This window comes from Hemiscyllium ocellatum, chromosome 37 (assembly GCF_020745735.1).
Source record: "Hemiscyllium ocellatum isolate sHemOce1 chromosome 37, sHemOce1.pat.X.cur, whole genome shotgun sequence".
Classification (NCBI taxonomy): Eukaryota; Metazoa; Chordata; class Chondrichthyes; order Orectolobiformes; family Hemiscylliidae; genus Hemiscyllium; species Hemiscyllium ocellatum.
In genome coordinates, this window is record NC_083437.1 from 24,071,534 (window position 1) to 24,215,712 (window position 144,179).

Genomic DNA, 144,179 nt, shown 5'->3' on the forward strand with positions numbered 1-144,179 from the left:
ATCATCACGTCGCTGGAGCCTTCCCCCTGACGCCGGTTGGGCCGCTGCCCGCCGGGAATGGTGTTGCTTCTGCGTCTTTTCGCCCCCAACCCTCCAGGGATCGCGGCCCGGGAGGAGGCCGCAGCGGCGGCAGCAGCACTGAGGCCCGTTTGTGTGAGAGCCGCTGAATGACCGACTGCCTCTGTCGGGCAAACACTGACCTCATTCCGTCACCAATCAATGCTGCGGTAAGTAGCAAAATCCCCATCATTTCATCAAAGTTGGTCAATCCTGAATAATGCCGTGGATAACACTACTTCACTATTGTACTGAACTGATTAATAATGTCCTCTAATCATACTGCTGGTCTTAAATAATGATGCTTAGCTCAATACTGCATTGCTCTAAATAATACTTGACATCTCAGTCACACTGAATCATAATGTCTTTATACTAGTGTCTGAAATGATGCTTCATTCACCTGATTAATAATACTGCAGCGTCCTGAATAATATTGTACTGCCCTGAATGATGCTGCTGCTGTCCCTGAATAGCAATGCCTTGAATTATAATACCTGAATAATGTGTCTTGAATAATGCTGATTTAGTTGTTCTGAATCATGTCTCATAATATTGTAGTGCAATGAGCTGTCATTGTTGTGAATAATTCTGAATCCGTATTTTCTTCCAATCCTCTTGCAGCCATTAAAATTCTCATAATTGACCACCCACCTGAGTGTCTCTCATGAGATAAACTCACTTTTCTTCTGCCTGAAGCTATGCATTGTTTTCTATGATTTCAGTTTCCATCTTGACTTCTGGATTTTTTTTTCAGATTTCACCACTGTCCTTTTTTTTCCCCCTCTGCCTCATGGTCATGGTGGCCACTCAATATTGTCTCTATTTTTTCAATTACAAGAAAGGCATTAGTAGTGATTTGTATCCTCTGCCATCCACTTTCTTGATGTTCTTACCACCCCCATCCTGTTTATTTCCCTGGGAATAATCACTCTATCCCCAGCTCCTCCCAACCAAATTTTCAAACTTCCAGCTGTTTAACCGTTGATCCTCCATTTGTGAAAGTACTGCTTTAGCTGTTAATCTGTTTACCCATTTTCTCAGGCCACCATTAATAATCTTATCCAGTACAAGCCTTACTGCCTCCCCTTTCATCCTTGTATGGTTGTGTTCTTTCCACCACACGCCCATGGAGGAAACCTTGAATGTAGCTGATGCACCATTAGTTTAACTACTCAATGCCAGATTCTTCTTCTCCTTTGTCAAAGCCGCTTACTGTTCTGAGATCATACTGAAAAGCAAATCTGACTTGCCATCTTTAATCCACTGCTAAATGTCTCCATCAATCCCTCTTCTAATATAAAATTGGAAGTGCTGCAAATATTCAGCATATAATATCTGTGGACAGAGAGCAGTTAACCTTTCAGATCAAAGACTTTTCTTGAGAGCAGTAAAAGTGGTCTTTCAATGTCTGTCAGTGTCAGTGAACATTGACATTCAGAAAAGCTCAGTATTTTCAGCGTGGTCCAACATTCATACCCTGGATAGTATGATATTATTGTTATTCAGTTGAGTGAAGTTTTCTTTTAAATTCCAGCCCCAACTCTTCTTTCCTTAAAGTCATTCAACTGCCCAAAGTAAAAACAATATTTTGTGCACCACCCATGTTTAAGTCCCTCCAATTAAGTATTCCCCCTTTGACAGGACAGAAATGGCCCTAATCAAAGAAACAATACTTTTTATCTTCTTACTGTGACACGGTACACTACACACTATTCTTCCTTAGCCTTTTTGATCTTTTTAACTTCTGATATGGTCAGACATACTATCTTCAAAGTCATTCCTCTGTTTAGTTAAGTAAAACTGTTGTTGCTTGGTTCTTGTGTCAAAATTCCAATTATAGTTAGAGTATGTCAAGCAAGGCTGCATTGATACCTCTTAAATACTCATGGGTTTATCTTCAAGTGTCCTGCTTTCCTTGTCAGCATGCTGTTCCTTGTTGGCAGCATCTTGTATTTAGAATACGGTCCCACATATACTACTGATATGCCGCTGTCCTGCATACTAAGCCATTCACTGTCTCTGCTGTCAGACTATTAAGTCAACATCCAGTATTTGAATAAGCAGTTAAATGTTGGATAGACTGAAACCACCATTTTAGGCCCCTTATCATCATTTCCATTGTCATCCCTGACCTTAATCTGTGGTTGAACTCATTGGGGCTATAATCTGAGACCTCTGAACTAAGTATCAGACACAACTTCCAAAGTGGTATTCTGTGCTCCACTGAATAATGCTGCTGATCTAGTGAGTAAAGGTACTGTGATATTGAATCCTACTAGCTTGTTGAACCAAAAATGACTGAATCATCATCATGGTGTACTGAATAATATTACTTTGTTGCATTGAGCAGCAAATCAGTGTTTGTGAGTCCTTGTGCAGCTGTAGTTAACAAAATAATGCTGTACTTCTTCGATATTGAATCAAATCTTGTTCTGCAATGTGACTGCAAAATTTAGCATTAGAATCACAGATGTGTCAGTGCTGCTGCTTAGCACAGACCATTCTTTGAACTGCTCTGTCTGTCACTACTGATTAGTGAGTTGACTGATCACCCTTAGATACCTAAGGGCGATCATTCCTGATGAAGGACTTTTGCCCAAAATGTTGATTTTCCTGCTGCTCGGATGTTGCCTGACCTGCTGTGCTTTACTAGCACCACTCTAATCTAGACTCTAGTTTCCAGCATCTGCAGTCCTCACTTTTGCCCTTAGGTAGCTGCTGAATGCAGGTAGGTAATCTGGACGCTGCAGTCATCAGCATTAAGAGACCCTCATTTAGTTTATGAGCCATTTGTTTTGGAAATTTTAGTTTATCTTTGTAGCTCTTCTAACCTGTTGAAAATGTTAACCACATTGAAAATCATGAGATCTGCAACAGAATTGATTTAAAATTGATAGTCTCTCTCTCCCCGGCAAAGATCTACAGTTTTCTTCACAATTTTTAAGATTTGAATAAACCATATTTTAAACTTTAAATTGCAGCTGAACTTCTCTTACAGAATAACTTTTGAGACAAAGTGAAGTTAATCTTTGTGAACTTCATGAAACAATCCTGCTCCTTTTTGGAAAATAAAAACAGTGCTGGGCAAATTCAGCAGGTCTGGTAGCATCTGTAGAGAGTTAATGTTTTGAGTCCAGTGACCCTTCATTAGACTTTGCTGGCTTCTCCAGTCTTTTCTGTTTTTGTTTCAGATTTCTAGCATCTGCAGTTCTCTGTTGCTATTTTCCTGCTTCTTGTTGCAATATTAACTCATTTCCTCCTCTTGTCCTTCAGCTGAGAGCCCTCCAGAAATTCAAGTATTTACACAATGAATCTAGTTCGACTCGTCTGCCGCCACAAAACAGCCCTTGGGGTTGCAACCCTGTCCTTGTTTGCACTGATATTGCTTTATCTGGCTAAATGCACCTCGGAGACTTTAAAATCCCCCGGTTTGCCTCGTGGGGTTGAGAGACGGAGTGACAGTCAGGGTCACAGCAGAACAAAAAGCCTTTCTGCTTTTCTTGTTCTGCTGATCACCACTGGCCCCAAGTACACCGAGAGGCGAAGCATTATCAGGAGTACGTGGCTAGCTAACCGGGACCCGGAAATCCTCCCTTACTTTACCATTGGCACCAGCGGCCTTCCTGCAGAGGAAGTTCAAAATTTGGAGCAGGAGAACACTCGGCATCATGATCTTCTGCTGCTGCCAGATTTGAAGGACTCTTATGAAAACCTTACCAATAAGATCCTTCATATGTATGCTTGGATAGACCAAAACATTGACTATAAGTTTGTGCTGAAAGCAGATGATGACACTTTTGCCAGGTTAGACATCATTAAGGAAGAACTGAAGGCAAAAGAACCAAAGAAACTCTACTGGGGATTTTTTTCTGGACGTGGAAGGGTTAAGGCTGCAGGCAAATGGAAGGAGAGCACTTGGGTTCTATGTGACTATTATTTGCCGTATGCCCTAGGGGGCGGATATGTTCTGTCTGCTGATTTAGTGCACTATATTCGAATTAACATTGATTATTTAAAAGTGTGGCAGAGTGAGGATGTCTCTTTGGGAGCCTGGCTGGCACCTGTCGATGTCAAACGCCTGCATGACCCACGGTTTGATACGGAGTACAAGTCACGGGGGTGCAACAACAAGTATATCGTGACACACAAACAGAGCATTGAGGATATGCTGGAAAAGCATCAGACACTCCAAAGAGAAGGGAAATTGTGCAAGGAAGAAATTAAAGTGAGATTGTCTTATATTTATGATTGGTACGTCCCACCATCCCAGTGCTGCCAGCGAAAAGATGGCATACCCTGACATCGCAATCTGGCACTGGATAGGAAGAGATGGCAAAATCTGTATTGGGAATTGGAAAGCAGTAGTGTGGATGTTAATGCAGGATGTTTCTCCTGAAAGGAGCTCCAGTATCCACACAGCACTTATTTCCAGATGTTTGACACTGAGCAGATCTTTATCCAGTTTACTGAATAATGAGTCTGCAAATTTGAGAGATGAAAACTTGTACTTTCAGTGTTTTTCTCCAAAAAGCACAAAGTTGCTGTTCTTCCTGATCAGAGTATATATTGGCTCATTGTAGTGCCAAGGGTTCAATTCCTGTTTGTCCATCTTTTGAGACATTTAAACTTTTGGTCACCCTCATCACTGTTACCCTGTGCAAAGCCAATGTCAAAGAACAAACACTTGGTATTCCAAATCCTAACTCATTACTCCAACCTGAGCAATGTTCACAGGTAGTTACATAGATTTTACTGTACGTTGTATCTAATTGCACAAAAGTCTGAACATCTGGGATTTGTGTAATCCCATTATAGTAAACATAATTTAATTATATTTGTGTATGTGTATATATATATATATGTATCTGTATGTGTGTTGTGATAAATGTGTGTTTAAGTTTACTTGCTTACTTAGATAAAAGTCTTTTTAACGTGGCTCTGAGCCACCTATTTCATCACAGCTTGCTCAAGTTGAATTGACGCTCATTAAAGTTCTCTCTTATGCGGCTCGGCAGTGAGAAGAAACATTTAAAAGTTGCAAATCAAAACCTTGAGAATGTCTACAGTGTTTTATCTTCCCCAATGTTTTGCTGCATTTTTAATACTTTTAAAAATAGTAACTATGTTTTTGTATTCATTGTAATGTAGGATTTTTTTTAACTTGCCCAACTAAATTTGCATGGAGATTGTCCACTTGTGCCTGCAGTCTTGATGTTGCGTGATTGACTGTTGGTATGTCTGTGCTTTAGTCTTTAACCATTTGCACAGTCATTTCATTTTTGAAATACAGCACAAATATGGTTTTGCCGGTTCAGCTTTACATGTAAGTAGGATTACTTTGTGTTTACTCTGTTCTCCAGGAACATGAGAATCTACAGTTAGTTGAAAAGTGTGATGCTGGAAAAGCACAGCAGGTCAGGCGGCCCTGAGGCACAGGAGAGTCTATGTTTCAGGCATAAGTCCTTCAACACCCCTGATGAAGGGCTTTTGCCTAAAATGTTGACTGTCCTGCTCCTTGGATGCTGCCTTACCTGCTGCGCTTTTCCAGCGCCACACTTTTCGACTCTGATCTCCAGCATCTGCAGTTCTCACTTTCTCCTAGTCTACAATGAGACCCCATTAATGTAGAACTTTATTGTTTGACTTTCACACCTGGAATTAAAGTTATTTGTTTGAATTGCATCATGTTAATTCAGGGAGTTTTAAACTTGGCAGTAATGTTGATGAATGGAATTAGGAAAATACTTTAACAATCCTGTTATGTCCTATAATTAACTAATGTATTAAATCATCCTGAGGATATGTTTCTTCCTAATCACTATTGTAAATGTAAAACATTCAGAATAATTTCAAGTATTCGTGTTTCACATTTTGCCATCCCATAAAAATGTACTTAAAGAAATTGAGAAACTTCTAAGTTGAGAAAACATGTAGATTTGTTATAGTTCAGGGTAACATCAGGTGAAAAGTTCCAATGAATTTTATAACCAGTGTGATTTTTGTGTAGAAGTAAAATGATTCCAATTTAAAAATGTCATTGTTACTGCTCGAAAGACTAAGCTTTAAAAACAATGGGATTTTTATCTTGAAGAGGCATTCTAAGCTAGACTGTTTTTTTGTGTGTGTTTTTAATTAATGCCGGAAATTGATGCACAAGTCCACTTCACTAGCAATGTGTTGTATTTGTCTAGTCCATAACCATTGCTCAAGATGTTGCATTCACAGTAGAATTAGACCTCCAACTGTTGTGACTTAGATTCTAAGTCTTGTGCAGCAGATAATCACCAATGAAGGATGTCATCGGACACCACATCTTAAATCATAACAAGCAGGGTCTGGTAAGGTTATATCATTCTGTAACTAAATATCAAGACGTGTACCTTCCGTACAGAGAGTCTGATCTGCATACTTGTGGCCTGTGCTGTTATTGGGAATGTGGGTGTTGAAGCGGGAAATGACGGCATTTTGGGGAGTATTTTTTAAATCCATAACTGCTGAGTAGGTTTCTGTGGAATTTCTAATGACATTAACATTCTTTCCTATTTATTGAAACTTGAAATTCAAGTGGCTAGTCCAAGAAGAAAGCTTTTATAGTGGGATCAGTATGGACAAATAACGTGGAAACAAATTAATTACAGTGTCTTCAGACCTTGACCCAGCAAACATATTTTGCTTGAATGTGGACCTAGGAGTGTGTAGATTAGGAAGATCATCTTTTGTTCCAAATGTGCTACTGCATTTGCCCAGTTTGAAGAGTTTATGTAAATCTGGGCTGAGTTCTCGTACGACTTGTCTTGTGTTGAAAATGTTAAACTGTATACGTATTGAATGAGTCACACCTTTTCCAAGTGTTGACCCAATTAATGGATTTATATTTTGTAACGCTATCAAGAGTGTTTGTGTAATTACTTTTGCTGCTATGTTGACATTTACTTGTCAATGCTTTCAAGGAGTAATTAACTATTGTTCATTTGTATTCAATGAAACTGGCATATCATTCTGGCAATAAAGCCTAATACTGGTGGTAATGTTCAACAAGCCATCCATTTAGAATGACATTTAAAATTAATAACTAAACAATTCTCCTTCATCCAATTCTGAGAATTGACCATCTGTGAAATGTTAGCTTTGCCATGAATAATGTACCTTCCTTATTTTGGGCATTACCATTCTGTCATGCATCTGGCTAACACTTGATGGGACATTTCCAGTAATAAAGCTATTCATCACACCTACAAATGCATACCTCTACAAACAAGATAACTCTGAAGATTATACACTTTCTGAGGGCAATGTTGGGGCTTTGCAATTGGCATAATTTTCTGTCTGCACACTTCTGTTAGGGAGCCTGGTCATTTTCAAATAATTGTTGAACATACTGGGCAGCACGGTAGCTCAGTAATTAGCGCTACTGCCTAACACTACCAGGCACCCGGATTCGATTCCAACCTCTGACGACTGCCTGTATGGAGTTTGCACGTGTGGGTTGCTTTCAGGTGCTCTGCTTTCCTCCCACAGTCAAAGAAGTGCAGGTTAGGTGAATTGGCCATGGAAAATTACCCAAAGTGTTCAGGGATGTATAGGCTAGGTGCATTAGTCAGGGGAAATGTAGAGTAATAGGGTAGGAAAATGTATTTGGATGGGATACACTTCAATGAGTCAGTTTGGACTTGTTGGGCCAAATGGCCTGTTTCCACACTGTAGGGATTTTATAATGATTGAGACTGTGCTTTTCCCCATGAGTGCTCAGCCCGCCTCAAATGAAGTTTGACTTCTTATTGACTTCTTACAGATCTTTTGTCTGAAATAGATGCAATCAATAATATTATTCATTCTTATCTGTCTTTACGTCCTGACTCTTGCCACTAAGCTGCTGAAGTATTCTCTTTTGAATCACTTTGTTGACATTCCAGTATATCAAGCTTTATTTGCCCTTTGTGATATTGTTGGTAGCTCTCAAAGTGACTTGGGTTGTAGAGTTACAATATTGCATTTGAATTTAGGTCAGTGTAGTGAAATTGTAGAAGGCTAATACTCTATACAGATATGTAGACCTCAGTAATTTAGAGCAAGAGAAGGAATTATTATGCATTTTTAAATGTCCTTTTGCATGATCAATTCAATGCATGTATTTAAATCACTGAAGCGTCTCTCAAATTCAATTGTTTCATTTTGTAAGGATTTAATACAACTCCTATACCTGGGAAATTGCAAACTTAAAATTTCTGTGTAGAACAAGCTAAATTAGAAAGGTTAAAGATTAATTACCTTATATTTTAATGTGACATTTCATATTCAGATGTTGCAAATGCAGTTCATGATCTGATCCAAAATATAATTTTGCCTTTCTTTCCTGCAATATCCTGTCAACTATCCATTAGTGTGTTTAGACTAGATTAGATTAGATTAGATTACTTAGTGTGGAAACAGGCCCAACAAGTCCATACTGACCTGCCGAAGCGCAACCAACCCAGACCTATTCCCTTACAATTCACCCCTTCACCTAACACTACGGCCAATTTAGCATGGCCAATTCATCTAACCTGCACATTTTTAGACTGTGGGAGGAAACCGGAGCACCCGGAGGAAACCCACGTCTCCACCTATTTTTAACTTATTTCCCTTTTGGTATCTCACCCCCCCAATCTAATCAGTGGTTATTCTCCATGTTCCTGTCTGGCTGTCAACTATCTATCACTATTGTTGATGCACCTATGGTTCAGCATACGATACAATCCATGAGTAGCTAGAGCCCAAGTATCTCCTCCAAAGCAGCAAACTAGAACCTGTACATGCTGAAAATGTGTTGCTGGTTAAAGCGCAGCAGGTCAGGCAGCATCCAAGGAACAGGAAATTCGACATTTCGGGCACAAGCCTCCTGATGAAGGGCTTGTGCCCGAAATGTCGAATTTCCTGTTCCTTGGATGCTGCCTGACCTGCTGCGCTTTAACCAGCAACACATTTTCAGCTCTGATCTCCAGCATCTGCAGACCTCACTTTTTACTAAACCTGTACATACCTGCTGTGTAAAGTCCCTGGTTCACCCTAGACTAAACCTGGTCTTTTTAAGACAGATGAGAAAAATATCATTTTTCTCTGGGTCATGCAGCTTTGAAATTGTGTTCCCTCAAGAGACCAGTGAAACATGAGTCATTGAACATATTGCAAACCTGTGAGAGACAGATTGTTTAACTATAGGTGACTTGAGTGTTATGAGGCATTGCTAAGCAAGAAAATGGAGTTGAGGCCAAGGTCAGATTGGTCACGATCATGTTGAATGGCAGAGCAGGCTTGAACCTTAAGATCTATTTCTGCTATTTAAGTTCTTATTACTTGAGGTCCGATTTTCAGTGGGACAATGGTAGAAACAAATTCCTCAGAAGCTGTTGACTAATTCTATTTGAGATATTATGCAATGACTTTAATGATCCAATAAAACAAAATCATAGTATATTTATTTTAAAATGTTCTTTTAAAAATGTTGGAATCATTATGTAAAAGCTGTGACAAGATATTTAATTATTATACAAGTTATGGCCAATAAATTGAAACCATGTGTAAATCCATTTGTTAATTGTTATGTGTTCCTTATTTCTGTGCCTTTTTCATAGAAAATACTGGAAAATCTGAAATTTTTGTCACTTCCATTTCTGCCTTCCTGAAGAATTTCATATGGGCTAATTTGAGCTTTTAAGGATGGAAGGGGTAGATTTTTGGGGTGTTGTGTTAGCGTTTCCAAGGTGAATCTTGTGAATGAGGGAAACTAGATCTAATTGGATGGGGGAAGCAGGCCAGAGAGTTGCACCCAGTTCTTGTTCCTAGATGCTGTTTTTGGATATTTCAGAATAAAATATCATGTGAGTTAAATGAAACCTTCCTGAGGGGACTGAAGTTTACAACTTAAATTTGTGATTCGTGTGTGCAGCCTCCGTGGAAATGTGCAAAAAAGTGGGGAAACCTGCTCCTGCATCAGCAAACATTTTTCCTTGTTTTCAATCACCATGACAGAGCAGAGTGACTGAATTAACTTAATCCAGCAATTGTCACCATACGGCTAACACAGGATGGGGTTATCTTCAGGACCATTTTCCTTCCTCCTGTAATAGCAACTTTTAAGAGATCACCATGAAATTGAAAACTTTTTGCCCAGATTTACCCTGTCAGCTATTTACTTGACCAGAAAACATTTATTTCTTGGCTTTCAAATGTTACATCCTAGTTAAGGCAGTTTGTTGGCTCAGTGGTTAACATTACTCCCTCACAGCACCAAGATCCAGGTTCGAATCCACCCTCTGGCAACTTCTGTGTGGGGTTTGCACATTCTCCCAGTGTCTGCATGAGTTTCCTCTGGGTGCTCCGCTTTTTTCCCACAGAATGAAGTTGTGCAGATTAGGCGGATTGGCAATAGTGCTCAGGGATTAGATTAGATTAGATTCTCTACAGTGTGGAAACAGGTCCTTCAGCTCAACCAGTCCACACCGATCCTCTGAAGAGCAACCCACCCAGACCCATTCCCCTACATTTACTGACTAATGTACCTAACACTATGGGCAATTTAGCACGGCCAATTCACCTGACCTGCACACGGGAGAAACCCATGCAGACACAGGGAGAATGTGCAAACTCCACGCAGACAGTCACCCGAGGCTGGAATCGAACCTGGGACCCTGGTGCTGTGAGGCAGCAGTGCAAACCACTGAGCCACCGTGCCACCCGTTTGTGTAGATTACATAGATTAGTCATGGTAAATGTAGGATTATGGGATGTGGTGGAACTGGGTCTGGTTTGGATGCTCTTTGGAGGGTTGGTGCAGACTTGTTAGGCTGAATGGTCTCCTCCTGCACTGTAGGAATTCTATGAAGTGCCAGCAGCATTTTTTTTTATGAACAGTGATCTGGCCAGATTTTCTGTTGCCAGCCAATTGCACTCATTCAGGCAGCATCAGGAAGTAGAGAAGTCAACATTTCAGATGTAACCCTTCTTCAAGATTTGGGGCTGGGAGTGGAGTAGGTGTAAGGGGAGCTGCAGTTAAAGGGAGAGGGCTGGGGAGGTAGAGATTGGTGAACACAAGTCGATGGTATGACCTGGTTGGTTGACAGGAGGATGCATCCTGTTGGTAGCTGAAAGGAAGGGTCAATAAGAGGAATGGAAGGGAGGGAGTTGGGTGATGGGAAAGGAGTTTATTTGAAATTGGTGAACTCTGATATTGAGTCATTCGCACTGTAGGCTGCCCAGGACTCAAAATTGAGTTGTCCAATTTCAAATAACCTCTCTTCCCATCACCGGACTCTGTTCCCAGCCCCTCTCCCTCCTTTCTAATCCTCTAATTGATCCTTCCTTCCCGCTACCAACTAGATTTATTCCTCCCATCAACCAACCAGGTCTTATCCTCTATCTGCGTGCACCAATCTCTACCTCCCCACCCTGCTCCCCCAGCCCCCTCCCTTTTATCTGCAGCTCCCCTTACACCACCACCACCAACACACACACACACCAAAGCCCTGAAGAAGGTTTACACCTGAAATGTTAACTTCTCCTGGTGCAGCTTGGCTTGCTGTGTTCTTCCAGCCTCCTGCTTATCCACCTTGGATTCCACCATCTGCAGTTTTTTTTTGTCTCTAACTAATTGCACTCATTCAACATTTTTTTATAACCTGCACAGAGAGGTTAATTAAGAAGGAGCTGGGGGGTCAGTTTACCAAAAGCACAAATAAATTCAGCAAGATCAAGAATTTGAATTGCTGAACTAACAATTCAGATGCTTGAATTATTTGTACTACAGAGTACGTAATCAGAAATTGACCAAGGAAAGAGGCAGATGCTCTTATCTATCTTGATGTTTCTTCACTAAATACTGCCGTTTATAATTCCCACAAGGTAAATTCACAAACCTGTGCTTCCCATCTGTACCTTTCCTAATTATTCATTCCTGATGAAGGGCCTTTGTCTGAAATGTCGATTTTCTTGCTCCTTGGATGCTGCCTGACCTGCTGTGCTTTTCCAGCACCACTCTAATCTAGACCCTTTCCTGATTGACCTATCCCCTCTTAAAGCCCATATTTAACTAGTTTCTGTTCTTAATCTGAATCCTTGCAGGTGAGCACAGGTCAGCGTATTTGGTTTTTCTTGATCATATTTTGTTCTAAAAGTTGTTGGGGTTTTCAAGGCTGTATCAGTGACTTGGTTCAAAATTTTTACAATTGTCTAATTCAATGATTCAGCTTGTGTATTTGGAATGAATACAGGCAGGATGGGTGGTCGGACCTGCTCTGTGAAAGATAGTGATCATTGGTGAAAGGTTACAAATCTTTGTTCCGTAACTTAATAGTCCAATGAAAATGTAAATAATTTCTCATAAAATATTCCTACTATATTAAACCAGGAGGCTTTGTTTCCAACTCTCTTCAACCATTCTTGCTTCCATCTGTAGCAATCTAAGTCTGGAGGATAAATTACTTTGGTTCCATTGACCCTTCACAGTTCGAAGGAGGAAACACACTGAAAAGTACAACAAAGGCACGTATGATTGCACTTTGTAAGTTATGAATGCACTTGTCCTAACTGGGGCCTGCTTTTATTGATTTATACACTTCCTGAAAAGAATACACATCTTGGTATCTTGCTTTTTGTCTTACACTTGATGACTTGCAGGAATACTAATTCAAAGGAAAAACAATACGTATTCTGAATATGAGGAGAATGTTGATTGGTTGGAAAGTGTACTGTTGTGGGGGGGGGGGGGGAGAGGTGTTAGAAGTATTAACATAAAAAATGCATCCATTAACAGTTAACTGTCCGGCTTTATTTGAATATTGAACCATGCAGGTTGACTTTGACTTTGATTGCCCTGGGAAATTTAACTAGTGAATGGCTATTACCTTTGAGTTGAGTCTGTAATCAGACGACATTTTGTTTGCTAATCCTGAATGTGCAAGGAATTACACAGACTATCGATCTAGATCATCATCTGGATGTAGTACGGTGAACTTGTGTATGCTGAGAGCTACATATATTAAAGTATGGGATGTTGATGAGTTCACGATCACTTTTCTCTATGGCCATCATGCTGGTTTCAACCATGGATTCACTTGCACAGAATCAATTAACTTTGCCTTACGTCGCTGGATTTAATATGGCAAAATGGCTACCCAGAGTCTGCAAACTCTGATCTGGTTGCAATCCTACCTAATCAATTTGGATTGCCGTCTTCATATTAAAATGCCATTTTTATGGCGTGCAGTTATTAAAACATAACCCATGGCGATAACATGCATGAGAGCCCAAATAAATTTGCTGTTTTGTTCCCCAATTGTTTTACATGGTTATCAATGACTTGTGCTCCATAAATTTTCTCCTCTATTGGTTTAGAGAAATAGAACTTCTCCATCTATCCCGTACAATCAACAAGATTGATGTTATAGTACCAGCTGATGTTACAACTATATATGTCATATTTCTGACAGAACCCTTGCTTGATGGGTCGTATTGTGAAAACATAAACAAATCACGGTTGTCTCTTGCTGAAGCTTAAGCACATGATGCTGCGGATTTTACTTTACCAATGAAAGATTTATTAATAAAAAATGATAAATATAATCTAAACCATATTATAATGCTAATTCAAAGATTTTCAAACACACAGTACAAGTACAATCCCACTGGTGTTGGAGGTGGATGCAAATAATGGACATTCCCAGGGTTTGACTCCTGTTTTGGAGGAAATCATCAACCTGCTTGGGTGTGGAAACAACTTTAACAAAAATTCTCTGCTTCTAGATTACCACTGAAAGTGATACTAGTTCCAATTCCAATGTGCAGTATACTGTAATCTGCTCTGCTGGTTGGTGGACTGAGAGCAGCATGGATCTTGCAGCTGCTCCTGAGATTGAGGCTTATTTATAGATTTACTTCTAGATTTCTTAATAGTTCTTAAGTATGTACATTAAGAAATGTTTGGAGGGATATGGGCCAAGTGCAGGCAGGTGTGACTAGTTTATTTTAGGATTATGATCGGCATGGACTGGTTGAACCTAAGGGTCTGCCAGAACCTTCCTTGCTTTGCTGCCATTGGTTTTTATTGTACACAGCCACATTAGTTATCTATATCCAAACTTTCCCCAATAACTTTCTGCATACTATGGCTGATTCTGGTCATTCATTTGCTTCACAGTGATATCTGTACATCGCTGAGTCTGAATCCAGCTTTCAGGTTGTCCTTTAACTACACTACCACCACTTTCTCCTGCCAAAATTCAGGCAATTGGTCCCATTTTATGCTGCATACCAAGTCATGGGATTGTGGATTTTCAAGCAAGTTTCCTCCAATTGATGGCACCGAGTTACTAAAGATTGTACTCTCCTTTGCGATCTTATTTAATCAATACAACTTCATTCATAATGTGGGAAATAGCAATGAGCATAATGATCTTTCACCACAATGACATCCAACAACCTGGCATAAAATGGCAACAATCCCAGCTCCCAGGACATAATCAGACTTTTAAAGAGCGTTTGAAAAGAAGCCATTTGCTAGGTTATCGGAATAGAGTAGGATGTTGAACTAATTGAGAATTTCATAATGAACCATCATAGGCTTGATGAGCCAAATGACCTCCCTTTGTACTGTAACATTCCATGATTAACATTATTTCATATTCCATTTTGTACTGGAAATGCAAAGTATGGGGTTTTGTAAGGTTATGAAAATATTTGTATAAGTATCAATTCTATTAGGGGAGAAGATTAGTTGCAGAAGATTTATATGTCACACAGATATTGTGACATAATCTTAAACAGTTTGACTATTCTGAGAAGATACCTTTTTGACATATCAAAGCTTTCAGATGTAACTTCACTCGATTTGCACTTTAGACTTTTAATTAGACGTACTTACATATCCTGAGGTACATTTTCATCTCAGACATTATTGTTGACAACTTTGAACTCCTGTCAGATAAATTGTAAGCATGGAAAGCTTGTAAGGTGTGTGTGTGTAGTTATTTAGTTTTTAAAGCCTAAACCAGTTTAGTTCTGAAGCTCATTTTTGGAGATTCAATTGTTTATCTAAATCATTCAACATATGGTCAAAAATTTTGCCCTGACTTAATGAACTATTATCCATTATCTATAAGGAGAAGGATGATCACATGGTAGTCTTTGTAACATTTTAGTCATTGATATGCAGGGTAAGGATTCTTCATCAAGGTCTGACTAAGGTCTATTGAGACTTTAGACACTTTCCATGTTACAGATAATAACCTGATCAACAAAATAATGAAATCAATCAAACATTGCATAGAAATCTAGCATAGTTTGATATGGTGGCAGCTTTGGTTGGGATATATGAATAGCACTTATTGACCAAAACGACATTAAGTATTTAAACTAAAGGAAAATGAACAATCCCGTAAGAACACAATATTTAAACAAGGAAACTGAATTGACAATTTGAGTGTGGATGAAAAATCAAGCCAGCAAGAGTTTCATTAAAGGAATATTTTTAAACTTGAGAGGATGTAGAAAAGATTTACAAGGATGTTGCCATGACTGGAGGATTTGAGCTATTGGAAGAGGCTGAATAGGCTGGGGCTTTTTCCCCTTGAGCATCAGAGACCGAGGGGTGACCTTACAAAGATTTATAAAATCATTAGGGGCATGGTTAGGATGAATAGCCAAAGTCTTTTTCCTAGGGTGGGGGAGTCTACAACTAGAGGCCATCTGTTTAAGGTGAGAGAGGAAAGATATAAAAGGGACCCAAGGGGTAACTTTTTCACACAGGGTATTGTATCTATGGAATGAGCTGCTAGAGGAACTGGTGGAGATGGGTACACTTACAACATTTAAAAGGCATCTGGAATAGGAAGGGTCTAGACAGATATGGGTCAAATGGGACGAGGTCAGATTGGATTAGCTTGTTGGCATGGATGAGTTAGACCATGCTGTATGACAAGAGGAAGCATGAAGAAATTCATTGTAATGTGAAAAGGAGAATTGCATTTAGCATATACAGTATAGTACTTTTGTTGTGTTATGTCTCCCAGTTAGAACCTTGTTCAATTCCATCAACAATTCAGACTACAATCTGCATTTTTAAAAAACTTTTTATTTTTTTTGGGATTACCCATTATTTCTAACCTGTGTGCTTGTCTGTTGTGTCACTAGTTGTTTTTATATGTAGTAAGTAATAAATATACTCTTTGTTGACTCAAGAAAAGCCTAATTTAATTTCCTTTTTTGAAACATAAGTTCATTTGGGTCTGACAAGGGAATTCTCCAGGACAGGGATCTATTTTTAAATTAACCTTCGTTGTAACTAAACAATGGGGAAGTGAATGCAAATGAAGAAAGAAGGGGAGCCAGTTTTTTTTCCTCCTAATCCAGACGCTCAACAATTTGGTACATTCCATCTAGAACTATAATAAATTGAAGAGCCCCCTGAACAATGGGTGCACTGTCAGCTGTGGGATTCCAAGACCCACACCATGGAAACTACATGGTCATTCTTACACTGTGCTGACTCACCACCACTTTGTCCAGGAGCAAATAGGGATGGGAATAAAATGTTGCCCTAAAATAAAGCAAAACAGAGAACTGGGAATCTGGAGACCTGAAACAAAAACAGAAATTGCTGGAAAAAAACTCAGCAGGTTTGGCAGCATCTGTGGAGAGAAAGCAAAGTTAACACTTCGAATCTGGTGACTCTATGTTGCCCTCGCCAGCGATATTCCCCATGCCATGAATGAATAAGTTAAATAATTTGGAAAGGGTGTTCTAATACTGCGAAGGTGATACATAAATGCAAAGTTAAAAAATCACACAACACCAGGTTATAGTCCAAAAGGTTTATATGGAAGGAGCAGAACTCCGAAAGCTAGTGTTTCCAAATAAACCTATAATCTGGTGTTGCGTGATTTTTAACTTTGTACAGCCCAGTCCAACACCAGCACCTCCAAATCATGACATAAATGCAAGCTCCTGTTGTTACTGCACCCTTCAACCAATCAAAACGTGGTACGGATGGAGGGTGTAAAGGCAGTCCTCCGGGCTAGGGGGAGCCTGAGTGGGCGTTGCCTGGTCGGGGCCGGTATTTCCTCCTTCCTGGGTTTGGTGTTGAATTTTTGCTGGTGGGGGGCAGCTGGAGGTTTGATGTCCCGGTGTCTGGGGGGTGAGGTTGGTCAGTGATCTCCGGCTATAGAGAGCGCGGTGACAACCCCCCCCGCTGATCCCGTTCTCCTCCACCCCGGCGGGTTATAGGAGGACATCGCCTTCCCGGCTGTAAGGGGGAAGGTGAGGAGGGGGATGTGACAGGTACCTGAGGCTGACGCAGTTGGCGGACCAGCGCGGGGAAGGTCTCTGGGTTTTCGGGCCCGGTTGCTCTGACCATGGCCTCGGGGAAGTCGGTGCTGTGCGGCATCGCCAGCATTTACCTGAGCGGCTTCTGTGTCTTTCTGATGGTCGATGTCTACGCCCGGCCGACCAACAACTCGGCCGTCAAGCGGGAGAAGCCGGTCGCCAGGCTGGATGAAAACGAGATCCAACCCCCGAACCACCTGAGCGGGCTCAAACTGGAGAAGGGGGGTGTCCTCAACAAGGATTTCCATCAGGAGGTCTTCCTGGGCAAGGAGATGGACGAGTTTGAGGCGGACTCTGAGCCCGTCAGAAACCGAAAGAAGCTCATTGCCATTTTTGAAAAGTGAGTATTGTTGGCAGCATTTTATTTCTTCGGTGGGAGACATAGTGTCTACAGTTTGGGGCTGGGCCCATAACTTTTAAAAAGACAGTAATTCAGAAAGTCGAGTGTCAATGCTTAATCCTAGCCTAGTTGGTAGATAATTGTTTCTAAAATTAGGATGAGATTTTTAACAGTAATTGTGTGGGGCTGATGCTTTGTTTGGCATTGATCTTTGAACCAAGAATAGGAACGTCATTCGAGAGAATGTGGCACATTATTCTTGATTGCACAATTTTAATTTGTTTTTCAAGTCCCACCATGGCTTTCGTTCTTCTCCAAACCCACATCTGAGAAATGTGCGCATTTATCTTTCTGTTGTAATCTAACATTTTGAATTTTAAGTGCTCCCTGTTTGGTTGGGGTTGCACTTTCAGTTGCCAAGGCTCAAAGCTGTGGAAATTCTTCCAAACACACCACCATCTCTCCCTTTCACTTCAAACGTCCTTAAAATGTCCCTCTTTTGGGCCCCTTGACCAATATCTCCATTTGTGGTGTAATGCTTTGGTGTAATTCTTCTGTTTCAACGTGTTCCTGCGAAGCAACTTGGAATGTTCCAGTGCGTTAATAGTGCGTTATAAATAAAAGTTGTTCAGTATGGAATCATAAGGATGTACAGCATGGAAACAGACCCTTCGGTCCAATTTGTCAATCCCAACCCAATCTAGTCCCACATACCAGCATCTGGCCCATATCCCTCCAAACCCTTCCTATTCATATACCCATCCAGATGCCTTTTAAATGTTGCAATGGTACTAGCCTCTATCACTTCCTCTGCCAGCTCATTCCTTACACGTACCCTCTGTGTGGAAAACGTTGCCCCTTGGGTCTCTTTTTATATCTTTTCCCCTCTCACCCTAAACATATGTCCTCTCGTTCTGGACTCCCACACCCCAGGGAAAAGACCTTGTCTACTTATCCTATCCATGCCCCTCATAATTTTATAAACCTCTATAAGGTCACCCCTCAGCCTCCGCTCCAGGGAAAACAGCCCCAGTCTATTCAACCTCTGCCTGTGGCTCAAATCCTCCAACCACGGCAACATTCTTGTAAATCGTTTCTGAACCCTTTCAAGTTTCACAACATCATTCTGTTAGGAAGGAAACCAGAATTGCACGCAATATTCCAACAGTGGCCTAACCAATGTCCTGTACAGCCACAACTGACCTCCCAACTCCTTTACTCAATACTCTGACCAATAAAGGAAAACATTCCAAACATCATCCTCACTTTCCTATCTACCTGTGACTCTACTTTCAAGGAGCTGTGAGCCTGCACTTCAAGGTGTCTCTGTTCAGCAACACTCCCTAGGACCTCACCATTAAGTGTATAAGTCCTGCTTAGATTTACTTTCCCAAAATGCAGCATCTCACATTTATCTAAATTCAGCTCCAAGTGCCACTTCTCAGCCCATTGGCCTATCTGATCAAGGTCCTGTTGTCATCTGAGGTAACCTTCGATGTCCACTACACCACCAATTTTGGTGTCATCTGCAAACTAACTAATTATACCTCTTCTCGCATCCAAATCATTTATATAAATGAAGAAAAATAGTGGACCCAGCACCGATCCTTGTGGCACTCCACTAGTTACAGGCCTGCAGTCTGAAAAACAACCCTCCTCCACCACCACCCTCTGTCTTCTATCTTTGAGTCAGTTCTGTATCCAAATGGCTAGTTCTCTCTGTATTCCATGAGATCTAACCTTGAGGAACCTTGTCGTACTCCTTACTAAAGTCTCCCATTATCTAATTTCTGAAGGCTTCCCATTTTCCAACCGTCCCTTTACCTGCGAACATCTGTCCCCAATCAGCTTTTGAAACTTCTTGCCTAATACCATCAAAATTGGCCTTTCTCCAATTTAGAACTTCAACTTTTAGATCTGGTCTATCATTTTCCATCACTATTTTAAAACTAATGTAGTTATGGTTACAGTCACCTCAGTCACCTGCTCTGCCTTACTGCCTTAGAGTATGTCAAGTTTTGTGTCCTCTCTAGTAGGTACATCCACATACTGAATCAGAAAATTTTCTTGTACACACTTAACACATTCCTTTCCATCTAAACCCTTAACATGAAGGCAGTTCCAGTCTGTGTTTGGAAAGTTAAAATCCCCTCCCATAACCACCATATTAATCTTACAGATAACTGAGATCTCCTTACAATTTTTTTCTCAATTTCCTGCTGACTATTAGGTGGTCTATAACACAATCCCAATAAGGTGATCATCCCTTCCTTATTTCTCAGTTCCACCCAAATAATTCCTTGGAGGATATTCCCAGAAATACATCCCTCAGCACAGCTGTAATGCTATCCCTCATCAAAAATGCCACTCCCCCTCCTCTCTTGTCTCCCTTTCTATCCGTCCTGAAGTATTTGTATCCTGGAACATTAAGCTGCCAGTCCTGCCCATCCCTGAGCCATGTTTCTGTAATTGCTATGATATCCCAGTCCCATGTTCCTAACCATGCCTGCAGTTCATCTGCTTTCGCTGTTAGGCCTCTTGCATTGAAATAAATACAGTTTAATTGATCAGTCCTACCTTGTTCTCTGTTTTGTCCTTGCCTGCCCTGACTGTTTGACTTCATTTTTCAGCTGTACCAGTCTCAGATTGATCTCTTTCCTCACTTGTCTCTCCCTGGGTTCCTCCCCACACCTTACTAGTTTAAATCCTTCCAAGCAGCTCAAGTGCACCTCCTGCAAATATATTAGTCCCCTTCCAATTTAGGTGCAATCTGTCCTCCTTTTTCAGGTTACTTCTACCCCAAATGATCTTCCAATCATCCAAAAATGTGAATCCTTCTCCCATACACCAGCTCCTCAGCCATGCATTCATCTGTTCTATCCTCCTATTCCTGCCCTCGCTAGCTCGTAGAACCGGGAGTAATCCAGATACTACTACTCTTGAGGATATCCTTTTTAATTCCTGCCTCTCTAATCTCCCTTCAGAACCTCAACCTTTTCACTTCCTGTGTTATTGGTTCCAATGTGTACAATGACCTCCTGCTGGCTCCTCTTTCCTCTTGAGAACATTCTGCACCCTCTCTGAGGCGCCCTTGATCCTGGCACCAGGGAAGCAACACAATATTCTGATTTTTCACTGCTGGCCACAGAAATGTCTGTCTGTACCTCGGATTAGAGTGTCCTCTAACACAGTTGATCTTTTGGAACTCGATGTACATCTCATTGCATTACAGCTAGTATCAATACAGAAACATGGCTGTTTGCGCTACATTCCACTGAGAATCCATCACCCCCTACATTTTCCAAAACCGCATACTTGTTTGAAATGGGATAGCCACAGAAGACTCCTGCACTACCTACCTACCTCACTTACCTTTCCTGGAGTTAACCCATTTATGTGAGTGTATCTGCGACTTTTCCCCCTTCCAATAACTGCCATCCATCACAGTCCCTTGCTCTTGTAAATTCCTTATTGCCTTTAACTGTCTCTCCAACTGATCCAATCGATCTGATAGGATTTGGAACCAACGGCATTTATCGCAGATATAATCCTCAGTAACTGGTAAACTCTTCCTAAACTCCCACATTCGACAAGAAAAGTGTATCACTCTGCTAAAGGCCATTTTTGCTTCTTTCAATCTACAGACCCAGAAAATAGCATGGTCTTATTCCTCTACAAAACACTGCTGCAGGTTAAATTAATACTTATGGCTTAATCAGGAGACATATCTCAATAAAACATACAATCAAGAAAGAACCCACACTATTCCCTACTACAGACTTACTGTAAGGCCACGCTTAAAATATCCACTTATCTGTTTCTGTGCTATGACCTCTCCCAAACAGGTTCCTCCAAGATTAATTATGAATTTCATTGTTTATTAATTTTCCCAGACGCATTATGTTGAGAATTTCACAGTAGATATCCTACAGATTTTATTACCTTTGGTACCTAATCCCGATGTAGCTTGCATTCTGTCTGTGATGTTTACACTGTGTTAGTAATTATATAGTTATCACCAGTATTCAGTGAGTATATGAAGAATGTGAGTTTAGTGTATGGAAACAATACTTTGTTTTATGCATCACTGGGTGAGAGTTGCTCATTGGCGTTCCAAATGGCCTTTGAGCAGATGGTGATGAATGTCCCGTTTTGTTGTTTTTGTACCTGTTCAATTTATTTTGATAACCTTTAATCCTTGTTTGCACAGCCATAGAAGTTAAACATAAAGGGGTTGACTTCTGTGCAATCTATTTGATGATTTCTATGTTGCTGCATGGCAATGAATCCTAGAGAGAGCATTGGTGGTGAGCTGTCATCTTGAACTGCTGTAATGTGGTGATATTCTCCAGTGCTCAGAGGAGTTCTATGATTTTAATGAAGGTGAAGTTCCAAAGCAAAATGATGGGTGATTTGGAGGGAAGCTTTGGAGCTGGTGGTGTTTTCATATATCTGCTGCCCTTGATCTTTGATACGGTGGTAGGAATAGATTTGAACAGTGCTGTCAAAGAAGCCTTGGTTAGGTGCTGCAGTTCACACAACATCATTACAGAAGGTGCTCCCTCCGGCCAGATTGCTGCTGGTGGAGGAATGAATTTTTAAGTTGGTGGATGAGGTGGTGATCAAGAGCGCTACTTTTATCAGAGGTGTGTTGACCACCTTGAGTTTTGGAGCTGCAGACATCCAGGCAAGTGGGATGGACCCAACGCACACTTGACTTGTGCCTTGCAGATGTTGGATAGCCTGTAGGGAATTGAGTGATGAGTTACTCACCAAATAATTCCCAGATCTAACCTGTTCTAGTATCTACAGAATTAATATAATTGGGTGAGTAAGTTTTCGCGAATGCTGACTCCCAATACGTTGGTGATTGGTAATTCACCAATAGTAATGCCTTTGAAGGTCAAGCAGTGGCTAGACACTTGCTGCCTATTGCCTGGCACTTGTGTGCCATTCATGTTACTTGCCACTTATAAGTCAAAGCCTGGATTTTATCTAGATCTTTGTGCATCCAAGCCATTATTTGAGCAGTTCCAACTGGTGCTGAACATTGTGAATGACCAGCAATCGTCCTCGCTTCTGAAGTTACGCAGGGAAATTAACGGTTGCAGCAGCTGGAAATGGTTGGACCTAGGACCACCCATCTTAAAAGGTAACTTAATTGTAGCAAAACAAAGATTTATCTGAAAACTGGACACTGAGCCAAGGAAGAAAACATTGTGAGGCTGTTACAAACTATTTCCTTGTCGAAGTGAATATAAGAAGTTTAAAAGATGCAAGATTTTAGGGAGGGAATTTCATATGTGTAGGACCTAAGTAACAGGCCACGGCCACCACAGGATGGTGGAACAGAGTAAGGTATAGATTCTGGAATCACAGGAATGAGGAATTTGGGGTGGGCTTGTTAAGCAGGTAGACGAGGAAACCTGAAGTTATGAAGGTGAGAATGTTAAATGTAAGGTGTTGAACAGGCAAGATGTACATCAGTAAAGGAGAAGGTTTTTGTATTGGATCAGATAAACAGCAGACTTCTTGATTTATGGAGGTTTGAAAGTAGAAGGACGCTGTTGCACTGAATGTAGAACTAATTGAGTTTGCTTCAAAGCAGAAGTATTCTCATTAGTGACATTTAGCAATACTTTGGTCAGTATTTGAGAAAATAGGGTGATTGCAATGTTAAATTTAGAAACAACTGTGGTAAACCAACTTGTTGGGCTTCATTTTTGTGATTAAGCCGTCTGACTAGATTGGGTTTTTCTGCAGGAAGTGCACCCAATTCCAGCTCCGCCCAAACTGCATTAGGGAACTGGAGCTGGATGAACTTTGGATAATTTGGGAGACAGAGGGGGTTATTGAGAGGAGCTAAAGGGAGGTAGTCACTCCTAAGATAAAAGAAGAAGGTTGATTTACTGTTATGGATGGAAAGGGAACTGGCAGGCAGTACAAGGATCCCCTGTGGCTGTTCCCCTCAACAACAAGAATAACATTTTGGATACAACTCACCAGGAGTAAGCCATGGAATACAGGTCTCTGGCACAAAGAGTGCCCCTGTTGCTCAGAATGGAAGGGGAGATACGAGCAGAGCATTAATCATTGGGTACTCCATAGTTAGGGGAACAGATAGGAGGTTCTTTGGGAACAAGAGAGACACTGATCAAAAAGTCTGCTGCTTGTCTGATCATACACAAAGACCTTCTCCTTTTACTTGTGTGCATCTTGTCACTCAACACCTTACATTTAACATTCTCATCTTCAAGGCTTCACTATTTCCCATCTACCTGCCAAACAACTCCATCTCAAATTCCTCATTCCTGTGATTCCAGGTTGGTGTGTTGCTTTCCAGATGCCAGGGTTAGTGGTGTCTCTGATTGTGTTTTTGGGATCTTTGAGGGGGAGGGGAGCAGCCCCAATTCGTGGTCCACATAGGCACCAATGACATAGGAAGAGAGATGAGGATTTAAGGCAGAAATTCAGGGAGCTAGGGTGGAAGCTTAGAGCTAGAACAGTTATTATCTCTGGTTTGTTGCCCGTGCCACGTGCTAGCGAGTCGAGAGTAGGGAGAAAGAGGAGTTGAACATGTGGCCACAGGGATGATGCAGGAGGGAGGGTTTTGGATTCCAGGATATTTTGGGGCTTTTTCTGGGGTAGGTGGGACCTCTACAAACAGAATGGTCTTCACCTGAACCAATATCTTGGGGGGCACATTTGCTAATGCTCTTCAGGTGGGTTTAAAGTAATTCAGCAGGGGAATGGGAACCAAAATAGCAGTTCAAGTATACAGGAGGTTGAGAGTAGTGAGGTCAGAACTAAGGTTTCAAAGTTGCAAGAAGTTGGTTTGAAGTGTGTCTACTTCAAGGTCAGGAGCATCCAGAATAAGGTGGGTGAACTTGCAGCATGGGTTGGTACCAGGGATTTCAATATTGTGGCCACTTCAGAGACATGGGTAGAGCAGGGACAGGAATGGTTATTGCAGCTTCTGGGATTTAGATGTTTCAGTAAGAACAGAGAAAATGGTAAAAGGGGGGGTGGTGTGGCATTGTTAGTGAAGGACAGTATTATGGTTGCAGAAAGGATATTTGAGGTCTGGTCTACTGAGGCAGTGTGGGCTGAGATTAGAAACAAGGAAGGAGAGGTTACCCTGTCGGGAGTTTTCTATAGACCTCCGAATAGTTCCAGAGATGTAGAGGATAGCATAGCAAAGATGGTCATCCATAGGAGCGAGAGTGACAGGATAGTTGTTATGAGGGACTTTAACTTTCCAAATATTGACAGGGGACACTACGGTTCAAGTACTTTAGATGGGTCAGTTTTTGACAACTGTGTGCAGGAAGGTTCCCTGACACAGTATGTTGACAAGGGGCGAGGCCACATTAGATTTGGTACTGGGTAATGAACCTGGCCAGGTGTTAGATTTGGTGATAGGTGAGCACTTTGATGATAGTAACCACAACTGGGTTATGTTTACTTTAGTGATGGAAAGGGATAGATATATACTGCAGGGCAAGTTCAACAGCTGGGGGAAGGCAATTACGATGCGATTAGGCAAGATTTAGGATGCATAGGATGGGGAAGGAAACTGCAACCGATGGGGGCAATTGAAATGTGGAGCTTATTCAAGAACCATCTACTGCGTGTTCTTGATAAGTACGTACTGGTCAGGCAGGGAGGAAGTTGTTGAGCGCAGGAGCCGTGGTTTACTAAGGAAGTTAAATATCTTGTCAAGCAGAAGAAAAATACTTGGATTAGGATGACACATGAAGGCTCAGTTAAGGCACTTGAGAGTTACAAGTTAGCCAGGAAAGACCTAAAGAGAGAGCTAAGAAGAGCCAGGAGGGGAGATGAGAAGTCATAGAGATGTACAGCATGGAAACAGACTCTTCAGTCCAACTTGTCCATACCACTTCAGAGACGTGGGTAGAGCAGGGTCAGGAATGTTATTGCAGATTCTAGTTCCACCTGCCAACACCTGGCCCATATCCCTGCAAACCCTTCCTATTCATATGCACATCCAGATGCCATTGTACTAGCCTCCACCACTTCCTCTGCCAGCTCATTCTATACACCTACCACCCTCTGTGTGAAAAAGTTGCCCCTTAGGTCCCTTTTATATCTTTTCCCTCTCACCCTAAACCTATGCCCTTTACTACTGGACTCCCCGACCCCAGGGAAAAGACTATCTATCTATTTATCCTATCCATGCCCCTCATAATTTTGTAAACCTCTATAAGGTCACCCCTCAGTCTCTGACGCTTCAGGGAAAATAGCCCCAGCATATTCAACCTCTCCCTATAGCTCAAATCCTCCAACCCTGGAAACATTCTTGTAAATATTTTCTGAACTCACAACATCTTTCCGATAAGGAGACCAGAATTGTATGTAATATTCCAACAGTTGCCTAACCAATGTCCTATACAGCTGCAACTGACCTCCCAACTTCTGTACTCAATACTCTGACCAATAAAGGAAAGCATACTAAACACCGCCTTCATTATCCTGTTTACCTGTGACTCCACTTTCAAGGAGCTATGAACCTGCACTCCAAGGTCTCTTTGTTCAGCAACACTCCCTACGACCTTACCATTAAGTGTATAAGTCCTGCTTAGATTTGCTTTCCCAAAATGCAGCACTTCACATTTATCTAAATTAAACTCCATTTGCAACTCCTCAGCCCAATGGCCTATCTGATCAAGATCCCATTGTAATCTGAGGTAATCTTCTTTGCTATCCACTATGTCTCCAATTTTGGTGTCATCTGCAAACTTACTAACTGTACCTCTTATGCTCATATCCAAATAATTTATATAAATGATGAAAACTAGGGGATCCAGCACAGATCTTTGTTGCACTCCACTGGTTACAGGCCTCCAGTCTGAAAAACAACCCTCTGCTACTACTCTGTCTTCTAGCTTTGAGCCAGTTCTGTATCCAAATGGCGAGTTCTCAGTGTATTCTATGCAATCTAACCTTGCTAACTAGTCTCCCATGGGGAACCTTGTTGAATGCCTTACTGAAGTCCACATAGATCACATCTACTGCTCTGCTCTCATCAATCCTCTTTGTTACTTCAAAAAACTTAATCAAGTTTGTGAGACATGATTTCCCATGCACAAAGCCATGTTGACTATCCCTAATCAGTCCTTTCCTTTCCAAATCTCAGGATTCCCTCCAACAAGTTGCTCACCACCGAGGTCAGGCTCACTGGTCTAAAGTTCCCTGACTTGTCTTTACCACTTTTCTTAAACAGTGGCACCATGTTAGCCAACCTCCAGTCTTCCAACACCTCAGCTGTGACTATCAGTTGTATAAATATCTCAGCAAGAGACCCGACAATCACTTCCCTAGGTTCCCACAGAATTCTAGGGGACACCTGATCAGGTCTGGGGATTTATCCACTTTTGTGTTTCAAGACTTTAGCACTTCCTTCTCTGTAATATGGACATTTTTCAAGATGTCACCATTGTTTCCCTACATTTTATATCTTCCATGTCCTTTTCCACAGTAAATACTAATGCAAAATACTCTTTTAGTATCTCCCCATCTCCTGCAGCTCCGCACAAAGGCTGCCATGCTGATCTTTGAGAGGCCCTATTCTCTCCCTAGTTACCCTTGTGTCTGTAATGTATTTGTTAAAACCCATTGGATTGTCCTTAACTCTATTTGCCAAAGCTATCTCATGTCTCCTTCTTGCCCTCCTGATTTCTGTCTTACGTATACTCCTACTGTCTTTATACACTTATAAGGATTCCCTGGAGGAAGCACGCCTCATCTTCCGCTTCAGAACACTTCAACTCCAGGGCATCAATATAGACTTCACCAGTTTTCTCATTTCCCCTCCCCCCACCTTACCCCAGTTCCTCACTTCCAGCTCAGCACTGTCCTCGTGACCTGTCCTACCTGCCAATCTTCCTTCCCACCTATCCACTCCACCCCTCTGACCTATTACCTTCATCCCCACCCCCATTCACCTATCGTACTCTTTGCTACCTTTCTTCCCCCCAACCTCTCTCCCCCCCCCCCCCCCCCCCCCCCCCCCCAAACCCCATTTATCTCTCCATTCCTGATGAAGGGCTATTGCCCGAAACGTCTATTTTCCTGCTCCTCAGATGCTGCCTGACTTGCTGTGCTTTTCCAGCACCATTCTAATCTAGACTCTCAGCATCTGCAGTCCTCACTTTTGCCTAAGAATTCACTCGATCTCTCCTGCCTATACCTGAATGTGCTTCCTTCTTTTCCTTAAGCAAACCCTCAGTTTCTTTAGTCATCCAGCATTCCCTATACCTACCAGCCTTTCCTTTCACCCCAACAGGATTATACTGTCTCTGGACTCCCATTATCTAATTTCTGAAGGCTTCCTATTTTCCAGCCGTCCCTTTACCTGTGAATATCTGCCCCCAATCAGCTTTTGAAACCTCTTGCCTAATACCATCAAAATTGGCCTTTCTCCAATTTAGAACTTCAACTTTTAGATCTGGTCTATCCTTTTCCATCACTATTTTAAAACTAATGGAATTATGGTCGCTGGCTCCAAAGTGCTCCCCCCTGACACCTGAGTCACCTGCCCTGCCTCATTTCCCCAGAGTCGGTCAGGTTTTGCACCTTCTCTAGTAGGTACATCCACAGACTGAATCAGAAAATCTTCTTGCACACACTTAACAAATTCCTCTCCATCTAAACCCTTAACATGAAGGCAGTTCCAGTCTGTGTTTGGAATGTTAAAATCCTCTACCGTAACCACCCTATTATTCTTACAAATAAATGAGATCTCCTTCTAAATTTGATACTCACCATTGGCGGATAAGGTCAAGGAAAACCCTAAAGTTCTCTACAGGTATACCACGAATAAATGGAGAAAGTGAGGACAGCAGATGCTGAAGATCAGAGCTGAAAATGTGTTGCTGGAAAAGCAACACGAATAAAAGCCAATCAAGGATAGTAATGGGAAGTTGTGCGTGAAGACAGAAGATAGGAGAAATACTAAATGAATACTTTTCATCAGTATCCACACTAGAAAAAGACAATGTAGTCAAGGAGAATACTGAGATACAGACTTCTAAACTAGATGGGATTGAGGTTCACAAGGAGGAGGTGTTAGCAATTCTGGAAAGTGTAAAAGTAGATAAGTCCCTGGGCCGCATTGCATTTATCCTTGGATTCTCTGGGAAGCCAGGGAGGAGATAGCAGAGTCTCTGGTTTTGATCTTTGTTGTCATTGTCTACAGGAATAGTATTACAAGATTGGAGGATAGCAAATGTCGTCCCCTTGTTCAAGAAGGGGAATAGAGAGAACCCTGGAAATTATAGACCTGTGAGCCTTACTTTGATTGTGGGTAAAGTGGTAGAAAGGGTTATAAGAGAGAGGAATTACAATCATCTTGAAAATAATAAATTGATTAGGAATAATCAACATGGCTTTGTGAAGGGTAGGTCATGCCTCACAAACCTTATTGAGTTTTTTGAGAAGGTGACCAAACAGGTGGATGCGGGTAAAGTGGTTGGTATGGTTTTAGTCAGGCATTTGATAAGTTTCCCCACATAGGCTATTGCACAAACTACGGAAGCATGGGATTGAGGGTGGTTTAGCGGTTTGGATCAGAAATTGGCTAATTGAAAGAAGACAGAGGGTGGTGGTTTATGGGAAATTTTCATCCTGGAGTTCAGTTACTAGTTTGTCATTTTTATAAATGACGTGGATGAGGGCATAGAAGGATGGGTTTGTAAATTTGCAGATGACACTAAGGTTGGTAGAGTTGTGGACAGTGACGAATGATGTTGTAGGTTAGAGGGACATGGAAAAACTGCAGAGCTGGGCTGAGAGGTGGCAAATGGAGTTTAATGTGGAGAAGTGTGAGGTGATTCACTTTGGAAGGAGTAACAGGAATGCAGAGTACTGGGTAATGATAAGATTCTTGGCAGTGTAGATGAGCAAGCGAGATCTCGGTGACCAGGTACATAGATCCTTGAAAGTTGCTATCCAGGTTGATAGAGTTGTTAAAACGCATATGGTGTGTTAGTTTTTATTGGTAGAGGAATTGAGTTTCGGAACCATGAGATCATGTTGCAGCTGTACAAAATTCTGGTGCAACCGCACTGGGAGTATTGCGTACAATTCTGGTCACTGCATTATATGAAGGATGTGGAAGCTTTGGAAACGGTTCAGAGGAGAATTACCAGAATGTTACCTGGTATGGAGGGAAGATCTTATGAGGAAAGGCTGAGGGACTTGTGACTGTTTTCATTAGAGAGAAGGTTGAGAGGTGACTTAATTGAGGCAAATAAGATAATTAGAGGGTTAAATAGATTGGACCGTGAGAGCCTTTTTCCTCTGAAAGCGATGGCTGGCACGAGGGGACATAGCTTTAAATTGAGGGGTGATAGATATAGGACAGATGTCAGAAGTCATTTCTTTCCTCAGAGTAGTAGAGGCGTGGGATGCACTGCCTGCAACAGTAGTAGACTCATCAACTTTAAAAAGTCTTGGATAGACATATGGGCGAGAATGGAATATTGTAAGTCAGATGAGCATTAGATTGGTTTCACAGGGTGATGCAACATCGAGGGCCGAAGGGATTGTACTGTGCGGTAATGTTCTATGTTGTCCATTCCCAATTTCTTTTTGTGTAGCTTGGTATCAATTTTTATTTCCTCGCACTTTGTATGGAGCATCTTGGGTGCAGTGTAACTTTATTGCTGTTGGATCTGGTTTCTCTAAATTTAATTTTCTCTCGGGGCTTGTTGGCTGCAAAGAACCCTGTTCCTTGTAGGTGTAGGAAGACATATTCTGCAAATAGATTTTGAAAAGCACACGGAAATCACTTCCTTCCAGACTGCTGCCTTTATCCTGAGTACTTGCCTGCTTTTTTAATGTATGTTCATGATGAAGGAATAACCCTACCCTTGGAAGTCTTGTGGCACGTTGGGAGACACTCCTGTGTCTGAAGCAGAATCTCTGGCTTCAAGTTCCACTCTGAGACTCATCCTCTACAAAAGAGGCATTCGTGACACAGTTCAAATGTGCTGATTGACAGCCTGTTAATCTATCCAATACTTTTTCTACTATTCCCCAAAAATACAAACAAACTATATCCTTTTAAAGCCCTTTTATATCAGCCATGTTGGCATTTTGAATCTTCATTATAACATGGCATAGATTAATCAATTTCAACTATAATCATCTCTTTATCTGTAGCTTTATTCATACACAATGGCAATGTGCCAGCTCTAGAGTTTGAGTTAGCAGATCCAGAGGAATTGTCTCTGCTTTAAATCACTTTACGTTAAAATAATTGAGATTAGAGTACAAATTACAGACTGAGAGAAAAAAAATCGGAGCAGGTAAAAGTCTCTGAATGGTTTGGTGCAGTGTAGAACCATATCTATAGGAGAGGGAGGGGGGGAGATCGTGAATTCATTGAAATATCTTTGGACCAAAAATTCAGAGGCTCAAACTAAATAAGTTAAAATCCCAGTGTCACAATTAATATATTTGGAATTTCAAAAAAAAGTAGTCTCTGGAATGGTTTGTTTGGGGAAAAACAGTAATTGTTTGTTTGAAAATAAGTGTCCTTAAGGGAAGGAAATCTGTGATCTTTACTTGGTCTGGCCTACACGGAACTCTAGACTTGTGTCAATATTGTTCACTCTCATGCTTTCTGAAGTGGCCTAGCAATGAAAGGTGGGCGGCAAATGTTGCTGTTGAAAGACCTAACTAGCGGAGGAACTACATTTGGATTTCCTGCAAACACCAAACCTGTCCAGTGTGCAACATTTTTGCAATCACTGAGGATAAGGATGAAACCTGCACAGAGGATAGGCAGAATGAATAGTGGAGTAGAAGGTAGTCCTAGATGGGAAAGGATAAAATAGGAAGCAATTTTGTCATCGTGTTTGCAATGAATAGGGTATATATGATAGCAATTGTGACCAAGAATTCATGAAGGTGTGCTGCTAATTTGGTGCAAGGTTATAGAAAATCTCCAAGCAACTTGAGACAAACTTACTTTTGTAAAGTCCACATTTTAAAATTTCTGTTACCCTTTGATTTTCGGCAGAAAAAAGGAAGATACTGCTTTAAACCAAGGAGACTTTACAAAGAGGTGGATTTGGTTTTAATAATTCATGTTTACTGGAGAAAATTGTAAATTGTATACAATGTTGCATTTTCCAGAACAGTGAGAGCAGAAGCGGACACCATGAAGTCATTGGGTTGTGAACTGAGGTAAAAGTACTTGACAACACTGTTCTGATTGGCTTCTGAACTGGTGATGAAGGTTTGTGTGGGGCAATGCTGCAGAAAACCAATCTAGTCTGTGAAGAGAAAGCATCATAAAATCTCTTGTGTGAAGGTAATAGAAAGTCCCCAGTGAAAAGTCACTGGCTTCCTCTTGCCTTTCTCTGCTAATCCCCTATTGAAGGAGGAATAAAAACTCAGAATTTGCCTTTTCATTCTTTCAATCTGTGAATGGAAGAGGATATCAATGTGCAGACAATTTTGCATCAACAGCAAAGAACAAATAGGGATTGAAACGAAGAGGGTGGGAGTGGGGGTGAAACCAACTCATCAAATCCTGTGGTCCAGACTGGTCTTACTGAAATGTTTCCTTTATAAGTTTTTCTTTTTCCACACTTAATGTCCATGTGTTCTGTCTTTGTTGGTGAAGCGATTGAGTTTGAATTGTAAAGTTATAAGTTAGCTATTCTTATTTTCTAATTAGCATTGGCTGAAGACTATTTGTTTTGTAAAGAGTAGTTAAATGCAGAAATCAGATTGTTTGTTTTCTTTTAACCTGAGTTAAAACAAATCTTTCACTTCTGTGAAGACTGTAGAAATATTGGAGTTTGATTTTCGTGTATCACCCCAGTGAGCCATGACCGGTTTGTAGTCCATAACAAGTCAGGACCACTAAGATGGGGAAGGAAAAAAAGGAGAGGAAGTCCTGCTAAGAAAATATCAGACTCAGGAACTAAATTTCAAAATTGAACAGACTGTAGGGTGGCAATTTCTGGATCTGAGCCATGTAGTGAAACGTTTTGCAGGATTTTGCCTAAAATAGCAACAGTAGGGCGGCATGGTGGCTCAGTGGTTAACGCTACTCCCTCACAGAGCCAAACCCGGGTTTGATTCCAGCCTCGGGCAACTGTCCGTGTAGAGTTAGCACATTCTCCCAGTGTCTGTATGGGTTTCCTCTGGATGCTCTAGTTTACTCCCACTGTCTGAAGTTGTGCAGAATTGGTGAATTGGCCCAGCTAGATCGTCCGTAGTGTTCAGGGATGTGTAGGTTAGATGCATTAATGAGGGAAAATGTAAAGTAGGGAATGGGTCAGTGTGGGATACTCTTTGGAGGGTCGGTGTAGACTTGTTCGGCCAAATGGCTTGTTTCCACACTGTAGGAATTCTGTGTACTTTATATAGTGTGTGATTAGCTCTTTGAAAGAGCTAGTGCAGGCAGGAAGGGCCATGTGATTTCCTTCTGTGCTGCATCATTGTGACTTTATTTTGTTATGAAACAGCCACATGTCAATACAAATTCTTTTCTTTCATATTTGTAAAACGTCAGGTTGAAGGTAATGATTGAAAGAAATTGTACTAATTTTCTGAAGCTTAATGCTGTCAAAACAGGAGATGACATTTTTAGTTCCTGCTTCTGTTTAAGGTCGTAATTCATTCCACCTCTAAAGTTTTAAATTCTCTAACTTCTATTCAGCCCTCTTTCCACAACCTTTCATAACCGTGAACTTACTTTAAAATTTACAAGTCATGTCCTCACTTGCTATGTTCTGCATTCCAGAGCTGCTTTTGCTGTGGGGAGTTGATTCAAATAGTTTGGTAAATTTTCAAGTTCTCTTGTGTGCTTCCTGCTTGCCTCCAGTGCAGTTTCTTGCTGAGTTTAACCTGTTCTTTAACTCTTTTATTAATGACACTTCATTCAACCACTACACTCCTACCCTGTCCATTCTATCTGCTTTTAGGAAAATTATTTAAAATACTTTTTATTTTCCTTCAATTGTGTAGTTTGGTTCCTGGTTTTTAATTTTCAAGCTTCCAGTGTTTATCATTTACTATTTTGTTCTTTTATGAAGTATCCCTGTGTAAAAAATACCACAGAATTGCAAATTGTTGTCTCTTTTGGAAAAAAAAGAAGTATTTTTAATCAAACTGTTCAGATCTGCTATCACACATCTCTGGAGCAGGTGGGACTTGAACCTGATGTCCAGTGCAAGGGTACGGACACAACCACTGTGCCATAAGAGGGTCCAATGAATGCTGAAATGGAAAGATTCAGCTCAATTTGCTGAAACCCAGGATTGAGTGAGGGACCTTTTTAGATCTTCAGTGTAATGCTCTGCCAACTGGACTATTTTGAATGGAATAACAGGATTGGGTTAATTCCAAGCCTCTTCAGGGAAGGCGAAAGCTTTTAATAAAACATTTTATTGTGAGCTATTGTAGTTATAGAGTGGTAATCAAGCAGGCAAAAGCCTCTGATATTTGTCATTATAATTTTGAGCAAACAGTTTAGTAGAGCTCTGGATTCTGCTGAGTACTTTCCTGTTACAAATTATTATTAATTGTGCAATTATTACAATTCATTAGAGTTGGATCATTGAGGTAATGTCTCTTTTATCTCTTTCCATCTTCTTGCCTTTCATGTTGCTTTTGTAGGAGGTTGTCTTTCTGAATTTTATTCACTTCTAAACAAAGATAGGCATCAAATGATGAAAATAACTGCTGCTTCCTTTCTGTATGACAGCTGTCCTCTAATTGTGGTGTTCTCCTCTGAGCTAATGCATTGGAACGTACATATTAAGTACAGGAGTAGGCCATTTGGGTTCCTCAAGTTGTCTTTGCCATTAATTAGAGTAGTGGCTAATCTGATTGGTTATAGACCAGAGCAGACCCCCCCCCCCCCCCAAATATTTAAAGAAGGTAGAACATTTTCTTTATTTTAAGGTAGATGTGAAGTCTCATGTTCCAGATGCAATGCAAAGAGTCAACCTGCTTGACATTAAGAAAAACACAGTTTATTTAAACACTAAAGCAAAGATACAAATTAAAGAGAATTTAGAATAACTGGACTCTGTTGGAAAATTTAACTGAATAATAGGTACTGTACCTATTACTAATTAACTGTTTCAATATAGTAACACCCCATAAGCAACCCCTGGCAAAAAGGCAAATTCAAACACAGATTCTTAAATGTAATTCTCCAATCCAGGAGGAAGAAACATCAAGAGACATTTCAGAGAGAATAGAGCTAGGAGTCATTCACTGAAGGCTGCAATTCCGTTTGAGATTCCCAAAGGCTTCTGATGTTACTGAAAAATCCAAAACTCAGAAATGTGGATCTGAGAGACCTGGCCACACCCATTCAGGCTGCTTCCATTGTTTGGACTTTTCAAAAAACGACCCAAAGGAATCCAGAAGTTTTTTTTTAACTTAAATACTCTTCAGTAGCAAGCTCAATACCTCTGCCTTACAATCTCTGTTCAAATAAAAGGACAAAATAACCTTTTAAAAGTGGCAACATCTTTGTAGTTTGCTTCTCCACATTCCCTTCTGATAATCATTCACCCTTTGCTTAACAAGAATCTATTCACCTTGGTCTTAAAAATATTCAAGGATTCTCTTCCTCAAAAGGCAGTGGAGGCAGAGTTTCAAAGTCCTGTCATCCTTAAGAGAAAAGAATTCTCCTCATCTCTGTCATAAATGGGCAATTATTTATTTTTCAGCAGTGACCCTAGTTCTGGATTCTCCTATAAGAGCAAACATTCTTTCTACCAACCTTCTCATGACCCTTCATATCCTAGTATGTTTCAATCAAGTCACAAATTACTCTTCTGAACCCTAGCTGTTCCAAGCTTAGTCTATGTAACCTTTCTTCATCAGTTAACCTACCAATGCAGATTTTAGTCTAATAAACCTTCTCTGAACTGCCTACTGCTTGTTTTAACATCCTTCATTAAGTAGGGCCAGTACTTGTAAAATATAGTTCAGATGTGGTTTCAAGTACAACCCCGACTTTTATATTCAATTTCTCTCTCAATAAACAATAACATTCTATTATCTTTCTTAATTATTATCAGTATTCGAATATTAACCTTTTCTGAATAATACTGTTGAACATTTGGAACACTCAGCATCATAGAGCTCAGTTCGGGGAATCCAAGCTGGCTCAGTTCCATGTTTGGCTCCGGTTTGTATTAAGCCACTTTCATTTGTTGGTTTGGATGTGAATTGGCTGAAACTGAAACTGACCCCACCTGTGCAGTTTTAACCAAACTCATTACCTAATGATTCCTAATATTAAACTTAACGTACTCACTAATTTGGCACTTTAAGTTGTAACTGATGATAATGGGCAAGCGTTTGATAGATTCACTGAACATTCCTTGTCTGTTATATAGCCAGAATCTCTCACTCCTCCTCTCTTGGCTTTGAAACCCATGTTAAATTATCTCACCATTTGTACTAGTTACCAATATTTTGTGGAGAAGAGAACTATCAAATGCACCCTTATTGGTATGCTCAGCATTAGAAACTTCTGCTCTCAAGGAATGCTGTAAAATTCTCAAAGCTGGAGGACTGGGATGTCAGGCTGGTTAGCCCCATTAAGGGGAGTGGGAACTGTGGAGCCAGGCAAATGAGGGGCCTAATAAAGAATACCCTCCCACCTGAAAAACCCAATGGAAGCCCCTCCAGAATAGCAATGGACATGATCACGACCTTTCATCCCTGTGGTCCTGTCAGTGGGGTATGAAGCCTGCTGCCAAGATGTTGCTTTGACTGAGCTGGCAGGCCTTAGCAACAGCAGCTGGAGAGGAACATTCCAATGGTAGTAAAATACCATTGCATTCACAAGATGGCCCTTCTGTCACATCTCAGGTTGAGTGTGCAACATTGTTGTAGATTTAATTTTAACAACACTTTATGAAGTCAACTTCTTACTGCTGACTACCCTTCCACATTGAGATCTAGTAATCTCCTATGTAGTAGTGCTGCCTTCAGTTTCTCACCAAAGTATAGTATCTACTGTTCAACTCCACAACCATAATCAGTCACTGACACTCTCCTTTGGAAGGGTTCATGGGAGAGGAAGCAGCTGACCAATTTTCCAGTCTGTCTTTAGGAAAGTTTACTGGAGGTGAGAATGTATCCGGGCATTATCCTAATTCAAGACCTCACTATCTTCCTGATTTTAATCCTCCCCTACACCCCCGTCTCCACGTGTCATTGCTTTCTCTGTTGCAGTTTTTGACTGTGATTGTAGTCCAGTATGTGCTGACTGTTTATTGGGAGGGCTGTTTACAGGGAAAGGATGGCAAAACCTAATTAGAATTCAACTACCTACTAAACTGCATTAGAAAATGGCAAATTCAATCATCTGTCCTGTCATGAATAAAAGTAATAATGGCTGAAATTTTGAACTCAGTGGTGAGTGAACTCACTATGCTGACCTTCCAAGGATCTAGTGATCTCTCTGGTTTCATTTTCTTTCCTGTCACCAATTTGAATCTGACATCAAATCAAATCAATACAGAGACAATATTGTCAAGTGGCTTGTCATGTTCAGGATGTGTAAATACTTCAGCTGTTGGTACTCTAATGAATGCTTGTTTCATTCTTAGCCAACACCATAACAAAAAACATTATCATTGAATTTTAAACTGTGGAATTGCCTGTGTGTAAGTTGGTTGCTGTTTGTCTAGATTACTATAATAAAACCTCAGTTGGCTGAGAAATCCTTGGGACATCCTATGGAGGTGAGTGATTCTATAAAAATGCAAATTTTCTTTTAGTATTCTCCACTAGAGGGAAGAGTTGGACAATTATTTGGAAGATTCAAGTTCTGATCGATCATTTGTTTCCATTGTGTTATCAACCTTGCAGCTGAAAGGAATTGTGTGGTGCTGTTCTCCATTTGAATTGAATCCCTGCACCAGAGAAGCATGTTAACCTGAAGCATTGTTTGCTCACTGGATGAGGAAGCTGACTGTAGAAGAGAAAATGTAAAATATTATTACATCAGTTTGAGCCACTCAATACCCATTTCTTGTTTTTAGGCAGTGTGTGACCAGCTAAGGTTTCAAAATAGGATATATGGTGCATGTTCACACATCTAATGGTTAGGATTGTGTGCCTGCTGACTGGGCATAGTGCAGATAGATCATGACATGGATTGGTGTACATCTTGAAGCTACCAATGCAGTGAAATTCAACACTTCAACCTTTCTCACCTGAATATGACTTTAAATGATGAGCAAGACCCTCCCACCATCTCTTCTCCATCTATTTAAAGGCATTGTGATATACTTTCAGGTTACTGTTGTTTATTCTGGATGCTGGTTGTGATTTCAAGATTCCTGTCCTTGGCTAAACTTTTAGCTGCCTACTTGGATCACACCAGCCTGGCCAGCAGAGTTTTCTGGGGTGCTTTAGAATGCTGTGCTGAAGGAAGTTTCTTTAAGCATGTGTGGCCTGGATAGTAACATCTAAATGTGACTAGGAGGATAAGGGCAGGCATACAGAACAGACAGAAGCAGGAAGAGAGAGGCACTCAGCAGAAGCCTGAAGAACTGTTTAAGGAAGTGGTGGTCATGATGTACAGTCACCTTCTGGCAGGAGTTGTGTACTCAGAAGTAACTGAAACTCTACTTTCCCATTCTCTAAAAGATGCACTTCATTTTCTTTGCCTCGGAGACCTCCAAGATAATCTTCTGGACCAGGTCCACTCTGTAGAGCTGGATGAGACGTGCTTGCGTTCCTTCTTTCAGAAGGTGCACAGGGAGAGCACTATGCTCAGCAGCCTGAAGGGAGAAAATGGCTTGGTAATATCATTTCAGTCTGACATCCTGAGGATCAGCAAAACCTCTAATGCCAGACGGAGAGTCATAGAGATGTACAACATGGAAACCGACCCTTCGGTCCAACCTGTCCATGCTGACCAGATATCTCGACCAAATCTAGTCCCACCTGCCAACATCTGGTCCATATCCCTCCAAAGCCTTCCTATTCATATACCCATCCAGATGCCTTTTAAATGTTGCAATTGTACTAGCCTCCACCATTTCCTCATTCCATACACATACCACCCTCTGTGTGAAAACATTGCCCCTTAGGTCCCTTTTATATCTTTCCCCTCTCACCCTAAACCTATGCACTCTAGTTCTGGACTCCCTGACCCAAGGGAAAAGCCTTTGTCTATTGATCCTATCCATGCCCCTCATAATTTTGTAAACCTCTATAAGGTCACATCTCAGCCTCCGACACTCCAGGAAAAACAGCCCCAGCCTGTTCAGCCTCTCTCTATAGCTCAAATCCTCCGACCCTGGCAACATCCTTGTAAATCTTTTCTGAACCCTTTCAAGTTTCCCAACATCTTTCCGATAGGAAGGAGATTAGAATTGCACACAATATTCCAACAGTGGCCTAACCAATGTCCTGTACAGCTGCAACATGACCTCCCAACTCCTGTACTCAATACTCTGACCAATAAAGGAAAGCATACCAAACGCCACCTTCACTATCCTATCTACCTGCAACTCCACTTTCAAGGAGCTATGAACCTGCACTCCAAGGTCTCTTTGTTCAGCAACACTCCCTAGGACCTTACCATTAAGTGTATAAGTCCTGCTAAGATTTGCTTTCCCAAAATGCAGCACCTCGCATTGACAAGAAGTCCACAGGCAGCACGGCCTCCCATTTGTTCCTGTCCACATAGACGATAAACAGGAGAAATCAGACCAAACATTACCTCTGGAGGAACTGAACAAGGCTCTCCAGTCCTTCAGAAAAGAATAAAACTCCCAGAAGAAGCGGCTTACCGGCCAAGTTGTATTCAGCTCTATGGGACTTGATTGACCAGGACCTGCTGGAGGTGTACGATGGTATGCTTCTGGTAGGTGGCATGTGCTAATCTAAGAAGAAAGGTGTCATCACCCTCATCTACAACAGAGCAAGGGAGGAATTTAGAATGCAGATTACAAAATCCCATCTAAGATCATAGCCAACCAGGCCAGGTCTATTCTGGAGGATTCCCTCCGAACAAACCTCTGCCGTCCTCGGCAGGATGATCACTGAGAACCTTACCGCCCTCAGGGATACGACTGCCTATGTGCAGGGCAAGGGGGTGAATGCCTGCTTCATCACTCTTGATCAGGAGAAGCCTTTGACAGAATATCGCACACCTACATCGGACATGCTCTTCAATATGTGTTTGAGGAGGGGATTCCCAATTGGAACTGACTGCTCTACAGCAACATTATTAGTGCAGTCTCAATCAATGGGTGGGAATCAGAAGACATCCCAATCAGATCTGGAGTCAGGCAGGGTGGCCTACTGTCTTTTGTATTGTATGGAGCCTTTTGCTGCGTCCATCAGGAAGGAAACATGCCTGAGAGGGGTAACTATTCTAGATGGTGAAGGCCTGCGGGTCAAAGACTGCTGTATGTAGATGACACTACTGTTGTCTGCTCAGATCTGCTGTCATTACGCAGACTCATGAGCATCTGTGACCAGTTTGAATTGGCCTCAGGAGCCAAGGTAAATAGAGGCAAAAGTGAGGCTGTGTTCTTTAGGATCGGTCAGTTCAGTTCCCTTGTCCCCTTCACCATTAGGACAGATTACCTAAAGGTGCTGGGAATGTGGTTTGGTGTACCAGATCTTGGGAGAAGCACATCACAAAAGTGAGGCAGAAACTGGCCCTTTTGGAGTACCGTTCCCTCTCCATTGTGTGTTTAAAAACTTGGTTATCAAGTGTGAGGCATTCTGTTGTTGTACATGGCACAGGTCTGGCTCATTCCTTGAAACTGCACTGTTGCAGTCACTCGAGTCATCTGGAGATCTAAGCTGGACTGGATTCATAGGGACACTATGTACAAAATTCTGGATAAGGATGGAGAAGAACATACCCTGATGGCCACCTTTCCTGCTTGGCTACTTCAAGCATGCATTGACCTTCTGTATCCCTACATACTGAGGTTTGACCCATTCCTGGTGTTGCAAAGCAAGGGACTGGCCTTGTTGCTGCAGAGTACTCCAAGCAGTTGAAGCATTCTGTATCACCTGTGGAGGAATTTACAAAGAAAAACACCTTTGACTGCAAGTCCATCAGGAAGTGGTTGGCACGTAGCGTTCTCGAGACCTCGAGGGAAAAGGAGAGGGTGCATATTGTCACATTGTTCCCTGAGCAGACTGTCAAAATCATTTGGCAGAATACCTCATCACTAGGACTTCACACCAAGCACCAAGACATTGCTTGGCTGGTGGTGAGAAGGGCATTACCTATGAGATCCTTTATGTATGCCTGATCGCTGTGCACCACCGTACATTGCCCTCAAAGTGGCTGCAGGAGGATGTTAAGACTGTCATGCATCTCCTTCTGGAATATACCTTTGCAAAGGAAGTCTTGGGAAAGATGGAGAAAGTCTGGGTTTTGTTGAGGTTCATCCTGAGCAACTCCATGACTCTGTGCTCTACGGTCTGTTCCCTGGGATGCACACTGAGACAAACACTGTCAACTCATTGCAAGACGCTCTTTGGTCTTCCTGAAGCCTGTCAGTCTTCCAGAGCAAAGAGTTGACCCCAAGAGTGTTGCAGACTGGCTCGTTCCAAGGTCCAGGACTATGTGCTGAGGGATGTACTACAGCTTGGGGCAGCTGCAGCTATGGCTCAATGGGGAACGATCATCATCCAGGGTCTTTTTGCCAAAGTTAAACGGGCAGTTATTGGATGCTCCCAAGTACAAGATTATTTGAGGCAAGCAAGTAATGCTTTTAGTTTGTTTGCTGGATAGTCAAACTCTGTTTTTGTTTCTTCTTATACTCGGTACAGATACAAACTGCTTTAGTGACTATGTATATAAAAATTTTATGAATGAAGTACAGTTTTGAAAAAAAAATTCAAAACCGTGAATAAGGCTACTGATGTTTGAGATTTAAGGGATGGCATTTAAAAGCCAAGCTTATTCTCGTTGACATCTCTTATGGTTAAATTTCTTCCTGCACTGGGTCTGTGTCCTTGGCGCTATACCCTTGACACTGACCTTCTGCACTACAGGTATGTATCCCTTTATCCGACATGCTCGGCACCAGCAGAAATCAGAATTTTGTGGTTTTCAGAACTAATTTAGTGTCCCCTGTAGGGTGCAGGGCAGCAACCCATAATCAAACATAAATACTGTACTGCAGCAAAAACTTATGAATACTGACACTAAGCGGGATAAATAAAGGCTAGAAGTACTACCACACTTTATTTATAGAGTAGTGTACTGATATATGAAATACATCGACTATAAATATTCAGCAACATTTTATTTCCATAAAAAACATTACAGGAAAAAAGTCATGGAAAACTTAAATCTACAAAGCTTATTTATAGAGTAATATATACAAATTCATGAAATGCATCGACTATAAATATTCAACAACATTTTACTTCCATAAAAAACATCCCAATAAAATAATTTGGTAAAATTCAAATGTACACAGCTTCAGCACTATGGCAGGCGGTGGCGGCGGTTTTAAAGGCTTCTTCAAGGGTCATCTGTCTCATTAACATAGGTTTCTGTCTGAGCAATAGACAATAGGTGCAGGAGTAGGCCATTCTGCCCTTCGAGCCTGCATCATGGCTGATCATCCTTAATCAGTATCCTGTTCCTGCCTTATTTCCATAACCCTTGGTTCCACTATCTCTGAGAGCTCTATCCAACTCTTTCTTAAATGAATCCAGAGTTTAGGCCTCCACTGCCCTCTGGGGCAGAGCATTCCACACAGCCGCCACTCTCTGGGTGAAGAAGTTTCTCCTCATCTCTGTCCTAAATGGTCTACACCGTATTTTTAAGCTGTGTCCTCTGGTTCGGCACTCACCCATCAGCGGAAACATGTTTTCTGCCTCCAGAGTGTCCAATCCTTTAATAATCTTGTATGTCTCAATCAGATCCCCTCTCAGTCTTCTAAACTCAAGGGTATACAAGCCCAGTCGCTCCGGCCTTTCAGCGTAAGGTAGTCCTGCCTTTCGAGGAATTGACCTCGTGAACCTACACTGCACTCCCTCCTGCTGTCCATTTAGATAGTAATCTGCCTTCCTGTTCTTGCCACCAAAGTGGTCGACGATACATTTATCCACATTTAAACTGCATCTGCCGTGCATCTGACCACTCCCCTAACCTGTCCAGGTCACCCTGTAATCTAGCATTCTCCTCACATTTCACCCTGCCACCCAGCTTACTATCATCAGCAAATTTGCTAGTGTTATTGCTAATACCATCTTCAATATTATTAATATATATTGTGAAAAGCTGCAGTCCCAGCACTGATCCCTGCGGTATCCCACTGGTCACTGCCTGCCATTCCAAAATGGAGCCGTTTATCACTACTCTTTGTTTCCTGTCAGCCATCCAACTTTCAATCCAAGTTGGTACTTTGCCCCCAATACCATGCACCCTAATTTTTCTCACTAACCTCCTTTGTGGGACTTTATCAAAAGTTTTCTGAAAGTCCAGGTACCCTGCATCTACTGGATCTCCCTCGTCCATCTTCGAGTTACATCCTCAAAAAAATTCCAGAAGATTAGTCAAGCATGATTTCCCCTTCATAAATCCATGCTGACTCTGACCTATCCTGTTACTACTATCCAGATGTGTCATAATTTCATCCTTTATAATAGACTCCAGCGTCTTTCCCACCACTGAGGTCAGACTAACTGGTCTATAATTTCCTGCTTTCTCTCTCCCACCTTTCTTTAAAAAGTGTTACAACATTAGCCACAGTCCAATCCGCAGGAACTGATCCTGAATCTATCGAACTCTGGAAAATAATCCAACGCATCCACGATTTCTCAAGCCACCTCCTTCAGTACCCTGGGATGTAGACCATCAGGCCCCGGAGACTTATCAACCTTCAGACCTAACAGTCTCTCCAACACCAATTCCTGGCAAATATAAATTCCCTTCAGTTCAGGTCCTTCAGCCACTGTTACCTCTGGGAGATTGCTTGTGTCTTCCCCAGTGAACACCAATCTGAAGTACCAATTCAATTCTTCTGCCATTTCTTTGTTCCCCTAATATATTCCCCTGTTTCTGTCTTCAAGGGCCCAATTTTAGTCTTAACCATTTTTTTGTCTTTCACATGCCTAAAAAAGCTTTTACTATCCTCCTTTATATTTTTGGCCAGTTCACCTTCGTACTGCATTTTTTCTCTGCATATTTCTTTCTTAGTAATCCTCTGTTCTTTAAAAGCTTCCCAGTCCTCTGTTTTCCCACTTATCTTTGCTATGTTATACTTTTTCTCTTTTAACTTTGTTTCTTAACTTCCCTCGTCAGCCACAGCCACCCATGCCTCCTCCTAGGATTTTTCTTCCTTTCTGGAATGAACTGATCCTGCATCTTTTGCATTATACACAGAAGTATCTGCCATTGTTCCTCTACTCTCATCCCTGCTAAGGTATTGCACCATTGAACTTTGGTCAGCTCCTCCCTCATAGCTCCATAGTTACCTTTATTCAACAGAAATATTGTCACTTCCAATTGTACCCTCTTCCTCTCAAATTGCAGATTGAAGCTTATTGTATTATTTGTATTATGGTCACTACTTCCCAATGGCTCCTTCATGTTGAGGTCCCTGATCAATTCTGGTTCGTTGCACAATACCAGATCCAGAATTGCCTTCTCCCTGGTCGGCTTCAACACCAGCTGCTCTAAGAATCCATCTCTGAGGCAATCCACAAAGTCTCTTTCTTGTACCATCCTGATTCTCCCAGTCTACCTGTATGTTGAAATCCCCTATAACAACTGTAGTAACATCTTTGTGACAAGCCAATTTCAGCTGCTAATTCAACTTGCATCCGACATCCAGACTACTGTTTGGGGGTCTGTAGATAACTCCCAAGAGGGTGTTTTTACCCTTAGAATTTCTCAGCTCTATCCATACTGACTCTACATCCCCTGATTGTAGGTCCCCCACCCCACCCCCCGTGCAAGGGACTGAATATCAACCCTTACCAACATGGCTACCCTACCCCCTCTGCCCGTCAGTCTGTCCTTACAATAGCACGTGTAGCCTTGAATGTTCATTTCCCAGGCCCTGTCCACTTGAAGCCATGTCTCCGTTATCCCCACAATATCGTATCTGCCAATTTCCAAAAGATCCTCAAGCTCATCCATCTTATTTCTAATGCTTTGTGCATTAATATATAGTATTTTTAATTTGTTACTGCCCTCACCCTTCCCATCAACTCCTATTTCATTCAACCTTACAGCATGATCCCTTTTTGCATTTTCTGCCTCATTGATACAGTTGTCTTTCTTGACTTCTCTTGTTCTAACTTTCCCTTCAATTTCCTTCTTAAACATTCAGTTTGCTCCTTCTCCCCCCCACCCCCCACTACTTAGTTTAAATGTAGCTGTATTGCAGTAGCAAACCTGCCTGCCAGAATGCTGATCCCCAACCTATTCAGGTGCAAACCGTCTCTCTTGTAAAATTTATGCTTACCACAAAACATACCTCAGTGATCCAAGAATTGCTTTCTGCACCAGTTCCCTAGCCACACGTTCAAGTCCATTATCTCCCTGTTTCTGGCCTCACCAGCTCGAGGAACTGGAAGCAATCCGGAGATAACCACCTTGGACGTCCTGCTTTTCAGCATTCTTCCTAGTTCTCCGAAGTCCCGCTGTAGTATGTTCCTCCTCTTCTTCCCGACATCATTTTTGCCGACATGTACTACCATCTCTGGCTCTTCACCTTTGTCTCTTTAATTGAGTAAATTGCCATAATCTCTTGCTCACTGATAAATGAACATTGTTCGAGGCCAGCAATTAACTGATCACACATTTTCACCATATTGTCAATGGGGACTTTTTCAACTGTGTTCACTAACTCATCATCACTACTATCCTCACACTTATCTGTTCAGGAACCCGTATTTAAAACCATTTCAGCAATGTTCCTATCGCTGAAGAAATGCATGATAGGCACATCATTATCAATGTTCAGTATTTCTTTGATGTCAGCTTCATGTAATTTATTTACACTTTCATCCAATAAATTTTGTGCGTAAGTAATAAGGCTTGCTATCATCTTTTTCTTTTCAGTAACATGAAATCCTTCAAACTGTTCTGCAGGTTCATTTACAAGAAACATCGTTGTAGGCCTGAGTCTGTGCTCAGCATTTGTTAATGTTGCTTTATCAACATCATTCCAAGCATTAGCAACTGCATAAATGGCATCCTTAAGACTAAACTCTTTCAGTTAATCGTGAATTCCTACCCCTCTGTTGACTGCAACAAGCGTACTGTTTTAAAAAATAGTCTTCATACTTGCACTTCATGGCGCGTAAAATTCCTTGGTCACAAGGCTGTAATACCAGTGTCCCATTTGGGGCAAGTAAATGCCAAAAACATTACTTTTCTCAAGCTGTTTGGCAGGGGGATGTGCAGAGTAGTTGTCCAGGAACAATAAAGTTTTACACTTTTCTTCCTGTCCAACTTGTCTGCAATGAGCTCATGCCGCTAGTACGAAGTGTTTACTGAACCAGTTGAAAAAAATTTCTCTGGTTATCCATGCTTTCTTGTTTGCATAATAATGCACAGGCAAATTGCGTACACCTTTTAAGACATCTCTGATGTTTGCTTTTTCCAATCACTGCCAATTTCACCTTGTGTATGCCTGCAGCATTGACACACCCAAGAATAGTTAATCTATCCTTAGTTTCCTTAACACCTGTTGGTGCTCTGCCATTAGCTGTTACTAATGTCTTTCTCGGGACATAGCACCAGTAAAGAGCTGTTTCATCAGCAGTGTAAATTTGTTCAGGGCTAAGGCTTTCGTCTGTTATCAGCATGGCAAATTCACCAACATAATTTTCAGCTGCTGCATGGTCAGCAGAAACCTTTTTGCCAGAGTTTCAGGTATTTCACACCATTACACTTCTTGAATTTCTGCAGCCAACCTTCTGAATATTGACATTCGCCTTTAATGTTCAGTTCTTTATGATATTTTCTAGTTTGTTTATTGACCATCAAACCAGTCAGTGGCATAAATTCACTTCTTTGTTGTCTAATTCATTCCATCAACACACAGTTAATATCTTAATTCTTTGCCCTATGCAGTGTTTTCCTATTTTTCATTAGTTGATGGTCATCACTGTCACCATAAAACTTCAGTAACTTGTCTTTCTGTTTCTTCAAATTATAGACCGTGGTAGTTCCAACACCATATTCTTCAGTAAGGTGTCGCATAGCCACACCACGATCAAGCTTCTGAAATAACTCTACTTTCTGCATTATTGATGATGACAGATACTTCCTTTTCTTTATATTATTGTTAGCTATAGATGTACCTGCACCTTTTTTTGACATTTTCATTCTAAAATTAAACAATTTTACCACATTTAATACAATACACAACAGATGCCTCCAAGTACTAGGCCATGCCGCCACGTGGGTCGAGTGGTTGCGGCCTTCACCCGCCAAGAAAACCCCGTGATGTTACGCAGACATGACTGATGCTGCATGTTCCATGAAAACTTTCGGTTTTCGGAGCTTTTCGGTTTTTGGATGCTCGGGATAAAAGGATACGTACCTGTACTTCGTCCCCTAGTGACAAAATGTGTCTTCGGAGCGTCCTGCAGACTGAGGACATCAAATATTCTCTCCACATTTTGCACAAAGATCTCCAGCAGAATATGTGGGTGTGGAGAGCATGGGTTACTGACCTCCAGGATTGTCCTGGAATTCAAGATTATCTCCAGGATGCTATAATAGACAACCCAGGAGGAACCTCTGAGCATAAATTAGCATTTTTTTGCTTTATCTTTCACTTCATTAATTTTGTGGAGAAAAATACAGTAAATTGGGGAATTGAGTGTTAATCACATGATAGTGACAATGTCTGTCACACTTGATGTGAGAGGCAATGTGTTGCCATGGGTGATATGTTGGGTGATCAATTGTGGTTAAGCATTGGTGAGGGAATTGGAAGCGAGAGATTGTATGACAAGTTTTCTATGGGCAATTCCAAGCAGAATTGGCAGCCCTTGGCAATGCCAAACGATGGTGTCCAGGTAACGTTTCTACCAATGGAATGGAAAGACCTTGAATCAGTCATTATCTGGTTATTCTCTGGGTTCCAGTACATTAATTGTGGTAACTCCAGCTCTATGGAAAAATCTTGGCTTGACATGAAGTGAATTTTATAAGTACAACTTGTAATTGTAGTGAAATACTTCCATTCTAAAAGAAACCAATTTGTTTTGACCCTTGTGTTAAATGTTAACTGTTATGGAATATACCCTTTTACACATTTTGCGAATTAAGTCTTTCCCTTCGGTGGTCATGAGTGGGGAATTTTTCCTTTTGTACCCACTTCCCACTGCAACTTGTGGTTATTCCTGTCAGATTCTTGCACTGTCATTGTGAAAAAAAGATTAGAAATAAGGGAATGGTCATTCAGCCCAACAGTCCGGTATTGTGTTTGTGCGAGAGAGTCTGCCTTCTAGTCAAAAAGGAACTGAGTCAGCAAAATGAGAATGAGGATTGCCACCACTGTGTCAACCTAATGAGTTGGAGTCAGCCAGCTCCATCCTGTGGGGTTACTATAGTTGGCTCTATTTCAAACCAAGCACAACATGTGGTGATATATTTACAGTTAAAAGAAATACGCAGTGAAACTCTTGACTGTTCACCTGATCAGGAAATCTTTAAACTCATTTGGAAACTGTTGATATTTGGCTGGTCAAATGTTGCGGTTTTACGGTCAGTTGTTTGTTACAGTAGTAAAGGCAGATTGCTATCTCTCTGCATCTGCATCTAATGAAGCAGACACTTGGCTTCTCTCCAAAGTCAGCATGGGACCCAGAAGTCTTTCCTGCGCTAAGAACAACCAGATACTGGGCAGCGCTGTGCCTTTTGTTTCTCAGGGTTAAAATATGTTTTTAGATCTATTTACCTGAGTTACACATGAGAGAAATATGAAAGAAATTCAATAGTTTGATCTTAAGACTTTTCTATGGAAATTCTATGGACTCGTAGTTACTCGCAGGCAATTACTGATGAAAATGACCTTGTGAAGGCTGACTGTATTGTAAGCAGTGAGCAGACAGGCTCACTGGCTGACAGGCTGGTTCAGAGAACAGTCAGGAGTCGAGCAGGTTGCACTCCTTTCTCAGGGCAGTGTTTCCTTCTGCAGCAAATACAGCTGCGACCCCTGTGCAGCATGGGGCTCCTGAGCCACTCCAGGTAATGCTTAACACAGTTGACCGTCACAGTACAAACATTTTGTCTTGAGTCAGACTGTGTTTATTTTCCAAAATCAATTTATAAATATATATGCAGACAAATTCAGTTTTGACTCCATGTGCTCTACATTGTGTAGTGTCTCACTAATGTTTCCAGTTGCAGTTTGTGATTACAGTAATCATGTCTGCTTATTGGCAAACCTATCTGGTACATACTGCCTGATTGGTGTTTATGCTGGTCCATTCCTTATAGTGTAGCATGGCGAGAGGAGGGTATTAGTGGTGCCTCATGTTCACTTATCTGCTCTTCATTGTGTTGATGACCAGGTCCTTTCAGGCGAGTTAGGAAGGGAAGTTGAGGGAGTGTTGTAGTTACCTGTGAACAGACCTCGTGGCCAGTAATAAGATGACATTGATAGATATTGGAGAGAAAGTCATCCCTTCATTTTTAAAAGTGATGCAGGGTTGGGCACAAGGTGGCTACTTGAATGTTGAGAAAATATTACAGAAAACGGATAGAAGTATGCATTTTGTTGGCTTCCTCAAGAAGGAATGGATATGAGTTTCATCCTGTAATGGAGTGGGTCACTGAATACTCCTTTCATGTTGGGCAATACATAAAATGTTAGGATGAAAGTTTCTTTTGTGTATATCTGTCTGCCTGCCCCTTCTACACAAGCGCTGGCTGCAGTTGCATAGTAGCCAGTAGAGAAATGATTGAGCCTAATGCACTAATTTCTTAACCTGAAAAATGTTCCTTTTTCTCAAATGGAAGAACTGCCCTTGGTAATCCTATGCACTGGCTTACACTCTATAAAATTTGCCAGTGTGAACCTGTTGCCTAAAACTGTTCACTTTGGCAAGTGCCCTCTGGTAAAGAGTACTCTGAATAGACATCATTCTTGAATCGAGAGAGAACCAAAGGCGAGGGGTTAAATATGGTGTGCGGATTGTTGTTGCTAAATTCAGACCTTTAAAAACATATTTTAAAAACAAACGGGAATTCATTGGTAGTTGGGAGCCCATTTCTTATAGGGGAAGGGGTGAGGGGGCTGCACATGTGGGAGAGGAGAGAAGGTTCTGAACCCAAACAGTCTGGGCCTGATGTGTCTACAAGGGCTGTAGCAGCAGGTGGGTGGAATGAGTGTAGTGGCACCAGTTCCCAGTTCAGGAAACTGCCCCCAAAGTGTAATTACTTGTTGAGTGAGCAAACAAATGATTAATTCAAAAACTGTGAACGTGGTTTTTCTGGCTGCAGGTCCCGGCATTAATGAGGCATTTGTAGTAGATGGTAATATCACTTTCTGTTTCATAAATTTTTTGCTGATTAGAGGTGTTTTTATTTGGTATCAGTTTCCCCCGCATTCTATGTATTCCTTGCCAATTGTCTGCTTCTTCATCCCACCCACACACAGCATGCTCATTCATACTTTATTTTCACTTGTCCTGTAAATGTCTAATTGATTTATCCTTATTCAGCAGTATTCTGTTCTGTTGATGACAGGTGGAGAACATGAAGTGGATTGCTGGGCTTCCTCTTTTTGGGTTGAATTTTAAAAGAAACCAATAACCGTCCCATTTCCTTTTGCACATTTTTGAAGGAAAGGCCTTTATTATTGGCTGTCCTTCAATTTGAGAAAGATGTCTGCTCAGGGTCACTGGTTTCTGATACGGGTCTTCACATAACTGGTTCTTGACGTGCAGATCTTTGGGTGCTTGGCACAGCACGTTCTGCTTGGTAATGAAATCCGGAGTGTGGGAATTGCTTCCTTTACTCTGACAGCATTCTGCTTCATCATTTTAAGATGGTGGGACTCAAAGTGTGATGCAGTTTAATACACCAGTTTTCACCATTCTCGACGATTGGGAGCAAGGTCCTCCCAGTCATATTCACATCAGTGCTTCTAGAAGAACTTCAGAATGTGTTTGACGCTTTTGTTTTGTCTTTCCTAAAATGTTGACTGTTCAAGAGTTGAGAAAACAGTACCTGGTGGGCAAGACAGTGTTAAAGCATCTAGCTAATTGAATGGTAAAGGCAAAATTCCTGCCTCCCTCTCTCAAACTATTATTTAATCCCTCTCTAGCATCGTGGTGTTGAGGCCAAGGTTAACTCCCTCATTTTTGGCTTTGTTTGGAATGATTGATAGGTGACAGATAAACTTGACACAGTCTGGCTGGTATGTGTAATGTTGTTCTCTGATCATTATTGAACTCTCGGGAATCATTTGATGGAATGCATACCCCTTGAAGGGAAGATAAATTTCTTCCGACTTGGCAAAAGTGATTTTAGTGAAAGAAATATAAACAGCCATTTTGTTATTGATGTCCTTTCCCTAACAATCCAGATTCTGAAGCGGCTGTCCTGACCTGGATCTTTTGTGATGAGCTTCCAATATTCTTCAGGTCTCATCGCTGTCCTGGTAAAGGATGTTGCCATTTCCAGAGGGGAGAAAAAGCTTTGCTTTCACTGTAATGCAGGAAACTTGATTCTTCCATGATCTGATTCAAATATCGAACGTGTAGAACTTAAACTTAAAACTGTACAGCATAACAGCAGGCCCTTGAGCCCACCAGGTCTCTGCTGACCATGATACCATTCTAAACTAATCCCATCTGCCTGCACGTGGTCCACATCCCACAATTCATTGCCTGTTCTTGTATCCAAATGCCTTTTAAATATTGCTATTGTATCTGCAGCTAACCCCTCCCTTGGCAGTTTGTTTCAGACACCTACAAATAAAATCTTGCCTTGCATGTCTCCTTTAAACTTTACCCCTCTCAGCTTTTAACATATGCCCCCTAGTATTGACATTTGTACCCTGGGAAAAGGACTCCAACTATCCACCCTATCAATCCCTCCCATAATTTTGCAGATTTCTATCAGATCACCTCCTCAGCCTCCAATGCTCTAGCGAAAACAATCGAAGTTCATCCAACTTTTCCTTGGAGCTAGTACACCCCAAACCAGGCAACATCCTGGTAAACCTCTTCTGTACCCTCCCCAAAACCTGCACAATGAGGAAGGTTATCAAAGGATACAGCAGGATGTAGGTTAATTAGAAACTTGAGTGGTGAAATGGCAGATGGACTTTAATCCAGAGAACTGAGGTGATGCATTTTGGGAGGTCAAATGGAATTGGAAAGTATATAATAAATGGCAGAACACTTATGAGCATGGATTATATCTGATAATCCATTTCTCTGTTAGCTCACTGACATCTTTAAGGTTACAGGGTTGACTCTTAGTCCAGATGTTATTGTATTGAGTCCTACTTCCAGAAACTTGTGCACACAATTTAGATTGATATTTCTAGTGCGGTGCTGAGGGAGTGCGGCATTGTCAGAGAAGCTACTTTCAAATGAGACTTTAATACTTTTGTTGGTGGCGGATACCAAAGATATTATGAATTTTGAAGTTGATCAGTTTGAACACTGCTATCCAGTGTTCTAACTGATATTTATTACTCAATAAATGTCTATATAAAGACAATCTTGCCTTTATAATGCTGTTGCTTGAGAGATCTGGCTATGTGCAAATTAGCTGCCATACTTCCTATTTTACAATGGTGACTGCACTTTTAGATTAGATTACTTGGTGTGGAAACAGGCCTTTCAGCCCAACAAGTCCACACCAACCCTCCGAAGAGCAACCCGCTCAGACCCAATCCCCTACATTTACCCCTTTACCTAAAAATATGGGCAATTTAGCATGGCCAATTAACCTAACCTGCACTTTTTTGGACTGTGGGAGGAAACTGGAGCACCCGGAGGAAACCCACTCAGACATAGAGAATGTGCAAACTCCACACAGACAATTGTCTGAGGCAGGAATTGAACCTGAGCCAGCACTGCTAACCACTGTGCCACCGTGCCAGTTGGCACTTCAGAAAGTAATTACTTGGCTGTAAATTGCTTGTGACATCCTGAGGTAGTTGATTATCCAGCTCCAAGTCATTTTCCCATGCTATCCCCATACTCCTTGATGTCGTTGGTATAAGGTGGCAGAGATGGTGATGTGGTGATAATGTCACTGGGCGAGTCAACCAGAGGTCTGGACTCATGCCGTGGGAGTGTTTTTAAATCTCCATGGGGAGTTTGGACTTTTAAATTCAATTGATTATTAAATCAAGAAGATGAAAGTTAATCTGGTGACCATGATATCAATTGGTTTAAAAACAAATGCATTCATTCACTGTTCTTTAGCAAAGAAAATCATGCAGGCTAGACCAGGTCAGGACTGCATGAGACTCCAATCCAATAGCAGTGTAGTTGTTTCTTAACTACTTTATGAAATCTGTCTAGCAGAACACCTTTCATAGGCAATTAGGGGTGAGAAACAAATGCTGGCCTTGCCTATGGTCACAAACCTTGAAATAATTAATTATGTTTGCAGTCTGTCTACTTTTGAGATGGGTATAGAATGGACTGTTAACACATGGGAATTCAGGAGGCTCCCTCCTCTGCACCAGGCATGTTGTTCGCATTCACTTTTAACTAGACAATTCGTCCAGGGCTTGTGTTTCTATCTGTGTGGCTTAGGTGACAATACATGTGTATAATGAAAGATATACATGAAAGGAACCTCACTTGCATTTACCATTCTGTTGCTATTTTTAACTGCTCGCTATTTCTAACTTAACTTGGAATTGAGCTTTCCCATGCTGAAAGAACCTTGTGATGCTCTGCCACAGTTTGCTTTGTTTATTACTATAAATTTAGTGGCCAGTTTGACATTCATGCTGACTCGCCTACTTGGAGTTGGTTTGCAGACACCCAGCTATTGACTTGCCTAGCATCCTGTGTGATCTATCTTTTGTTGAAGAAATGACAATTGCCATGCAGTTGACGCAGCATAGTGAGCTTTGGGGAAACTCCAACAGTATAGATTTGATTCAGGGTGGTTAAAATCCCACAGCAAAATATTGGAAACAGTGTTGAGCTACGCAGGGAGGAAATAAAAGAACATGTATTTTGCAGTTAAAAGTTTGACAGCTTTTGGTGTGTGCCCTAAATAAAATATTAATTTCAAAACATTGCAGGTCTTGTATTTAAAATTTTTGCATGTGCAATACCATAGTACTTTCTAAACATTTGAAATCTTCCCCACCCTCTGATATCCGCCATTTGATCTATATTTGTACCCTTTGACTGCTTCTGTTTCGTGGCTGTTTTGCTAAACACCCACACTCAGTTGACAGCATTTGTATGCTCTGATCTTCTGTCTAACCTGTGCACTACCTTTCTCATTGGTATTTCTATTCTAATGCTATAGTATACCTTAGCTACAAGGTATATTTTTCAACCTGCCTCTCCAAAGGACTGTGTGGAATGCTTGCAGACATTAAATGAGCTTATGTAAACATAAGGCAAAAGTGAGGACTGCATATACTAGAATCAGTTGAAAAGTGTGGCACTGGAAAAGCACAGCAGGTCAGGCAGCATTCCAAGAAATAGAGAATCAACGTTTCGGGCTTAAGCCCTTCACCAGGAATGTAGAACATTTTGCCTGATCTCTTGTACTTTTCCAATGCTGCACTTTTCAGCTTATGTAAACACAAGCTGACCTATATCTTAATTTAACCTATTTTTCTTATCTATCTTTTCAAAGATGGTATTATATACCTCTGGAGCAAGTGGGACTTCAACCTGGGCCTCTTGGTTCAGGGGTAAGGACACTACCACCACTATGTCACAAGAGAACCAAGCCAGCATTTTATGGTGCTGAGACTTAATTTGTAGCCTTATTAGTTTTCCTTTTTTTTTGTTTGTTTGTTGAGCCAGAGTTTTGCTGGGACCATATTTAACAGTACTTGCAAAGCAGTGTGTTAGATGTGGCACCATAGGAAGTAAATAAGTGAATCTGTTTCCTTGAATTCAACTTAGTGTACACAATACAGCTCCAATCCGTAATTTACAAATTTGCTTTTGAACAGCCTTTCGCAAGTAATCAAGGACAGGCCCCTGCAAGGTATTCCCGTTCCCCCTTCATTCAAGGAATGTTCCAGCTGATTGCATTTATCTCAAACTGAGATTATTCTTAATGCAGGTCAGAATGGAAATTGAGACCAGCCTGAATTTTGTGAATCTCTGGCAGGACCATGTAAAAGGACCATGCTAGAATTGCAAAACATCCTGTTAAGTCATTGAAATCTCTGCATGAGTCAAAGTGTTATGATTGACAGAGGGATGAGCTTTGGAATAATCAGTTTTGACGGAATCCACCTTTGCTCATGATTAGTGATGTCTCTCAAAAATCTAAATCACATGAGATTTGATGGATTTTTTCTTCATTTGGCTTAAAGGTGCTTCAACAACCAGGACCAGAGAGCTGCATTTTTAAAATTCACTTATCAGAGTCTGTTCCTTGGCCAGCATTTATTGCCTGGCCTAGTTGCTCTTGGTGGTAAGCTGTCTACCTGCAGTCCACATGCTGTATCTTGAGACTTTGTAATGAATTATATAATCTGAGTGGCTTGTTAGGCCATTTTGGAGGGCAGTTGAGAGACAGTCACACTGCTGTGGGGCTGGAATCACATGAGAATGACAGTTTTCCTTCCTGACAGGACATTACAGAGCTATATTTTCCAACAATGGTTTCATGGTCATCATTCCAGATGTTTTCGTTTTTATTGAATTCAAATTCCACCATCTGCCATGACTGGATTTGAACCCAGGACGTCAGAACATTAACTGCCTCCCTGTTTAATCCTTTCCAATTATATTGCCAAGGGAGATGTCTATATCTCTATTGTTGCAAGGTAGTATTATGTAAAAGTTCACAGTCAGCATTCACTGAGACCTGGAAACGGGTTCGTGCCCACACACATTTGGTGAATGGTGTGTGTGTGGGGAAAAGACATGAAGAACTCATTTTAAAATAACACTGAAACTACATTGATAAAGAACAATGGTTGGTAGAAAACTGAGATTTTTGGAAAGAATGATGAAGATGTGAATTTTATGTGGTTATGTTTTTGCTTTACACCCACAGCAGACCTAAATGAAGATGTATTTACAAAGTGCAGACAGTTTCCTTCTCTGGATTTACCTTTCACGGTTTTGAGCAAATTTTCCTCGTCCTCATTTCTTTTCAAAACGGAAAGTGCTGGGAATACAAATTTTACTCTGAAATGTCACTGATATAAATGCTAGCTGTTGTTCTGGGTCAACTGTAGCTCAGTTAGAGTCATAGAGATGTACAGCATGGAAACAGACACTTCGGTCCAACCCATCCACGCCGACCAGATATCCCAACCCAATCTAGTCCCACCTGCCAGCACCTGGCCCATATCCCTCCAAACCCTTCCTGTTCATATATGCATCCAAATGCCTCTTAAATGTTGCAATTGTACCAACCTCCACCACATCTTCTGGCAGCTCATTCCATACACGTACCAGCCTCTGAGTGAAAAAGTTGCCCCTTAGGTTTCTTTTATATCTTTCCCCTCTCACCCTAAACCTATGCCCTCTAGTTCTGGACACTCTGACCCCAGGGAAAAGACTTTGTCTATTTATCCTGACCATGCCCCCCTTATTTTGTAAACCTCTATAAGGTCACCCCTCAGCCTTTGATGCTCCAGGGAAAATAGCCCCAGCCTGTTCAGCCTCTCCCTGTAGCTCAGATCCTCCAACTCTGGCAACATACTTGTAAATCTTTTCTGAACCCTTTCAAGTTTCACAACATCTTTCTGATAGGAAGGAGACCAGAATTGCACGCAGTATTCCAACAGTGGCCTAACCAATGTCCTGTACAGCTGCAATATGACCTCCCAACTCCTGTACTCAATACTCTGACCAATAAAGGAAAGCATCCCAAACACCACCTTCACAATCCTATCTACCTGCGACTCCACTTTCAAAGAACTAAGAACCTGCACTCCAAGGTTCAGCAACACTCCCTAGGACCTTACCATTAAGTGTATAAGTCCTGCTAAGATTTGCTTTCCCAAAATGTAGCACCTTGCTTTTATCTGAATTAAGCTCCATCTGCCACTTCTCAGCCCATTGGCCCATCTGGTCCAGATCCTGTTGAAATTTGAGGTAACCCTCTTCGCTGTACACTGCACCTCCAATTTTAGTGTCATCTGCAAACTTACTAGCTCTACCTCTTATGCTCGCATCCAAATCATTTATGTAAATGACAAAAAGTAGAGGGCCAAGCATCGATCCTTGTGGCATTCCACTGGTCACAGGCCTCCAGTCCGAAAAACCAACCCTCCACCACCATCCTCTGTCTTCTACCTTTGAGCCAGTTCTGTATCCAAATGGCTAGTTCTCCCTGTATTCCATGAGATCTAACCTTGCTAATCAGTCTCCCATGGGGAACTTTGTTGAACGCCTTACTGAAGTCCATATAGATCACAACTACTGCTCTGCCCTCATCAATCTTCTTTGTTACTTCTTCATAAAATTCAATCAAGTTTGAGAGACATGATTTCCCATGCACAAAGCCATGTTGACTATCCTGAATCAGTCCTTGCCTTTCCAAATACATGTACATCCTGTCCCCCAGGATTCCCTCCAACAACTTGCCCACCACTGAGGTCAGGCTTACCGGTCTATAGTTCCCTGGCTTGTCTTTACCGCTTTTCTTAAACAATTGCACCACATTTGCCAACCTCCAGTCTTCTGGCACCTCACCTGTGACTATCGATGATACAAATATCTCAACAAAAGGCCCAGCAATCACTTCTCTAGCTTCCCACAGAGTTCTTGGGTACACTTGATCAGGTCCTGGGGATTTATCCACTTTTAACCGTTTCAAGACATCCAGCACTTTCTCCTCTGTAATCTGGACATGTTGCAAGATGTCACCATCTATTTCCCTACAGTCTATATCTTCCATATCATTTTCCACAGTAAATACTGATGTAAAATATTCATTTAGTATCTTCCCCCATTTTCTGTGGCTTCACACAAAGGCCACCTTGCTGATCTTTATGGGGCCCTATACTCTCCCTAGTTATCCTTTTGTCCTTAATATATTTGTAAAAGCCCTTTGGATTCTCTTTCGTTCTATTTGCCAAAGCTATGTTTGTCCCCGTTTTACCCTCCTGATTTCCCTCTTAAGTATACTCCTACTTTCTTTATACTCTTCTAAGGATTCACTTGATTCACTTAGTAAAGCCAAAGTACAAAGGGATCTGGGAGTGCTAGTCGAGGATTCTCTAAAGGTAAACATGCAGGTTGAGTCCGTGATTAAGAAAGCGAATGCAATGTTGTCTCTTATCTCGAGAGGGTTGGAATATAAAAACAGAGATGTGCTACTGAGACTTTATAAAGCTCTGGTTAGGCCCCATTTGGAGTACTGTGTCCAGTTTTGGTCCCCACACCTCAGGAAGGACATACTGGCACTGGAACGTGTCCAGCGGAGATTCACACGGATGATCCCTGGAATGGCAGGTCTAACATATGAGGAACGGCTGAGGATCCTGGGATTGTATTCGTTGGAGTTTAGAAGATTGAGGGGAGACTTAATAGAGACGTACAAGATAATACATGGCTTGGAAAGGGTGGACGCTAGGAAATTGTTTCCGTTAGGCGAGGAGACTAGGACCCGTGGACACAGCCTTAGAATTAGAGGGGGTCAATTCAGAACAGAAATGCGGAGACATTTCTTCAGCCAGAGAGTGGTGGGCCTGTGGAATTCATTGCCACAGAGTGCAGTGGAGGCCGGGACACTATAAATGTCTTCAAGGCGAGATTGATAGATTCTTGTTGTCTCGAGGAATTAAGGGCTACGGGGAGAACACTGATAAGTGGAGTTGAAATGCCCATCAGCCATGATTGAATGGCGGAGTGGACTCGATGGGCCGAATGGCCTTACTTCCACTCCTAGGTCTTATGGTCTTATCTATCCTGTCTCTCCCTGACATATGCTTCCTTCTTTTTCTTGACCAAACCCTCAATTTCTTTAGTCATCCATCATTCCCTATACCTACCAGTCTTCCCTTTCACCCTGAAAGGAATAAACTTTCTCTTGATTCTTGTTATCTCATTTCTGGAAGCTTCCCATTTTTCAACCGTCCCTTGACCTGCGAACATCTGCCTCCAATCAGCTTTCAAAAGTTCTTGCCTAATACTGTCAAAATTGGCCTCTCTCCAATTTAGAACTTCAACTTTTAGATCTGATCTGTCCTTTTCCATCACTATTTTAAAACAAATGGAATTATGGTTGCTGGCCCCAAAGTGCTCCCCCACTGACACCTCAGTCACCTGCCCTGCCTTATTTCCCAAGAGTAGGTCAAGTTTTGCACCTTCTCTAGTAGGTACATCCACATACTGAATCAGAAAATTGTCTTTTACACACTTAACAAATTCCTTTTCATCTAAACCTTTAACACTATGGCAGTCCCAGTCGATGTTTGGAAAGTTAAAATCCCCTATCATAACTACCCTAATATTCTTACAGATAGCTGAAATCTCCTTACAAGGTTGTTTCTCAATTTCTCTCTGACTATTGGGGAGTCTATAATACAATTCCAATAAGGTGATCATCCCTTTCTTATTTCTCAGTTCCCCCCAAATAACTTCCCTGTATGTATTTCCGGGAAAATCCTCCCTCAGCTGTAATGCTATCCCTTATCAAAAATGCCACTCTCCCTCCTCTCTTGCCTCTCTTTCTATCCTTCCTGTAGCATTTGTATCCTGGAACATTCAGCTGCCAGTCCTGCCCATCCCTGAGCCATGTTTCTGTAATAGCTATGATATCCCAGTCCCATGTTCCTAACCATGCCCTGAGTTCACCTGCCTTCCCTGTTAGGCTCCTTGCATTGAAATAAATGCAGTTTAATTTATTAGTCCTACCTTGTCTCTGCCTGCCCTGATTGTTGACTCACTTCTGTTCTCAGCTGTACCTGTCTCAGATTGATCTCTTTCCTCATTGTCTCCCTGGGTCCCACGCACCCCTCCCACCCACCCACCCCCCAACCTAACTAGTTTAAATCCTCCCAAGCAGTTCTAGCAAATTTCCCTGCCAGTATATTAGTCCCCTTCCAATTTAGGTGCAATCTGTCCTTCTTGTACAGGTCACTCCTACCCCTAAAGAGAGTCCAATGATCCAAAAATGTGAATCCTTCTCCTATACCAGCTCCTCAGCCATGCATTAATCTGCTCTGTCCTCCTCTTTCTGCTCTCACTAGCTCGTAGCACTGGAAATAATCCAGATATTACTACCCTTGAGGACCTCCTTTTTAAATTTCTGCCCAACTGTCTGTAATCTCCCTTCAGAGTCTCAACCTTTTTCCCTTCCAATGTGGACAATGACCTCCTGCTGGCCCCTCTTCCCCGTGAGAACATTCTGCACCCTCTCTGAGACATGCTTGATTCTGGCACCAGGGAAACAACACACCATTCTGCTTTTTCTCTGCTGGCCACAGAAACGTCTGTCTGTACCTCGGACTACAGAATCCCCTAACACAATTAATCTCTTGGAAGCCGACGTACCCTTCTTTGCATTAGAGCCAGTCTCAATACCAGAAATTTGGCTGTTTGTGCTACGTTCCCCTGAGAATCCATCACCCCCTACATTTTCCAATACAGCATACCTGTTTGAAATGGGTATATCCACAAAAGACCCCTGCACTAGGTGCCGACCTCTCTCACCCTTCCTGGAGTTAACCCATCTGTGACTGTATCTGAGACTTTCCCCTCTTCCTATAACTGCCATCCATCACATACTGTTGCCTTTGCAAATTCCTCATCGTTTCTGTCTCTCCAATTGATCCACTCAATTTGCTAAGATTTGCATCCAACAGCATTTATGGCAGATATAATCCACAGTAACCCTTAAACTCTCTCTAAACTCCCACATCTGACAAGAAGTACATATCACTGCAAAGGCCATTTTTGTTCCTTCACAATCTACAGAAAATAACACTGTCTTATTCCTCAACAAGCACTGCCCCAGGTTAAATTAATAGCTATGGCTTACATTTTTAGTTTAATCAAGAGGCTTATCTCCAAAAACATATAATCAAGAAAGAATCCACTATACTCACTACTGCAGCCTTTCTCTTGGACATACTTAAAACAACAATTAACTTATCTGATTCTGTGCTGTGAACTTCGCCCAATAGTTCCTCCAAGATTAGTTGTGAATTTCACTGTTTGTTAATTTTCCCAGATGCACTCCGATGTCCAGCGATACATTAATTCAAACAGCGAAGGCAGTAACTGTGCAGGTTATCTCTCTGTCTGTCTCCTGCACTGTCCTCACCATGTGCTTCCTGTGTCTTCTCCTCTTCCTCTTAAACTGCTGTTGTTTTGACTTTGTTTTGGAACTTTGGAAAAACAATGCAACAGCATATAAAACAGTAATTGCTACTCCTGGAATTTGAGAAAAACACCCCCAACACCTAAAATACCTCAGAAATAGGAGCAGCTGTTACAGCCAGAAATTTTTCCCGTCCTCCATCTTGGATTACCCAGAAGTTGAGAGCTGTCTTGCTCTGAGTGTCACTGGTTCTGTGTTGGAGTCCTACCCCAGGAGCTGGGCAAAATATAATGTAGCATTGAGGGAGTTCAGCACTGTTGGTGATACCTAAACTGAGGTCTTTTCGGTCTACTCGTGTATGTAAAAGAACCCAGGACAATCCTTTGCTTTGGCCACCAGCATTTGATGAAGGGAATGTATTTTTCTGTCTTCCCAGTCTTTTCCTTAGTAAAACATTGTAATTCTGGCACTATTTTCTTTTCCAGAAAGGCTGCTTTATATCTTTATATATCCTTTATTTAGTCTAACTGCAGTATCTCTGAATGTGAAGCTCCCCCACAGATCACTTTGGTCCAAACTGCAAAAGGTAGAGAAGGAGTAAAAATTAAAAAAAACTTGGAATTATTTAGCAGTTTTAATGACTGCCAGATGTCTCAAAAGGCTTTATAGCCAATGAGATTCTCTAATGCTAGTCACTTGTAGAATGTAAAAAAATGCAGCAGCTAATGCATGTACAGCAAGTTCCCAGAAACAACAATGCAGTAATAACCCAGATAATCTGCTTTTTGTGAGGCTGATTGAAGGATCAGTATTGGCTCGGCAGTGATGTGGTGATAATACTATTGAGGGACTAAATTCAGAACCCAGGCAAATGTTCTGGTGACATTGGATCCAATCTCAATGTTGCAGAAGACTAACATTGAATTTAAAATCTGGAAGGAAAAGAATTTGCAAGTTAGTTGAAAAACAATCCTATCATAAAGGGAAGTGGTTGTGGATGCTGGCCATCACTAAGTGCAGGTGTTCCTTCTCTTCAGTTGCTACCCCAGTAACCTTTTCATCTATCATGAAACCGGAATTTGGAATGTTGATTATGCAATGGTTGGCACTGTTCATGACTCTTCTGATACTGAAACAGTCCATGTTCAGATACAACATGACCTGTATATGTCCAGGCTTGGCCTGATAAATGGCAAGTAACATATTGCTGCAGAGATGCCAGGCAATGAGCATCTTCAACATGGGGGAATGCAAATCTCATACCTTGATGTTCAATAGGATTACCATCATGGTTGACATCCTAAGAGTTAACATTGGTCCAGTTTAGTTTTCTAGTCAGCCAAATGGAATGCGTTGCCTGGGAGGGTAACTGAGATGGGAAACCTTACAATCTTTAGAGTATGCTTGGATGAGCACGTGAAATGTCATAATATTCAAGAAAGTGGGACTACTCTGGGAAGTGAGACTCATGCAGGTTGTGGTAAGGTATAATTTTATCAGACTTAACAAATTATACCATGTTGCATGATATCAGGACAGCTGACTGACAATTTTGTCAAAGACAGATATGTGAGGCAGTTACAGAGATGGAGTGTGATAAGAAGACCCTGGCGCGATTTGAAAACCTGGAGAATGTAAACATTGAGACATTACAAGACTAGGAGGTAGTGCGGGTCAAGGAGCACAGGGATGGATGGGACTTGGAGAAAATTATAACACACAGTTTGGATGAACTCCTGTTTACAGAGAGTATATTGTAGGGGACTAACCAGAGAGGTCCAAAACAAACATTGTGGGCAATAAATTTTATGCAGGAGGAAGAAAATTCCTGCTGATTAATCAATTACAGGATTTAAGAAAAGAAAGCAAGAATACTGGAAATCGTACCTTAACCCTGTTCTAGTTTTCTCACTCCATTTCTGACAGACTGGCAATGTATCATCAGTGTTTTCTGTTTTCCTCTAAATGGTTATGGCTGCTTTTTTCTCAGAATAGTTGCAGCTTACTAACTGATGCTCTGTATTAGTGCTGAACTCAATTCAATTACTGTACAACATAAGTCAGCACTAATCAAAGAAATTATTGGAGAAGTTAAGTAGACATGATTGCTTCCAAAAGCATTGCATTATGAAAATCGCTTTGTAGGAGCTGTGAAAGCAGTAGTTTTTCACTAAGTGCAGTCATTAGATATGACATTGGCTGTCCCTGATTCATTTATGAATATAGTGTGTATTTATTTTTAGAAATGAAGTACTTACCACATATTTTCCAATTACCACCTCTCCCTGACCTCTTATTAAAAAAAAACTTAAAATGTAGGACTAGAAGTAGACTATTTGGTTCATAGTCTTTTCTGCCATTCAGTTAGACCGTGCCTGCTCTGATAATCCTCAACTCCCCAACTGCCTATTCCCATTATCCTTAATTCCTTTACTGATTGAAAATCTTGGATATACCTAATGAGTCAGCCTCTACAGCCCTCAGTGGTAAATAATCCACAGATTCACCATTCACAGAGAGCAGCGTTTCTGTTAAGCTGCGCACTGCTGCACCATTATTCCATGTCTGTTGATTGGTATTGGCATGCCAATAGTGACATTGACTTCTGGGTCCGTAAAGCCCTGCCTCATATGGACCTTCGATGCTGAGGAAGCCAGTAAGTAATTTTAAGGGAAATGCTACCTGAGCAAAGAAATTTCTCCTTATTTCTGCCTTAAAAGGGCAACCTGTTAGTCTGAGATAATTCTCCTTGAGGTATGTTTGCTCGCTGAGCTGGAAGGTTCAAAGGTTCGATTATACTCCTGGTTTTGGACTTTTCCATAAAGGGAAGCAATCTCTCAGTATCTCCCCTGTCAAACACGCTAATAATATTTTGTTTCCTTGAGGTTACCTCTGTTCTAAACTCCAATGAATCAAGGCCAACTTAGTCAACCTATTCTCGTAAGAAAATCCACCCATACCCAGGGTCAACCTTGGATTACTTTTTCTGAGGGTTGTGAATCTGTTATTAAGGATATTCAAGGCTGAGAGTTTTAATCAGTAAGGGAATCAAGGGTTATGGAGAAAAGTAGAAAAATGGAGTTGCAAATTGTTTTGAAGTGGTTGGAGATACATTTGGTGGTCTTTCACATTTGTGGACTGCGAAGCTGATGTCTGAGTTCTGTCCAGGTAATTGCTGAATGGAATCCTTCCAGAAATTGTGATCAATTTGCATCATGTGATCAGTGGCAATTGTGATTTAGCTTAGCAAAGTTCATGTTAAAACTATTTAGGACAATCTTGTCTTGTGGGAGTGACACTTTACTTTGAAACAGAAGCGTGCAATTTAATTTGTTGAACTGAATCACAAGTCTAAAAGCACAACATCGTCAACGGTTTGAGATGTAACTCATTTAACTTTGCAAGTGCAATTTTAATAAGATAAATTAATTTGTCTGGAAAGTCTTTATGATGAATACATATGATTAAACATTGACATTAAAAGTAGAGTGTATTAATTGAGGTTTCACTAGAGCAGGTATGAAGGGACTTCAGTTGAGTTGGGAGGTTTGTTGTAATATTTCACTCTCCATATTAGATTGAATAAAATTTGCTTTCTGTTCTGTCCTTCACTAGCTGGCTTTCTTGAATATACATTTGCACAGTCTTGTCAGCTGTAAATCTGTTTGGCATTAATCCATCTTAAATTTCTACTCTAAGATCTAGATACCCAGATCACTCGCTGCGACAGGACTGAGATCTTTATTTGAACATGAAAGGAATGTAGCTTTTTCTTGTGGGCAATTGACATATCAACTGTTTAGCAACCAAACTGGTTAATGGCAAACCGCTGGAGTAGCTCTGTTTGTATTGTTCTTCAGATTGGTTCCACAGGTCGGCGCAGCATCGACGGCCGAAGGGCCTGTACTGCGCTGTAATGTTCTGTGTTCGCTGACAGTTATAGAGAACAGAAACATGATTGCGACTACAGGGTGCTGAACATGATGAATGTGAAAAAGAGGTTTCCTCTTATGGGAGAGTCCGGAATAGAGGGTCACTGTGTAAAAATGAGGGTCACATTTAAGAGATGAGAATCTTTTTCTCTGAAGATTATGAACTCTGTTTCCTCTGTCTTTGAGAAAGAGAGTTCTAGAATATTTTCTCAACAGAACTAGATACTTGATGAACAAGACAATGGAAAGTTATCAATGTTAGGCAGGGATGTGGATTAACCATGATCTTATTGAATGATAGAGCAGGTTCGAGGGGCCGAATAGTCCACTCCTGCTATTTCACATTCTTCATATGTCAAAGGATCACAGCACCTTCAAGATCTAATGTCAATTGCTTTGTCAGTGTTGCAAAACATTAAATTATTTTCTGCTTAACAGCAAGGCTCACCAGTGTACTGTATTCCTCTTCAGGGTTGATATCAATGTCGACAAGAAAATTAGTGCGAGTGAGATGCAGCGATGGATCATGGAAAAAACCGAGGAGCATTTCCAACAGGCCAATGAAGAGAACAAACTGCATTTCAAAGCTGTTGACCCTGATGGAGATGGTAATGTAATTTATTTTTGTGTCCACAAAACTTCTTCCCTCCCTAAATCTCTCTCCCTATCCTTCCACCTATAACATCTTCCAAAGAATACTACCTACCAAAACAGTTACATTATATAATTCAAATAGCAAAATAAATTTTCCAAAAACATTATTTAAGGATTCTAAATGTTCCACTGCTAATATTTGTTACAATCCTCAAAGACAGAGCTTTTAAAGAATGGTTCTCTCAGTCATAGGGGAGTTTCCCAAAGGACAGGATTCCATGTTTTGAGACTTTTAATGTAACAAACAAAGTAAAACCTAAATAGTTCAAACATTCTTTCATTGGGCAACCAATACAGTGAACTTTCTTTTAAAGAAGTAATTTTGCATTAACTAACTCACTCAAACCAAATTTGTCTATCAAAATCCTTTCACTATGCACATTGCTTTTGGTAGATTAGAAGTATTAGAAAGAATTTATGGGATATTGGCATCAGTACTGGGAAAAGAGAGCTGTTCTGTTAGGATATTATTATCTTGGAGTTTTCTTTAGTTTAGCTCCTAACTGTTCAAAATGCTTCAACGGAACCTCTTCTAGAACTATTGGTGTTGTTGGTTGCTACAACCTTGGCTATTTTCAGAATCTTCTGTTTTTTTTTAAATCATCTGATTAGTTTTCCTGACATCTCTTGAAGCATTTGCTGCTTTTGAGGTCATTGACTTCCTCCTTGTAACTACAATACTTGTTGCTTTTTCTCCACCCTTTTTTCTTGTGTCTTTGGCACAATTTGGTGGTTAGGTTTTCAGTTCTGATGAAGAGTACAATCTGATAAGTTCACCTGCCTTTCGTCATAACATGTGCTGAAAGATGTCTTGCAATTTATTTTCGATATGAACGAAGTTCTGTAATGAATTTGTTTCCTTTTGATCCCCCTTCCTGCAGCCTTAATTTCTTGAAAGAAACTGGTATTAAATATCCTCTGATAATGTTAATTCCGAACAGATGGCAGTCAGGAAACGATGCATTGATCATGGATCAAATATATCAGTATTCTAATCAGTTCCATCTATTAGCCACCCCATTCTCACAGCAAGTAGTAGTTTTCTGTAAAGTTACATCTAGCTGAAGAGCTCTTTTCAGTTAGTTACATTTAACCATTTAGAGTTACGGAATATGGAAATATTAGGAAATGAAAGGTATAGTTAGTTTGCAGGTAACACCAAAATTGGAGGTATAGTCAACAGCGAAGCAAGTTACCTTAGAGTACAAAGCAGATGGAGTTTAATTTAGATAAAGGCGAGGTACTGCATTTTGGAAAAGCAAATCAGTGCAGGACTTTACACACTTAATGGTAAGGTCCTGGGGAGTGTTACTAAGCAAAGAGACCTTGGAATGCAGGTTCATAGTTCCTTGAAAATAATGTCATAGGTAGATAGGATAGTGAAGACAGTGTTTGATATGCTTTCCTTTATTGGTCAGAGCATTGACTATAGGAGTTGGGAGGGCATGTTGTGGCCTTGGCCGCTTTTGGAATATTGCATGCCTTTCTGGTTTCCTTCCTATTGGAAGGATGTTTTGAAACTTGAAATGGTTCAGCAAAGATTTACAAGGATGTTACCAAGGTTGGAGGGTTTGAGCTCTAGGGTGGGGCTGTTTTTCCCTAAAGTGTGAGGTGTGACCTTTATAGAGGTTTATAAAATCATGAGGGCATGGATCAGATAAATCGACAAGGTCTTTTCCCTGGGATGGAGGAGTCAAGTACTAGAGGGCATAGGTTTCGGGTGAGAGGGGAAAGATATAAAAGGGACCTAAGGGGCAACATTTTCATGCAGAGGGTGGTGCGTGTATGGAATGAGCTGCCAGAGGAAGTGATGGAGGCTGGAACAATTACAGCATTTAAAAGGCATCTGGATGGGTATATAAATAGGAAAGGTTTAGAGAGATATGGGCCAAGTGCTGGCAAATGGGACTAGATTAATTTAGGATATCTGTTTGGCATGGACGAGTTGAACCGAATGGTCTGTTTCCGTGCTGGAATCAGATCCTAAAAACAGGACACTAAGAAATACAATGTTGGAAAAAAATCTAGGCAAGGAACGATGTAACAATTAAGAATACAGGGGAATTTGGCTCATCAAGCTTTTTGAAAGAGCAGTCTAGTCAGTGTCTGATGGTCAGCTGTCCACTCCCCAACTCCTTCCCCTCAGCTTTTTATTTCTTTTTCAGGTACTTGTTCAATTTCCTTTTGGATGTTGTTGAATGAACTAGCTTCACCCACTTTTTCAGGCAGTGTATTCCAGACCATCAGAACTGTCTTTATTTTTTGCTCAAAACTCTTACCGTTATCTTCTTTGTTTTGCTAATTATCTTAATCTGTGTCCTCTGCTTGCTAGTTCTCCTGCCAATGGAAATTATTCCTCCGTCTTTCTATTCAAACCCTTCCTGATTTTGAGCCTCTACTAAATCCCTGTTCCAGGGTGAGCAATCACATACATCAAGTGATTGCATGACCTTTAATGCAAAGTCAGGAGTTGTCATGCACTGGTTAGTTCACCACCACAGGAAGTTGTGTCCTGTGAAACTAGTGGTTTAAGCGGTGGTGGTCACAGTGAAACAAATTTCCTGGACCATTATTTACATCTGACACATGTAATTGCAACGATAAAAGTCTGCCTTAGATGTGGTTTGTGCTTTTGTAGTATGATGAGCCACCATAGTCACAACTGTTTGCGGCAGGAATTTGTAAGAACAAAATATGTATATAATTTGATGAAGGGAGCTATGAGAAAGGCAAACAAGACTGTGTTGTCTTTCTGTTCCCTCAGATAAACTCATTTTAATAAGATTTGTAAGATCACATGCCAACTTTAAATGGCAAGCAGGCACATTTTTATACTTGATTATTAATAACTGCACATTAAACCCTTCAAGTTTTTAAAAAAATTAATTTGTGGAATCTGGGTGATGCTGGCTAGGCCAGTATGCATTTTCCATCCCTACTTGCCCTGGTGAGGAAGATGGTAATAGGCATGTGATTTAAATATAAAGTCACCATAATTCTATTGGACCATAGGTCTGCGCGCTCATTAGAGAGTCAACTGGGGGTGGTTTAACCTGAGGGTCGTCATGCTCCATTTGAGGGGAGAGGTTGAGAAAAACAGCCCTTTATGGTAACCTCAGCTGATGTGAGATTTGAACTCGTGCTGTTGACATCATTCTATTGTAAGTTTTCCAGCTAACGCAACTTATCCACCTGAGTTTGCTTACTGTCCACATCTTGCTTCATTTGGTTATGGATTGTTTCAGCATTTGATGTGTTGCAAATAGTGGTGAACATTGTGCAATCATTGAATACCCCCACTTCTGACCGTATGATGTGGAATGACCTCCTCTCAGTGAAGTGCTTAATTGTCCACCACCTTTCACAGCATGGCAGAACTGCTGAGCTTAAATCTGATCTGCTGGTTGTGGAATTGTTTAGCTGTGTTTATCCCTTGCTGTTTGGTTTGCAAGTTAGCCTCTTGTAGTTTCACCAGGTTGACCCCTTATTTTTGGGTATGTCTGATCTGGCTCCCGGCATGCAGTTTTCATTAAACCAGAGTTGATTGCCTGGCTTGATGCTAACGGTAGAGCCATGGAGTTGTAAATTGTGTTGAAGTGCCGTTCTGCTGCTGCTGTTGGTGGCCATAGCATCTCATGGATGTCCAGTCTTGAGTTGCTGGAAGTCTATCCCATTTAGCATGGTGATATTACCACACAACAAAACTCTGATCCTATCCAAATTCCCTATTTGCTTCTGTACTTGCTGACCGAGATTGTACCTGATTAAGTAATATCTTGATTTTTTTAAAATTGTAAGCTTTGTTTTCAAGTCCCTCCATGGCCTTGTGCTTTCTGATCTCTACAATCTTTTCCACCCACAACAGCCTTCATCATAATTGTGCTGCTGAAATTCTGATTCTTAGGCATTTTCAATTTTAATCACCCATCACTGGCAGCCATTCCTTCAGCAATCAAGGCTCTTAAGTTCTGGAATTCCCCCAACAAACCCCTCTAATTCTCTTTTTCTTTAGAATGTTCCTTAAAACTAATCTCTTGATCCAAGCACTTGCTTATTCGTTGTTGTATTTTGTTACGTGGCTGACTGTCTGATTTTTGTTTTATTTGTTAAAGATACTATATAGATGCAAGTTTTATTTTTGGTCATGCATTTTCAGCATCTTTTAGTTCCTTATCTAATGTAAATTTTAGTTAAGTATTTTCCAGTTTTCTATATTAATCTGATTCTTTCAAGGACCATGAGTGGGCAGTATTTTGCCACACAAGAGAGACCATTTTCACAAATTGTTTGATTAGGTGTTGGGTCAAGTTTTACAACAAAGGCAGAGGCCATTCAGCTTCCTGTGCTGTTTGTTTGAATGATTTGTCCATTTTAGTTCTGTTCTTCTGATGCCCTTTACAAAAGCAGGTTCCAAGTATTTATTAATTTCCCTTTTTCATAGCATTGTGAACACTGCTTCCTTTTGTTTTTGATAGTGTAAGCCATGATCAGTTAGCCCCCTGTACTGTTTGCATTGTGAAGCATATATTTCTCCAACCCTGTCCCTGCAATGATCTGGTGATAACCTCAAAATGCTTTAAGTCAAAAGTTCCATTTACTCCATACTACTTATGTCAGCTAGAACTTGCCTCTGAGTTGCAAGATTCTTGAGTCAAACCCCACTCCATTGGTTGAGCCCATTCCAATGCAGGCTTTTTGATGAGACTTCAAACTATGGCCCTATCTGTTTGGGTAAATGTTGAGATTCTGTGGCACTACTTCAGGGAAGACACAGTAGTTCAGTGATTAGCACTGCTGCCTCAAGCGTCAAGGACCTGGGCTCAATTTCATCCTCTGGTGACTGTGTGGAGTTTGCACATTCAGCATAGGTTCCCTCTGAGTATTCTGGTTCCCTCCTACAATCTAAAGACATGCAATTAAGTGGATTGGCCATGCTAAATTGCCCATTATTGTCCAAGGATGCATGGTTTAGGTGGATTAGCCATGGGAAATGCAGGATTAGAGTTAGGGTAGGGGTCTGCGCCTGGTGGGATTACACTTCAGAGGGTCAGTCTGGACTTGATGGGCTGAATGGCCTGCTTCCACACTGTTGGGATTCTATGAGTAGTTACTTAAGGTTATGATCAATTATATCTTGATCAACATCAGTGAAAAAGCTGATCAGGTGATGAGCAAGTTGCAGTGCGCAAATTGGCTGTTGTGTTTCCTACATTACGCCAGTGACCACCTTCAAAAGTAATTACTTAGCTGAAAGGTACTTTCAGTTGATTGTGAAAATCATTATATAAATGCAGGATTTGCCTTTTCTGTACTTTTTTTTTAAAACCAGTCTCAACTCCCTGTCTTCCTTTTTAAAACTGTCCTCTAATGAGGCTACTTACAATACTCTTAGCCAAGAAGTGGATATAAACCAAAGAGCTAACAAGAGCTGTGTTGTTGTGCCATATCCAGAGAGTATTTCTGGTTGTTAAATTATTTTGTGACGGCTGTGATGAGTCTTTCATCAATTCAGAAGTCACATGACACCAGGTTCTAGTCCGACAAGTTTATTTGAAATCTCAAGCTTTCAGAGCACTGCATTTTCATTAGGTGATTCTAAATAAACCTGTTGGACTAGAACCTTCTGACTTGGCCTACCCCAGTCCAACATCAGCACCTCCACAGTATTTCATAAGCCATTGAATAAGCTGATCAGCACCATGAACTACAGTAATCTCCCCAACAGTCCAAAATACTATCCAAATTGGCATCTACCTGAACCAAGGAGTTCACATTTCTCAGTGGTAAAAAGAATTGCTTTCCAGATGTGAAGTAAATTATAGCAGTGTTGTGTCAAGCAACAAATTCCTTTAACAATCTTGTCAAACGAAGTACGTTGCAAAATGTTCAGTATAAATATTTTTAGAAACCTATTTGTTGGATGTTTTTGGACTTGAAGTAAAATTATTTCTGCAAGGCTTATGTTTCTGGATTTCCTTTTTAAATTTACATTTTCAGGGATTTTAGCAGCCATATATAGCCTGGTTACATTGTTGCTGCAATGATGTGGAGTCATTAAGGCACAGAAGAGACACCGCTAAATACCACCATCAGCCCTGGAACCTGCACAGTGTAGTTGTTTTGATGTGACATGAAGGAAATACAGGAAGAAAAAGTAATGCTACATCATTCCCTGAATAATATACTGTAATTAGCTTGCCAGAGAATATTTAGTGGGCCTCTATTAGTTAACGCAAAGCAGATTACTTATCCTGTATTGTCTTGCTGATAGAAGCATTTCAAAATTCTTCTAAACATTAACCCAATTCTCCATGTCATCCAGCAGTCTGTTGGATATACATACACAACCATTATAAACACAAGAGTACTGTCTTGAGCATAGATCTACTTTCAATCTTTGATCCATTTCCTAATTTATATCTCTGTATTTCCCTCCTTCATTTTTTTATATAAGTGCTTGAGATGGAAGTGTCTCTGGATAGGCCGGTATTTATTACCCATCTTTAAATGCTTTTGAGAAGGTAGTGATAGGCACTTTGGGCTCCTCAAGTCCTTGGGGTGTTGGTACACCCACTATTCCGTAAAGGGCATAGATTCGGAATTTAGGTCAGTGATATAAATCCAGGTCAGGATGGTGCTTGGCTTCAAGGGGAACCTGCAGATGGTGGTACTGTCCTACATGTGCTCATCTCCTTCTAGGTCAGAGAGGTTTGGGTTTAGAAAGTGCTATTTAGGTTTTGGTGAGTCAGAGGATTGTGGATTCAATTCTTATTCCAGGGGCTGGAGTGCAAATGTCAAGGTTGACACACCCTGTGTGATGTTGAGGCAGTGCTGCACTCTTGGATGTGCTATCTTTCAGACTGGACCTGATACCAAGGCCACATCCCTAAAACCCCACATCATCATTTTGAGGAAGAGCAGTGGGTTATATCTGGAGTCCTAGCCAATAATCATCCCTTTACCAGCATCAGTAAAGCAGATAACCATGTTGTAATAACATTGATGCTTGTGGGAGTTCACTGTGTACACAACTGGCTGTGTGTTTCCCATATTTGCCACAATGATTATACTTTGGAAGTGCTTCATTAGCTGTTAAGTGCTTTATGATGTTCTGATGTCATTAAAGGCACAATAGAAATACAGTAGTCCCCCTTTACCTAGAGGAGGCGTTATGCTCCAAGATCTACTGCAGGTGGGTGCGAACCCATTCATTTAAAAGGGAAACGTACCTTCCCAGCAGCCTCCTGGTCCCTGGTTCTGGAACATTCCCTGTAATATGTTCGGGCCCCAGTAAATTGGAAATCGGACTCATAGATATGGGGGTCGCTGTGTAAAAGCTTTTCTCTTTAAATGCTAACTGTTGACCCATCTCCTGAAAGAAAGTCTTTAACACCATTTTTTGAGGTGAAACTGCTCATGTTCTTTTCCAGATGTGGAAGAATACAAGCACTATAGTGAACCCTGTGGATTTCCACTTTTCATTGACAGATTGTAAATCAAGCTTTGCTAAAGTTGTCTCTCTGTAAGTCTGTGTCTGTTGGTTGCTCTCTCGCTCTGTCCCTCCTCTGCTTCAAATACAGGGCAATGACTGCATCAGGCAGAGCAGTGCAAGTGATGGTGGTGGCAAATACTCTTGAGAAGTGGAAGAGAGAACCAATTTTTCTTTGAGTTAAAAATGAATGAGAAAATGGGGCAAGAGTGAGTTTGATGGGGTAATTTCTAACTTTGGGATCAGTTTGAGATCCTGCCTCAAATGGAAACTGTTTAATTGTTTTGCATGAAAGAAACAAATGTCATAGAATTTACTGCAAACACTTTTTGTTAACTTAAAACATATACTGTTTTTTCTGTAGGTCAGGTGTCCTGGGATGAGTATCGAATCAAATTTCTTGCAAGTAAAGGATTTAATGAGGAAGAGGTTGCAGAGAAAATCAAGAACAATGAAGAACTGAAGATTGATGAAGAAAGTGAGTCTGTGTTGGCAATAAACTAACAAAATGCAGACATTTCTCTTTTTCTTTGTGCATCCTATACAAGCTGCTATTAATTTCAAGTTCCAGCCCCGAAAACTAAGCACACAATATTCAAGACTATATGGATGGTAAAAGAACTGGTATTCATTTCAGATGTGTACACAAATGACCATACATCTCTTATAAAGATACTGGCCCAGTAAGTGAAGAACCAAGTTACTGTGGCAGCTGTGCTTCTTTTGGTATTATCTAATTCCAATGAAGTGGTCTGTCGAGAGAGTATGGGGGTGACTGAGCAATCAACCAGCTTAAACTGCCATTGTGCACCTAGTGGTCTTTAAATTCAAATAGCAGCTCAGCTTGCTGTGCCTCTTTCACCATGATCATGGCTAATCTTTGGCTTCAGCTCAACCTTTTTGCCTGCTCCTTGTACTACTTGTTTCTCGGAGAGTCCAAATATCTGTCTATCCAAGCATTAAATTTATTCAATACTGGAGCATCCAAACCCTTTCGAATGTCAACACAGTACATAAACAGAATTTTGGGAATAGGGAATTTGCCTTCCATCTCTGTCTGGTGGAAGGAAAGGGATTGTTTTGGGATCATGGGTCCCTTTTAATGTGAATTAGTATCACCTTTTTTAAAAATAGAAATCCTAATATTGGTCCTGAATGCCACCCAGTGAATCCTGCTTGAAAGACACAGGATGTCCATTAGACAAAGGAGCAGAATTAGGCCATTTGACCCATTGAGTTTCCTCCAGAGGGCAGCCAAGAGTCAACTGCGTTGCTGTGGGTTTGGGTAAGGGTGGCAATTACCTGCCCTATAGGGCATTAGTAAACCAGATGGGTTTTCTGATAATTGACAATTGGTCATCGTTGATGATTAATGCCAGATTTATATTGCATTCAAATTCTACCATCTTCCATGATGGGGTTCAGACTCCAGTCCCCAGAACATTAACTAGGTTTCTAGATTAACAGTTCAGTGATAATACCACTAGGCCATTGCCTTGCCTTTTATTGACTCAACCCCATTCTCCTGCGGTCTCCCTGTAACCCTTGATCTGCTTACTAATCAAAAACATGCCTACCTGAGTCTTAAATGCTCCTCATCTCAGTTCTGATGTCTTATTCCCTTAAGTCTGGGACTGTGCCTTCTAATAGGAACATCATTTTCATGTCCAGTCTTCATTGTCCAGGCCTCTCAGTATTCCATAAGTTTCAATCAGGTTCTGGCCCTCATCCTTCTAAGTCCATTGAGTGCAGACTTAGAGTCCTCAACTTCTCCTCACATGACAGGCCCTTTATCCCCCATTCTTGGAAAGCTCATTTGGACTTCGTCCAATGCCAACACATGCTTCTTTAAATATGGGGCTCAAAACTGCTGACAATAATCCAAATGCAGTCTGACCAGAGCTTGACACAGCCTCAGCAGAACATTTATACTCTTGTATTCTAGTCCACTTGAAATTGATGCGAACGTTGTGTTTGCCTTAACTGCCAACTGAACCCTGCCTGTTAACCTTAGAAGCGTTAGGACTCCCACTTCCCTTTGTGCTTCACATTTCTGAAGCCTTTCCCTAGTGTGTATGAGACAGTAATTGGAACTGGGTCAGATGTAGCTTGATGTCTGGTGGTTGAATAGACTTTTCTGTTTTTTACATGGATAATAGGTCATCAGAGACTATGGTCAGCATCTGTGGAAATATATTTAGCATAGGTGGAAATATTCATTGTGGAGTAAAAGACTGATCCGCTCACCTTAACCTTTCAAAAGACCTTCCGAAACCTGCAGAGCTTCCTGTTTTCTTTACCTCTCTCTGCAAACCTACAAAGTTAAGCGTTGCACAAAACCTCTAAGCGCCCCCTCATGAAGGGTAATTATGCTCACAGTGGTGATGTTATCAGTGTTGTCTCCAAGCCGCACTTAAAATCAGCAAATTTTCAGCTATAACACAGTGGAAACATTTTTGATTTGAAATATCAGGTAGATATTTGCTATTTACATCTGGGGAAATTTTTGCATTGCTTAATCCGCCACTGAAGGGGTTAACTTTTAGATGTCAGAAAACTGAAAATACCTTCTGTTCCACTTAAGGACTCATTTGTGAATCAAGTATTGAGAGTATTGACTAAGCTACAATTTAATATATTAGTTCACCTCTCTCATACACCGTTTTGTTCTGTTCTGTTAAATTAATTCCTTGTTTATGCCTAAATGTATAGCACATTAACAAACTGATTTACATTGCTGTGATTTCTTACATAGTAGGCTTTCTCATATTACATTTGCCAGTATAGTGCCAATAACTGGGTAATTATTGTTCTGGATTGATACTAGTGAATGTCCTATGCCCAGTTTGATGCCAATATTGTATGTCCTGCCTGAGGTTCATTAGCCAAAACTAAACATTGTACTCCAAATAACATTTAACTGAGTCACTGAATCTTCTCTTCTGTGTTCTAACACCCTTAAGATAGGGATTAGTATTCCCAATATTTGTTCTTTCAATTTTTCTATAATGTCTTTACTTGGACACTCAAATTTCTTTCCATTCAAGATAATTAAATGTGAAATCAGGGCAGCACTTGTGAATATGGTCATTTACAGAAAGAGAGCGTGGGTCAATCTACATTAAATAATAAAATTTAAATTGTGTTTTATAGTTTAAATAGTATAGTTTTTGATAAGTCAATCCCTAAGGAACTGATATTGTCCCTCTTCCTCAACAAAGGCATAGAGGGGCTAAGGATATTAAAGAGCTCTTATGAAGGCTAATGCACCACTCTTTGAAATAATTTTACTTTTGAGATCTGGGGAATGAGAAGGGTTGGTGGGTCGGAGGTAGTCTGGGTTACCATATTCTAGTACCTTCAATTGGTATTCACAGATGTGATGCTGGAAAGAACAAATTTGTGCAACCTCAGCGTGAGGTTGTCTAGCTGAGACCACAACTGTAAGGCTGAAAGCCAACTTAGCTGGCCAACCACAGACATTAAGAGACAGTGGGGCATGATAATTAATCCTTTTGCTTCCTGTGACCAGCTTTGGAGAAAACAAGAGAAACACTGACTACAGTTTAGAATATCAGCTGAGAGGTGAACAGGGCCAAGACATTTTTAAGATGCGAGCAGTGAAAGAGATTGGCCAGTAAAGTGAATATTCCACTCATTAGCCAAGGTGATATGGCATCTTTGGTTATTTTCTTCTATGATGAGGGATAATACTGAAATTGAGTTATATTGCAATGAGATTTACTGCAAATATTCTATTCATTTCACAATTTTAAAATAATTCAGATTGGTGAGACAATCTGAGACATATTATCATGGAAAAGATATTTGCCACTAATGATGAAGTCTTGGTCATAAGAATCAGGAAGGTCTTGTGGTGCAATGGGTTGCATTCCTGTCTCTGAGCCAGAAGCTCCGGTTTCAAGTCCCACCGCATGGATTTGTCTTCCATGATAGAAGCATTCCTTATGTGGTTCAGCAGATTGATTATTTTGCCTACTCATGCTTCCCCTCTATTCCCCAAAGAAAAAGAACTAGTTGTGAAGACATAACACACAACAAACAGACGTGGCATAGGAATTCCTTCTGGGAAAGATCAGTGTCATCAGGCTTGAAATCTATTGCATGGAGCAAAGGGGAAAGGGTAGAATGTGAACCTGAGGTCATCAGGTCAGTGGAGCAGTGACGGTGAAAATGGGAGGCGGTAATTCTGAATTTTGTAATAACATTCTATGGTAATTGAAATTTGGCTGTTGCCCTTATTGAGGTTTCTTTTTAAATTTTATGTAGGTCCGTGGTTAGGGCTTCAAACCTATCAACCTTTCTGGTCCGTTCTTCTGTCTGGATAGTCTGCTATTCCTGAATCATTGGAGAATTTGAGTAGACCTGGTTAGCTTTATGAATTGGTCACTCTTGTGCATTAGAAACAGTCAGGGCTCAAACATCACATTCCATTTAATATCTCCTTCCTCTAACTGTATGTATCTGATGACCACCTTCCTTCAGTCAATGATTTCAAGCAAAATTCTAGTCTTGATGTTATTGTTTAGGTTCTGTAACAGCTGAAAATGTGTTGCTGGTTAAAGCACAGCAGGTTAGGCAGCATCTCAGGAATAGGGAATTCGACATTTCGAGCATAAGCCCTTCATCAGGAATGAGAGAGAGTAGCCAAGCAGGCTAAGATAAAAGGTAGGGAGGAGGGACTTGGGGGAGGGGAGATGGAGGTGGGATAGGTGGAAGGAAGTCAAGGTGAGGGTGATAGGCCGGAGTGGGGTGTGGGCAGAGAGGTCAGTAAGGAGATTGCAGGTTAGGAGGGCGGTGCTGAGTTGAGGGAACCGACTGAGACAAGGTGGGGGGAGGGGAAATGAGGAAACTGGAGAAATCTGAATTCATCCTGGTTGGGTCCAAATTTTGTTGGTTGGAATGTAGTTCGGAGTCCGTGTGGGATCAGTCGGTTCCTTAGGCAGATGCTGAGGAAGGAGATGTGGCTGTGGTAACGAGTCTGTTTGAGAACGTGGCTGAAGAGTTTCTGTGCAGAGGAGATGACCTGGGGGGTGCAGTGAGAGAGGGACTCACTGAAATCCTTGTAGAGGGAGGAAGAGAGCTTCTTCAAGGAAGGCATCCTTGCAAGAGGATTCGCAGTAGGTTAAAATCTTTGAGTAAAAAATGAGGTCTGCAGATGCTGGAGATCACAGCTGAAAATGTGTTGCTGGTTAAAGCACAGCAGGTTAGGCAGCATCTCAGGAATAGGGAATTCGACGTTTCGAGCATAAGCCCTTCATCAGGAATGTGAGGTTCTGTAACAGGCAAGTGTTTTATGGAAGACCTTGTGGAAATGCACCAACACTGCATTTTTCTTTGCTTTTCACTTCCACAAACCAAAAACTTAGTTATTTAAGCACCATCTTGCCCATTTTGACAAGTGTTAGCTGTAGTTTACTTAGTCATTATAAACTAACAGAATTGGTTCCATTTTCCTGCCCAAATTATTGATGTTGGACTGATTTCCCACATCCAGTTAAGTTTTGTTTGTTTGAATGTGATGGAAAGTGTTTAACTGAGTATCATTATGAAAAGCTCTTAACAAATTGAAGCCAGTATACACTTTTTTTTTAAATGGGAAAGCAATGAATCATAGTATCTGGTTGTTGTTGTAATTGCAGGATGGAAGCAGTGGTTTTCCTAAAGATCAGTACCAGGACACTTGCAGTTTTTACAAAACATAATTGGCTTTGATTTTAGAACAGAATAAAATGCAAAATCTACAAAGCTTGGAGTGACAAACAGGAAAACTTGAGTCACTTGAAACTGGTCTTTATAAGGTGGACATGGAAAGAGTGCTTTCTCTTGTGAGGGTGTAATGTTTCAAAACTAGTGATCACCCTTTTTGGACAGATGAGAATTCTTTCCTGAGCTTTGTGCAGCTTTGGATTTTTGTCTTAGGAGGTGGTGGAAATGGAGTCATTGAATATTCTTACGGTTGGCATAGATAAAGTCTTGTTGGGCAAGGGTATCAAAGGTTACCAGGAATGAATGGGAATGTGGGGTTTGAAGCACAAACTGATCAGCCAAGATTTTGCTGAATGGCAGAGCCAGCTCAAGGGGCCAAGTGGTTTTCTATTTTGTGTGCTTTTGTGTAACAGAACATGGCTAGGCTAGCAGGATGGGCAGACATGGAGTAGAGAAGTTTGAGGTGATGCAGTTTGAGTGAATGGATAGCCAGAAGCAGTATAGACTTCAGCATAATTTTAAAGGGTGTGCTGAAGGGGCTACTGACATGTGAGACAATCTTTTGATGATGATTGGACAAATTGAGAGTGCAGCTAGCAAAGCAACATGTGAACTTGCACTTCATAAATAGGTTTGGAGTTGCTGGTGTTGGACTAGGACAAAATTAAAAATCACAACACCAGTTTATAGTCCTACAGGTTTTTTTTGGAAGCTGGTGCTTCCAAAGAAACCTGTTGCCCTATAACCTGGTGTTGTGTGATTTTTAATTTGATAAATAGAGGCATTGAGTACAAAAGGAGCTTTATAAAGTTCTTGTTCGGCTACAACCAGAGTTCCAGCAACAGTGAGGATAGGATTTTCTATGTCAGGATTTTATGTGGCTTGGAGCAGAGCTTGCAGGAGGAGGTGCATCTGCTGCTCTTCTTCTTCCAAGTAGGGTAACCGGTGTGGGCTTGAAAGGTACTATTCAGGGTGGATTGGTGGGTTACAGGCTAAGAATGCAGTAGTGGGACAAAATATTTAATCATTTTTCAAAGAAATAGTAGAGACAAGGTGGTCTCCAGTTGTGCTTAATGATATATCAATGAGACAGACATTTGAAATCAAACATTAACATCAGGTAGAATAGGGGTGATTTAGCAAAATTGCTTATTCGGACTGCATTGTTGGATGCCATAATGTGAAAAGTTAGATGCAGGAGCTGAATGGTCTCCTTACCATATTTGCTTTCTGTGGTAGAAATATTACATAGATTTAAAATTTATACATATATGTAAGGGGTTTATCACCAGTAGGAAGTTTGTGTTTGGATTGGAGCTGAATTGTTTAAATGAAAGCAATTGAAATGCAGGTAGACTTCACATAGGAACTAAAAATCCACAGCGACCTAATTTTTACACCATTATTTGTAGGAGCAAGACTTCAGACCAACAAATTTTCCTGAGTGACTCAGAGTTCTGTATTGAAGTAAGATTACCAGCAGGCTTTATTCATCATTTTAATGAAGACAATTGTAGACTAAAAATCTTAATCCTTGACACAGCAAAACATCTCAAGTTAGATAAATAATCAAAGGGTAATTACTGGAAGATTTTCCATTTCCTTCATCCAAACGACACCGTGCCCCATCCTGTATTTTATTATTTACTTACATATTCTCCAGTAATTGCTGACCATTCTATATAGCTCAGATCAATTGTCAGAACCCCCCTTCTCCCCCCCCTCTCCCCGGACTGATGCTGCTTTCCTCTTCCAGGGACTTTATCATGTGGTTAAAAGCAGAAGTTGCTGGAAAAGCTCAGCAGAACTGGCAGCATCTCAGAGTCATAGTCATATAGCACTGAATCAGACTCTTTGGTTTAACCAGTCCATGCTGAACATACTCGCAATCGCCAATTTCTCAGAAAGTTCATTCCTTGCACAAACCACCCTCTATTTCAAAAAAACAAATTGCCCCTCGTGACTTTTTAAAATCTTTCTCCCCTCATCTTAAAAATGAGCCTTCAGTCTTGAAATGTCCATCCTCAGGGAAAGACAACTACTATTACCTCTATCTCTACCTCTTATTTTACAAGCTTCTATCAGATCGCCTCTCTACCTGCTACGCTGCAGTGAAAAAAGTCCCAGCCCATCCAACCTTACTTTATAACTCAAATCTTCCATACCTGGCAACATCCTGGTAAATCTCTTCTGAACCTTCTCCAGCTTGATAATATCCTTCCTATAAGAGGATGACCAGAAATGGACGCAGTATTCAAAAAGAAGCCTCACCAATGTCCTGTACAACCTCAACATGACTTCCCAACTTCTATACTCAAAGGACTGAACAATGAAGTCAAGCATGCCAAATACCTTTTTAACTATGCTGACTACATATGACACAAACTTCAAAGAAATTATGTACCTGCACCTCTAGGTCCCTCTGTTCTATGACTCTACCCAGGGTCCTACCATTAATTGTATAAGCTCTACCCTTTGTATCAAAATGCAATACCTCGTATCTATTCAGATTGAACTCCATCTGATGTTTTTCAGCTCATTGACCTATTTGATTCAAGATCCCTTTGTAATCTTAGAAAACCTGGTGACACATCTCCAGTCTGCAAAGCAGCCCACCACCATCCCCTGTCTCCTGCCATTAACTCAATTATGTATCCAATTGGCAAGCTTACTCTGAATCCTATGTGACCTAACTTTACTAATTTGTCTGCAATGCAGAACCTTGTCAAAGGTTTTACTAAAATCCAAATAAACAACATCCGTTGCTCTGTCAATCGTTTTGGTAACTTGCTCAAAAAACTCAACCAAATTTGTGAGACGTGAGTTTCCTTGCATAAACCCATGCTGACTATCCCTAATCAATTTTTGCCTCTCTAAGTGTCCATAAATCCTATATTTTATATTCACCTCCAACAATTTACCCACCACTAAAGTCAAACTCTCAGGTCTGTGGTTCCCTGGTTTCTCCTTGCAATCTTTCTTAAACTAAGGTACAACATTAGCCACAGTCCAGTCAGCGGGCAACTTATCGTATTTCTAGAAGATGCAAATATTCCTGCAAGGGGTCTCATAATTTCCTTCCTTCTCACAACATTCTGGGATATATCGTATTGGGTCCCGGAGATTTATCAACCTTTGTATTCTCTAAGACTTCCCAAACTTCCTGTTCTGTAATGTGAACTGCTTTTAAAAAGTTTATTTTTCTGCATCCTCTAGATGTCACTTCTTTATTCACAGTAAAAACTCATGCAAAATATTTGTTTGTTATTTCTCCCATCTCCTGGGGTTCAACACAAAGATGACCACCTTGATCTCTAAGAGGCCCTACCCTCTCCCTAGTTACCCTCTTGCTATTAGTGTATTTGGACAATCTCTTTGAATTATCCTTAACCTTATTTGTCAATACTATCTCATATCCCCTTTTTGCCTTCCTGATTGCTCTCTCAAGAATAGCCCTACACACTTTATATTGATTAAGAGATTAAATTGAGCCAAGTTGTCTATATCTAAAATAAGATATACTTTTATACTTGACTAGAATCTCTTTTTATTCATTCATTGTTCTTTAAATTTACCAGCCTTATCCTTCTCTCTAGCAGGAACAAAAAGCCTCCTACTTGTCAGGCTTCCTTTTACCTGAGAACAGTCTATTCCAATCAAAGTTTGGAAGTTCTAGTCTCATACCATTTAAAATTTGCCTTACTCCAATTAAAAACTTAACTATTATGAAAGCTTATCATTTTCCATAACCATTTTGAAACTAATAGCCTAATGATTGTTAGGCCCATAGTGTCCTTCCACTTTTACTCCAGTCACCTGCTCTGCCTTACTGCCAAAAGAAGATTTTTTTTTTTTTTTTGCTTTCCCCCTCTAGTAGGAGCATCCACATATTGATATGGAAAAATGTCTTGAGCACATTTGACAAATTCTTCACCATTCATACCTGTAACACTGTGATAGTCCCAGTCAATGTTTGGAAAATTAAAGTCCCTCACTATTAGAACCTTACTAAACTTATATCTGAGATCTCCCTACATATTTGTTTCTAAATGTCTCTCTCATTATTGTGGGGACTATAGTGCAATCCCATCAAAGTGATTTTTCTTTTCTTATTTGTAATTTCTATCCATACATTTTCACTGGATGATTTTTCAGAAATAGCTTCCCTAATTGTAACAATAATGTATTCCTTAATCAAAAAGACCATCCTCCATCCATTCCCTCCTCCCCCATGTCTCTCTCCCTATCCTTCCTATAGCATCTAAAACCTGGAACATTGAGCTGCCAGTCTTGTCCATCTCTCGGCCAAGTTTCTGTAATAGCAATGACATCCAAATCCCATGTTCTTAAACATGTCCTGAGTTCATCAGCCTTACTTGTAAGATTCCTTGCATTAGAATAAGTTCAATTTAGTTCTTCAGAGTTACTGGATACTCTGACTCTCTCTCTTGTCTTGCTTCTTTAATTGACGTGCTCTCCTCACACTCAAAACTTACTCCATTAATTCCTCCATTTACACTGCTACTTACAATTCTCCCACTTGCACTTTTTCAGTACAAAGTCTCCCTTAATAGAATGAGCAAATCTCCCAGCTAAGATATTGATCCCTTTCCAGTTTAGGTTAGACCCATCCTTTTTGAACAGGTCTTTTCTATCCCAAAAGACATTCCAGTTGTCCAAAAACCTGAATCCCTGAACAATACACCACCTCTTCAGCTATTAATTTATCTCCTTTATCCTTTTGTTCCTTTCCTCATTTGAGTTTGGCATTGGAAGAAGTTACTACTTTTAAGGGTATTTTTTAAAATTTTCTGCCTAATCTCTTAAATTCACTCTGTAGTGCATTAATCTTTCCTGAAAAATATCATTCCTCCCAGTGTGTATACAATTTCTGGCTTCTCCATTTCACCCTGATTATTTGTTTTGAGGAGATGACCAAACAGGTGGATGAGGGCAAAGCAGTTGATATGGTGTATATGGATTTCAGTAAGGCGTTTGATAAGGTTCCCACGGTAGGCTATCGCACAAATTACGGAGGTGTGGGATTGAGGGTGATTTAGCAGTTTAGGTCAGAAATTGGCTAGCTGAAAGAAGACAGAGGGTGGTGGTTGGTGGGAAATATTTTTCCTGGAGTTCAGTTACTAGTGGCTAGTTTTGGGTCCAGTATTGTTTGTTGTTTTTTTTAGGTGACCTGGATGAGCATATAGAAGGATGGGTTAGTAAATTTATGGATGACCCTTGGGTGGATAGAGACAAAGGATGTTGTAGGTTACAGAGAGACATAGATAAGCTGCAGAGCTGGGCTTAGAGGTGACAAATGGAGTTTAATGCGGAAAGGTATGAGGTGATTCACTTTGGAAGGAGTAACTGGAATGCAGAGTACTGGGCTAATGGTTAAGATTCTTGGCATTGTAGATGAGCAAAGAGATCTCGGTGTCCAGGTACATAGATCCTTGAAAGGTGCCATCCAGGTTGATAGGGTTGTTAAAAAGGCATACGGTGTGCTAGTTTTTATTGGTAGAATGATTGAGTTTCGGAGCCATGAGATCATGCTGCAGCTGTACAAAATTCTGGTGCGGCCACATTTGAAGTATTGCGTGCAGGTCTGGTCACCACATTATAGGAAGGGTATGGAAGCTTTGGAAAGGATTCAGGAGATTTCTAGGATGTATGGAGGGAAGGTTGAGGGACTTATGGCTGTTTTAGTTAGAAGAAGTTTGAGAGGTGACTTAATTGTGGCATATAAGATAATTAGAAGGTTAAATAGGTTGGACAGTGAAAGCCTTTTTACTTGGATGCTGATGGCTAGCATGAGGGGACGTAGCTTTAAATTGAGGGTGATAGATATAGGACAGTTGTCAGAGGTAGTTTCTTTACTCAGAGTAGTAGGGCATGGAACACACTGCCTGCAACAGTAGTAGGCTCGCCAACTTTAAGGGCATTTAAATGGTCATTGGATAGGCATATGGACGAGAATGGGTTAGTGTAGGTTAGATGGGCTTCAGATTGGTTCCATCAAGGACCAAAGGGTCTGTACTGCGCTGTAATGTTTTCTGTTCTAATATGCTTGAAACATTTATAAATGTCCTTAATCTTAACACCACGAAAGCAACAAACCATCCTAAATTTATGCTTACTGCCACAGAATCTCCTATCTATGCCCCTGACAGGACAGCCCCCCGATAACAATAATTCTATTAAATCTTGTTAAATGCTACCTAACATAAGAATCATTACAAATGTCCAGTAACTGACTGGTCCTTCCATTTTCCTCGGAGAGGCTATCCCCTTTTACAGTTCCAAAAGCTGAACATCTGTCTCATGAAGGAATAGCCAGTGGAAACTTCTAAAGTACCTTCTTACCTTTCCTGACAGTCACCTATCTATCAGATTGAGCCTGCTGGGTAATTAACTTTTCTCAATCCACTAGCCATCTCACTCTACATTATGTGTGACCTTAATAACACTAAGCCTTTAAAAAATGTTTCAATAACATCGTATATATAAAATAAGCTACCTTTTATTGCTTACAGAAAATAATGTTAAAATAGAAAAATATTATACCTATATCAAATATACGAAACTTAAATGAAATCAATCACTTAGTTGATTAACTGAATAAAAGAAATCCTCTTCAATAAATTGCTCGATTCTTATCCTTGATGAGCAGGAAGAGGACACTTGGTTATTGCTTTCAATGTTTTACAAACTGAGAGCATACATTTATTCAAAGTTGCATTTGAAGCAGAAATGCAAAGATTCTGAACTCCAAGATTGTTGTATGTTGATTACAGCATCTGTGTAAAGGAAGCTAAGCACCCACGAGAGACTTGGGCTTAAAATCCTTCCTGTTATCTAGAAACATATTCAAGCACACGCTTATGTTTGCTTTTAGTAGCTTGATTTTCCCAGCAATTTTTTTTTGTCTGAAGCCAGAGGTTTTAGTAGGAGGGATATCAGTCCACATCAAGCATGGCTGACCAGAGCCTCTCCCACTCTTGCTGTCTGCCTTGGAAGGATTGGTCATGGACCACATCACAACTGCAACATCTGGGAGAAACAACCCCTAGTGTGGGATTTGAACCTGCAGTTTCTGGTTCACAGGCCACACACTTCCTTATTTTGGAGAGGAGCTAGGGAAATCATTATAAGTCTCTTGTGATTGCCAGTAGTGGATTACTGATCCCCATGTCAATTTAGTAAACTATTTCAAAACTTCCATTTTAAGACAAACATCATATTAAGCCTGAGCATAGGTTTCTTACTGGGGCCACTCCATTGTCAAAACTGAATAGGTCATATTCAGGTTTTATTACACTATCCTCTATTTCAGAACAGTTTAAGGCCATGTTTCATTGCAGCACCTCCGGCAAACAGGAAAAGCCTTCCCCTACTGACCTTTCTTTTGCTTTTGTTCCTCAAAGGACATGGATGCAGCCCAGTTAAATTCTATCAGCCTTACAACTTAACTACATGCAAGAACACCATGTACTGTATTAGGTGTTGTGAGCCACTCTTACATGTGGGAATGAAATTGACCTCCTTTTGTGGGATGTGGTGAGCAGATAGCCACAACAGACCCATTTATAGCTACCTTTCTGTTTCTTTTATTCTTTCATGGATGTTGATAGCAAGGCCTGAATCTGCTGCCCATCCCTAATTGCCCATGACCTGAGTGGCTTGCTAGGTCAATTCAGAGGGGTAGTTGAGCATCAACCATATTACTGGAGAATCTGAAGTGGCATGTAGGTCAGACAAGGGAAATGTAGAAGATTTCTTCCCCTAAATCACATGATTGGACGAGATATGTGTGTGTGTGTGTTTTTAATAACAATTGATGATTAGTTTCATGGTCACCGTAATTAATTTCAATGCCAGATTTATCTATTAATTGAATTTGAATTCTACCAACTTCTGTACAGTAATATGCGCCTATTCCCCAGGTAATTAGTCTGGGCATCTGTGTTGCTAGTCCAGGTAGCATTACCAGTATACCTCTGCCTCCTGGTTTAATTTTAATCCAGGCATTAGGAGCATTTTTACCATCCATTTTGCCCCGCCAATTTCTGGAGCACTGAGAAGCCAATGCCATTGATGGATGAACGTTAATTGTACTGTCTCAATGTCATTGTTAGAAAAACTAATTATTTAATGAGGGGACTGCTAACCCCACAAAACTTCAACCAAGTTGAAATATTTAATAGAAATACCCAGTATAATATGAGAGATTGCAATAACTGTATGGCCTCACTGTGAACCTGGAAATGCTCTTGTTAACTGCCCTAATTATTTTCATCTCCAAAAAGAGCTCTCCTTACAAAGTACATTGAATAAAGTGTTGTCTTGTTGATTTGCAGCTCAGGAACTTCTGGATAACCTGAAAGATCGGTGGTTTCAGGCTGATGAGCCTCCAGCAAACCATCTCCTGAATGAAGAAGAATTCTTGGCTTTTCTTCACCCAGAACATAGCCGTGGAATGCTCAAATTCATGGTCAGGGAGATTGTCCGTGATTTAGGTAAAATGATTTCACCGTTTTTAATAGGCATGAATGTTTAGTTTTAATTAATGCTAGCAGAGTTAATTCTGCACAATTGATAATACATTCAATGGGGACGCAGTCTGATTTGTAAGACCAGTAGTATTCTGCCATGTAATGCACATTGCATCAAATCAGTGTTAAGTAAATGAGATTTAAGTTCCAATTGGAGTTTAATTGTTGCTTGATGAAGGAGCTTTGGATATTGATTGACTTCACAAGAAATTCCAGAGTCTGGCTTTCTTTGTTATTTTCCATTACGCAATGACTGTTGTGGAACGGATGTAAGATTTCTTGAAAATAATGACTAATATTAAAGTTCAGATGGAGGAAGCAGTTCATATGCTTACGGGATCCTGGGTTTTATAAGCACAAGCATAGAGTGGAAATGTAAGGAATTTACGATAAATTTTATAAAACATTGGCTCAGTCTCAAATGGAGTATTATTGACGTCTGGGTTCTGCCATTTAGGGAGGATGTGCAATTATTAAAGAGGCTGCGGAAGAGATTTAGGAGAACGGATCCCGGGATGAGATACTTCAATAATGTGGATAGATTGAAGAAGCTGGATGTTCTCCCTGCTAAGGAGATTTAATGGAGATGTTCAAAATCCTGAGTGTGGGCACAGCAAATAGGGGGAAAAAAAACTAGCCCCTGTTAGCTGGTTTATCTGTCAAGTTAAACACAAAATGAAATGATATGGTCTGTTTGTTTTACTCCTTTTGAACTGCCTCTCTTCAACAGTTTGAAAATTGTAATAGCTTTGAACTTGAGCTTTGTCTTTTTAGAGCAAATACCTGTGTTTTGATACAACCCTGACTGACCAATGTTTCCTCTATCTGATCATCATCTTGTATTGTGGCTTAGGCTGACCTCAAGTCCCATGACAAATTTGTTTCTGTTGCCTACTAATGAACTAGTCTAGCTCAGAGACCATGAGCAATCAGAAGTTGAAAAATTAAAACTGGTGCGATTGAATATGCTACTTTCTCATTTTAAATTTGTTTGCAGGACACCGTGGCAAGGTTCCATTTGTGTTACCTTCCCTAGTTATCCTGAGAGGATAACTGCAAGTTCAGTCATGATGGTAGGGAATTCTAAGATGTCAAGTTAATGTCAATGTGTGCAGGACAGAAGAAAGCCCAAAGTATTTTCTGAAGTTGAGTTTGAAGGGCATTGTTGAAGGGCAGAGCTTTGCCCTGTGTTGAGCAGGCTATCGATCATGTTAGTCCAAACTGCAGAAAGAAAGAAGTAAGCAAATGCCAGGAAATACACTACTTTTATCAATTGCATGGGACACTGAGATCATTTCAGGTTGTGCTAGGGAACACTAACTCGGAATTCTGTTGACCAATGTGAGCAAGTCTGATAGTTGGCAGAGGGGTCTTATGGACAGGATGCGAGAAAAAAGTTATACACCTATGAAAGTTGCTGAGGAATTCAAATTGCACAAAGTATTTCAATATACAGTGCTTTATCTTGATATTTTACAGATTAGAGACAGTGAGATGGGACATGCTTTTGGGTTTTCTAATGGCCTGCTGCAAACAGTCCGACATATACTCCAATGTTTCCAAAACATTTCTCTTGTTGGAATAGACTGTTATTTTTGAGAATTCTATCCAGTTTTGATTCAAAGATCCCTTCTGTGCTATTGTAATGGATCTTTTATGTAGCAAGTAAAATATTTTTCAGCCTGTCAGTTTTGAAGATCACTTTAGAAAATTCATTCATGAAACTGCCTTGGCACAAAGATAATTTCAGTTGTGGTTTAAAAAATTGGCTTTACTATCATGTCAGAATTAGAGTTAATCTTATCCATTGAGATCAGGATCAAGGATCTTGTATGAAAAGAAATTATATTAAGATCAGTTTCTAGTTAAGCATTATAGTTAAAAGACAGCATCTGGAAGATTGTACAAGCAGTAGACATTATGCCTACACTAGGGGTCAGCACTTTGGCAACAGCCATTTTGTTTCTAGTCTGGTCAAAAATACAACATCTTAAATGCCAGTCATGTGAAAGTGGAGATTTCATTATTAGCAATATTTTGAAGATTATTGCATGCAAGTCAATTTTACATATGACAAAGTATTGTAAAGGTTATTAGAAGCCTTTTGTTTAAAAAGGCCATTTACTAGCCATCAAAATGAGTTTGATCCATCAAGGTCAGGAGTCACATGCTTCCTTAGTGAACTGCCTGTTGCTCCAGGGCCATAGGCTGCATACCTTGCTCTGTATGAAAGTAAACTATGAGGCTGGCCTGCACATGCTTACATCTATATTCACTTTATTATTGTAAACTTTTTATTCCTTGCTAATGGTAAACATTGGGATTTTCTGTTCCCTTGCAGAATGGGAAGTAGGGATAGAAATGTTTAAGTGGCCTGGAATGTCAAATGCATACTGATAAGGGTTAGTATGAGAAGCTGATAAAGGTTTATGAAATGTAGATGCTTATGAATTAGTTTGAAACAGTCACAGTGGCCTTAGAGCACAGCCATAAATTAAAGGGGGAAAAAAATGCAAATTGAGCACCGCCATCTCCAGGATATGCTGTAATGCAGCAGGACATCTCATTTTATCTGTGATATCTGATTGCTTTCCGACAGTGAATGTACTAATAAACGAGCATTGTGGTCCTTTGTAGATCTCAAACTCATCCTTGGTATATAGGGCCTCTGACTATGCTGCATATTTCGACGAATGCATGACACCACTGTGTAGTGCTAAGGGCATGCTGCATTATTTCTCATGCCAACTTTCTGCTGGGACTTTAAACTGAGTCTTTAGCTGCTTCACTTAAATGGATGCTTAACTGGCTTCTTGTTCTAGAACTTATTGAACTTACTGATGCCTGTAGGGAAAATATGCTCTTCAAAGGACATCACTGGCTGACAGCTAATGAAGAAGTACTGCTTCTGAAACAGAACCTCAAAAAAGAAGTACTCTTCTGAAATGCTGTAGTCCTTGTTGGAATAGTCTCCACACCCTACAAGCTAGCGAGTTTTGAGAAGATTTGTAGCTTAGGTTGAGGTTTTGGATGTAGGTTTGCTTGCTGAACAGAAGGTTCGTTTTCAGATGTTTTATAACTATACTAGTAAACATCATCAGTGAGCCTCCGGATGAAGCACTGGTAACATGGCCTACTTTCTCTTTGTGAATTTGAAAGACCCTATACAGGAAGCAAGCAAAACTAATATAATTTACAAAATACCTTGCAAGAACTGTAACAAACAGGCAGAAAACTAGCCACCAGGATACATGAACACCAACTAACCACAAAAGGACATGACCCACTCTCACTAGTATCCTTACATACAGATGAGGAAGGACACCACTTTGACTGGGACAACACATCCATCCTAGGCCAAGGCAAACAGACATGCACGAGAATTTCTAGAAGCATGGCATTCCAACCAGAACTCTTATCAACAAACACATTGACATGGATCCCATTTACCACCCCTTGAGGGAAAAAAGGAACAGGAAATGATGGCATCAACCCAAGGAAACTTGGGAAGGGGGCCCAACCTGGTGAGGTACAGCAGTCTTTACATGATTTTCTCTCTTCTCTCTCCTCTCTTTCCCCCCCCCCCCCCCCCCCCCCACAAACACACAGGAAAGCTGTAACGCTAATACATTGGGATTCTTTTCTGCAGATCAAGATGGAGACAAAAGGTTGACTGTATCGGAATTCATTTCATTGCCAGTTGGCACAGTGGAAAACCAAGAGGCTCAAGACATAGATGACGATTGGGTCAAGGAAAGAAGAAAAGAGTTTGAGGAGGTTATTGATGCTGATCGAGATGGCATTGTCACAATGGAAGAGCTGGAGGTGGGTATTTTCTTCAAACACCCTTTAGTAATGATGAGAGCGTTAAAACCGCATTTTCAACTTATTTTTGAGAACACGAACGTAGGTTAAGTGGATTGTATATAATATTACTTATAATTGGAAGGGAGTATTTGGCAGCCACACAATAGCTGCACGTCATACAAATATTTTAGTTTTTGCTGTCAAAATTGATATATCGCTTTTCTTTTGCACCATCTTGCAATCTCCATTTAAGATCAACACCAATCTATGTTCAATACCGGAAACCTTAACTCTGGGTACAGATCTGTAGTAACTGGCAATGGTAATTTCTTAAAAATAAGATATGCAAACTATGATTTGTGCTATTAATTACACACCTCTGCAAACCACTTTACCCCAATTTAGGCAAATAAAGATCAAAATGTGAACAAATGAGATAAGGATCAAACAAAAAAAGTCCAGACCATATAATTAACTTTTATATGAACTGATTCGTCAGATTTATATACTGTGACAAGTTAAATTCATTCCTACAATTGTGATTGCTTAGGCTGGTATTTGGCATGCGTTCCTGCTATCCAAGGAGAATAAACATTTCTCAAGATTGGTATCTGCTGGATGTTACTCAGTTGTCTTCCAGTCAAATTCTTGAAAATTGCTGATGCCACCTCTCGGAATGAAAGCACTGTTTGGTGTAGCATTTTAGCCAAATTGATCCAGAAGGTCAATGTTTGATCTTCAGCCTCTGGTCAGTTGCCTAAGGTCAACCTAGCCAACAGTTCATGTAGTAGATTTGGCCTTGACTCTTTATGGGCTGAATTTAATGGCTGTTGTGGTTACTGTATCCACCAGCCAGAGAGTGGATGGCACCCCTGCTATATCCATTTTCAGAAGCTCCAGCAGGATTTGATACCCATCAGTCAGATGACTGCTGGCTTTTGAGTTTTTAAGGATGGTGAAAGTGCTGAGAGACTTCTGTATTGTCAGGACCTAGTTAAACCATTCCTTGTCTTCCTCTCGTGGATATAAGGATTCCAATGCACTATTTGACCAAATGCGGAAAGAGTCTTCCCAGCCTCCTGACCAATATATAAACAAAAATGATGAGCTGGTTATTATCACATTGCTGTGTGTAAATTAACCGTTGTTTCCTTATTATGCCATTCCCTGAACTTCGAAAAGTATTTTACTGCCTGTAAAGTACTTCTGTGGAGGGGGGGGGGGGGAGAAAGGGTAAAGTTTCCCATTAATGCACTACTGATGTGAAAGGAACCAAAGAAATGCAAATCTTTTCTTTCTATGAGATGTTTAAAATATTGAGCACTAGAAGTTACAATGGAACAGATTGGGTTTTCCTCCTTGTGCTGAGTTGTTGAATAAGCAGACGTTCCCCATCACCCACAAAAACCAAGTAAGCCGTACTCAAGTGCAGTTTCTTTTAACAAAAACAAAAGGAAGTGGAGAACTCTGCAAATGTGTTTTGCAGCTTTGTCAATGAACTGGCAGATTTATCTTCATTTCAAGACGTATTTTGAGAGCGCTCTTATACCATGTGAAAATTGTAGGTAAAAATAAAGACTTTAATGGTTTAAGTTCATTTAAGTGTAAAACCAGAGTAAAATGTTTCTGAGAACTGAATTTACCACTTTCCAGGAGTGGTTGAGGTTCTGTGTATCTTGCCTTGTGTAAAAGGAAGTGGGTAAGGCTTCTTGCCAATAGCTTGCTTTCTTTTGCTGAGTTACATTAGTTTAATTTCTGTTTGAATGTTTTCAACTTTGTTACAATTCCAATTAAACACTGCTTCTCCCTGACTCCAGTGCAGGGTCTTGGATTCGGAGTTTCACAGTCACACTTCATGGCTAAGAAAATAAGAAAGACTTGCACTTAATGGCACCATTCATCACTTCAAGGCATCCTAAGCACTTTCTTCATGTACATAATTGACTATAATCTACCCCTTTTTTGAGAGGGTGAAAATAGTTTATTAATTACATTTTCCTTATTCTGTTGACGTGACCTTCTTGGCTCTGATCTTCCTCAGGTTGAGTTCCAACTCTTTTCCTTCACGAATGTACACAGTGACCAGTTCTTAAAGCTATGCAACCAAATAGTTTTTCCCCTGTTGCATTTGTGCTTCAAGCACAAGACTGATTTTTGCATTCTTTCTACAATCATCCTATTTCTCCTGAATTTTACTTGACCTATCCTTGTTTAGAATTTCTTCCTCTTCAGTTTGGCATCTTTCCTCCAGCCGAGGGGAAGCAGAAAATGAAACTTGTACCATTGCCAGAAGGGAGTACTGTTGATTTAGAACAATACAGTTTTTGACACGTGTTTTTGGCTAACCAGTTCATTGTTAGAGGCATTGCAGTTTTCCGAAATTCATAACCACAGGAGACATTTCCAGCATCCAACATCAATGCTCAGTACATTTTACTACCAGCATCAGACTGTCCTTGTGCGAGTACAGCATGGGCCAGTCTTGCTTTTTGCAAGTGAGCAAAGCTCATACTTTCCTTTTTTTGTGATATGGCTTCCTTTCATCTTTAGTTTTGTGATGTTTGTGCCTATTGTTTTGAGAAATTCACATTTCCCTGTTGATTGCTCCATTCCTACCTTAAAGTTTTTATGCATCAAACATTCAGAAACAGCAAGTGATAATGGGCATATGTTCTGTTTTGGCCATGTTGCTTTAGGTGTACGTATTGACCAGGACGCCCGGATAGTATTCACCTGCTGCTCTTCAAAACCGTGCGACAGGATCTTTTTGTATTGACGTGAGAGACCAGATTCTGTCTTAATTTATCATTTCATCCAAACCTACCCATTCCTCAGGTGGCACTACTGCTGCTTAAGTTGGAGTCTTTGAAAGGGGTTAAAATAGTGAATGGTGCCCCTTGGCTGAAATCTTGCCTATTCACCTTTCCCAACGTGTAATGTCTGCACAATTTTGATCTATTTGTTTTAGGAAAGATTGAAAAGCCCAATGTCTAATTGATGCAATGGCACTCAGATGTTCTAGGAGCAGGACACAGTTGCTGGACTTTGAGGCTGATCATTTCTGTCCTCAGTGAAATAACAAGGCTGAGTGCTGCTTTGAGATCCTGAGGCTCATGGCAGGCTGGCTGTTCAGGAGCTGTTGTGATCCAGAGAGCTACGTCATGCTTTCTTAAGAGAGTGTAGATTACAATCATTTGGAATAAATTGAAACCTTGATGCTTTTTCTTTAAAAAGAGAGAATGGCGTGCAACTTATCAGTGGTCCCCTCTCATTGCCAGGGACCCAGGTTAAGTTCCACCATTGGGCAGCTTTCTGTGTGGAGTTTGCACGGTCATCCCATGTCTGCGTCTGTCCTCTCAGTGGAAATATGTGCAGATTAGGTGGGTGGACCATTTTAAATTTCCTCGTAGTGTCCAAGATGTGCAGGCCCAGTGGAAATATACATGAGAAGTTCAGGGTTAAGGTCGGGAATGCAGTGCGATGATCTTCAGAGGGTCAGTACAGACTCAATGGGCCAAATGGCCCCTCTCTGCACTGTAGGGATTCTATGATTCTATAGAATGCTATTCACATCCACTGGACTTCTGAAAGCACTTTAGAGTCACAGAGATGTAAGCACAGAAATAGACCCTTCAGTCTAACTAGACCATGCCGACCAGATATCCCACCTAATCTAGTCCCATTTGCCAGCATTTGGCCCATATCCCTCTAAACCCCTCCTATTCTGATACCCATCGAGATGCCTTTTAAATGTTGCAATTGTACCAGCCTCCACCACTTCTTCTGGCAGCTTATTCCATAAATGCACCACCTCTGCATGAAAAAGTTGCCACTTAGGTTCGTTTTGTATCTTTCCCCTCTCACCCTAAACCTATGCCCTCTAATTCTGGGTTCCCCCACCCCAGGAAAAAGACTTTGTCTCTTTGCTCTATCCATGCCCCTCATGATTTTATAAATCTCTATAAGATCACCCCTCAGCCTTCGCTCCAGGGAAAACAGCCCCAGCCTATTCATCCTTTCCCTACAGTCAACTCCTCCAACCTGCTTTACAACAAATGAACTACTTTTTGAAGTGTAGTCACTGGGGTAATGTATGAAATCTAGCATCCAATCTGCAAACAGTAAGCTGTGTAAACGTTAATATGATAATGACCAGATTCACAGTTTTTGTAACACTGAAGGAGAAACAAATATTGGCCAAGCTACTGTGAATGACTCCATGGCTCCTTTTCAAGTGAATGCCATGGGATCTTTTATATTCACTCAGTCAGACAGGTGGAGCCTCAATTTAACATCTCCATCCTGGGCTTGCATGTCAGCTTTGATTTTTGTTCTCAAGCCCTGCTTCAAGGTGTGTGTATGCACTACCAACTGAGCCATGGCTGATACACTGCGGCTTATGTTGAAATCTCATTGGATTGATAGCTCTGAAGCTGCAGCTACTGAGGAGCCAAAGCGAGGTAGGTGGTTAGAATTGAACAAAACCCAAAAGTTGGGCCAATACTCTCCTCAATAGCAGGTAAGTATACAGGTTTGTATTTGTTAAAGTGCTTGTAACTCCATGTGGACAGTGACTTAAGGAAGTGGGAGTTGGTTGGTAAAAAGAGTCACATTTTTCAGAGAAACTTCTCCCAAACAAGGAAAGCCACAAGAAAAGAATTCTGTTGAGAAGAATGAATCACAACTGCTTTTTCCAGCTCTTACCATGGATGGAAGACAAAGGAGCTTGAATTAGATGCAATGTTCTAGCACTGCTTGTCATCACATCGCCAAAATTTAAATAAATGGAACAAAACATGAACAAAAAGCTGAGGGCTAGTAGCCTGCTGAGTGTTATGAGATGTATGTTTGTGACTTTCACTAATAATTTTCCTTTTCTCAGGAAAAAAATCTGCCTTTTCATGTTCATGCTTCGCTCTCCCACGTAGAAATCTACTGTAATTAATTCAGTGTTATTAAATTGACAGGAATACATGGATCCCATGAATGAATACAGTGCCCTGAATGAGGCCAAGCAGATGATAGCTGTTGCAGATGAGAATCAAGACCACTACCTTGAACTAGAAGAGATCCTGAAATACAGCGAGTACTTTACAGGAAGTAAACTAATGAATTACGCTCAGAGCGTTCATGAAGAATTCTGAAAAGCAAAGATCCTGTATCAGAATCATCTACTTGGAATCTCCAGTTGTATCAACCAGAAATATGCTTATTGAAAAATTGCTTTTCATACTACTGCTGTTTGTATCCTGTTAAATTTCCCCAGCTATTCAAGACTGTTTCTCAACCTTAAAACAGTAAGACCGCTTATTGCTTTGTGTAAAGTCTCATCTCTCAGAGAAAACCAAGCAACCCCTGCTTTAATGCTATAATTTCTGAACGACCACAAAGTGTGAGATGTAGCAGTGTTTAGGGACCAGTGAGTGTGACCAGTACTGTGTATCACTCAGACAAGCTGGCCCATAGAGGACTCTTGCAACATTGTGCTAGGATGAGACAAACTCTTCTTGCTGAGTAGTCACAACTGCTGTACCTTGAGATACATTGAGATACATCACCACTGTCAGCTATTGTGAAATGTAATATGAATCTCCACTAAGATATGGTGAAGAGCTTCTTGCTCATCCTGCAATCAGCAATGGCACTGCTGTAACCAGGACACAGTGGTTACATTAATTGGTAATGAATGTCCTATTAATAGTCAAAATTTGTAGTTTCCTTTTAAAAGCTTACATGGCTACTGCAGTTGGTTTACATGCAGTGAATCTGCAAATTACCTCAAAGGCAGCAAGAAACAGCATGTACTGAGATTGTCAGACTTCTAACCATGATCCCTATCTAAAGTGTTAGTCCAGTAGACATGCCAGACAGGATTCTCTCCTCCTGATCTTATCACAATTTTTATCACAGTGGTTTGTTGTGCCTTTGGAAATACAAAAATAGCGTAAGTGCAAAAGGCAAAGTTCATCCAGTTGCGGAAGCAGGATTCCTGAATTCTATCTCAAATTCTGGTTTTGTCTGTGTGATGTTTCACCACAGATTTATATGAATGAACGAGATAACTGTCTCCCTCCAAAATATACAGAGCTCAGTTGTTTTTACCATAAACTCATCTGTCATAAACTGTAAATGCTGCCAGATCGTAATTAAGAAATAGTTACTAGAGACTCTGAACTGTGCTTGAAGGAGATAGTTAATGATCTTTAGTATTAATCCAGTGTTACTCTTTGCAAGATTAGTGTTCAGCAATCAATACAGTAATTTGAGTTGATATATCTATATCAACAGAACTCTTTGAAAGGTTTTGTGGTAGAAGATTTTCAGGATAATGAGCAATGTTTCAATATTGCTGTTTTTTTCCCTAGGAATTATCTTTGCAATTGCTACCTAATGCATTTGTTTTCATAGTTTTGCAGAAAGCCGATAATACAAGTTTAGATCACAGAAGAGCATTCTAGAATGAGTGTCTCAAAAAATTAGCTATACCAGATTATGTTGCTGTGCTGGAATTTCATTAAACCACCATTGGTAGTAACTATTTGAGTTACCAGGGAAAACCTGATAATTTATTGTGAATATTTGCTTCAGTAATTTGAACCAGCTTTATCTTGCTATACTTTCGGTTTGACGTTGATTTACCTTTTCTCATAATATTTATTGTTCAAGTGAATCTGTTTATGACACGTGCACTTATCTAATAAAATCATGGCTGAGAGAAATAAATGCATTAGAATGGTTTTTAGTGATCAAACTGAAGAATAATGTTTTGGCACGTGTTTAGATGAGTTCCAGTGTTTCAGGGTGTTATGGTACAACATGACCCTTTTTGAGATATCATGCATTGCAAACATTGCTTTTGTACCTTTGTGTAACCTTACGTAAAGTTCCTCCAAATCACACTGTGATTTCCAATCGCCTGCTAAATGTATTCCTCTACAGTGCACCAAAGGTTGTGACAATTTATTGTGAATTTAAAATTTTTTTTTCATTTGTTTTTGTGAGGCACAACCAAAATCATTTGTGCAAAAGTGTATGGAATCAAGGATTATATGACCCGGCTACCATAATTTAAATATCCGCTTATTGTAACAATGCAAAACAGTAGGTGCAACTGAACATTCTTCAAAAGATTTCATTGTTATGCAATTGGATGGGCACATTTAACACTTTATTTGATGTGAATTGTATAAGTATCAAGTTGCTTGTGGTGAGTGAAATTGGAAATGAAAAAAAAGTAGAGTTGTCATTTCCAAATTCTAAATTTTGTCACAAAACAACAAATAAAATTAGAATTGTTCCCCAAAACCACAGTGCACAAATCAACAGAGAATGTGTGTGTCTGGAACAGATGGAGACCATTCCAACCCACCTGATTAGTCTTGTACTTGAAAAATCACAAACACTGTTATTCATAGAGATGTACAGCATGGAAACAGACTCTTTGGTCCTTCCTCCATCTTCTTTACTATTTACAGGTATCGAGTTTTCTTTTGAATCTACTATACACTGTCAGTCTGTTACTTCCTCGTTCATCGTTTGTATAATGAGCATATCAGGTGCAAAGTAATTTGTTCATTTTCTTTAGTCTTTTATGATACTTTGAATGTTAAGATTTTACAGTAATGCCTTGGAGCAACTGTGTTCAGTTAATATCATCCGTAAAACGTTGGAAAGATCACCAAGTTTAAAGGAAGGAAAAAGACTGAGACTCTTGAGTTTAAACTTTTTTCTGCCAGTATTGGAAAAGAAGATCTCATTAAAAGGATGTAAAACAGCATGAAACAACAGATAAACCCAGAATATAATTCAAAATAAAATGAAGAATAGATCAAAAATTCACATTTAAATTGATGGAAAGTAGGTGGAACTGCTAGCATAGTATCATTGAATTGGTAATACAGGGCCCCAGGGAGATGTGAAGTCAAATCCCATCACGGCAGCCAGTGGAATTTAAACCAATAATGATACTTTTTATTAATAACATACAAATGCTAAAACAGATGAAAAGTTTGCACTATAAAGCTTAGAAATCATAGAATTACTCCAATGCAAATGTAGTCTTGATCATTTACAGTGACATTATCTGTCTATACTGCTGTCTCAACATAATGGTGTTTCTTTAAACCATTTTGAAGGAGGTTTTTGAGTGATACACTTTAATGTGGAATAACAGGGGAGATGAACAGTCAGCTTTCATTGTTCTTTTGTAAACCACAAGTGGTGCGGCATGTTTTGTAAAACAGCCCAGTCTTTTCAGTCACAAAGTACGTGTATCAACAAATTTGAACAATTGAAATTTGATATTGTGCATCTTTAAGTGTATACAAGTAGAAATGATTTGAATGTTTATTGAGCAATAAAAATGGAAAGGTGGCAAAATTTCAACTGTATTCTCAAGCTTTCTTGACGTTGCTTAGTAACTGCACAGTGTCATAGGAATAGTGGAGAATCTTCCATGTGTTGAACAGGAGGAATTTCTCCAGCATCAGGCGGCAACTTTGGCAGAAATTCACAGAAACTGTGTTTGTAAAGACAATAGGAACACCATGCTTTGACTGAACCTGCAAATGATTGACAACTTGGAGAACAGATTCCATTGCAGAATGTTCTTTGACCCAGACTTCCTGGGACTTGCAAAGACAAAGAGCAGTCTGCGCATATGCATCTTACACCCATTTGCAAGTGTTTTTGAAGCTTTTTGCCCATCTAGAATTATAAAAACGTAACTAAAATTAAATAGGGCACCTCAACTGGGGTTGGGACTCTAATGTACTAAATAAGCCTAACATCTCTTTAAAGTTTTCTTTCTGGATGTGTGAAAAGAGGCTGTCATGAATTTTCTACACGAATCATACCCTGTGCAGTTTGAGTGCAGGCCATTCTATTTAATTGGATTCACACCGATTTGGTATTAAAGCTACTGCATATCAGTTTTGACCAATTTATTCAATCACTGGGGTATGCATTGACCAGGTCTCTATGGCGCTAAGGCTGGTGAAGGCAAACTTAAACCATCACTCTCAATCTTCAAAGGATGTTATGCATGTTAGGGCTGCTATGTCCAATGTAGATTCCTAGTGCATGTGTGTTTGACCAGAAACTCAACTGGACTTGCCACATGAGCACAGTAGCTACAAGAGTAGGTCAGAGGCTTGAAATACTATGGCAAGTAACTGACCACCTCATTCCCGGTCTATCACCTACAAGGCACAAGCCAGGATTGTGGTAGAGTACTCGCCACTTGCCTGGGTGGTGCAGCTCCAAAATACTAAAGGTTGACACCATCTAGGGCATCTGCTTGATTGGCACAAATCCACAAAGACGGATTTCATCCTCTACCACTGACACTCAGTGCATCTACAAGATGCACTGCAGAAATTCACTGAAGACCTTAAGGCAGCACCTTCCAAACTCATTACCATTTCTGTCTAGAAGAGCAATGGTAGCAGAGACTTGGGAACACCATCATCACCTTCAAGTTCCCTTTCAAGCCATTCACCACCCTGACTTGGAAATATATTGCCATGACTTCACTGTTGCCTAGGCCAAAATCCTCGCATTCTGCCCCTATGGCATTGTGGGTCAACCCAGAGCAGGTGGACTGTTGTGCTTCAAGAAGGCAGCTCACTGCCACCTGAAGGGGAACAGCGGATGAAGAAATAAATGCTGGCCAACCAGTGACAACCATGTTCCATGATGAACAATTTTTTAAAAAGTCTTATTTTTGTCCATGTTATTGGAGAAATACATTTTCAGTCAGCCACCACAGAAGTGCTGAGTCTATTGTGTAAATAGGCTTCCGCTCAGGTTTCAACCTATCAGACCTATAGGAAGTGGTAATTACAAATCTCCAAAAATAATTATTGGTGAATGAGTTATCTCCAACACTGAATCAGTAAACTGGGCAGTTCTAGTGAAGTTTTTGTTCCTTGTTTCTGCTAAGATGATTCAGTGTACCAGTCCACACTCTATACACGTCTCACGCCCTTCTCCAATACCACACAATGATAGATATTATATGGTTAAAAAAAATCACACAATACTAGGTTATTGTCCAACAGGTTTATTTGAAAGCACTAAGTCCACATGATTGATGTTAACCTGAAGAGCTATGCAGAATTCAGCTCTTTCCCACCTACACCTCAATCCATCCTGCCACTGTATCTTTCAATGAGTGTCCTACCAAAAGCCAGCAAAGGATTTTTCACCATCTCATCCCGTCACTGACCAAGTCTTTTATTCAAACACAACACATGACATCCATGTGAAAATGCCATTTGCAAATACCAAAGACACATACAGAAACTAAAGATTATTCAGATCCATTCTCCTAGTCTGTCCTGTGTTCCCATTACGGCCTTATAAGATAATTGGCCATGAATTATAGTTCAAGAAGTGATAGGCAGCTATGCTCCCTATGCGAACACTTGCCTTGACTGTAGTTCATCCCAAGAAGTTCTGTTCCTGTGAATTTGCTGGCTATAGACTATTGCATGTTGTTGCTGCTAGGGTAGTCAGGTTCAGTTGACATTGTATGAAGGACTGTTACTGGTGTAGGTGGAAGGAGAACAAGCAAAAACCCATTTGAAAGTGGAAAGCATATGCCTCTCTTATAGTACCTCTGCCAGTAATTCTGCACACCAGCACTTCCTTTACTCTGTGGGACAATAGATTAAGTATGTGAAGAATTTTTGGACTGCTCCCCCTCCCCCAATCCATCCTTTTGAGCTCATAAGTGATCTGTTTGTAAGTTCTGATAGCTGTAGGCAACTACTTGATTTACCGCGAGTTGCGATGCTTCAATGTGCTACATGCAAATTAGAAATTGACTTGTCGACATTGTCCAATACATAGCTCTGCTGACCAGCTCTCTAGTGCACCCTCCTCTGGACTGGGCTTTGGAAACGACATTGGATTGCAATTTGAGTGTGTCCTCATATGAGCTGTAGCATCAGCAGTCCACTTGCTCTGCCCTTGATCTCACATCTTTGTCCTCAGTGCACTACTTGTTGGAAACACTTTTTTATTCACTGGTGGGACATGGGCATCACTGGCTGGCCAGTGTTTATTGTATCTCCTTAGTTGCCCTTGAGAAGTTGGTGGTGAGTTGCCTTGCCGAACTGCTGCAGTCCACCTGCTGTAGGTAGACTCACGATGCCATTAAGGAGGAAATGCTAAGATTTGGACCCAGCGACAGTGAAGGAATGGCAATTTATTTCCAAATCAAGATGGGGAGTGCCTTGGAGGAAAAACTTGCTGTTGGTGGTGGTCCTATGTATCTGCTGCCCTTGCCCTTCTAGATGGTCCTGGGTTTGGAAGGTGCTGTTGAAGGATCTTTGAGTTTCTGCAGTGCATCTTGTAAATAGTATACACTGCTCCTACTGAGCGTTGGTGGTGGAGGGGGTGGATATTTGTGGATGTGGTGCTACTCAAGCAGGCTGCTTTGTCCTAGATAGTCTTATTTCTTGAGTGTTGTTGGAGTTGCACTCATCTGGGCAAGTGGGTAGTATTCCAACACATTCTTGACTTGTGCCTGTAGATGGTGGACAGCTTTGGGGAGTCAATGATATTTGCACCATTGAATGTCAAGTGACGATGGTTGGATTGTGTCTTATTGGAGATGGTCATTGCCTGGCATATGTGTGGTGCAAATGTTTCTTGCCACTTGTCAGCCCAAGCCTGGATACTGCCCAGATTATGTTGCATTTGAACACGGACTGCTTCTGTATCTGAGGAGTCTTGAATGGGGCTGAACATTGCACTATCATTAGCAAACATCCCCACATCTGACATTATAATAGAAGGAAGGTCATTGGTGAAGCAACTGAAGATGGTTGGACGTAGGACAATACCTGAGGAACTCCAGCTGAGATGACTGACCTCCAACAACCACAATCATCTTCCCATGTGCCAGGTATGACACCGATCACTGGAGAGTTTGCCTAAGATACCCATTAATTCCAGTTTTGCTAAGGCTGCTTGATGCCATTTTAAATCAGAAACAAAAACAGAAGTTATTGGAAAAGCTCAGCAGGTCTTGTAGCATCTATGTTGGGTCCAGTAATTTTTCCTCACAGATGCCGACAGACCTGCTGAGTTTTTCCAGCAACGTCTGTTTTTGTTTCTGCTTGATGCCACACTCTATCGAATGTAGTCTTGATGTCAAGGGCTGTCACTCTTGCCTCTGAATTCAGCTCTTTTGTCCATGTTTGAACCAAGGCTGTAATGAGGTCAGGAGCTGAGTGGCCCTGGCGCAACCCAAACTGGGTGTCACTGAGCAGGTTATTACTGAGCAGGTGCTGATTGAGAGCACTGTTGATGACACCTTCCAGCATTTTACTGATGTTCGAGAGTAGGCTGATGGGTTGGTAATTACAGCTGAAAATCTGTTGCTGGAAAAGCGCAGCAGGTCAGGCAGCATCCAAGGAGCAGGAGAATCGACGTTTTGGGCATGAACCCTTCTTCAGGAAACTAGCAGAGTTTGGTAATTGGCAGAGTTGAATTTGTTCTGCTTTCTGTGTACAGGATATACCTGGGCAATTTTCCACATTGTCAGGAAGATGCCAGAGTTGTAGCTAGAACGGTTTGGCAAGGGGTACAGCTAATTCTGGAGCACATTACTTCAGTACTATTGCCGGACTGTTTGTCAGGGCCCACATATCCCTATCTACCAATTAATTGGATATCAGTTTCTGGGCTGGTGTTTGCATGGGGGAGACTGAGTATTGTGCATCTTCTAGCATTCTGTCCTCTCACTCCTCTAATACCAATGAGCTCCAGAACTTGCAAAGGTTTCATAAAGGCACCATGTTCAGTTGCTGGTGGCACTAGTGTGGCTGTTTAGTGAAACCCCAGGCTGAATTCAGTGTTGAGAGAAGGGCAGTTTGAGAGCAAAGCCCCTTATAGATGAAGACATCTCAACCTTAAAATGAGTGCCAGGCCCATCTGAGATGAATCAGAAAGCACTTTTTCAGTCACTGATATCTGGAACACTTTTCCCCCAAAAAACTATTGAGGCTGGGGATCAGTTGAAAATGTCAATACTGAGATTGACAGGAATTATGTGACAACACAGGTTGATGGAGCTAAGGTACAGATCAGTGATAATCTAACTGGTGAAATAGGTTTGAGGGGCTGAATGGCCTCTTCCTGTTCCCATGTTTACTTCTGTTTCATTATCCATGATAGCTCGATCTGAGCCTTTGGTGCCTGCCACCTGCTGCCAAGCCTGAGCTGATGCCAATGTGATTCTCTCCTTGGTGTGGAACAAACTCCCTGAGAAAGTGGTGGATGTGGGTACAATTACAATGTTTAAAAGACATTTGGATTGGTATATGAATAGGAAAGGTTTAGATGGATACGGGCCAGGAGCAGGCAGGCGGGACTAGTTTAGTTTGGGATTATGTTCGGCATGGATTGGGTAGACCAAAGGATCTGTTTCCGTGCTGTATGGCTCTGTGTCCTGTGCTGCTATCTTCTCCTGCATAAGTCAATGGGATGTGTCAGTGAGTGGGCTGCTGAAAGGTAGTGGCTCCACTGTATGTCAGTGGAGTATAATTTGGATGGTGCAGTGAAGAAACATCAAATGTAGACGAGAGCACACAGGCTGTAATGGCAGCTGGATGTGGAGGAGACTGAAGTAGGAAGGACACAGACTTGTACTGATGTGTTTGGTCAGGTAAAATGGGGCTGGTGCTATGCAATTTAGTGAGGTAGGACTGTGTCCACAACAAAACAAACCTGTGATTCGACATTTTATCATAGAGACCAAGTCATAAACTTCCTACACTGCTGATGCCAAGCTAGGGTGCCATGCTTCATGTCTTGAGTTGCTTGGCTACCTTGGGGCATTGCTTTCTGGTGAACTGACATGGTACCATCTCTCATCTACAGTGAAGAACTGTTTTTTCACCCTTGTCTGAACCAGAGGGTGGGTGGGGGGAGGATTAGCCTTAATGACTCTTTGCCCATTTTGAAACGAGCTTCTGTGGTTAGTTTTTGGAATGAAGACTGCACTTTGTCTTCGGAAGGAGCAGAGGGGTTTTAAATGATGTTGTTTCACTCCCAAATTCACCTCCTCCTCGCATGAAAGCAGCTCCCACCTCTCAGTGAGAGGAACAATCATTCCATTCTTTTCATAGTTCAAAGTGAAAGTTCAAATTCCTTTCAACTTTCTAAAGTCTCTCATTATAGCTCAGAACTTTATCTCCAGCATGTTGAATACTTCTCATTTGTCTGAATGACTCGAGGTAATGTCTGATTCGAGTGTGTGCAGTTTGATCTGCACTCCCACTGATTTTATCCAATAATTTGACAGCGATTTTTAATAAGCTGTTGCCTTCATTCTGCTGTTTTGTCTAGTGTGAGCATCCTGAGTGTCCTTTGAACATCCAAACTCTTTCAGCCTCATCCATCAGTATTTCAAAACTAGAGTTTGTAACATGTAAGCATGTGTGTCTAAGTTTGAGTGAATGTGGGTGAGTGCATTTGTAGGACTGTGTGGATGTGTGGGAGTCTGTGGTTGTGTCTGTGGTAGAGTGTGGGTCATACAGCACGGAAACAGACCTTCCAATCTAACTCATCTATTCAACCAGGTTTCCTAAATTGAACTAGTTCCATTTGCTTGCATTTGGTCCATCTCCCGATAAACGTTCCTATCCATGTACTTGTTCAAATATGTTTTCAATATTAAATATCAAACAACACTAGGTTATAGTCCGACAGGTTTATTTGACATTGCAAGCTTTCAGAGCTCAGCTCCTTCCTCAGGCGTACCTTGTTGAATCCCTTGATCAGTTAAGAGGCAGAATTCTGATCACAATGCAAATCCAGACTCCTTTCAAGTGTTTGTCTCTAGATAACTAAAGGTTTATCAATGTATGTGGGTGAGATTTTAGGTTGGATAATGCACTTTAGGGGTGTGTGTGTGTGTAGTGTGGTGGGTCATGACACGAGCCAAGATCATGGGTGAGGCCATCCTCATGGGTATGAACTTAGCTATCAGCCTCTGCTCAGTGATTTTGCGTTGTTGCGTATCGCAAAGTCCATCTTGGAGACCAATCTCACTGTTGAATTCGGATTACAAAATCCTGTCAAAGGTAATTGCCAACCGGGTCAGGTCTGCTCTGGGGTCGGTGATTCACCCAGACCAAACCTGTGCTGTACCGGGCAGGAAGATCGCTGAGAGTCTCGCACTCCTCAGGGCTACGATTGCCTACGTGCAGGACAGAGGGTTGGACACCTGCCTGATCTCTGTTACCACGCCTAACCCCGCCCCCACGCCGATCTCCATCCCCGTCCCTGCGCCTAACCCCGCCCCCACTCCCAGCTCCAGCCCCACAGCAGGTCCTAGCTCCCAGCCCTGCCATGTTTTCACCATCCCTCCAGATCTCCCCCTCTCTGAGGATGAAAGATCAGTCCTCAGCAGAGGCCTCACCTTCATTCCCCTACGCCCTCGGATTAACGAGTTCAACATGTGGCGAGACATTGAACAATTCTTCCGCCGCCTTCGCCTCCACGCCTACTTCTTCAACCAAGATTCTTGCCCACCCTCTGACGACCCCTTCTCCCACCTCCAACACACCCCATCCACCCCATCCCGTGCTGGCCTCTTACCCACCCTCAATCTCTTTATAGCCAACTGCCGCCACGACATTAACCGCCTCAACCTGTCCACCCTTCTTACCCACTCCAACCTCTCACCCTCGGAACGTGCAGCCCTCCACTCCCTCCGCTCCAACCCCAACCTCACCATCAAACCGGCAGACAAGAGAGGTGCAGTAGTAGTAGTTTGGCGCACCGACCTTTACACCGCTGAGGCTAAACACCAGCTCGCGGACACCTCCTACTGCCCCCTTGACCATGACCCCACCTCCCACCACCAAACCATCATCTCCCAGACCATCCATAACCTCATCACCTCAGCGGATCTCCCATCCACCGCCTCCAACCTCATAGTCCCACAACCCTGCACCGCCCATTTCTACCTCCTGCCCAAAATCCACAAACCTGACTGCCCCGGCCGACCCATTGTCTCAGCCTGCTCCTGCCCCACTGAACTCATCTCTGCATACCTCGACACGGTCCTGTCCCCCTTAGTCCAAGACCTCCCCACCTACGTTCGGGACACCACCCACGCCCTCCACCTCCTCCATAATTTTTGCTTCCCTGGTCCCCAACGCCTTATCTTCACCATGGACTCCAGTCCCTGTACACCTCCACCCCCCATCACGAAGGACTCAAAACCCTCCGCTTCTTCCTTTCCCGCCGTACCAACTCCTCTTTCCAATCCTCCCACTTCCTCCAAACCAAAGGAGTTGCCATGAGCACCCGCATGGGCCCCAGCTATGCCTGCCTCTTCGTAGGATATGTGGAACAGTCCATCTTCCGCAACTACACTGGCACCACCCCCCACCTTTTCCTCCACTACATCGATGACTGTATCAGCGCTGCCTCGTGCTCCCACGAGGAGGTTGAACAGTTCATCCACTTTACCAACACCTTCCACCCTGACCTCAAATTCACCTGGACCATCTCAGACTCCTCCCTCCCCTTCCTAGACGTTTCCATTTCTATCTCGGGCGACCGACTCAACACGGACATCTATTATAAACCGACTGACTGCCACAGCTACCTAGACTACACCTCCTCCCACCCTGCCCCCTGTAAAAACGCCATCCCATATTCCCAATTCCTTCGTCTCCGCCGCATCTGCTCCCAGGAGGACCAGTTCCAATACTGTACAGCCCAGATGGCCTCCTTCTTCAAGGACCGCAGATTCCCCCCAGACGTGATCGACGATACCCTCTACCGCATCTCCTCCACTTCCCGCTCCTCCACCCTTGAGCTCCGCCCTTCCAACCACCACCAGGACAGAACCCCACTGGTTCTCACCTACCACCCCACCAACCTCCATATACAGCGTATCATCCGCCGTCATTTCCGCCACCTCCAAACGGACCCCACCATCAGAGATATATTTCCCTCCCCTCCCCTATCAGCATTCCGAAAATACCACTCCCTCCGTGACTCCCTCGTCAGGTCCACACCCCCCACCAACCCAATCTCCACTCCTGGCACCTTCCCCTGCAACCGCAAGAAATGCAAAACTTGCACCCACATCTCCTCCCTTACTTCTCTCCAAGGCCCCAAGGGGTCCTTCCATATCTGCCACAAATTCGCCTGCACCTCCACACACATCATCTATTGCATCCGCTGCACCCGATGTGGCCTCCTCTATATTGGGGAGACGGGCCGCCTACTTGCAGAACGTTTCAGAGAACACCTCTGGGACACCCGGACCAACCAACCCAAACCACCCCGTGGCTCAACACTTTAACTCCCCCTCCCACTCCACCAAGGACATGCAGGTCCTTGGACTCCTCCATCGCCAGACCATAATAACACGACGGTTGGAGGAAGAGCGCCTCATCTTCCGCCTGGGAACCCTCCAACCATAAGGGATGAACTCAGATTTCTCCAGTTTCCTCATTTCCCCTCCCCCCACCTTGTCTCAGTTGAATCCCTTGAACTCAGCACTGCCTTCCTAACCTGCAATCTTCTTCCTGACCTCTCCGCCCCACCCCACTCCGGCCTATCACCCTCACCTTGACCTCCTTCCACCTATCACATCTCCATCGCCCCTCCCCCAAGTCCCTCCTCCCCACCTTTTATCTTAGCCTGCTGGACACATTCCTCATTCCTGAAGAAGGGCTTATGCCCGAAACATCGAATTTCCTGTTCCTTGGATGCTGCCTGACCTGCTGCGCTTTTCCAGCAACACATTTTCAGCTCTGATCTCCAGCATCTGCAGATCTCACTTTCTCCACCTGCCTGATCAGCCTGGACCAGGAGAAAGCCTTTGACAGGATATCACACAGGTAGGTATATGATAGATGTTCTCTCAAAAATGGGCTTTTGGGGAGGGAATCTGCAATTGGATCAGACTGCTCTTTACCAACATTGTCAGTGCAGCCTAATCAATGGGTGGGAATCAGATAGCTTCCCAGTCAGATCTGGAGTCAGGCAGGGCTGCCCTCTCTCTCCTGCCTTGTTTGATTGCTGCATAGAGCCATTTGCCGAGTCCATCAGGAAGGATGTGAGCCTGAGAGGGGTGACTATTCCTGGCAGCGGGGGCCTGCAGGTTAAGGCCTCCCTGTACATGGATGACGTCGCCGTTTTCTGCGTGCGCAGACTCATGTGCATATGTGACCAGTTCGAATGGGCCTCGGGGGCCAAGGTAAACCGAGGCAAGAGCGAGGCCATGCTCATTGGGAACTGGGCCGACTAATCCTCGATCCCCTTCACCTGAAGGTGCTGGGTATTTGGTTCGGGGGGGCTGGGGCTTGCGCCAAGTCTTGGGAGGAGCGAATCAGCAAAGTGAGGCAGAAACTGGGCAGATGGAAGCTACGGTCGCTCTCCATCGTGGGAAAAAACCTGGTCATCAGGTGTGAGGCACTGTCATTGCTGTTATACATGGCACAGGCCTGGCCTATTCCCAGAACCTGTGCTGTTGCAGTCACCCGGGCCACCTTCCAATTTATATGGAGGTCAAAGATGGACTGGATCCGAAGGGACTCGATGTATAAAGATCTGGGCAATGGGGTGAAAAATACACCCAATGCCACCCTCACCCTGATGGCCACCTTCGTGTGTGGCTGCATCAAGCTGTGCGTGGATCCCCGGTACGCAAACACCAAGTGTCACTACGTACTGAGGTTCTACCTGTCCCCGGTGTTATGAAGAATGGGCCTGGCCTCGCTGCCGCGGAACGCTCCGAGTAGTTGGACGGTTCCATATCACCTGTCCTTCGTGGAGAGGTTTATGAAGAAAAACACCGTTGACCACAAATCCATCAGGAAGTGGTCAGCATGTGTCCTTGAGACCCTTCGGGAAGAGGAGAGGGCGGATCCTATCGAGCGGTTCCCTGAGCAGACTGTCAATGCCATTTGGCAGAATGCCTCATTGCCAGAACTTTCCAACAAGCACCAAGACATGGCTTGGCTGGTGGTGAGAAGGGCTCTGCCTGTGAGATCCTTTATGCACGCCCGGACTCTCAGCCGCACCGCACGCTGCCCTCGAAGCGGCTGCGGGGAGGGGGAACGAGACTGTCACACACCTCCTTCTGGAATGTGCCTACGCAGAAGTCTGGAGAGAAATGCAATGGTGTTTGTCGAGGTTCGTCCCGAGCAGCGCCGTGATGCGGGACTCCGTGCTCTACGGTCTGTTCACCGAGACGAACATCAACTGTGCCTGGAGTTTCATCAACTCGGTGAAGGACGCTCTCTGGGCGGTCCAAAATCTGTTGATCTTCCAGCTGAAGGAGTTGACCCCGACTGAGTGTTGCAGACTGGCACATTCCAAGGTCCAGGACTACGTGTTGAGGGACGCTCTGAAGCTTGGGGCAGCTGCCGCCAAGGCATGGTGGGGAAAGACCACCGTGTAACATCTGCCTGCCTAAGAAGAACAGGGGGCCCATGCAGTCATTTGGGCTGTGCTGACGCCTCATCTCAATATATGGACATATGATTGATAAACATACAGACCTGTATATATAAATGATAAATTCTGATCTCTGTATGTAAATATTTACGTATGTATGGCATGACCAACTGTACAGACCATCAAATTATTTTATGAATAAAGTATATTTTTGAAATAAAAAAAATCTCAAAGTCCATCTTGGAGGACGCTCACCCTAGGATCAGCAGCTGACTGTCCTGGACCACAGCAGTGTTCCCCCACTGGGATGGAATCCCCCCTGTGTGTTGATTGTTATGTGGTGTCCATTCAGCCGTTATCATAACGTCTGCATGGTGTCACCAATGTACAATGCCTCGGGGCATCCTGGCCTGCAGCATATGTGATAGTCAACATTGGCCAAGTCACATGAGTACCTGTTGTGTACGCGGTGGGTGGTGTTCCCACGTGTGATGTAGTATCCATGTGATGATCTGACATGTCTTGCAGTGGTTGCCATGGCAGGGTTGTGTGCTGTTACGGTCGATGTTATCCTGAAGGCTGGGTAGTTTTCTACGAACGATAGTCTGTTTAAGGTTTGGCAGTTGGTTGAAGGCAAGAAGTGGATGTTTGGGGAAGACCGTAGTGAGATATTCACCTTTGTCGATAATATTTCACAGGGTGTGAAGAATATGGCATAGTTTTTCTGTTCCAGGGAACAGAGTCGAAGGATACCCTATCGGTCGTATCCAGTGTCTGTCTTCTGAGGAGGCCATTATAGATTCTCGCTGTGGCACATCAAAACTGGTGATCCATGAGCTGAGCATCATATCCTGTTCTTATGAGGGCGTCCTTCAACATCTTCAGGTGTCCGTCACGTTCCCAGAATTGTATACAGGACTCCAAATGTAGCTTTACCAGCTGTCTTGTACAGCTGTAACATGATGTTCCAATCCCTGTACTCAACATTCCGACTGATGAAGGCAAGCATGCCAAACGTCTTCTTCACCACTGTCTACCTGTGACACCACTTTCAAAGAACTATGTACCTGCATCCACAGGTGTATGACAACACTCCCCAGTGCCCTACTGTGTGAGTTCTGCCCAAGTTTGTGTTACCAAAATGCAACACCTTGGATTTATCTGTATTAAAACCCATTGCCATTCCTTGGCCCATTGGCCCAGCTTATCAAGGTCATGTTGTAATCTGAGATAACCTGCTTTCACCAATTTTGATGATATCTGCAAACATACTAACCATTCTTCCTATATTCTTATTCAAATCATTTATAAAAATGACGAACCAGTGGACCCAGCACCAATCCCTGTGGCACACCGCTGGTCACAGGACTCCAGTCCAAAAAACTACCGTCCACCACTGCCTTCTGTCTCTTACAGTCAAGCCAATTTTGCATCCAATTGGCTAGCTCACCCTGGATCCTATGTGGTCTACCTTTCCCAACCAGTGTACCATCATCTATCCTCTTGGTCACCTCTTCAAAAAATTCACTCAGATTTGTGAGACATGACTTCCCATACACAAAGCCATGCTGACTATTCCTAATTAGTCCTTGCCTCTCCAATTGCATATAGGTCCTGTCTCTCAGAATACCCTCCAACAACTTACTCACTATGTTGGGCTCATTGGTCTGTAGTTCCCTGGCTCTTTCTTGCAGCCTTTCTTAAGTGATAGCACAATATTAGCCACCCACCAGTCTTTCAGCACCTCACCCGTGACTGTCAATGATACAATTACCTCTGCTGGGGCTTTGCAATTTATTCTCTGAGGTTCCCACAAAGACCTTGATCAGGTCCCAATCTCGATTCTTTGATGAAGAGGAGGGCTGGGTATCCAGAAACATTGCTGCTGGAAATCAGGGGACCACTTATCATACAATCCTTACAGTGTGGAAGCAGGCCATTCAGCCCATCGAGTCCACACCAACCTTCCAAACAGCATCTCACCCCATCCCCCTACCCTCTCCTTGTAACCCTGCATTTCAGATTAGATTAGATTAGATTACTTCCAGTGTGGAAACAGGCCCTTCGGCCCAACAAGTCCACACTGACCCGCCGAAGCGCAACCCACCCATACCCCTATATTTACCCCTTACCTAACACTATGGGCAATTTAGCATGGCCAATTCACCTAACCCGCACATCTTTGGACTGTGGGAGGAAACTGGAGCACCCGGAGGAAACCCACGCAGACACGGGGAGAACGTGCAAACTCCACACAGTCAGTTTGCCTGAGGTGGAAATTGAACCCGAGTCTCTGGCACTGTGAGGCAGTAGTGAGAGAGAGAGTGTGTGAGAGAGAGTGTGAGTGTGTGAGAGAGTGTAAGTGTGTGAGTGGGAGAGACCATTTCCCATGGTCAATCCACCTAATCTGCTCATCTTTGGACTGTGGGAGGAAACTGGAGGACCCAGAGGAAACCCACACAGTCACGAGGAAGAACACGCAGTCACCCGAGGCTGGAATTGAACCCAGGTCCCTGGCACTGTGTGGCAGTAGTGCTAACCATTGAGCCACCATGCCACCCTGTAAGGACTTGAAAGGACACAGCAAGTTAGAGGGCTAATACTGATAGAAAACTCAAAATACTCAATCGATGTGTGTGTGTGAGTGTATTTGTGGTAGGGTGTGTGAGAGTGTGAGTATGAGTGTTGTGGGTGTTGGCCGTTGGCAGGTGGTGTGCATGAGTGGTGTAAATAGTGTGGGTGTGAGAGGGAGTGGTTTTGGATAATATGGGTGTGTCGGAAGAAGTATGTGGATGCTGGTGTGTGTGAGGGTGTTTGTGGATGTGTGTAAGTGAGCATGTGATCATAGATCGTTGAATCCCAGTGTGAAAACAGGCCCTTCGGTCCAACAAGTCCACACTGACCCTCCAAAGAATAACCCACCCAGACCCATTCCCCTACCCTATTACTTTACATTTACCCCTGCCTAATGCACCTAACCTACATATACCTGAACACTACAGGCAATTTAGCATGGCCAATTCACCTAACCTGCACATCTTTGGATTGTGGGAGGAAACCGGAGCAGACACAAGGAGAATGTGCAAATTCCACACAGACAGTCGCTTGAGGTGGGAATCAACCCAGATCCCTGGCACTGTGAGGCAGCAGTGCTAACCACTGAGCCACTGTGTTGCCCGTGTGGTGTGAGAGTGAGCATGAGCAAGTGAATGTCGGTTTCCATTTCACTTCTTTTGAGGAAGGGGGGCAATTTGCTGCATTCAATTTTATTTACTATTTCTCCCTCTGCATATCCTCTTGTCCAACTCATTTGGTCATTTCTGAGCTGCTACATCCAATTGTATTAGCCTGCTTCGTTTGGCATTATCTAAATCCATGTTCATCTTTGTTCATTACATCAGTGCATCTGAAGTGATTTTTGATGACAGACCTCTTTTCAAATAAATTAATAATCACTGCCTCCCAATTAGATCATAAAGCTACATAACACTCATATTGTGAAAGTGCTGCAGGCATGGCGTGCTAAATAAAGTAATAATTTCCAAGTATCAGTGAAGCTGGTGTGCCTGTTTTTCACTGCATTAACTATCTGTCCTTGACAGGAACATAAGGAGCAGTAATCTAAAGAGAACCAGAAGTCTAGGAACAGTAGGGAAGGTATTGTAGGGAAGAGGTGCACAGTTAAGCAGCAGGAGCACAGGGAGAGCAGGGTGACAGTTAGAGAGCAGCAGCATAGAGACAGCAGGACTATAACTAGAACACGAGAGAACAAGAGCTTGGAGAGGGCAGGAATGGAGAGAGCAAGAGAAAGCCGGAGTGGAGAGGTCGAACGGACAGGAGAGGAGAGAGCAAGAATAGAAAGGGCAGGAATGGACAGGGGAGGAGCTCAGAGAGCACAGCATTGGAGAGTTCAGGAGAGAGCACACTGAGTATGAAAAAAAATCCCAACTCAAGGAGGATTCAGAACCAGAGGGCACAGGTTTAACGATGCAGTGCTGACATAAAGAAAAAATAAACTTTTCCAAACAGCGAATGGTGAGGATCTGGAATGTCTGAGCTGAAGGCAGCTTCAATGGAAGCTTTCCAGGAGGAAACTGGAATATTATCTGAAGCAGAAGAATGGGAGAGCGACTGGGAGTGTGGTTGTTGGGTGTGAGAGTCGACAAGACCAAACTTCGCCCACAACTTCCACCCTGCCCTCAAATTCACTTGGTCCATCTCAGACACCTCCTTCCCCTTTCCTGACCTCTTCATTTCTATGTCTGACGACAGTCTCCAGATAAACATTTATGACTGTCAGAGAAATTTGCCCAATAGGGTAGAGATCACAAAACACAGCTCGAAGTGAAATTGACAAACAGTTGATGCAAGCAATATCACTGGAAGAGAAAACAGACCAGCTGACCCAGAACTGACAGTCTGTACAGGTAGATCAGATTTCTCTCCCCAGAGTTGAGGATGAGACCAGTTTTATAGTAATGCTGCACAATGACACTGATTAAGAAATGGGAAACTACCATGTATCTGGAAAGGGAGTAATATAGGATGCTAATTGGAAAATAGTGATCGGATGAATGTCCCGTTCCTTCACACAATGCAACATCCTGACAGTATCGATGGTTTCATTCCTCTTCACAGGTCGGTGTTAATGTCTTTTCTGAAGTAGTGAGGTGCTTCCATTGTCCTGTCCCTGGATCATGTCTTTGCTGGTGCCTCTCTGTCTGACCTGCTCATTGTGTGGCTTTGGTATTGCTGGGTTGTGAAACTGCCCTTGGGGCTTTGAGATATCTGTGGTGTTCTGTCATGTTCATGGGACCTTAAAGTGTATTCCCTTGTCTGCGTGCTGTCTGATTTGGCTTTGTGAGCTGCTCGGGAATTCTGGGTGTTTTGGTACAGTTTGGCCAATTTTGCTTTTGTGGGCCTGTCGTGGGTTAGCAAACCTTTTTCCATAATTCCCCCTCCTTTTTTTTTGTTTTGCTTAGGGGAGGGACAAGAACGGGGCAATGTAGCCAATCAGGGGGATTGTCAGGTGGGGGGGATCTCCGTATCGGACAGGTGGCTCTCAATGTCTGAGTCTGGCCCAGCAGAGGCTATCCCAGGATCAGGGACGTAAGATATTTAATGGGATTGAGGCTAAGGGAATGTCTCTGTGAGAATGGACAGGAACCCTTGTGCAGACCCAGCAGCGGGTCTCATTAAATCTCTTGGCATATCCATGGGCAATTTTGAGGAAGGTGTTGGCCCATAAGTCACTGCGGGTTATGAAATGTGTTGCCCCTTATCCCTGTTTACCAGAAAGCCACAGTGTGTTATTCAGACAGATCAGGCCGAGGGTGCTGATGGTGATGGCTGCCGTGAGCAGTTGGATCCATCGTTGGCGGTTGGAGTGGTGTCTTCCTCTGTGTGGTCCCTGGTCATTGGTTGTGGAGCCCTCTTGCAGCGGGTGGCATGTGTCCATTCGGGCCGTCCTTCCAGTTTCACAGCAGTCCGGCCCGTCATTAGGATTAGGAATGGGCCTTTCCACCTAGGGGAGAGAGAATCTTTTTCTAGTGATTTTATCATGACATAGTCCCCAGGTCAGAATGGATGAATGGGCACAGATTGGGGTGTGAGCAATGCGGCCCTGACCTGGTCGTGTATAGCACTAATGCTCCTGCTAAGGGCCTGGACATACTCTAGGAGGGCCTCTTGTGTCAGAAGAAGGGCTAAGTCTGTGGTGAGTTTCGGAGGTCTGGTTGCAGTGGGCATAGGCTGCCCCATAAGTACTTCAAAAGGGGTGAGCCCAGTCGTGTGGTTGGCTTGTACACATATAGTATAGAGGGCACATGGCAAGGCATCTGGCCAGGTCAGTCCTGTTCCTTGCGTGACTTTTATCAGTGTGGTCTTCAGGGTGCCATTCATCCGCTCGACCATGCCTGACGACTGGGATTGGTAGGGGATGTGGTGTCGCCATGGTATCCCTAGAGCCTTGCTAATGTCAGTCGTAAGCCTAGCCGTGAAGTGAGTCCCCCTGTCCATCTCTATGGTACTGGGAACTCCAAATTTGGGGATGACATCCTATAGAAGGCATTTAACCACCATACGTGCATCATCCTTCCTCGTGGAAAATGCCTCTACCCATTTGGAGAACATGTCTACGATGACCAGGATGTACTTGTAACCCTGTTTTTGGGGCATGTGTGTGAAGTCAATCTGTAAGTGGCTAAAGGGCCCTTCGGGAATTGGCAGGTGGTCATATTTGGCAACAGACTTTCCTGCATTGTTCTGCAGACAGATGAGGGCACTGTGAAAGCAGGGCTTGGGCAGCGTTTATAAATCCTGGTGCATACCAGGACTGCGTTACAGTGTGTTTCATGCCCCTCTTGCCAGTGTGGCCAATGCCGTGGGCTGCTAGGGCCAGTGTGTGTAGGTGGGCTCTGGGACAAATGATGCAGCCATCGGGGTGTACCAGCAGGTTGAGGGAAGGAGATTGTGTGGCCCTGAGGCAGACGCAACTGTTCTTTTTCTGCTGTGGAGCAGCTTCTTGGGCAGCTCGCACTGCCTCCACGAGGTCAGGGGAATACGGGGGCCTTCGCTATTCTGGGGGCCTGCAGGACCTAGATGGTGGGGTGCAGAGCGATTCCCAGGCTGTTGTGTCAGCTGAGGCATTCCTGAGGGTGACTGGGTCAGTGGCAGAGGTGTGGCCTGCGCATTTGATAATTGCTATATCTGGGGATAACAGGACTGCTTCCAGGAGGTTGAAGATCAATGCAGCGTGTTGTAGTGGCCTCCCTGCTGACATGATGAAACCTCTTTACTTCCAGAGTGTGCCAAAGTCATGGACGAGTCCGAAGGCATATCTGGAGTCAGTATAAATGACACAAGCCCTAGTGACCGCAAACAGCTCTGCAACCTGTGCAGATGTGCCATCTGGCAGTGCAGCTGCCTCTAGGACTGTGAAAGGGGAGCAGATGGCATACCCTGCCAATGTACAGTGGTCTGAGGGCTTGAAGGATGAGCCATCTGTATAGAGTATGAGGTCTGGATTGTCTAGAGATGTTTCAGAGAGATCAGGCCATGGGGTGACAACCTGCTGAACAAGGTCTAAACAGTCATGGTCTTCTGCAATTGTGTTCTGAGTGAGTGGGAGCAGGGTGGTGGGGTTCAGTGCAGGGACACACTGTAGGGACAGGTTAGTTTTGGACAGTAAAGCGACCTCATAGTCAGTTCTCCGAGTGGCAGTGAAATATTGAGTTGCTGCTGAATTTAGCAGCAGGGAGACCGAATAGGAGAACCCAAACAATGCATGGGTGATCTAGCACGATGGGAGTGGCCTTGTCTACTGTTACCGCGGCTGCTGCCACAGCTCTCAAACACACCAGCATTCCCCTTACAACAGGCGGGAAGTGTACAGAGTAAAATGCAACAGGGCGCCGGAGATCCCCATGGAGCTGTGTTAGGATGCCAGATGCAAACCCCTAGGATTCATTACCATAGAGATAGAAGTGTAGTCTGGGACCCCCAGGGCAGGAGCAGACACGAGTCACTGTTTCAATTCAGTGGATGCCCATTCCATCTGTTGTGCCCGGGTTACTTTTGTCGGCTTCTTTGATGAGGCTGCCTCCTGTAGGGGCTGGTCAATGGCACGGTGGTCTGGGGTCCAGTGCCTGCAATAATTCACCATCCCCAGGAAAGCCTGTAGCTGAGTCCTTGTGGTTGGGGGGGGGGGGGGGGGGGGGGGGGGTGTGTGGGGGGCAGCTGAGTGATAGCTGCAGCTCTGAGTGATAGTGCCCTGAGCCCATGTGAGAGTTCGTACCCCAAGTACTGGACTGTGTGCTCGCAGATCTTTTCTGTGGAGACTCTGTGTCTGTCCGCTGCCATACAGCACAGCAATGCGACAGTGTCCTGCATGCATGATTCTGCGGAGATGGAGGCCAGTAACAAATCATCTGCATATTGCAGGAGGGTGCTGCTGTATGGCAGGCGTAATGTAGAGAGGGTACGGTGTACTGCAACGGCATAGACTGTGGGGCTCTCTGTGTAACCCTGGGGAAGCCTGGTCCTGCTCCATGTGTCCTGGCAGCTGCTGTACATAAAAGCGAAAAGGTACTGAATCTCAGGGGACAATTTGATGGGGAAAAAGGCTGAACAGAGGTCGATTACAGAAAAGCAGGTGACGGAGACAGGGATACTGGTGAGGATGGCGTTAGTGGCCAGGACCACTAGGGAGCAGGTAATTACAATTGCATTTATAGCTCTGAGATCTTGGACAAAGCATCACTTTTCCTGGGTTTTGGGATGGGTAGGATGGGTGTATTGCAGGGACTGCTTGTTGGAACCAGGATACCCTACTGTAGGAGGAGGTCAATCACCAGCTTGATGCCTTGTGCTGCTGCTGGGGACAGTGGGTATTGCCGGATTGACAGCAGTATGGCTCATTGTGATAGTTTGACAATGTCTGGTGGGTCGGCCTTCACTTGTGTGTAGTTGGGTTGCTGTGCCCACAGTGAGGTTGGGAGGTCTGCTGGCAATAGGGGGTTCTTGTGGGGGGGGTGGGGGGGGGAAGTGTCTGGGGCTAGCTTGGTGAAAGTGGCTTGGAATGTTGCTGGAACGCAGCGCACACAGAACTTCTGCTCATATTGGCAATCTCTACGAGATGGGTGGGGGGGGGGGGGGGGGGGGGCTTGAAGTGGAGGGGGTGTCCCTTTAGGTGCACCGTGATGTGGCCTAGATCCTTCAGGTGCCACGGGCTCTGAACAATGAGGGGAATGTATGGACCAGCCGTTGCAGAACAGTGCAGCCTGTTGCTTGTTAAGCTGTCCCACAGAGTCCAGGCCAGTGAGTGCTAGTGCGGAGGTGAGGGTCCGCCAGTGCAGCACATGGAGGGGCCAGTTCCTGCCGGCCGGAAGTTACACAGTGAAACTGACCAAGCGCCTTGTCAGGATCACCCAGCGGAGGAAAGAAAAAGTGGGGGAGGAAAGGGGCTTTGATAACCGGGAGAGGAGAGCGCGGGTAGGGGTGGTGGGGCAGGTCCAGGCGCAGCAGGAACTTGTCTGATCTAGGGGGTTCCGGGCTGGGATCATTGCCGCCTGCAACATGGAATAGTGGGTGTCCGGGGTCTCCAGTCTGTGGCTCTGCGGGGGACAGTGAATGCAGGCATTTCGTTTGCATCAGGTCTGTCGGCCCAGGAGGGCGAATGGGCAGGGAGCAGGAATGATGGCACCAGGGACAGTGGCTGGTCCGACACCAAAATTCACGGACACTGCCAAAACCCCTCCCGTGCGGACAGTCCTGGAACTCGGGGCAAGTTCTGCAGAGGGAGGCGCAGGCGAATGGCTGGCCCCAGAATCCACCAGAAAGGAGATGAGCTCCCCACAACTTCCACATCCATCATCGGGAGTTGGAGGTGTATTGAGACCGCCTGCAGAACCTCCCTCTCGCCGCAACTCTGGTTAGTTTCAGGGCCACAGAGGAAGGGATCAGCCCAGAGTGTAGGCAGCTTGGCGGGGCTGCCACTGCTGTGCCTGTGGGAGTGAGGGGGGAATGGAGGGCCCTGCCTGGGTGGTAACCAGCAGCGGTTAGCTAAGTGTCCTGGTTTGCCACAGTGCCAGCACAGTCCTTTAAAGAATCCCATAGGTCTCTGTAAGAGTCTGGCTGTGTGCCTCCGGCTGTGCAGTTTGGGGGGAATGCCCCCATCTAGTTTGACCTGGTGAACAGTCCATTCCTATCCGGGTTAGTAAGTGTGGTTAGGGTGTTTGCCAGGTAGCATCTCAGCCAGGCCCGCAGAGGCCACCTGGACCTCCCAGTCACTGCCCATTTCAATTCCCCTTCCCACTCCCTTTCCGTCAAGACCATCCTTGGCCTCCTCCATTGCCACAACAAACCAAACCGCAAATTGGAGGAACGCCACCTCATCTTCCACCTGGGCAGCCTCCAGCCCGGAGCATTCAACGTTGAGTCCTCCAGCTTCAAACAACCTCTTTTTCTATCCCTTCCCAGTCCCTCCTTTCCACAGCTCCCAGCCACCAACAGGATTCATTCTTCCCATTGGCCAACCAGGTCGTACCCTCTAACCTGTCTTCACCTATCCCCACCTCACCACACTGACCCTACCCCCAGCCCCTTTATCTGCAATTCCCCTCACACCCAACCCTAGTCCTGGGGAAGGATTACACTCAAAACGTTGATTCTCCATTTCCTGATGCTGCCTGTCTTGTTGGGTTCTCCCAGTCTCCTTTTTGTCTACCTTAGGTTCCAGCATCTGCAATCTTCTTTAACCTTTCTGTCTGAAACCTATTGCCTATTCCAGGTGGAAAAAAAAGTAACCGGGTGGAATAACAAAATCCTTGTGTTTATCTGTTTCCCCCATATCTCTGGAGCCCGGGGGGAGGCTTTACACTGACCAGTGGGAAATGCTGTAGCCTCCATCCCTGAAACAGAAAAGCCCCTCCTGAGTTTGGGTGTAGTCTCTGGGCCAGCTATTGGGGTTTCCTGAAACTGGAGCTCGAGAATGGCAGTGGAAAAAAAGAGAGAAGAGCTGGGGAATTCCCCGCGCTCGGTATAAAACAGCAGCTTCAAGGGGCTCGCTCGGGTCTGACTAACAGTTATCTTGCTTGTGAGGTGGGGAATTTACCTAGCGCCGCTGCGGCACCATGCAGCCCCTGGCCCGCTGCTGCTTCTCAGCGATTGTGCTCCTGCTTGTCCCTGGCGCCGCTGTCTGCTGCGGCCCCACGGAGTATCAGTGGACCACCAACGAAGGGAGCGGCTGCTGCTCCATGTGTCCTCCAGGTAAGAGGTCCCGGGTAGCGGGCAAGCCTTCACATGTTCCCCGCTCTGATTCAGGCCTGCACCCCCCGTAACTCCCCTCCCAGAACTCTCTACCCCTGACCTTCCCCACCACCCCGAGAGTTTAAAGCGGGTTAGTCTAAATAAAACCGCCAGGCTTCAAAAAATGATAAATCCAGTGTTTTGGACTGTTGGCTGGGGAGTGAGGGATTGATTGCTGTGAGTCTTTCAGGGAGCCAGCTATCTCTGAATTTGTGAAGCTGCCCAGCTCCAGGACAGTGTGCTGGAGCAGTGTCACTAGGAATGGAGACAAACCTGCTGCTAACATGAGGTAAGTTACATTGTGAGAGCCAGCTGAAGCAATTTACCACGAATATTTCCAAACGGATGCTTTCAATTCGGTTAATCGTGTTTCTTTGACGTACAGCATCTGAAGTAGGAACTTGTTAATGTTGGAGAGATTCAACTTCCCCTTTTTTCCCCCCCAAAAAATTTCCTGTTCCCGCTATAAAACAGGATAGAAAAGCGATTTAAAGAAAAAAATGTATGAATGGCAAATGTCTGGTGGAGGAGTATGTTGCTAGTGTTATAATGTTAGCAGTCATAATTTCCAGAATGTGAGTAAAGTTTATTTAAACCAAAAGGATGAATAACTGTGGCAATACCTCAACTTGATGACGTTAATCCTTAATCCCCCGCCCCCAGCCATTTATCTTAACATTCTCAGGTTTGGAATGTCTGAGGGGGGAAATTAACCTTTGGGATCTAGCCAGAAAATGGGATTGATTTATCAGACGTTAGGGTCCCTCAACAGTGGGCAATAATGAGTTAAAAAGGATAAACTGTCCCAGTCCACTTCCGAGAGGAAATGCTTGCCCAAGGTAGAGGACCTCAAATTCTGGTAGTTGCTTGATAAAAGTTCGATGAGTTGTGCTAAATGCTCTAGGAATGCAAGACACATCTGAAGGATACATTAGAAAAATACCCATTCAGTTGGTATGTGCCAGGGGAGTCCTACTGGTTTGAGGGAAATGGGTTATGTTAAGTGCAGAATAATGGGAAAATTCAACAGAAATTAGTCAGGTTTTCAATTCGTGTAACTAATGGAGGAGGCAACTCAAATAACAGTGATCTGGGCAAAGTGTATTGTATATAGGCAGAACATTGGTAAATGGAATGTAATAAAGAAAATTGTACCATGTTTCAGATAAGGAAATCCAAGTTATATATGTTCTCAGTGAATAAGCATGGTATTACAAGATTTAGGACAGTTTCAGAAAAGGTAGAATAAACGTTATGGAGGGTCAGGCAGGAAAGTGGACTTTAGACCATATGATATTAACTATGATCTTAGTGAATGATGGAAAAAGCTGGAGGGGCTAAACACTCTACTCCTTTTTTTTATTCTTGTGATATTACATTATCTGAAACAAATGTCAAATATTTACCTGTATTTAAACTTCAAAAGAAGTGTTCACAAATTCAAACAAGAAAAAGTCAAAAGTAGGACTGTTATAGAACATAGGAAAATACAGCGCAGTACAGGCCCTTCGGCCCTCGATGTTGCGCCGATCCAAGCCCACCTAACCTACACTAGCCCACTTTCCTCCATATGCCTATCCAATGCCCGTTTAAATGCTCATAAAGAAGGAGAGTCCACCACTGTTACTGACAGGGCATTCCATGAAGTCACGACTCGCTGAGTAAAGAATCTACCCCTAACATCTGTCCTATACCTACCATCAGGATGTTCTTCACACAAATTATAATTCCAAAACGGAAATGTGTAAACTTGGACAGAGAGCATGGTTTTAAAATTATTTTACAATCTAGCTTTTATCTCATTCATCCCCTGTTTCACCTGAAGACGACATTTGGTTGAGTTGCTATGTCTTAAGTCTGCAGGAGACTGATAACTTGAGTTCATTTGTTTGTGGATTAACCTGTTTTTAAAATGATTTAAAATGTAATCTTTTAAGTAGATGTTACTTTCAAATGGAACTCAAACTCAGGACACTGAGAACGGCACATTGGGAGCTCAGAATCAAAGATGGATAGAAACATTAAAGGGGTTAATGGGTTACAGCTCGAGCAGTCACTGGGGTAAAGGTGTAAGCCTTACAGAGCCATACGGAATCCAAGGCTGTTTTAGCAAGGACAACCAGCTTAACTTATTTTTCTATGTGATTAGTTGGCACATACTGAGACTAGAAAGAAAATGTGTGTACTGAATGTGCTCAGAGCATTAGGAAAAATATTGGGTTACAGCAGGAAAAGCAGCCAGCAATTGAGTTGCTTTGTTACTGAAATTCATTCAACTCTCCTCCTACTCCAACCCTGATACAGCTCTGATAAACATGAGTAACTGACATCTTTCACATTTTAACATCAAACTGTCAGCTGTTGCCCCCACCCCCAACAAGTGCAAACAATCCCCACCCACTTGTGCACTTCAGTTCCACTCATACAAGAGGCCCCTAGTATGTCTTGCATGGCTGATGTTCTATAACATCTGCTTAGCTCCATAGTTATATTAGAGGGTGGTGTGTGAAACTATCCCAAGTGATCCCAGCAATTCGGAGCATTGGTGAATTTCAGGCACTAAGATGTCTGCACTTGCTCAAGCTTCAATTGACTCTGCCGTTCGTGATAGTAAAGCAGTCAGGACCGGAGCTGCTGCAGTCATCACAAAGATAAAGGTCAAAGTGGTTGTGGAGTGGAGGGTGTGGGCTTCAGAAGGTGGGTAAGGAACAAGTACACAAGTGGGCTGATTTCAAATGAATGGGGAAGCAAAGGTTTGGAGCAGAAAACTTGAAACCTGAAGTGGGAGGGGGAATTTCAAGCAACAAGAAAGGATAGGGAAGATCATAGTGACAGAGAGGGAGCCAGAAAGTGAACTCTGAGCAGAAAATGTACAGAGGATGTCTTATTCCATTCAATCTGCTTCATTTTCAAAACTGTGGCAAATTGTTAACAACCAGATGGCTGACGCACAGTTTCTTAAAAAATGCCCAGCAGAACAGATATTTGCAGACTTGGGACTTTTTTTTATATTGAGTGAGTGGGTTGAGAAAGAAATGTATTTTTGGAGTGAGGATAGAGTGAATGAACAGAGATATGAAAATATTTACTGCAAACCAACCAGTTGGAGGTATTTATTTGATTGAGTTTTCATTTGTGAGATAATATATATGTGATGACTTACATAGGAACAAGAATAGGCCATTCACCCCCCTGACTCTGCTATTCAATTTCAGCAAGACTGATATAACTTAATATCATTTCCTTGCACTATCTCCATGTTCCTTGGAGCCATTAGCATCTAAAAATCTATCTGTCTCTGTCTTGAACTTAATAACTCAACTTCCACAGCCCTTTGAGGTAGAGGATTAAAGCCAGTTACTTTAAATGTTTCTTGAAGACTAGGCTGTTGAATGAAAAGCAGCAGTGGTGACCTTCTCAGGATCTGGTATTTTGATATCAATGTCTCATACACTTGATGATGCACAGACTTTTGGAAGGACCTTGATGATTGTAGAATGGAACTCAAGACCAGTGGATATGGATGTAGCAACATTCAATTTCTCCACAAGCCACTGTGTTCCTCATGCAATCTCCAGTATTTCTATTCAGGATTTTGAAACAGTTAACAAACATGTTCATACACAGGGCATTTGCAAATTTGTAAAATTAACCCAGCATTGAAAACACCAGACAAATACGTGAATTGTTACCTATAACCTGTCATTTCAATAATCCCTTTCTAAATTGTACTGGAGTTGCAGATTATTCTTTAGAGGGTACACAGTGATGAGACCTAAACAACAATCTTTCAACAGCAAGTTGAAAATAATAAATGTAAGTACTGCCCATAACTGTGAAGTGATGGCATGTGTTTGGAAACATTTATCGAATTGACTACCTGACGCTTGAGATAGCATCCACAATGTTAGGCATTGACTACCCAGGAGATGGCAAAACATATTTACAATTGTCCTTCCGTAGATATCATGCTCTGGGTCTCAGCTGGAGGTTTCATTTCACTGGTGTAGGTGCTAAATGGAGTTCAAACAACTCCTCACAGAATGGAGAACACTTTAGGAAAGCCATGGTACGTGTGTTCTGATCATCACGATCCAGATCAGCAATCAGAGAGACTGGGGAGTGGGTATTCTGCCTTGCCAAACTGAGGCTTGAAATTTGGTTTCACGAGGCAAAACATAGGAGTTGTAATTAAGAAAGGAAATGGAGGAATTTCTATCTAAAGCTGATGCTTTCCTTCCATTGATTCATTTTAAGAAGTAGGTTGCATTCAAATATCATAATCACTGGAGTTCACAATTTAATGATGGCCTTCAACATGGTATATTTATGTCCAGAACTCCTATTTTGCCTACATCCAAGTAATCCTCCTAATAAAATTTCCTGTTTGGCTGCAGCTGTCCAGGTAGCCTTAGTTTTGTTATTCTATCATTAAAAAACATTACTCCACTAATACTGCTGCCAAACACTATTAAGTAGAGCAAGAAGTAGCTGCATTTTTGTACACTATATCTAAGGTTAAAGCTGAATCTTTAATAACAGAAAAAAGTTGAATCTGGTCTGGTTAAAGTCATTGGAACTGGTGATCAGATTCCCGATTGAGGGCAATAGCAGCATTTGTGGGGATTTAGTGTTTGAATGGTTTCTTCAATGCTGCTTTAATGTTTTTCTGCCACACGAGCCAGCAGTACTATCAGAAGCATTTGACAGAATGATTGCAGGACACTAATGGTGTAACACACTTGTTAATGAAAGAAACATGTAGACAATAGCCACTGCATGTGAAAGTACTCATTCTGACACTTATCTGATCTTTTATTTTAAAAATAAGGCTGTCACTAGAACTGATTTTCACTGTGTAATAATGTTAACAAAGAAGCAATAGCTCAAGTAGTTGTCTTGCAAAACAGTTGAGCTTTTAGTCACATGAAAGTGAAATGTAACGTAGTAGAAACAGTTTTTATGAACCAGGAGTACATACACAAGACATAAATCAATCATTTCTAGTATGCTTCAAAGTTAAATGCAATTGTAAACCAAATATGGTTCTCAAGTACATAAAGTAATCAATAGCTGTGTAAAGAACCGAATAGTATGTGGGCAGTAGTTAGAAAGGCTGGTGCATGACTGTGGCTAACAGAATGTACCGAGAAAGGAAGAAAAAAGTGCAGCGATTGCCTCTAATCAGGAGTAAACAGCAAAAATAAAAGATTTTAACTAAAGTGGGTGATCCAAAAGCTTTGCACAAAGAGTGCTATGGAAAATATATGAAAGGGAACTGAGTCACAATCAAAGGAAGTTTATAAATGGTAAATTCCGCTGAAGTAAACATCTAAACATTCATGTTTCCATTATGTGATTAGAAATTAAAAGCTATGGTAGTAAATTCTCATTCGTTTAAATTTAATTTGCTTTAATGACCTTAATCTTTGTTTCTATTCTATAGGAATCGATGAGATTAAAGTAAATAGCAATTGCCTCCAGAGTCCTTTCTACAAATTTCAGTATTTAGCATTAATAGTTTGTTACAGTTTATATTCAGAAGCTCCCTTTCTGCAGTTCAAAGCTTTTAAAAATTTTAAAAAGAAGTAGCAAATTGCAAAGCAATTTATTGAATTCCAAACAAATAAATACAGTATTCTGTTTCAAGGTATTCAGTGAGCAGAAAGTAGACGCTGGAAATACCTTGTTTCATATCTTTGCTTTGAAGTAAGAATGTTATTTGCATTACCATTACATAATTACAAAGTTTAATTTACAAAGACACATTCCAAACATGCATCCCCAACAAATAACTAAAATTTTGTTTCTGTTGTATTAAGTTTTTGGTGTTCTCTTGCGAATAGGAGCCTAAGTGTATCACTAGTTAATAACAATTACCTGAACTCAATTAAATACTCAGTGACTATACACTGAACAGCCTGGAAGATCATCCATCTGCTTTCTTCTGTAACATGTGAATGATATTGGTCGTATGAAGATATGATCCCATTGTTCACTTCCACACTGATGATTTAAGCAAAAAAAAATTATGCATGACAGAAAGAGCCACACAACTTGGCAAGCACACCATTACTGTCAATGGCTGGCACATTAAGGTGCAATTTAGATATCTGTTTTGTTATGGACAGTATGTCCTTTTGAAACATGATAAAACTATTTAGCTCAGATTCCCAATGTTGCAGATAAAAGCTGTTCAATTTTTTGACTGGTCGTGAATCAACAACCCTTTACTGAAGTACAAAACGTTCATATGTTGTTAATGAGCAACTTGCTGAAAGACACTTTGAATTAATTGCTGATACCTCCACCTCCTTGTTTAGTGGTTGTTCAATTGCCAGTCTTAATCTGCACCCTTGGTGTGCTGCTGCTGTTCCTTCATTCAAAGTATGATGAATCCATTGTCTGCAACCATAGTGTGCAATGTGATATACATATAACCTCACCATTATTTTGTCTCATTTAATGAAACATCATGTAGACTGCCTGCTCCATTGGTGGTTCAAGCAAAATGAACAAGTTTAGTGAATGTTATTGTTCACAAATACCCCATGTTGTACATTGTATATTCTATCCTGTGGTGTATAAGGGTTGTGTACAGGTATCTTGAGCTGCAGATTCCAGCTGAAAGTTTCAATATTGTCAATTAATAAATGGCCACTTATTCTTTCTTTTTTGAAATATTCAGAGCTTTTGAACTGCTTTTGAACACAGGCATCATCTATGATCCATGGAGCATGCAGTTATTTGTTGGAGGTTTTACTGCCATTCCTCCTGGACATTCATTGAATGATAGCTTGACCTACTCCAATATACAACCAGTTTATTGCTATGCTCAGAAATGACAGCGCTACTCTAAGCAGTGATAGTCTTTGGAAAGCAAGCAAATAACAAAAACTCACACTGCCTTTCAATTTAATGTTGAAAGTCATTGGACCCAAACAAAACAGGAGGAGGACATTCAGCAATTCTGCATATAGTGGTTCTGTGTAAGAGCTGTTCAGTTTGTCCCACTCCACTGCTCATCTAATGTAGCCTTGTAAATATTTCCCACCAAATGAACTGCTGAATTCACCCGAATGGTTGAACGTGCCATATGGTTGACCTTGTGTTGAATAGGACCAGAGAAAATGTGGGCAGTAATACTTGGTACATCATAATCTCTTTCACTCTTTAAATGTGCTTCACTGGGACTTTTTTGGCTAATGCAGTCACCTTTCATCTGGTATCCACTTGCTTGCCACTTTGGTGGACCTTTTGTCTGGGAGGCAAAATACATATCCTACCTTTCTCCATTACCTCTTTGTCAAAATGCCCAATCGGCATCTCTGGTAAAAACCAGTTCCAAGTCTGATTGGAAATGCATCAGGCTAGTAGTCTCACCTTGCAATAACCCATAGTAGGTAATATGGTAAAACAATGCTGCATTAAAAATGCAATCAGTGGGATAATATGTGAGCTATGAGGTATTCCTCTTGCATGCCTTAAAAATATCTTGGGAAAGCTAATTCAAGAACACAAGTGATCCATCGCGTCAAATTACATGGTTGCAGACATGTATTACCCATTATTAGGAGAGCACATGAGCAATATCAGAATAAGATAGGAGATAGAATTTGAGAAAAGTAGCTGTTTGTACTCCAAAATTTGATAATTGTACTGTTACACAGTACAGTGATGTAGTGATGGGGACATTAATGGTTGTGATAGTAATACAATATTCTCAACTGAAAATGTGTTTTAATAAATACAGCATTAGCCTTATTGTTAAGTTGATATTTCCAATAATCTCACTGAAATTGAACTTAGTCCCTTTGTTTTGGTTCCAAGTCTAACAGAAAACATTACTAGCATTTTCTTCTTCAATTAGGAAAGTACTTGGTAAGTCGGTGTGAACGTTTCAATGAAGATCCAAACTGTGCAGTGTGCCCAACAGGAAAGTATACAGCTGGATGGAATACTCACAGTTCTTGTGCTCGATGCAAAATCTGTTCTAAAGGTGAGCCTTACTGACTGAGTTCCTAGATATGTTTCTTACATTCCTAATTCAATCAAGGAATGAAGGTGCACTGTCTTGTTTCTATAATTCTGTTAATTGTATAATTTCCAGCCTGGAAGGAGAATCTTCTTCATTCCTATGTCTGTCTTTTGGTAGAATTCTTCCACTCTGATCCCATTTGCCTGCACCTTTTATGCTTCCTTTTACATTTGTCCCTTTTCCTAAAGCTTGAAGTAACTTTTAATGCTTTTAATGATCTTAACCTCAAAATAAAGGGTTGGTATTTGTTATTATTAAAAATCTGGTTTTAATGTATAGTAGCTGAGAAACAGACCCTTTGGTCCAACTTGTCCATGATAACCAGATATCCTAAATTAATCTAGTCCTGTTTGATGCATTTGGCCCATGTCCTCCTTAAATCCTTCCTATTTATATACTGTATTCATCTAGATGTGTTTTAAATGTTGTCATTGTACCAGCCCCTACAATTTCTTCTGGCACCACTCTGTATGAAAAAGTTGCCCCTTAAATCCTTTCCAATCTTTCTGCTCTCATCTTCAATGTATTCCCTCTAGTTTTGGCCTCTACCCTGGGGAAAAGACTTTGACTGTTCTTCCTTTCCATGCTGCTCACAATTTTATAAACTTCTATAAACTCATCTCTCCAAGGAATCATGCTCCAGGGAAAAAAGCCGCAGTCTATTCAGCCTCTTCCTATTGCTAAAGCCCTCCATTCCTGGCAACATCCTTATAAATCCTTTCAGAACCCTTTCAAGTTTCTCGACGTCTTTCCTATAGCAGGGAGACCAGAACTGAATGCATATTCCAAAAATGGCCTAACCAATGTCCTGTACAGCTGCAACATGACCTCCCAACTCCTTTACTCAATGCATTGACCAATAAAGGCAAATATACCAAACGCCTTCTTCACTATCCTGTCTAGCTGCAACTCCACTTTCAAGGAACTATGAACCTTCACTCCAAAGTCTCTTTGTTCAACAACATTCCCCAGGATCTTGCCATTAAATGTATAAATCCTGCCCTGACTTTCCCTACCAAAATGTAGTATGTTCATTTTGTAGATTAAACTCCATCTGCCACTCCTTGGCCCATTGGCTCATTTGGTCAAAGTCCTGTTGTACTCTGAGGTAACCTTCTTCGCTGTCCATTACACCACCAACTTTGGTGTCATCTGCAAACTTACTAACCATGTTTCCTAAATTCACATCCAAATCATTTATATAAATAACTGGCTGAGAAAGCGAGTCAATTCTACTGTGGAGGAAGAGCAGCTGGAGAAATGGAGGGAGAAAAAGGAGAGTCATAGAGTCATACAGCATGGAAATAGACTCTTCAGTCAAACAAGTCCATGTTGAACACATTTCCAAACTAAACTAGTCCCACCTGCCTGTTCTTGGCCCATATCCTTCCAAACCTTTCCTATACATTTACTTATCCAAATGTCATTTTAATGTTGTAACTGTCCCCACATCCACACTTCCTCTGGAAGTTAATTCCACACACACATCATTCACTGTGTTTGTGTTTTTTTTTAAAAATTGCCTCATGTCTCTTTTAAAAAAATCTTTCTCCTCTCTCCTTAAAATGTGCCCCCTCATCTTGAAATCACTCCCCCCACCCCCCCACCATGGAAAAGACCCCTGCCTTTCACCTTATCTATACTGCTCATGATTGTATAAAGCTCCATAAGGTTACCCCTCAACCTCAAGGATGTAGAAAAATTTTGAGAAAAGGTAAGAGAATCTTTAGAAGAAATCTCCTACTGTCCCAGCTGACACTGCATTTGTTAACAAATATAAGTATGATGTTTTTGAGTAAGACTGTTACATTAGCAGTGATTCCTACCTGTCAGCATCTGGATTGGATATCCCTAAACTAAGTTTGTGTTCCCGGGATGACTGATTGGGAGGAGCTCCAGGTTTGACATTTTGTTTTATTAAGTGGAAGGCTGTAGGTTGCAAATGAGAGAATGTATTGCCATGTGTTTGATATTTTTATAAATCAGCATAACGTCTGTGAACCTGTTGGGCAGGTGGGCAATGACCAGTGGGGTTATTGCTAGACTATTAATCCCGAGATCTGGAGACTCTGGTTCAAATCCCGCCATGACAGATGATAAAATTTGGATTCAATTAAAAATCTGGAATTAATAATCTAATGATGACCATGAAACCAATGTTAATTGTCAGGAAAACCTCATCTGCTTCACTAATGTCCTTTAGGGAAGGTCTGACCTACATGTGACTCCAGACCCACAGCAATGTGGTTGAAAGGATGGGCAATAAATGCTGGTTTAGCATGGGATATACACACTTGATTTTTGACTTGAAATTTGCCATAATAATTTCATGAAAATGTCTTTTGTTTTCAATGCAGAATCAGGTGCCGCATATAGCAAGAAGTGTGAAAAAGACGCGAATGCTGAATGCTCGTGTGGCAAAGGCAAACAATTAACAGCAGGTATGAAATGGTTAACATCTAATATATTGTGTGACAGAAGCAAGGATCTGTGGCACAATGGAGAGTGTGTTGGCCTGCCATGGCATTGCAATACTGTCTAACAGGAAGGCAAATGGAGATGAGGCTACAGCCTGATGGTGGAGTAGGCTCAAGGGGATGAACACTTCTCATACGTCTGTCGTCTACATCTGAACAACCTTGATGTTGCAGGATGAGTGATAATGTTTCCACTTTTTCCTCTGATTTTAGCAAACATTTTTGTTTAAAAAGTGACACCATTGCAATTAAAATGTACAGCAAACTGTAGTTTGTTCACTTGAAAGTATATGATTTAGTGGTATAAATCCTGTTTGGTTATTTTCAAAATAAAATTGGCGTATGAGGCTTTTGCTCTCCATATTAAATCTTTAACCCAATAGCTTTTCGATATCCTTTTACTGGTCAGTGTCAAAGTTTCTTTGGATAGGTATCAGAGGTAGTTGAATGTTAATGATGACAGTACCCATTCTTCCTGTAACAATGACCAGCAAAAAGACCTTGAGAACCATTTTACATAGAGAGCAACAAGCCTCAAATGCCAGTTTTCAAATTAAACAATCAGGATTTACACCATTGAATCACATGCTTGCAAGTGAACAAGCTACAGTTTGCTGTATATTTTAATTACAATTATGTCATTTTAAGCAGTAATGTTCACTAAAATCAGCAAGAAGAAGTGGAGATAGTTGTTAGGGAATATAACTCTTTTCCACTCCTTCCAAAATGCAGTTGCAAAGTGGTGAAACGCACCTCTTTAAACTTCTTTTAACTAAGATTTAAAATTCACTGCAATTGAAGATTTAGCAAATAGAATTGCTCAAAAGGAACAGCTGATGTTTTTAGTTGCACATTTATGTTCTTTGTGACTCAAGAAGACCGTGAAATCGGTTAACTGGGAGCTGTACAGTAATCCGTTTACAATGGTGAACATGATCCCCATCGAGATTACAAAAGCAAAATACTGCAGATGCAGGAAATCTAAAACAAAAATGCAAAGTCCTGGGAATACTCAACCATTTGAGCAGCCTCTGCATAGATAGGAACCACGTTAACATTGCATGTTGATGATCTTTCATCAGAAGACATTGTGATGAACTGCATTGTCACTTTTAACTTATTTTTATCCATACAAGAGTCCAATTCCTGTGAGCAATGTCCACCAGGATCTTATTCTGATGAAGAAGGCAATGAAACCTGCAAGCCCTGGACCTGGTATGTGAAACATTTGATCAGCTTTGTAACTGACGAGTGTACGATTTAAAGCAATGCAGGTCTGTATATGATTTAAGTGTCAGGACTGATGGTCATCCCAGCTAGTTTACCCTCACTCAATAAAAAAAGATTAATTTCCATGAACAAGTGTTCACCCTCGAACTGTAGTGAAAACTAGTGCAGCAAGTAGTCCTTTGTATTATTACATGAAGATTCTACGACACACTAACAACACTTACATAAATACTTAATATCAGACACTTCTATACTAAGCCACCAACCCCACAGATTATCATTTATAACAGTTCACAGCAGTTTAACATCCAGTGGGTAAAGACTGCTATGAACACAGTACTTTAATATTGCCAATGTATGCAAGAGGGGACTGAAGAGATATTTGGAGGAAAAAGTAATGAAGGATAGGAGAGGTGGACTGATGCATTGAAAATGTGCTTTAGGATGTTTGACTTTCAGTTTGGCCTCATCCAGTCCTTTGCTTTCTCTGTTGGCTCTGGATAAAGAGATAATTCATTCAAAGTTTGTGAGAAGATTTGTAGCTCGGATGCTCGTTGTTGTGGTTCTGTTCGCTGAGCTGGGAATTTGTGTTGCAGACATTTCGTCCCCGTCTAGGTGACATCCACAGTGCTTGGGAGCCTCCTGTGAAACGCTTCTGTGATGTTTCCTCCGGCATTTATAGTGGTTTGTCGTTGTCAGTTCCAGCTGTCCGTTGCAGTGGTCAGTATATTGGGTCCAGGTAGATGTGCTTATTGATTGAATCTGTGGACGAGTGCCATGCCTCTAGGAATTCCCTAGCTGTTTTCTGTTTGGCTTGTCTTATAATAGTAGTGTTGTCCCAGTCGAATTCATGTTGCTTGTCATCTGCGTGTGTGGCTACTAAGGATAGCTGGTCGTGTTGTTTCGTGGCTAGTTGGTGTTCATGGATGCGGATCGTTAGCTGTCTTCCTGTTTGTCCTATGTAGTGTTTTGTGCAGTCCTTGCATGACATTTTGTACACTACATTGGTTTTGCTCATGCTGGGTATCGGGTCCTTCGTTCTGGTGAGTTGTTGTCCGAGAGTGGCTGTTGGTTTGTGTGCTGAAAACCAGAACTGCAAAAAGAGGAAGAAGAACATCTCTACAATGTATTCGCCAAAAACGGATACCTGCGCAATTTCATCAACAAATGCCTAAGGGAAAGACAACGGAACGAGGACATGCTGCAACCCAAAGGACTAGCCACACTACCATACATCAAGAGCATTTCCGAACTGACAGCCAGGCTACTACGACCAATAGGACTCATAACAGCACACAAACCAACAGCCACTCTCAGACAACAACTCACCAGAACGAAGGACCCGATACCCAGCATGAGCAAAACCAATGTAGTGTACAAAATCCCATGCAAGGACAGCACAAAACACTACATAGGACAAACAGGAAGACCGCTAACGATCCACATCCATGAACACCAACTAGCCATGAAATGACATGACCAGCTATCCTTGGTAGCCACACACGCAGATGACAAGCAACATGAGTTCAACTGGGACAACACTACTATCATAGGACAAGCCAAACAGAACAGCCAGGGAATTCCTAGAGGCATGGCACTCATCCACAGATTCAATCAATAAGCACATCGACCTGGACACAATATACCGGCCACTGCAGCGGACAGCTGGAACTGACAACCAGAAGCGGCAGATACAAACCACTATAAATGCCGGAGGAAAAGCACAGAAGCACTTCACAGGAGGCTCCCAAGCACTGAGGATGTCACCTAGAAAGGGGACGAAAAGTCTGCAACACAAATTCCCAGCTCAGTGAATAGAACCACAACAGATAATTCATTTTCACCTAGTTCAGTCCAACTCAAATAGTACTGAATTTTGTCCCATTCCAAAAATGAGAAAGTAACGAAAGGGAATAGATTGATCCTCTGTTTATCCTGTCATTACTTTTGGAAAGGATAAAATTATGGAAAATAACATTCTAGAATAAGGTTTACAGTCAAGGTCTTTTTCCATGGGTAAGGGAGTCCAAAAGGTGAGTGGGAAAAGATTTAAAATGGATCTAAGGGGTACCAGAGGCGAGGGTGGTTTGTATATGGGATAAGGTGCCAGAGGAACTAGTAGATGCAAGTACATTTAACAAAATGTAGAAGACATTGGGACAGGTACATGAATAAGGTAAAGTTTAGAGGGAGATGGGCTGAACACAGACAAATTGGGTTAATTCAGTTTAGGATAACTGGATGAGTTGGACCAAAGGGTCTGTTTCCATGCTGTATGAATCTTTGACCAGTGAGTGAGTTTTGAGCATATTCTGTTATTTCTGAACTCCCCCTTCCCATGTCCCACAGACATGTGTTGAGCTTGTTATTTCTGAACAGTCCACTGTTTATTCCATGGTCATAAAGTAATGCAACAATCCCTGCCAGAATGCAAAGACATCAGAGGGGCTTACTCTAGAGAAGCTGGCCACTTGGCCCAAATTTTCTGTCCTAGGTCTTTAAAGGAGCAGTTGTGCTTCAACTCACACAGAAAAGATTGTTTTACTATGGCAACATTGGTCTTTTTCATATAGTTGTGAAGAAAATGGACAACAATTAATTAAAAATGGTTCGAGTACAGAGAATGTAGAATGTGGTATGTCCAAGATCACCACAACACAAGGTAGAAGCTCCTTTAATCCTACGACTGTGCTCAGGACAACAATGCCTAGTGCCTCAACCAGAACAAGTCCTTCAGTAACTACAGCAAACCAGCCAGGTAGGTGTCGACTCTCTCAAACATTATTTCATAGATTTCTTCATTGCTTTAATGATGAACCAAGCCTTTAAACGGTCACTATGTTTATAGTTACGGTTATGCAAACCAAGCAGCAGAGCCAGGGATTCTCTGGTACTTTCCAGTTATTTCACTGGTGGGCTAGTGGGAGCCTTACTGAAGCATGGAAACAGGCCCCATTTCCAGCTGGTGGGGTGCCATGGAAATTCCCAACCCTAGATCTTTATTTTTCTCTGGAGGGGACCGAGCTGCGCAAACAGATAATTCCAAGGGCTGGCAGCTCCGCTTAATGCTAGAGCCTGAAGTTTGGAGGACAATTGGCCACGCACCATTGGTATTAACTTTGGTTGATCCTAATTCTGCCACGTCTTTAAAATAAAAACCCTGCATTTCTATCTCATCTTTCACAACCTTATGACATCCCAATGCACTTTACAGCAAATGAGGTACCTTTTGAACCGCAGTCATAATGCAGTCCATCTCTGCACAACATGATACTGTAAGCAGCAATGTGATGAAGATTGGATCATCTGTTTTCAGTGAAATTGGCTGGGGGTAAATATTGGGCAAAAAACCGTGAGAACTCCCTTGTTCTCTTTCAAAGAATATCATCGATGCTTTTAGAGCTGACCAGGGAGGCCTACGTTTGCAGCTCATTTGAAAGACGGATATGACAGAATATCCAGGATTAGTGCAAAGCTCAGCTCTACAGAATTGCAAGCAAATTCCATTGAGCAGTATGTAAGGGCAAGCAAACCGCAGGCAAGTGTAAAATCTGGGACTTTGTTTGAGGATTCCCAGCCACACTATGTAACACATTTACTCATTAAGCCACCAGAGTAATATTTGAGGTCATAGGTTGTGACAGTTGTACTGCAGTCTTCCAACTTAGACACTTGTAAATCCCTATTTCCATTGTTCCACCAGTCCTGGTGATGCCTTCAAATGTCCAAGTCTTAAATTCAGAAATTTGTTCCTGAACCTACTCTCTGCTTCCTTTTAATGCCTTAAAAATGTCTTTGACCAAGCATTTAATCATCTATCCAGTATCTCCTGAAGGCTCCCATGAGTATATTTGATATGTCAAAGGCTCTACACAAATACCAGTTGTTGTTGCTTCCTTGGTAATCAAAATGCATGTATAAAAATAAGAGTTTTTTGATATGTACGAAGTTTTGGAATGTAGACTGTATCAATATCACGCTACCTTTTCTCTTAGCCACGGCTGTCGAAGATAAATTTTATATTGGGGTCATCGTTGTGGCAGCTCTGATTTTTCTCATTGTCCTAATAAAAAGGAGAAAATTGTACCTGAAGATGAAAAAACAAGGTGAGCACATAGAAACATGGTAAAATATCATAGTTTTCATTCTTTTTATCTGCTTCACAACATCTTTTATCCTTTTTAATTTAATATAAAAACCAGGTGAAATCAGTCAGAAGTCTCACAACACCAGGTTATAGTCCAACAGGTTTATTTGAATTCATAAACTTTCGGAGTGCTGCACCTTTGTCAGGTGAAGACACTTCACCCGATGAGGGAGCAACACTTGTGATTTCAAATAAACCTGTTGGACTATAACTTAGTGTTGTGGGACTTCTGACTTTGTCCACCTCATTCCAACACTAGCAATTCCACATCAGTTGAAATTAGGTGACAGCAGCCTGGAGCCTCTTCACTTGATTCAGGATAGAATCCAGTTTTACCAGCCAACCTTTCCCTTGATAATTGATCATTTGATCAGTTTAATGTTGAAGTGATGTCCAGACTAATTACTATATCCTGGAGTTAGAATTTATTTTACTATTTTAACTTCATCTCAAAACTGCACTATCTGATGGCTTTCTTTCTTCCATGTATTACGTGTCATGCTAGGATTTTAAGTTCCTCCATTATTGCAGCTTCATTATATTTACACATAATGTGTGTGTCTAATCCCTCGGAACAATGGCACTTGCTCATGGGTAGAATTGGCAGGTGTGAGTCCCTTTTTAACCTGGGGTTGCAGTTGCCCTGCAGCTACTACATTGTTTCGGCTGACGAGGAACCTGCCCTGCTCTTACTGTCTGCCGTTGTATATTAGAAAGATTTAGAGATCAATGATAAAGTCATTTGGCTATATTTGACACACAGCTGCATGTTCACAAAATCCTGAGAAGAAGCTCGAAGCCTCTGATCCAGACACTCTCATTGGACCACAAGACCTCCCCAAAGCACCATTCAATCCTGTATTATAAACTTGCAAAACTGTGGAGGGTTTAAACCATTACTTTTCACAAGTTATTAACATTCTCCAAATTAAAGCATCAGGAACTTAGAGATGGTTAAACAGGTGGAGGAGGTAACACACTCAGTGTACTGTGAGATAACTAACTTGTGCAAAGGAGTAAAGTATTTCAAGAGTACACATGCTAAATTATTTTCAATTATTAAAATAATGTTTAATCTCTAAAACGATCAATGGCATTTAAGCAAAGTGAGGTCATAAAACAGTTTTTTGTTGTTGTCATAGTCGATAGGTCAGGAGGACCGCTCTCACAGCGCCAGAGACCCGGGTTCAATTCCCGCCTCAAGCGACTGACTGTGTGGAGTTTGCACGTTCTGCCCGTGTCTGCGTGGGTTTCCTCCGGGTGCTCCGGTTTCCTCCCACAGTCCAAAGATGTGCGGGCCAGGTGAATTGGCCATGCTAAATTGTCCGTAGTGTTAGGTAAGGGGTAAATGTAGGGGTTTGGGTGGGTTGCCCTTCGGCGGGTCGGTGTGGACTTGTTGGGCCAAAGGGCCTGTTTCCACACTGTAAGTAATCTAATCTCTCATCCGAAAGAAAGATGACTGGTGCTGAGGTTAGACTGAGGGTCACCACACCTTGGGTGAGATCAAGAAAATGGGACCTTCATGGTGACCTCAGCCAGCCCAGAAATGAACCCAAGCAATGGCATCACTGTGCATCACAAATCAGCCAAGTAAGCTATCCTTATCTCACCGGTTTTATTGAGGACTGCCATATAATACCTCCTTTGCAATGCAAAATGATGGAAGCCAAACTGGTTTTAAAAATTAGAGTCTGGGGAATCACAGGCAGGACACAGTGTAATGCTGCAGGGACATGCCTTCACTGCTGCTTCCAGGAAGTTGTATGGGAAGAAGGGCCAGTTGAGGAGGCATTAGGAATACATTTTATACCACACATGTCTTTTCTACCCTAACTGTGTAGAACCACGTTTTTACACCTGGATTCTGAATGTCCCCAGTTTTCATTGAAGAAAGTAACAGCCTGATTAGAATTAATGAAAAGGTTACAAAATAAGTTTCTTTTATTTATGAGAAACTGATCATCAGCCTTTGTAATTAACATGGAATTTTATTGTACCATTAATTACAGATTTCTACCATTGTTTGGGGATCAAAAAAGATATAAAGGGTCCAGTGCAAGAAGAAGCCAATGATATCACATCGGTGCAAGTATGAAACTGGTCCCGGCATCTTTTACAGATTTGAAATTGACAATTAACTCGACCAATGAACTGGTTTGTTCTTCAGTTACGTGGAGATAGTTGTCATTTTAAACTAAAGAAATGAGGAAAAGGCTACATACATTGTAGCTTGGGAAAATCAGAATTGAGACTGATGACATTGAGTCTCACCTCTGGTGAGATTGAGAAAATGCGACCTTCATGGTGACCTCGGGAGTATTTCCTATATAATGGCATCTACTTTGTAAAGCCTCAGAAACTTGCCACTGGCTATCTTGCTTTGGAGAACATTGTGCAAGCTTGAAATCTCAGAACTGAGTCTGCTGGTCGCCTTGACATGCAAAGAAGAGAGAGGAGGGCAGTGGAATTCATAGAATTTTTGGTCCAACTCAAGCATACTGACCAGAAATGGTAGACTGAGCTCCAAACTATTGGAGTTTTGTATGTAAATGTATTTTAAAAACTTGTAAATAGACATAATTTTCACACTACATTTTACTAGTTGCAGAACTAGTTGTATATAATTCTTTAAACCTTTTTTGCAAGGTTTAATCAAATTTTGTGTTTGTGTTTACACATTAGCAACTGCGAAATTTGCCTGCATTTTGCTTTGCAATATTTATCTTGAAGTAATTCAGTTGCATACTTAAAGTGACAGGTTAGTTTTGTGTCACTGATTAAGTTGATACTTCACAGGTAATAACTGCAGTTTGAAACTCCCATTAGATAGAGTGCATATCCTGTTTCCAATCATTTACTTTTTTTTTAATAGATATTTTTATTGGGAATTTAACATTTTGACAAATTTACAAAAATAAGCAGAATTTTCAAGCACAAACATTAATATAAAAATAGATCTTAAATATATAATCATCAAAATTCAACTAATCTACAGTCATCCAGAGTGTATAGTTGAGTCGCTTACATCCTTCAAATAAGAGAAAATGTTCTCTAATACACTCATAACAGTATGATAAAAAGGAAGCTATTTCCAAACAATAAGAACAAACAAAAAAAAATTAAACATGTTTGAATGGAGATCTTCCCCCTTGTTCTCAGGGGGCCTTACTACCTTTCCAACGTTCCACCATATCCTCTCCCAAACAGTGTCCCACCCTCGACCCGGGCGCTCCTTAATAGGATTTAGATATAATACCGAGCTAGAGTTAACAGTGAGCGCCGCACCCCCACCCCTCCCCACCCATACCTGAGTATATCTAATAGCATCAATGCCACGTACAAACACACATAACTATAAAATTACAACTCCAACAGATTACAGTTAAGTATAATAACATAGCAAGGAAGACAACCCCGCTCCCAGAGGCAAAAGTAAAGTAGAATAAAGTATCCATTTCTCCCCACGAAGTGTGGGAGAGGCAAGCCAACATAAATTGTCTCTTACGATTTATTTAACCGAGTCTAAAAGTTTCTTAGCCTCTTCCGATGATCTAAAATTATACTCGGATCCTTCGTGGGTAAAGCATAGCGTCGCTGGGTAGCGTAAGGTGTATTGAATATCTAAGTCCCTTAAACATTTCTTCACCTCATCAAACGCCTTCCTTCTTCGTGCCAAAGCCGGGGAGAAGTCCTGAAATAACATAATCTTGGATCCTTCATGAATCATGGCTTTAGGATCCTTTCCAAGCTTTCTGGAGGCATCCACGAGTATCTGCCTCTCCCTATAACTCTGCAGCCGGAACAGGACCAGGCGTGGGCGCTGGTTTGGGCCAGATCCGCGTACTGCGACCCGGTAGGCCCACTCCACCCTTACCCAGTCAGTTTCAGCCCCCAGGTTTAAAAACTGGGGCAGCCATCGCTCCAGAAATGCTGCTAACTGTTCTTTCCCTTCTTGCTCTTGAAGGCCCAGCAACCGAATATTTTTTCTCCGATTTCTGTTGTCAATATCATCGATGTAAATTTCAAAGGCCCTGATTCTCTGCTCCAGAGCTCGCACCTGTTCTGCAGCTGTTTGAGCTGCAGCCTCGGAGGTCGTGGCCTTTAGTTCCGCCCCCTCCACTCGGCCCTGCAGCTCCTCCATGGTTTGATTCTGTTTCTGCAGCTTTTCTTCGAATGCATTCCATCTCTGTCGGGATTCTGCGATGAAATTGACGAGTGTCGATTCCAATCTAGCAATCATCTCTATAAGGCTCGTTTTTACATCAGCTGCAGCCGGAGGAGAGGAGGGTGGGGGAGGGGTCTTTGTTTTCTGAGAGCTGCGGGGTCCCTTTGATTTACTCATTATCCACTCAGTATTAGACTATTTAAATATAATATTCAGCAGCTAATTAAGATTAAAGAAATTTTTTGGGTGGTTTGGCAAGTGTGGTGGGGACAGGAAACCCACTTTACCCAGGTTTTGGGAAGGGCTCTGTAGACTCAGACTTGCTGAGTCGCCGCCATCTTGGATCTCGACAATCATTTACTTTTAAACATACGACTTCACAAAGTTCTGCTATGCACTGGGTTTCAGTGACCATTTACAATTTGAGTACTGTGAATGAAGAGGAAATTGCAAAAGAATACAGTGGCAGATGAACCTGGAAAAAGGGTGCAGCAATAAATGGAAAATATTCAAATATTAGAAAAACACAGTAGAATATAGAGACATTCCACAGAGGAAAGAAAAGGCTTTCCTGCTTGAGTTTTACTGTCAATTTTAGCTAAAACAGGAGACAATGGGGGAATGTTGAGATTATAATCAAGATGAGAATTGTACAGGTATTTAAGGGTGAATGTGGAAAGAGAAGGGTAATGAATAACTTCATAAATAAGAGCCTCTTATGTGTTGAAGATGCTGATAATTGGTTGAGTAGATTGAAAGTTGGATCACAAAAACTGGGCTGGTCCGAGTGATGATTGTAGTCAAATAGAGGTTTCTCACGTTGACAGGTGGTAATAAGTGGAATAAGAACACATGGTGCTGGAGAAACTCAACAGATTTAGAACATCTGTGCAGACAGAAGTGAAATTAGCATTTCAAATCCAATATGAATCTTCAAAACAGAACAAAAAAGAGATCGTGATGAATGGAAAAGGGTGGGGGGGGGGGGGGGAGGAGAGTAAGTGGGGAACAAAGGGAAAGCTAGAGGATAAATAGCTGTCACAGAACATCAGAACACAGGTATTCAAGGGATGCTGCAGAATTTGGCATTGTGATCTCTTTTTATTCATCCTCCCTAACAAAATGTTCAAGCTTCCCCAGTCCACATTTAATCTTGGGGGGGAAAAAAGACCTCAAGGCCTGGCTAACTATAGCATGCGATTCTGAACAGCTCTTTGGCGGTGGCAGTGTTCCTGTCTCAGAGCTACATAGTCTCAGGACCAAGTCCCACCTGCTCCAGAGATGTATCATAGTATGTCTGAACAGGGTAATTTAAAAAGAAATCCAAATCAATCCTCATCAACATTAGTGATCCTTGTAAGAGCTGCCTTTGTACACACTGTATAGCATGATTTTAATAATAGGCCAATTAATAAATAAAGCTAAATGAAAATATTTTACAGAAGAAGAATTCTGGCTAAAGGAGAAATTGTAACTCAGCAAGACATATCACACTTTTGCCTTTATCAGAACAGGGAGGTTCTTATATGATGTAAAAAAATGTTGGTTAGGCCACAGCTGGAGTACTGTGTACAGTTCTGGTCATCACACTATCAGAAGGATGTGACTCCACTGGAGAGGGTGCGAAGAAGATTCAGCAGGATATTGCCTGGGATTTCAGCTCTGAAGAGGAGCTGTATAACTTTGGTTATTTTCTTTGAATGGGGAAGGGTGAGGGGGGTCCTGATAGAGGTGTATAAGATTGAGTAACATGGACAGGGTGAATAGAGAGCAGCTATACCACATTGTTGAAGGGTCAATAATAAGGGGCCACACTTTTTTGATGAAAGATAGGAGACTGAGAGGGGATATTAGGCAAACACCTGCGGGACAGTTGAGAGAATCTGGAATGCACTCCTTGGGAGGATAATTGAGGCAGGAAATGTCAGAATCTTTAAAAAAAATACTTGAATGGGAATTTGAAATGTCATAACATTCAAGGCAACAGGCCTAGTGCTGGAAAATTGAACTAGTAGATTTAATATAGTTTTGACAGAACAGACTTAATGTGCTGAAGAGCCTCTTTATACATATGATTCTAAAGTAGAACACCTTTACAAAATATAATACAATAAATTAATATAGGAATATTTTTAAAGAAATAAATAGCTTTTAAATGCAGAGTTGACTATTAATCAGATTACCATATGATGTTACAAAAGGCTGATCTAAACACCTCATGGTATTTATTTGTACTGTATGCCCCTGCTTCTGAGTGGGAGGGGGAAATATTGGCTTGCACCTTGACAAGATGAGAAATAGTCACATGCCAGGTTCAGTGGTTTCTGCAAACGTAGTACACTGATGTCAGAAACTAAGCTGTGACCATATAATAACCACAAAGGCACCTGAGTAAATGTGAGGTTTTTCAGCATTTTAATGACAAATGCATCTAGCAGTCTGAGAACTGCTATGTTGCTGATGATCAGAAAATTCACCACAAGTCTGGATAATTTTCTGAAATTTCACCAGAAAAAGGAACA

General features: G+C 41.8%; 3 protein-coding genes and 1 pseudogene across 3 annotated transcripts; 3 read left to right on the plus strand and 1 right to left on the minus strand.

Moving 5' to 3' along the window:
* The first annotated feature begins 22 nt into the window (after positions 1-22).
* b3galt6 (UDP-Gal:betaGal beta 1,3-galactosyltransferase polypeptide 6) lies at positions 23-5,767 on the plus strand. Its single transcript, XM_060851998.1, has 2 exons — positions 23-227; positions 3,334-5,767. Exon 2 carries the CDS (start codon positions 3,368-3,370, stop codon positions 4,358-4,360), a length of 993 nt encoding a protein of 330 aa, XP_060707981.1. The 5' UTR covers positions 23-227; positions 3,334-3,367; the 3' UTR covers positions 4,361-5,767.
* Positions 5,768-17,132: 11,365 nt separating this feature from the next.
* sdf4 (stromal cell derived factor 4) lies at positions 17,133-99,727 on the plus strand. The gene is made up of 6 exons (XM_060851997.1): positions 17,133-17,752; positions 65,594-65,730; positions 73,630-73,743; positions 87,353-87,511; positions 91,197-91,372; positions 96,322-99,727. Exons 1-6 carry the CDS (start codon positions 17,442-17,444, stop codon positions 96,496-96,498), a joined length of 1,074 nt encoding a protein of 357 aa, XP_060707980.1. The 5' UTR covers positions 17,133-17,441; the 3' UTR covers positions 96,499-99,727.
* LOC132833783 (small ribosomal subunit protein eS8-like) lies at positions 93,354-93,944 on the minus strand (annotated as a pseudogene).
* Positions 99,728-121,400: 21,673 nt separating the features above from the next.
* LOC132833772 (tumor necrosis factor receptor superfamily member 4-like) lies at positions 121,401-140,063 on the plus strand. Its single transcript, XM_060852316.1, has 7 exons — positions 121,401-121,561; positions 129,471-129,599; positions 131,996-132,079; positions 133,252-133,330; positions 135,919-136,103; positions 137,341-137,451; positions 139,502-140,063. Exons 1-7 carry the CDS (start codon positions 121,426-121,428, stop codon positions 139,585-139,587), a joined length of 810 nt encoding a protein of 269 aa, XP_060708299.1. The 5' UTR covers positions 121,401-121,425; the 3' UTR covers positions 139,588-140,063.
* The last annotated feature ends 4,116 nt before the right edge of the window (positions 140,064-144,179 follow it).

What these genes read in the sequence shown, in the direction of transcription:
- LOC132833772 (XM_060852316.1), top strand. Translation starts at nt 121,426, where the DNA reads ATGCAGCCCCTGGCCCGCTGCTGCTTCTCAGCGATTGTGCTCCTGCTT. An exon ending in AGGCAAACAATTAACAGCAG is followed by an intron (nt 132,080 to 133,251) that starts GTATGAAATGGT and finishes TATCCATACAAG; the next exon opens with AGTCCAATTCCTGTGAGCAA. An exon ending in CCTGAAGATGAAAAAACAAG is followed by an intron (nt 137,452 to 139,501) that starts GTGAGCACATAG and finishes CATTAATTACAG; the next exon opens with ATTTCTACCATTGTTTGGGG.
- sdf4 (XM_060851997.1), top strand. Translation starts at nt 17,442, where the DNA reads ATGGCCTCGGGGAAGTCGGTGCTGTGCGGCATCGCCAGCATTTACCTG. An exon ending in CTCATTGCCATTTTTGAAAA is followed by an intron (nt 17,753 to 65,593) that starts GTGAGTATTGTT and finishes ATTCCTCTTCAG; the next exon opens with GGTTGATATCAATGTCGACA. An exon ending in TGTTGACCCTGATGGAGATG is followed by an intron (nt 65,731 to 73,629) that starts GTAATGTAATTT and finishes TTTTTTCTGTAG; the next exon opens with GTCAGGTGTCCTGGGATGAG.
- b3galt6 (XM_060851998.1), top strand. Translation starts at nt 3,368, where the DNA reads ATGAATCTAGTTCGACTCGTCTGCCGCCACAAAACAGCCCTTGGGGTT.